The following is a 108,158-nucleotide window of genomic DNA, read 5'->3' as shown; positions in this document are numbered from 1 at the left end:
GTGTCTGTACTCTCTTTAGGTTTTTTTTTTTTTTTCTGGCTGGTTGAGCTGCTCCGTTGCTCATGGTTTTCAGAGTTGTTTACAATGGATGCTTGATGAGATGAGTATGGAGGGACGTGTCAGTTGAGTGTTTTTTTTTTTTAAGTAGTAGGTGTGTGTACAGCATTTGAGATCTATAGTTCAAGCTGTTATGGATATCGTTTTGAGTACATCAGATCATCGGGGCAATGTTTGTCGCCAAAAATAATTGACTAGTACCTTTTACCTACTATACTAAGTATTATCACCAGTAGGGTGATCTCAATTTTCAGTAAGAAAAAAGAATCCACTACCAGTATAAATAAATAAGATCCATTGAATTATAAAAGATAATACTTAATTCAGTCTATACTGATTTCGAGATAGTTGTTGTTGTAAAACATCTTAAAATTGAATTTCCGATAATCATCTCTTTATTTTCTCAAAAACTATTGTATTTTGGATAGGCACTTGTTATGAAGTGTAAATTGCCAACCGATCGAATTTGAATTGGATAGAGGTCTTACCATATTTATCTTATATTTCCGAACAGGTATATATGATGGCATTTCAATATTTACTACTCCATTATCAAGTTATTAACACAAATGCAATGTTGTAACAAACATGAATTCAAATCCAATATCTGTGTAATTTGGTAAGCTCATACAACTACAGTTAACCATCCATCATGCAACTACAAGCAACCAAGCAACTGCTTCTATATATATTTTATTTGCGAGGTGCTTCTATATTTACTTCACATGATCAAAATATGAATTCATGTTAAAATTATTAAGATTGATCTAAATTGTTTAGAAATATTATGTAAAGCATCCTATTTTGAATGTTGAAACCCCATACATATTCAAATACATAATTTTCACTTGGTTTCAACTACAAATATTATGTAAAGAATGATGTTCTCTTAAAACAGCAAATTCTTGATTGGTTACAACTCATTTGATTTAGGGATCTTGTTTTTACCTTTGTAAATATTATGTAAATATTTTCTTTAGTATAATATAACTATTAGGCAAAGCCTTGACAGTATTTTGGTAAAAAAAAATAAAGAACTACAAATACCATCGGGGGAGAATTCACACCATTGTATGTATTTTCCTCCTATATTCGTTACTCTCTCTAGATCCAGATATTGGATAATTCGGAACCAATTGATGCCCCAAATTAGGCTCCATTAGAAACACATGAATTTTCTTTTGTCTAAAGGTGAACACATTAATTTCACAAGAATGTTTCAGTTTCCCAGTAATTGGTATGAATTTTCCAATGTTCCGTTCAGAGCTTTATTTATATCTGTCTATCTGATTAGTCGTTCTTTCGTGTACAAGCTAATAGCCATTTTAATTAGAAGTGTTAATATCTGCAGCTTAGATCTACTCGACTGTGTTAGGTAGCTGTTGCAGATTATCAAATTGTAATTTCTCGATGACTCCATTTGATAAGCGGGTCTCTGATCAGATTTGGCAGCTTCTGGCTACAGCTAGTAGATGCTGGATTGCCTGTGTCCTCTGCTCGATCTTAGTGTTTTTCCAGATTGAACTAACATGCGTGATAAATTATTTGTGGATCGAAAACATTCCGCTAGTATGTACAATGCACCTGGTTTTAGTACTCTGAAAAAAGATTTTGAATTCTAGATATTTTAGGTCACTAGATCTGTTCAGAAAAAAAAGATGGCTTGATCTAATAGCAACAAATTCCGCTATAATGCCCTATCACCTGCCCATGGTATAATTCATGAGAAATATTTACTTCCGAGAGGAACCATATTTTTCAGTGTAAATTCTACTGATAACTCATCAATGTTAAGATTAGTTAGTATAAACAAACACTAAGTTACGATGTCTATTGGTATCTCCTCGAGTACCATAAAAATTATTGGAGTATCATTCAATCAGTAGCACGACTCGATATTCTATATGTTTATATGTTAATAATTGAGTGAAGTGTATAAGCGGTTCCTAAACTTAAGTGAGTGTGTCATCTAGATATCTGAACTCTAAAAATGTATTTTTAGGTCCTTGAACTTGTCTTGGGTGTCATATCAGTCTAACCAGGCTCCAACCCAGTCCATGTGTTGATGTAGCATTACCACGGTGACGCCTATATGCTAGTCGGATCCACATACCAGTTACATAAACAAATTTAAAAAATATATTTTCTCCACTCTACCTTAGATTATTTTTTAATTTTATCTTTTTTCTCTCTACCTAAGAGGAGAAAAATATATGGTTTTTAATTGTATTTTATATGACTAACATGTGGGTCCCACTGATATGTAGACATCATCGTGGTATTGCCATGTTAGCAGATGGAGCGGGTTAGAACCTGTTTAGACCTATATGACACCCAAGACAAGTTTAAAGAGCCATAAAAGTATTTTAGGAGTTAAAAATCTAAATGGCACACACCACATAAATTTAGAGATCGTCCCCATGTACTTCACTAATTAGAGGGCAACATCAACAAATTCTTCTCATTCTATTAAGAAAGCAATTGGTTGTTGGATCCTTCTAGCTAAATCCTACTACTATTATACTTTCGGGTTGTTGTGAGCAACCGATCGTGAGAAAGGGGAGCAACCGATCGTGAGAAAGGGGAAAATACGGCAGGATCAGCTGCCCTTTTCTGTACTTGTGCTACATGCCTGCCTCATATCTTAAAACTGAGTTATAATTGACCATGTGCTATGTTTTTATATTTTAGTTAGACATTACAGCCTGAGCTATCAGTCTGCATGCATCGGATTCTGTTCCCAAAAGTAGAAGAAATATATAAGTTAGTTCACTCTTGAAGAAATTTTTCATGCTGATTCATGCACATTACTTGTACAAACTTGAGGGAGGGACAGCACGCAACATTTTTCAAGCTCTAACTGCAAATGCTATCTCGAACCATTAATTTAAAATGACTCCTTTTAATATTTCCCTTTGATCATATCATTGTGAGTTGGTAATTTAATTGGTATCAGGTTCTTAAGTCCTGACCTAAAGTTTGTATTGTGAATTTATTTCCTTGGTGATGGATGATGGGTTAAGTAGTCAATATAGTTGGTACTTGGCAGAAAAGTTAGTTTTTGGTTTCCATTAAAATTATTATTAATTAGGTACTAAAAAAAGATTCCTTATGGCTAAGGATTACATGAAGAGAAGGACAGTTCAATGGTCTTCCAGAACGTCTCCCTATATTTTTCATGTAAAATATAAAAAAAGCCCACGCAATGCAATATCTCATTGCATTACCTCACACCAAGATAACTCCACACTAATTGAATCTTTTGTAACCGCTTAATTTCACGCGCTGGCATGCATGCGCCAAGACTTTTTTGGAGTGAAAAACAAGAAATATTGCATTGCCAAGTCAGCTTGCACAGTAAAAATGACTACAACTTGACGATGCCAAGTCTTCATATGGGATAATTCTGAAGGAAAAACGATCTAGTACTAACTATCAAAGTTCTGCCTGCCTGACATGCAGGTTGCTACAGTATTTAGTACTCCCTCCATTCATATCGTAAGTAGTTTGATCTTTTTACTAAGTTAAACTTCTTATCTAGTGTATAGAAAAATATAGTAGTATTTTAAAAAAAATATTATCAGAATATGTTCAATGTTAGATTTAATAAAACTAATTTGATATTTTAGATGTTGCTAAATTTTTTTATAAACTTGGTTAACCTTAACGAAATTTGACAAAAAAAAGTCAAACAACTTATAATATAACAAAATTTGACAAAAAGAGTCAAACTACTTATAATATGAAACGAAGAGAGTACAACTTACGTAATTAACATTTGACAAATTTTATGTTTCATTTATATGAGAATACGAGCTTTCATATTAATATAGTAGAAAAAAAATTATAAAGCTATAGCCTTGTAATGCTACAATTAGAAAAATAAAAAAGGCACATCAGACGCCCACAACATAAACACCCACTACTATAAATAAATAAGAGCACGATATCCACGCAGTCAACTCCATCCACATCTTTAGATTGAAAAGGGAGAGTGTGAGAGAGAAAAGTGGATCCACTCTCCACAAGGCCTACCAACGTGGCCAATTTGTGATGACTAGGACATCGCCACAAGAGAACACCGTCTAGATAAGAGTTTGGCCAGAAATTGACCTCCAAACATCCTCTCTTGAGAGGTTGCGACGCTGATGGTGTTGTTGTTGCGCAACTTGGGAAACAAGGGTGTGGTTTTCACCTAAGGATTTGTAACAGCCCACCATCCAGAACCGCGCAGTCCAGCTCGTCTGACGGATGGACTCACTTACACATACCATCTCATTTACAATTTCATCGTTGCTTCGTACGTGCTAAAGGGTAACCTGGTGAAAGCCTAGTCCGACCACTTAACTACCAGAAGCCCCCACCCTGCGAGCACCTTTGGTGCACAACCATCGACCAGCGCCATAACACCAACCAGTAAACACAAGCAGGAGGCTGCGGTGTAGGAGGGCTGCCTTCGTGCTTCCCTACACAAGTCCAACCATCACCACCACCTTGTGGCACTCACCTATCGTAAAGACGCCAACACCCCTCACCGGCAAGCAAGCATGAGATGAGGGGGATATAAGTTGATGCCGCCACACCCAGTCATCGTCAAAGCCGTTTCCTAATTTTAAATTTCTTGAGAAACTATATGTATATGTTAAAATTTTAAAATATATAGTATGTGGAGATACCAAGATTTACATAAAAAAATACAGTACCTTGTTAAGGATGAAAGTTACATATACCAGTTACCAGCTTGAACCTTCGCAGCATCTGGCATTTAAAACATGTACTGGTAAAGGATGCAACGGTACGAGCCTATAGAACAGATCCTGTTCAAGTAAGGTCGCATGGGCGGGGGGCGAAAATATCTCTGGCGGAAAATGCAAAGTAAACTGGAAAAGAATCTGCAGGCCCAAAGACCTGGGTGGCCTTGGAGTCATGGATCTGCAACAATTCGCATCAGCACTACGGCTCAGATGGTTTTGGAATGAATGGGTGGCGCCAGAAAAACCTTGGGTAGGGACCGCATTGCCGTGCAACCAGCTAGATAGAGACCTCTTCGTGGCCGCAACAACAATAACGGTGGGCAATGGCAAGACTGCACGATTTTGGAGCTCGAAATGGCCGGAGGATCAAACTCCGCAACAGATCGCCCCGGATATTTTCATGGCCTCTGGAAGGAAGAACAGATCAGTAAACGATGCCATAATAGAAAACAACTGGATCCGAGACATCGAAATCTCTCATATCACGGAGGCGAGCCACCTCCAACAGTATGTCCGCCTCTGGAAAATGATTAGAGACATGAGGCCACTAAACGAAAATCAAGACAACATTCGATGGAACCTCACAACAGACGGGCAATACTCTGCAAAATCGGCTTATAGACTCCAGTTCCTTGGGCTGCGCGATCCGTCTTCAACCAATCAATCTGGATGGGCGCCGCCAAAGTGCAAATTCTTCTCCTGGTTGGTCACTCAAAACAGGGTATGGACAACAGACATACTGGAGAAAAGAGGATGGCAAAACCAAAAGATCTGCCCACTCTGCTACACGGTGGATGAATCGGCCCTACACCTCCTGGCCAAATGAGGACTAACAAAGAGAATATGGGCAGAAATCTAGAGATGGACAGGCACTGACCTTCAGATGGGCAGTTGGGAAACTTGTCACTCGATTGAGCAGCGGTGAACTCTCGTAGCGGAGTCTCCAAACACCCCCCCGCAAGCCTCTTAGGACTTTGATTATTCTAATCTTATGGGAAATCTGGTGCGAACGCAATGCAAGAATTTTCCGAAACTCTGCGTCACCACCATCCTCAATTCTAGCAAAGATCAAGGAGGAAGGAAGAGCATGAGTCAAAGCAGGGGCAACAACCCTACAAGAGCTTAGAATTTTGGGAGATATCACTTAATTTCTTAATTCCCCTTTTGTGCGCTATTCGTTTTTCTTTGGCTAACCCTGTATATACCTCTGTATAATTTTCTCCTGCTCTATTAATATATACAAGGCAAAGCTTTTGCCTTCCTTCCAAAAAAAAATAAAACATGTACTTAAAAAAAGACCCACGGTTAGATTAGCTCTTGAGTCCAACGTGCAAACAAACCAAGATCTGTTCGTAATCCACGCATGCTGTATTGCAGAATGCCAGAATGAGAAGTTTGCATCCTTGGCATGATTGGTTGAAAGTTGCCTGAATTCCAAGTCAAACTCGTTAATCAGACAAACCTCTCCTTTCATCCTTTGGATACTGACATGCTAGCAGACAAGGACTGCAAAATTTCTATGATTGCTAACCTATCCTGCTGGATTTATATGCAGATTTTTTCTCCGGAGCTAAGCTTGGTCAATTTGGTGTTTGTTTCCTGAGACGAAGAGGAATTAATGCAGGATTGCCTGTCCTGTCATCCTAGACTCGAATAAAATCGTTGAAATCTGACAGCTCTATATTTGGGTCTGGATCATGAACTTACGGAATGTGTAATGTAATTACACGAGCTGCACCTCCAGCTGATGCCATGCTCATGTTGCCATCCAAAATCCTCCTCGTTCTGAAATTCTGAAATATAAAAATTCAAAAAGAATTCTTTTAACAAACTCATGGGGAATATGAGCATAGAATCTGAAATTTAGACCGAAACAGAGAATGGAAATTTGAGATTAGGAATATGTGCAAATCACCTTCAATGGCCTTCTGGCTAGTTGCGCCGTGTAACTTAAAACTCTGTATTTTTTCTAATATATATTGACGTAATCATTTTACGGGTTCGTGAAAAAAAAAACAAATCACCTTCAAATCTTCAAAGATTGGGCTGGCCAGTTTACACGAGCGGCGAGCCCACCAAACGGCCCACCAGAGCACACGGCGGCGCGGCCCAGCCCAACCACTCCCAAGGGCGGCGCGAGCGCGACCTAGCCGCCACGCGGCGAATCCTCTCCTCCCCTGCGCGGCGAATCGTGGCCGCGCCGCCACCCGTCGTCCAACGTCGCCGTCGGCGAGGGAGGCCGGCCGTCGCTCTCCGAGTACGGGCGTGCACCGGGGACCCGGGGGCTGAAATGCCTTCAGATCTGAGGTGAGATTATTCGAAAATTTCGTCTATTTTGCGAGGTTAAAGTTTAGGGATTCGAGCATTGGGTTTCCCAGCATTTTAAGTCTAATTTCCCCACCATTTTTGGTTGAAACTTGAAAGCTCCTCCTATTTTCCGATCATAAAATTGTGGAACCTGATTGGAAAGCTAAAGATGTTTTGTTGTTAAATGCTGAAGAAATTAGGGATTGATGTTAATCGGTGGCTGACAGCTCGTACTTAGATTTGAAAATTGCAGCTCTGCCTGATACTCTACCGTCCATGTTTATGCTGATTACTGTCCACTGTCTTACAGTTTGTCTACAGACAATTTGAAAAGAGAACATCATATATAGCAGTACAAAATCACACTAATCTACATTATGAAACAGAAAAAAAGATCTGAAACACATTTGGGTTAAACGCCTAAACAAAGACAAATAAATCGGATAACAGAGAAGCAACTGCATTGGACCGTCGCTTGCACCCACAAATGACATTGTCGATCCGTAGTTTTTGGATCATTCTATTGAATGGCTATGATGGGAATCCACTACTCTACCTTGCCAATGTGATACTTATACTGTTATTGCATGATGAATCATCTGAGCCACTGGATCGGACATAGAAGTAAGCTGGTTGGTTTGGTTTGGGCAATGTCATTTCCTCGCTGTTTAGCATCGTGACCACCTGATCGATAGAAGGCCTATCATCTGCCCTCTCTTGAACACATAATAGTGCCACCTGAATGCACCTTTGTATCACTTTATGGTTGTTTCCTATACGGCAACAGACCAGCTCATGCCCCTGTCCAGATCTCCAGAGTTGCCAAGCCTGTTAAAAGACAAAGGCGTATTTCTGTCAACAAAAAAGAAAAAATAATGGTTTGCAATATAGAGTATATCTGGACCAACCTGGTCCCACTGTTTGTTTCATAAAGATTATCTGGAGTACATTTTACTCACGTATGAAATGAGATTGCAAAGTTTGCCATCATAGGGATAGAAACCAGCAGTCCTCTTTCCACTTATGATTTCCAAGACCAAGACGCCGAAACTGAAGACGTCTGACTTGATCGAGCAAACCCCATCGAAAGCATATTCGGGAGATATGTAACCACTGAATTACAGTAGTAGAATTGTTATACATTACCAAGATACATGAAGTATAGAAATTTTTATATACAATTTCATAATTAACTTATATGCTTTTCCAGCAGAAAATCTCGAGTTGTTTTTAATAATATGAGGAATTGTAGTAACTAATAAGTAGACACAAAATGGACTGCTCTATGCAATTTTCTTATTAGAACATATAAAACTATGCATGTTCATTTATACTGATAGTTTCAGATGCATATTTGTACTTACTGTGTGCCTACTATTCTGGTGGTGTTTGATTCAATCATATTTGAACCAAATATTCTGGCCATCCCAAAATCCGAAATTTTTGGAGTCATGTCACTGTCCAAGAGAATATTGCTTGCTTTTAAATCCCTATGAACAACACATACTCGTGAATGATTGTGAAGATATAGAATCCCTTGAGCTATCCCATCAATTATGCGTAGACGCTTTGACCAGGTTAATTGTGCTCCTTTCACAAAGTCTACAGAATATGAATTGAGGTTATTGAAAAATTCTCAAAATAATATTAACTTCAAATTTTAGTATGTAGAAATATGGAGGCATACCAAATATGAAGACGTCCAAGCTTCTGTTTTGCAAGTATTCGTAGACGAGCATCTTTTCATGCTCTCCCTCAATACAACAGCCGAGTAACTTGACAAGATTTTTGTGTTGAAGCTTTGCTATCAGCTGAATTTCATTTTTGAACTCCAATAAACCTTGTACAGAACATGCTGAAAGTCTTTTGACTGCTACTTCAAGACCACCCGGCAACAAGCCCTGAAAATAAAGAACATTACAATTGCTACTAGAATCATATATTCAGTGGAGGATATTGTTTCTGTTTTTTTTTTATTTTGAAAAACTGACATTGGTACAATTACAATGTTGAGTGCCACATTATCTTGTGACATTGGGTAAGTATGGATCTTGCATACACTAATGTTTTTTGAAAAAGGAAAATGGAACTATAGCAGAAATAATCTGATTAAAAACTAAAAATCATTTAAAATATACAGATAAAAATAAATAAGTTGAATATCAATGCAAGTAGCCAAGTATATAATTTACCTTATAAACAGCTCCAAAACCACCTTGCCCAAGTTTGTTTTCCCTTGAGAAGTTTTGTGTAGCTTCTTTTATCTGAGAGAAATCATACAATGAAAACCCTGAGTTCCCTTCTTCAATCCTCCAAAGATTTATTACATTCTGTACTGCCATCGACAGCAATCGTAGTTCAAATCTTGCTTGTTCTGAAAAAGAAAATAGTGAAGCAGTCTATTCTTGTCACTCATATAGGCTCTTAGCGGGCAGCTATATAATTGAATCAGATGCATATATCCTTACGCAAAGGAGAATGTTGTGAGACTAATATTTAGTTATTTACCTCTTTTTCTCTCTCGTTTGATCCAAATATGAACAAGCAACCATGAAATAGATACCATGAGGGAGAACGATCCAATTACAACCCAGATCCAAAACTTGCTTGCTGCACATCCATTGATATGAGTTATGACTAGTGGAAACAATAGGAAGGCCACACGACACTTTGAAGGTAAATATTAAACAGGGGAAGGTGAACAGTTTCTTTGGTTTTGAAATCGTTTTTGGTTGATTTTCACACGGGAATAATTGTGCATCCCAACTTAAACCCTTCCAAAAAAAAGGAGAAATTTGATAATTTGACATTTTTTTCGTTACACAGTTGCTTTAATTGACACTTGTGAGGATGACATGTAGGATCATCTGAGTGAATGAAAGTGGGCCAAGATGTCAGATAATCGAAACCCATTTATGTTAAATTATCAAATCTCTCTCAAAAAAGCATGCAGATTTTTGTTGATGGGGTAATGAAAATCATGCTTGAATGCTGAACTAATCTCATCGTTTGATTTGTTTTCACAGAGATAAGGGCATCTCAAGATGAAAGAATGTCCCTGCTGAGTAGTAATCAGGCAATGAAGACTGAAGACTAAGTGAAGACGAAAGACTGGTTGAACCAAATCAACAAGGCACAATTTATTAAAGGTGAAGGTGGGACGTACGTGTAGGCATGTGCAGCGACACCTCTGGGTCGCCGGCGAAGAACTTGACATCCGTCTGGTACCACAGGCTGCATCGCATCCCGAGCACCGCGCCACCCGTCAGGCCACCGCCGACCATCTTCTTCCCTTCGTCGATGATGCCGTCCAGGCAACTCCGGCAATTCTCCGGCGGCATGCCGTCCGTGCACTGCGCCAGCGCATACACCGTCTGGCTCTTGAGGTCGAACCACCCCCTGCCCGTCAAGTAGTTGACCGGCCGTCTACTCACCACGGCTGCAGCGATCTTCTCCATGAGCTCAGAGAAAAGCTGGCTGAACTGCGCGCGATCAGCATCCGGCGGAGGGTTCAGGTAAGCGCTCACAGTGCACTCCGGCGCGTTGCTGAAGCTGGAGATGAAATCCTTGTCGGAGAAGCTTAGCAGGGCCTGGAAATCATGGTCGTACAAGGTGACATTCTTCTGGTTCTGAAAGTAGCCAGAGTCATCGCCACTAGTTCCATTGATGCTGGCCGTGTCAAGCACTCTCTGGAGGCGGGTAGCGCAGCTCTCGGCGGAGGAGTCCCCCCGGCAGAGCACGGCGCCGTATACTGTGTCAGGACCGGCCGCCCCGGCTGTGCCGTTGGCAGAGTGCAGCTGCGTCTGGTTGACATTGGTGATCAGGTTTTTGGCGAGCTGGAGCAGGTTGGTCTTGTAGGTGCCCTCTGGCATGTGTGTGATGGTGTTCGCGTTGCTGCAGAAGGGAAGCTGTTTAGCTACCAACAGATTCGGGGTAGAGAGGAGAAGCATTAGGAGGGAAACGATCAGCATCTGCATGTTTGAGGCTTTTTCTTCTGCAGGGAGCTTGTGGAATTGTGATGCGTATGGAACATGGCTTGGATGAGTGCATATTCTTAAGTACTGTTTGGTTGGTGTCTCGTTTTGTCAGGACAAAGTTTTTAGTTTCAGTAGAACGAAAGTGACTTCGGCTCTAGCTTGGACTTTGAGTAATTTAAGTGGACTAGTCCAAACTAAACGAGATTGGAAAGTGTGGTGAAATTTCAGAGAATACTAAATTTGTCTACTGGGTTCTCTTTTGGTTGGTTTTTGTCCGAATCATCTCTGCTCTTGAGGCATTGATTTGTTGTATTATGTTTTTGAATTTCCTTGTAACGGAGTATCTCTCATTTTTCTTTTGCTTGTATGCGCAATAATTGGCATTGCCAATGTGAATGTGCAAAATGTTTGAACTGATTCTGCAGCGGGACAGAAATTCTTGACTGTTCACAGTACTTCTACCGCCTACCTTTCTTCTATTGGACTTTCTTTCTTGGCTGAAATTTCATCTGTTTAAAAATCTGCAGCCACCTGTCCGGTTCCTCATAATCTTAAACTTCACCCAAATTCTATGAAATCGTTAAACAATTTCGCACGGCCTGCTTGATCGCTTTCAGAAAGAATTCTGCCAACTTATGCTTTAATTCAACGTTGCTCACAGGTACTACTAAAGTACTATGTACAATGCTCCACTTGGGCTTCCATATGACAAACATGCACCTCAGGCACTTGCTGCGTGCAGTTCAGATATCCTAATATTCAGATGACACTGACATTGATGCTATAACAGTGATGTCACCTTCAGACGGAACTGAAAAATTTTACTCACAAAGTTCCCAAAAATATAAGCATTTTTAGGTTATCCAGAAAAGATTAGAGGTGAGAAAAAAGATTCCTATTCAGTAATATTATTGGTCAAATTTTGATTTTAAATTGCTCAGAATCCCTTTTAGGTATATGATTGGTTAAAATTTCCTTGCATTGAAATCAATATCTTAAAAATATTTATACTGTAATATAAATTTTAAATCCTAGAAATGCTTATTGTGGTAATTAATATGCTGCAAAATTCAGCTCAAAAATCGTAATATTCAGATGACACAGACGTTGATGCTAACAGTGATATTGTCACCTTCTGACGGAACTGAAAATTTTAAGCTGTAAAACTGCCGGGCTACGGACATTGGGTTTTTTTTTTCTTTTCAGATCCGACGACTTTGCCACGCGTTAATCTGTCAAGATATTCTCACCGGTTGAGTAAAAGTGGAGTAGGAAACGGTGGTAGTAGAAGTAGCTTGCCAACAGTGAGAGACCGTGCGAAATTGTAATGCACGTCGCTAACGCAGAAGAGACATAAGTGGTGTGTTGGCCCGATCGATGATTCGTTGATTCGTTCCTCTCTTCTTCACAGATGGAGATGCACAAGACTTGACTGAATAGTACCCCTTTTCATTTTTTCTTTTAATAATGAAAAAGCATCCGGTCTTTGCTTCAGGAGAAGCTGTAGCCACGACTGAACATTACCATTGGAACATAGGAAATTTTATGAGAGTTCTTTTGTAAGTTTATGTGAATTTTTCACCGGTCGACGAAGGCTGAAAGCTCTAACACTGGAGTACACGAAAATTTTTAATTCCAACCGGAACAAGACATTATATGATTTTCTTTTCGGAGTTTATGCGAAATTTTCTTTTCGACGAAGTCCTGAAATCTCTACCATTGAAATGTAAGAATTTTCTTTTAGCTCTCCAAAAGAAACGAGACTGATTTGTATGATTTTCCTTTTGAAGTTCACGTGAAATTTACACCTCGATCTCTAGATGCGAACGCAGTGAAGTCCTAGCAACCATTGGACCGCAGGAATTTTTTACACTCCGGTAGAAACTGAGACCAGCTTGCATGACTTCTCTGTGAAAGTTTATGGGGAAATTTTCACCTCTCGACGAAGGCCGAATTGAAAGCTGTGTTTATGATCACAAACAAGACTTTCACAATTGTCCATCTGGACATGACCGAAAGAAAATACTCACAACGATACTGATTTTATCTTGATTTTCGTTAGCGTATTTTTTAAACGGTTAAACGACGTGTTTAGTGAAAAACTTTTAATATGAAAGTTGTTTTAAAATATCAAATAAATCTATATTTATAATTTTATAATAATTATAGCTCAACTACTCAAGCATTAATATTCTTTTTTGTTTTACGTGTGCACTTAATTCTCGTCCGAGTGGCAGAGAAAGGAACGTGGCTTAATAAAGCAATTTTGATGGACAAGAAATGCACCTTGAAAGCGTTTAATTGGCGTTATGCAGATATTTTACATTCTTGCTAGCAACAGTTGGATAAAAAGTCGATGCTAGCCTGCCTGCTAGGGGATAGATATATATTTATCATCGAATTGAATGATTCAGATGTCACTGTTAGTTACCGGTCACCGTGTCGGGTTGCATGGGTCCAAATCCGTCGCTCTCTCCATCTCTCCCTTCCACTATTGAGACCCAAAGACTGCAGAGCAGAGAACGATGTGTGAATCACGTTGTTTTGGGTAACTAAAAGAAAAAAAAAAAAAAGGAGAGCTTCGACAGTTCGACGCAAAGCTTTTGCTCTTCTTCGAAGAGCTTTTAGCCTTTATGTTTTTGCGAACTGACCTACAAAAGCTGGTAGAAAGAGTGATAGACCATGTGGAGTAGTACGTCGTATTCGGTGTTGTATGGATGTAGCATCTTAGCTAACTACCTACATATAACTAAACTAATCGGAGTTCATTCTGAGAAAGTTCCACACTAACTTAAAAAAGGAGACCTGACCACTGAATAGATTGATCAGGGATCTTAGTCTTTAGTATAACTAGCATAGTAGCCCGCACAAACTGCGCAGCTTGCTACCAATATTTCTTATTTTCTATTCTAATTTTTCATTTTTTTTTTTCTAAATTGTATTTTTATATAGATTGTAAATTCTGATTTCAATATTTTTTATTTTTTATTTTTATAAATTAAGGTTATAAATTGTATTTCTATACAGACTCAAACGTCTACTTCTATTTTCTTTTTTTAATTCCAAATTTTAGTTAGTTCTAAATTATTCTAGTTTTTTCTTTCAATATTCTTTTTTTAATTTTGAATTTCAGCTATTTAAAATTGTATTTCTATATGAACTCTATTATTCTTTTTCTCTGATTTCGTATTTCAATTAGTTATAAATTGTACACCAATATGAACTCTAGCCTTCTCTTCCAATATTCATTATTTTTAATTATCTATGTAAATTATTTTTCTATATGGACTTCGATTAATATGAGAATTTCTAGGCCATGAGAGCAAACGCGGAGTCTAATTTTTTTTAGGCTGTGTTTAGATCCAGGGGTGAAAATTTTTGCCCTGTCACATCGGATATACTGATAAAATGCGAGATGAATTTATTAAGCCTAAATAATCCATCATTAGTAAATGTTTACTCTAGCACCACATTGTCAAATCATGTAGCAATTAGGCTTAAAAGATTCATCTCGCAAATTAGTCGCAATCTGTGCAATTAGTTATTTTATTTAATACTTCATATAGGTGTTGAAACGTTCGATGTGACATGGTGAAAAAACTTGACAGCAGATCTAAACATGCCCTTATTACTTAAATAAGTTAATGCATTAGTTCTTAATCCAATTGGTTAAATTAGAAAGAAACTTTGTGCATGTGGTTTGTTTGGTCGTTTCCATCTCAAGCTTTTTTTACTCCGATTTCTATAGTTACTTTAAGCTTTCGTAAGAAAAAGATTTATATTAGTTATATAACTATTATGGCCATGTTTAGTTGTTTAGGTGTAAAAATTTTGAAGTATACAGACACACATTTGAAGTATTAAATATAGACTAATAACAAAACAAATTACAGATTCCGCCTGTAAACTGCGAGAAGAATTTATTAAGCCTAATTAATCCGTCATTAGCAAATATTTACTGTAGCACCACATTATCAAATCATGGTATAATTAGGCTTAAAAGATTCGTCTCGCAATTTACATGCAAAGTGTGCAATTGGTTTTTTCGTCCACATTTAATGCTCCATACACATGTACAAACATTTGATGTGATGTTTTTCGCCAAATTTTTTTGGAATTTAAACACACCCTATATTAAATCTAAACTGTTATAATCTGGATCTACTATGACCCAATGGTTTTTTTTCTCTTTTTCTTGATTAACATTGGAATTTCTATTTTTCTTGTCTATTTTCACTTTTTTCTATCTTTCTTGTCAGTTTCCAAATTTTTTTTGTCCATTTCCAACTTTTTTTTTGTCCATTTACACCACACCCAATCTTTGTTTTTTTTTGTCCGTTTACACAAAACCTAATCCTAATACCCTTCTATTTTTTGTTTTTTCGAATTAAAGCCGAATCGAAAGGAAAATCATGGAGAAAATGATGAGAGAGGAATGGGGAATCGATTTTTCAATCAAATTGGAGGAGAAAACATACGATCAATATAGTGGCGACGCAGAGTGCTAGATTTAAGTCGGAAGACGTGCGGCGAACAGATCGGATTTAAAAACCGATGAGAAAACAAAAAGCACATGGGAGAAAAAACCGGTGAAAAAAAATTACAAAAAAAACCAAAGGCGCCCAGGAGGCGCGCTGTGAATAGATCGGTTTAAAAAGGCCGGAAAAAAAAACAAAAGACTTAGCGTGTGAGCATACAAAACTCTTTCGCGTGCAACACAAATCGGGAAAAAAATACCCGGTGCCAAAAAAACCAAACGGACTTTTTTTTACTGGGAGACTTTTTTTCCTTTTTCTACGGGAGTCGGACAATATTTTTTTACGATGAGATGTTTTTTTTACTTACAACAGAAGCTTTTTATTTTTATCTTGTTGAGTCGGACTTTTTATTTCTTTTTTTACCTTTTTGAGTTGGACTTTTTTATGATGAGATGTTTTTTTTTTACTTACATCAGAAGCTTTTTTTATCGCTTGTTGAGTCGGACTTTTTATTTTTTTTTACCTTTTTGAGTCGGACTTTTCTTTCTTTCTTTTCAACAGACGACAGAAATTTCTTATTTTTAGTAGAGATATAGATTAAAATAGAAATATAAAATTAAAACCGATTTAAACACAGATGACGTACCAAAATACCGACAAAAACATCTTTAATTTTTATAATAGTAGAGAAGATTAGAGACATAGAGATCAGATTTTTTTTTCCTTTTCTTTTGGCTTTTTTGGACGGTGTTTTTTTCCTTTTTTTTTGTTGCATCCAGATCCGACTTTTTTTATTTTCTTTACAGACGGCGTTTTTTTTCACCGTTGTTTCCATGGGAATTTTTCTCTTTTTTTACGGTGGCGTTTCCTTTTTTTTTCCGTTTTTCGTGTTGAGTAGAGATCGGATTTTTTTTTCGTTTATTTTGGCTTTTTTTTACGGCGTTTGTTTTTTTTTCGGTTGCATCCAGATCGGATTGTTTTCCACCTTTTTAGTTTTTTTTACAGCCGGCTTTTTTTCCACCGTTTTTTTTACGGATGGTGTTTCCTTTTTCCTTGTCGCTCGGACTTTTTTTTCGCCCTTTTCTTTACACGGACAACGGAAACTTCTTTTGCTTTTTAAATAGCTTTTTAAATAGTAGAGATAGAGACAAATATTGGAATTTCTATTTCTCTTGTCCGTTTTCACTTTTTATCTTTCTTGTCCGATTGGAATTTTTTTTTTGTCCGTTTACTCTTTGTTTTTTTTCCGTTTACACAAAACCTAATCCTAATACCCTTCTATTTTTATTTTTTTTCTTATTTTCTTCCGATTAACATGGATTTCTAGACTGTGAGAGCGAACGTGGAGGCTTCTTTTTCTATTACTTTATAGATATAATAGATTTAGTTAAATTTAGGTTTAAATTTTATACTTGGCATGACTCGAATATTTATTCTTTCAACGGTATACAAATTAAGCACCCGTCAATAACAAGGCACTAGCGATGACTTTGTTAATTTTAAGATGTGTTGACCAATCCACAGAGGAGGTGCTTATATGGACCGTGTGTATATTTAGAAGGGTGAGTGTACGCATGTGTATATGAGTGTACGTGTCCGTACCGTGTTTCACAAAATACTTTTTTTTTTACATTTAGAGTTTGTAAGTTGTAACTAATGTGGACTTATTTCAATATGATCTATCGGGGAAGTGGGAACGAGGGTTCCCGTTCCCTCAAATGCCTAGGGCAATGCGAGCCTTATCGAGACGTACAAGATCTGTATCTTTAAGGTGCTGAAGAAGAGCATGGAGATGTACAAGATATACATCTTTGGGCAACTGAAGCAGATACACCTCGAACTACTTCAACAACGATATATTCGGGAAGCTTGCTGAAGAGTCCACTAAGTTAATTCCCCCGATATGAAAAGAAGTCCACACACGATGACATTTGTGGCTCCAAGCACACGGGGTGACCCGAGCACAGCGGTAGCCCTGGGACAAGCCTTCAACGCCTCGAGACCGCGAGGTCTAATCAGGGCCCCGAGGACACTTGCAGGACCTAGGCTTTCCCCAGAAAGATCCATCCTACTCCCATTAAGGGGATTTGACACGTCCTATGGGTTTCTTTATACCGTCACTCCATATTAGTTGCAGGGCGGTACAAATCCCTGTGCACAACTCACCAGCGATGTGAGAGACGTGACGGTGCATGTTGTCCTTCATGCGCCATGTCGCCCTAGAGAAAAAAGGTGCGCAACATGGCATGCCCTCGATGTTTACCTCATGAGCCCCCTTACACTAGCTGCGGTGGCTGACAGGTGGGCCCGTGTGGCAGTCATGATGAAGACTTTTGTATCTCTATTCCACTTGTCAGTTAGTAGGTGTGTCCATCACATCTAGTCGGCTCGCTTGGAGGGACAGTGACAAAACTAAGCAAACAAATTCAGTGGAGCTGGGTCTCACTCCTGCGTGCATGCATTGGCATTATGGATTTCCCTTTACGTATAAAAGCATGATCTATGCCACCGAGAAAATGATTCAAACAACTAGAATAGCTAAGTTAACTTTAGACTCAGTGAAGGACTCATCCTCTCTTACTTATAATATCTCATCGTTTTCATATTATAAACACTTTGATCATCCATAGAGAGCACACGGGAGTATGGTATTATGCACCCATACGGTCCGAATCTGTATACTTCTTTGTATCAATCTTCATGTGTGACCCGAGCTTAAAACTTACACCCTAACCAAACTCACAAAGGGGTGTCTGGTCTCCTCGCTAGAGGAGCTCTGATATGAACCATTTTAATTTATTTTATTATAAAATCAATGGCAGTGGTTGGATGTTTGGTTTTTTTTTTTTTTTTGACACGGTTGGATTGGATGTTTCGCTTTGGCAAGATGCAAGAGAAAGGACCACCAAAAATGGGCCGGCGTCGCTTACGTCACGCCCGCCAGCCCAACAAATGTTCTTCGGCCTGTCGCCTTTCGTCATCCATGGCGGTTTTGGGCCCAGGATGGCTGCATTGGCCGGCGGCGCAAGGGTTTGAGGGCGCCGGCGCCGGCGCCGGCGAGGCGGCGAGCTCCACCGGCGAAGCACCCCCACCGTGACGGCGGATCCGGGCCTCCGAGGTCCGCGCTGCGCGCGCGCGCGCGCGGCCGAACCTCGCCTAGCTGGACGAGAAGAGGGGGGAGGGGGGGGGGGGGGGTGGGAAGCACACCGCAGGTTCGTCTCTGCAGCTGCATTATTGTTGTTCTGCTTTTCGAATTGAACATCGAGACGTCGCGATTTCACTTTTTGGGATTAGATTGGCTAGGGATAGCGAATGGATGATATTATCTTATCTTTTCTGCGGGTGAGGGCGAGAGATCGATGGCGCGGCAGCAAAACTGTAACTTGGATAGGTGCGAGATGGCTTTAGGAATTGCAAATCTTCTGCTATTAATTGGTAGGAGTCCCTTTTCGTGGTAACTCTCTCGAATGGGGATAGCTAGGAAGCGCGACTATTCTTCGGTTGATTGCCAATTCCATTTTACTATCAGCTTTTTTTTTTTTTTTTTTTTTTTTTTTTGCGGGGCCATTTTACTATCAGCTGTAACTACAGCCACCTCGCTGGTAACAGCTACTGACCTATATGCTGCTTTGCTTCCTCTATACTCCTCCTGTGCAGTTTATTCTAGGAATGGACAACTAGCATAGGATCAAGAATGCTCCGTGCCTTAAGGGGCAATGAAGATTCAATCCAAAGAAGTTCAGCCCAACAAATGTAAGCAATCTCAAATCACTATATTAGATGTAAACATTTTTTTTAATATAACTTGTATCTTTAACAGCATTGAGAACAACTTTGTAGTGAAAAACATTGTTGGCTATGTGGTCCTACCTTTCTAATGTGATGCTTACAGTAATGTTGCATGATGAAACTTCTTCCTCGCTAGGATTTACATTGAAGTAAGCTGGTTGCATAGGCATGGGTAAGCTCACATTCTTGGTGTTTAGCATCGTGACAACCCGCTCCATAGCCGGTCGAAATTCTGCACTTTCTTGAACACATAAAAGCGCAACATGAATGCACCTTTCTATCTCTTGATGTTTATTCCCTGGAGGATAATAAATCAGATCACCCCATTTTCCATCTCTCCAAAGTTGCCAAGCCTAATACCAGAATAGTGTGCTTTCGTTAAATAAGTGTCATGCGCACTTCATTATAGAAACAACTGGTATGATAGAAAAGTAAATCAGGATTTGGGGTATCAGTACTCACAAATGAAATGAGATTATATAGCTTTCCATTGTGTTGATAGAAGTGGGCTGTCCTCTTCCCACTTACTATTTCCAAAATTAACACACCGAAGCTAAACACATCTGACTTGATTGAGCAAACCCCCTCAAATGCATACTCCGGAGGTATGTAGCCACTGTGTGAAGGAAGCAAAATCGATACTTGTCACTGATGAAAAAGATAGAATTTAAATATTGCTGATTGGATGCTTCATGCATGCCCCCCCTCCCCCAAGGAAAATACACACAACCCCCAAAAGAAGAAGAAAGAAGCATATCTCAAATCTCAATATGATGCGCAACAAAATGGATGTGCTACTATGTTCTTACTGTGTGCCCACTATTCTGGTGGTATTGGACTCTGCCATATTTGAATAGAATATTCTGGCCATCCCAAAATCAGATATTTTTGGATTCATAGTACTATCCAAGAGAATGTTACTGGCTTTCAAATCCCGATGAACAACACATAACCGTGAAAAGTTGTGAAGATAAAGAAGTCCTTGCCCTATCCCATCAATTATGTGAAGACGTTTAGACCAGTTTAGTTGTGCTCCCTTTACATTACCTGCAGAACATTTGCAATTATTAGTTAACATTTAGTATAAATTATAAACAGCATCACATTCGAGCACATAGAAAATAAAGGGCTCACTAAAGATGAAGTAGTCTAGGCTTTTGTTTTCCATATATTCATATACAAGAATTTTTTCTTGATCTCCTTGAGTGCAGCAGCCCAGCAGCTTGACGAGATTTTTGTGTTGAAGCTTTGCTATAAGTTGGGTTTCATTTTGAAACTCCAGTAAACCTTGTAAAGAACATGTTTCTAGTCTCTTGACTGCTATTTTAAGTCCACTGCTCAATTGCCCCTAAGATTGATAGAAGAAAAAAATGTTAGTTTTTTCCCCATCACTTCGCAACTGGTTTTATGTTATAAAAGTGCATTGCTATACATATTTTCAACAAGTGGGGAAAATAATTAAATTATCGTAAGGGCAAAATCTTGATGTTTATAGTAGGTAACTAATAGAATGCAATTCACGAATAATTTCTATATTTGGAATAAACAGTCAACAGCTGACCGTTTCTTATTTTATGAATGGTATGAGTAAGAATATGTTTGCAATTTAAGTTCATAGCCACCTTATATACAGTACCAAAGCCACCTTGTCCCAGTTTGTTATCATTTGAGAAGTTATTTGTTGCTTCTTTTAACTGGGAGAAATCATACAGGAAAAAGTCCGAGTTGGTTCCTTCTGTCCTCCATAGATATATTACAGTTTTTATCGCCAATGACAGCCGTCGTAATTTAGATAATGCTTGTTCTGAAAAATGATAATGATATATCATGTTTTTGGATCTTGAATCTGATACACTTGTCAGAAAATAAACAGTGGTATCATGCAGTGGAAAATTAGAGCTGTGCTAAATTGCTAATACATACCTCTATGTTGTTGTGTTTTGATCCATCTATGGAAAAGCAAACAAGAAATGGATACTACAAGTATGAACCCTCCAATACTAACCAAGGCTGTGTTTTCTCGTCGAAAAAATGCTTTCTTGCCTGTATGTTCACCTATAAAACGATTGAGTTATAGTTTGATAGTGCCAAAAGGCACATGTTAAAGCAACAACATATTGATGGGACAATTCTAACCACTGAAAAATGCCTCTTCACTCAACATGAATTATAGAGAAACCAAATAACAATTTATTCTTTTTGTCAAGCTCGTCTCCAGCACCATGGCTATGGAAACCTGGATGGTGGAGCAAGGTGTTGGTTCATTCTTAAAAAGTACAGTGAACTAGGATTTTGTTTGTAGCCATTTACTATAGGATATGTTTGGATAAGGGGCAATTTTCCATCAAAACTTTCCAGAAAATCCCAAAGAAATTTACCTCATGCAAGCACCTCTTGTTTCGAATCCAAGTCTGTTTTGGATAAAATCAGGCTAGTGATTTCGTTTATTTAATGAAAAAAATGATTTTTTTCCTTATTGTAATCCTCGTAGGCTGATTGGTTTGAATACTTGAATGGTCAAGAGAATGCAAAATTCTTTATGAATGGAACCGTGCAGGGTAACGTACTTTTCTTGAGCACATCCAGCAGTAGCATCTTGGTATCAGTGAAGAACTGTGTATCCGTTTCATACCTCAGTGTGCACCACACCCCAAGAATGGCCGCTCCCATCTGGGTAGTGCTAATCTTGCTCTGCCTGCCTGAGATGATACCATCCAGGCAGTTCATGCATTGCTCCGATGGCATGCCCTGCATGCACTGCACTAGCCCATACACCGTCTGTCCTGTCTCCTCAAACCTCTGTTTGCCTACTGCATACCTCTCTGGTCGACTCACTGCAGCATCAGTAAGTGCACGCAGCACCTTGGTGACAAGATCCTCAAATTGCTTAGCCACAGAAGCTGTCACAGCATTCAGGTTAGTATTCACAGTGCACTCCGGCACATTTGTGAAGCTGGAGATAAAATCCTGGTTGGAGAAGTGTATCCTGGCCTGGTCTTGGTTGTAATAGTAGGTCACCTTCTTGGTCATGGCCTTGGGAGAGTAAGAGTTGCTGTTTTTGCTGTTGATGGCTGCATCAAGGGCCTCAGTTAGGTGCTTGCGACAATCGGAGCCATCAGAATCGCCTCGACAAGAAACTGCACCATAGACTTTGTCCAGGCCTGTGCCGGCCATGCCAGTAGCTGAGTGCAGCTCTGTGGCATTAGCAATGAGCGTTGCGGCAAGGGAGATAAGGTTGGATTTGTAGGTACTGTTTGGCATGTAAATGGCGCCATTATAGTCACTGCAGAGTTCCTGGCCGACAGATGGTGCTGGGCAGGAGATGAAGAGAACTAGGAGAGACAATAGCAGCATACTGCAGTAACTAGAGAGCAATGGAAAAGCTTTGCTTGTGGATCGTCATGGATGAGTTCCAAATACCATCTTGGTTTTGTCTACCAAGAGGTATGGAATTCAACTCCTTGAACTTTGATTTCATTGAATTATTTGAAGAAAATGATTGCTAAGACTAAAGGTGAAATTGACTTGCAGAGTTGTAGTTAGACTTTTCCTTGAAATAGGATTTGGCAGATGGTGATGTTTCAAGGAGGGATAGCTCCAGAAACAGCGATTATTCGATCTGGGAACCTGACATTCACTTTCCTCCATCATCGGCTGTGGACTTCCTCTATACAGGTGTGTCATACTTTCCAAGTCGGTTTCAGATTTGCACTTCCATACAAGCCGGGAAATATATCTTAATTAAGTTGTGAAAAAAAAAACTAAAATTGCTAGCTGTGTCAATGACTACGTCTTTTTGAATATTCTGCACAAGTCTATCTGTTCTGGTATTTTGGAATTGTCAAGTTCTTTCCAGCAGGTTTATGATAATATTTTGTGGAATGTTTTTGGAGACTTAAATGTATATTTACTGATAATTTTGAAACACGTATATATGATAACATGGAAAATCTGGTTACGTATGGAATATGAGCAATAGATTACAAACAATGCCCTATCTAATTAATTAGTGCAAGAAGACCAATACCACTAGCCCACACCTTGCTAGTGTATATCTATTGTACTATCTACCATCAGTAAGGGTGATGGTTATATCATTTCTGCTGCACGATACATCGACATCTACTGATACATCTAATCTGATATGTGAGTAAGCTGGTTGCTTTGGTTCCGTTAAGGGGATGTCATCGCTGCTAAGCATAGCAACAACATCAGACATGGTGGGGCGCTCCGCTGATTTCTCTTGAACACACATTAGTGCCACCACAAGACATTTCATCATTTCTCCAGGTTCGTATTCATCACCAAATGATTGATCAATGAAATCACACCATCTTCCGTCTTTCCACATTCCCCATGCCTGAAAAAAAAATAATTGCTAAGTGTGATGGTAGGAATATCCATATATTTCTTCAGTTATTGGATACAAATGCAAACTCAAATTCAATAAATCAGAGCAAGGAAGGGAAATTATCCCTATGATTTATGGAAAAGAAAACTGGATAATGATCTACAACCACCCCTCAACAGTAATAGATATGTGAGGAACATTTTTTTTCTGCCAATTCAATTGCTTACATATTCAAGAAGATTTTGAAATTCTCCATAGTGCTGAAAACCTGCACTCCTCGTTCCACTCATAATTTCAAGAAGCAGGACACCAAAACTGAAAACATCTGATTTGATTGAGATAAGGCCCTCAGATGCATATTCAGGTGCCATGTAGCCACTGACAAGATGGCATGCAGTAGAGTTAGAAAGCAAATGTGTAGGTAGAAACTTTAGTAACTACTAGCATTTCTAGTTTCTTGCTCTTACAATGTTCCCACAAGTCTGCTTGCTTTTGCTCGAGAGGCATCCGATGGGAATATCCTTGCCATCCCAAAATCAGAAATTTTAGGGTTTAACTCAGAGTCCAACAGAATGTTGCTTGCTTTCAAGTCCCTATGGATGATTCTTAGCCGTGAATGCTTGTGAAGGTATAGAAGCCCCTGGGCTATTCCTTCAACTATTTTTCTTCGTGTTTTCCAGTTTAGTGATGTCCGTCTGATAGGATCTACAAGCAATATAATGCAGGCTCAAGGTTTAATACTTGTACTACACACGAGAATAAATGCAATTTTTATCAATAGCTAGGGAGTAAAACATGCCAAAAATGAAGTGATCCAAGCTTTTGTTGGGCAGATATTCGTAGATCAGTATCTTCTGTTCCTCATGAACACAGCAACCGAGCAACCTAACAAGGTTTTTGTGCTGAAGTTTTGCTACAAGCTGGATCTCATTTTTGAACTCCACTAGACCTTGTCTTGACTGTGCACCAAGTTTTTTTATTGCTAACTCTTGTCCATCAGGAAACAGCCCCTGTAAATTTCATCAATGAAATCCTACATACATATGATGCCATCAGAATTAGATGATACTGTTACAAGAAAGTACCTTGTAAACTGGGCCAAAGCCACCCTCGCCTAATATGTTATTGGCTGAGAAGTTGTCTGTAGCATCAGCAAGCTGGGAAAAATCATACAAGGAGAACTCTGAACCAGCATCTTCTATCTTCCAAAGCCGCATAACTTCATCCATGTCTGTGGTCTGCTCCATCAAGTTTATTTTCACTAGATGCACATCCTTCATTAGTTCTTGCATGTAACTGAAGTAAGTAGAAATGATCTAGTATTTTAGCTGCCAGTATCATGTACTGTTATTCATTTGCTTACCTCTTTTTTGTTTTCTTCTTATGCTTAGGAAACAGAAAAACAGGCGTGTGCAGATGATGGAAAGAGAGTAAACAGTAGCAATGATCAAGATTGCATGTCCCTTCTTTTGCCCTGAATTTTGAAACATAGAATGGTTTACATGTAGTGAATGAATCAGTTCTACAATATCAAAGACTTAGCTCCTGAATTTTGCTAAGATAGTGTGCCTTACGGTTGGATTCAAGTGTTCGTTTCTTTCTTTTTGGCCAAATTGATCAGCTAAATTGAATCTTAATTTGTACCATACCGAAAGGATTCATCTTAAACTTTCAGTCAATATATACATGTAAAATATACATATTTGGCAAGCAGAGTAGCATGCAGTCCTTTTTATATTTAGTATGCATTCAGCAGCCTGAAAGCAAAATTGTTTTTTTAGAGGTTTATCTAGCCAATCCATGGTCCAACTACTCTGAAGACAAAAACAGTAAATAGAATTCAAGGTATATGGAAAATGCCAAATGGAATTATATTTTTAGAATAACACAGTAAATGGAGTCATGACCTTGGGGCTCCTTTGGAAGACTGGATTATTGAAGGAATTTTGGAGAAATTCAACCCTATGGAAAATTTTCCTATGAGGATTCTTTTTCTTTTCTTTTTTTTTTTGAACGACTGGGGGGATCGTTTTCATTCATGCACTTTTCATAGGCTTCATCCAAACGGTCATTCTAGTAGCTCTCTTGCTTTATTTCAATCTATTGGATTTGAGGTGCTACGACATTTCAAACATGTATTTTTTTTCTTATTTTTGTCTTTTGAAAAATCATGCATTTCAAAGGAGCCGTTACTTTCATAATGTTCGTTCAGATTGGGTGAAGGATGTTAATACTTAATACTGCTCAATTAGTATTGCTATATACTAATTAACTTGCCTGGAGTGGTAAAGAACTGGGTGTCCGTCTCGTACCGCAGCGAGCACCTCACGCCATGGATCGCGCCGCCCATCGTGCCGCCGCCGATCTTCCGCCGCCTCTCGGCGACGACGCCGTCGAGGCAACTCCGGCAGCGCTCCGGCGGCATGTCCCGCGTGCACTGCGCCAGCCCGTACACCGTCCGGACAGTCCGGTCCCTCTCCCGGGACGGCCACGGCGCATCGCCCGCCGCGTACCTCTCCGGTCGCCTCGCCGCCGCGTCGGCGAGCGAGCCGAGGAGCTCGCCGACGACCTCCTCGAACCGCTCGGCGTCGGCGGCCGGCGCGGTGTTCAGGTTGGTGACGTCGACCCACTCCGGCGAGTTGCTGAAGGCGGAGAGGAAGTCATGGTCGGAGAAGCGGAGGTGGTACAGCTCGTCGTAGAGCGCCACGTCCCTGCGGAGCGCGCACACGCTGGTGCCGTTGACGATGCCGGCGAAGGCCTCGCGGAGGCGCCCGCCGCAGTCGGCGGCGGCGGTGTCTCCTCGGCAGAGCACGGCGCCGTAGACCCTGTCGGCGCCCGCGCCGGCGGCGCCGGTAGCCGAGTGCAGCTTCGTGGCTCCGGCGATGAGTGATGCGGCGAGGGAATCACGGTTCGACGTGTAGGCGCTGTTCGGCGTGTACGTCGTGGCGTTGCCGCAGAACCACCGGTCGCCGGCCGCCGGCGACGGCGGCGAGGAGAGGAGAAGGATTAGGAGAGCTGCAAGCATCGTGGCGGCCGGGGACACGGATGCGCTGCGCTGGGCAAATTAGTTTTCAACTTGCCGTGTTCTGGCCGTTGGAAAATTGTGAATTTTTGGTGTTCTTCTGCGCATACTGCCAACTGGCTGTGTTCGGCGTGGGCCGCGTGGCACGTTGAAAATTGATCTCCCCTGCACGTAAAATGCATGACATGCTGAAAACTGGTCTCCCCCACGAAAGATTTTATTAGTGTTTGATTAATCAAATACTAATTAAAAAAATAATCATGTGGCTTTCACCGTGACGCTTATTTAACATTAGAATTAAAAAAAACTAGATAGCACTATGCCGCGTTGCTGCGAAAACTTATAGCAAGTAGATTTATTGCAAATGATAATAAACAATTAGCATGGATGTTTATGAAAAAAATAATACTTGTTGCAATGAAAAACTGGCAAGAGAATAACTTGTGACAAATTGGCAATAGAGGCTCCATTTCTGACACTGGATAATGTTCTCCTTTATTTCCCATTTAATAAATTAAGAGAAAATAAAAACTGATAGGTGAGAGAAAAAAAAGGAAGTAGACATCGGTGGTGAGCCGGATCGGGGGAGGGTGGCGATGTTGAGTTGGACATGGGAGGGTAGCAGTGGCGAGTCGGACCGGGGATGAAGGGCAGAGGAATACTCGGTATTGTGGTTAAGGGATAAAAAGACCACAGTGGTGAACTTATTCCTTTGTGGGTTGCCTTTGTTCACATTAAAGAGGTGGGCCAATTCGTTGGAGTGAAAGAGGTGGGCAGACTTTGTTCACGTGAAATAAGAGGTGGGCCGATTTTGCTCATGAGTGGGCTGGATTTGTCCATGTGGAGATGATTAAAACAAGAGATAAGTTCACTTGCTGTCCCTCAACGAGTTTGATTGGCATTCCTAGACTATACAAAACCGTGTAACTTGGGTCCCATGGCATATCAATCAGACTAGACGTAAAGTTGAGGGAAGGCAAATGAACTTATTCCTTAAAAAGGGTTAATAGTTTATTTGGTCTTAAGGGCCTGTTCACTTTGATGTCATTTCTAACCTTACCATTTTTTGGTAAATTTGCTAAAATTGTGTATATGTTTAGTTTCTTACCAAATTTTGGTAAAAACACTAGAAATTTGGTAACTTGCACAGTACTGACCAAAATCGGCATGGGCCAGCGCAGCCCAAATTTTGGCTATTCCGCCTCCGCCTCTGCTTGAAGCAATCAGGTGACAGAGGGTGGTACAGCACGTCTGTTGGGTAGTAGTAAAAACTTCGGATGCAATCTAAACGCTACCAGATGTTACCAAAATTTGGTAGAATGTACGTTAGCAACAAAGTGAACACATTCAAAATAATTATCTTGCCAAAATTTTAGCAACATAGGTTTTTTTTTTTGGCATCAAAGTGAACAGGCCCTAAATCTCAAAGTAGTTCGCATCTATTAACAAGAGAGACTTCATCCTTGCTAAAAAATCAGAATTAGTCAAAATGATGAGTTTATGTGTACAACTGAAAAAAGAAACCTGAATGGTCCTTGGCCTCGTACTATTTAGTATAGCTCTTGGACTTTTTTTTTCGCTTCTATACATATGTTGCACTTGCTTGTCTTCACATCTACAGAACCTCAGAGCAGTTATTTGCCCCAGTGGGCTCTCTCAGACAGCGTGATACGGCCATCACAGCAGCTTCAATTGATGCATCCTCCCCCTGTTCCATGTTTCAAGAAGGCAATGGTGTGGACAACATATATAGAAACTAGAAGAGAGTTTCCAAGCAGGGACTGGCATGGTTATCCACAATTTCACAGGGCAAAACATAAAATTTTGTCCAAAAAAAACTTGAGCTTACTATATTTTTGCTAACAATTTACATTGTTGTTCAAAATATTCAGACATTGAAACCAGCTTAGACAAGGAAGGAAAATCTGAAGCACAAAAAGAGAGAACCTGATCAGTCGGAGGAATTTTGTTATTTGAAAGGTAACTGCAGGATAGTTTCTATTGGATGGTTTTAAAAGTTTGTGCTGTTTCCATTGCTAATGATCATATTTTAGTGCTCTTCTAATTGTAGAATCAGGAGGACAAAAAAAAAACATCACTATGAATATGTAATTTATTGTTAACTGCTAGATTGAATAACAAAATGTTACCTTTTCTTTCCAGAAGAACATGTTTCCGTACTTCCCTGAAACACGACTCCAAAAGCTCCGAGGAATGTCTAAATCAACTAATGCACCAACATTGAAATTTATAATGTTTCCTGCCAAAACAAAGACATCATTGTGCTGCTAATAAGCATGAGTGCATGACAAGTGATCAAATTTCAAAAGTTTTGTAATAAAAACAATGGTACTTTGGGTGTGCAAAGTTTTGCTGCTCAGTTATGAGGTGTTAACATCCAAGAAATGCAGAGGTTTGTAAAACTTGGGATCGTTTTTTAGGGAATGAACACTTGGTATCACGAGACCAGCAAGAACAACTCAATATGTCTTATGGATCCAGATCACATCATAGGTATCATGCCCTACCTAGCATGTAAACTTGGGTACCATCTAGATTATTTGTTCGCAAGAGCCAAGCAAGAAATGGTAAGGACATCAACTGCATGGACTAGCAAGCTCATTGATCATCAGCCATCACTGAGAATTTCTTAACAACATGCTTCATCCCAGCATGGCTCGGTTTTTCCTAATTTCCCTAGTCCTAAAACTTTCACCCTTAATTCTGAGAGTTAGATTCCTTTTTTTCCTAATTAAATTATGTACATTTATTGTGTCCTTACTACCCAAAACATTATACTCATCCAGTGTGCGATGAAAAAAAAAAGATATGGAGAACTGTGTTTTCAACCAAAAGTATCTCACCGAAGGTGGGATCGGCGACAAACACGATTGTCTGGTCATCAACTTGCCAAAAATCTTTGATAGCCAACCCTGGAAAAAGATTGCCCATAAAGCAAGTAAATCAACTTTATACAAATATCAACATGATAATACGAACCAGTGGATCCTGCTCTAAATAGCAGAGAGGATTACAAAGCTATGTGCCAACAGATTATCGCAATTAAGTTGGCAATCAATTCATAACTTAGTTGTACATCCTTTGCTAAGAGAGAAATAATGGTTAAAAGAAATTATCACAGTATACAAGAGACTTCTAAAAAGGACATAAGATTGCTGAGGAACGAGTTCAGATCATAGGCTCATAGCACATCAGCGATCCTTAATCGGTTGATCCAGTGAATTAAATTACCAAGTTTTTTTTTCTTTTGCAAGGAGTTAATTACCAAGCTCAACTCATAAAGCAGACCTAAAGAGACAGAAGCTGAACCTTTGCCATACATACACTCCATGACTATGAACTTAGCTGTTACCGAAGTTAGCTGTAGTATAGAAACCAGGCTCAGTTGTCCAAAAATAGATTCCATTTTTGGCTTTAGAATCACCATTTAAAAATAAGGTTGGTTATTGATTTTGTAATAAACTAACGATATATTAGAAAAAAATTATACTGCCATTTCCATATGGCTTGGTTGAGATTTGAGATACTCTAGATATAAAATTGGTCAAAATTGGCAAAGTCCGATTGTTGCCACACAATGTTACCATGTATCTATAAATATATTGTATAATTAGATAACACAAACAAAGGATAACTATATGTAATAAAACAGAAGCAAAAAGCACCTGGTGTATCAGGATAATTTTGTGCAAGAACTCTCAACTTGTATCCTGTATCTTTCTCAAGATCTTCTATTTCTTGACGCAGACGGTTTTCCTAAGAACAAAATCAGGTTCAGTACATAGCTCCTAGCTATTATAATCTAGATTATAACCACCAAAACATAGAGTACAAAGACAAAAAGTGCACATTGAAATACAAATCAATGTGATCTAGTCATCCAAAAGACAATTATTTCTACTTCTACCCCCATGGAAGTCTGTACAGAATGCTGATAAAGAATGTATGGCAATAAAAAATATGGCATTTCATTTCTGGTAATGGAAATGGGGGCCTATACCCTTGCTCAAAAAATAAAAAAATAAAAAATATGGCATTTAAATCAAAATCCAAGTGCCCTATACTAAAATAGAACAACAGTATCCATATATACACCTATCTTCCACATTTATGAGACGCCAGAGTTCTACAAGAACAAGAAGGCAACACTTTTTTCCACCACAAAGGATCTGAAATTAGGGTCAAATATGTTGCTTTTGAATGCAACTATTGTGTTTCTGCAGTGAAGGGATGTCAATCATTGACAGCAAAATTTCCCTAACCAAGTTATTACAGAAAATTATCCTAGTCATGATTTGTTATATGAGATTCAGGCATTCAGCAAGCTTAATTCCAAGTCTGCAGGGTAGAACTTTTTTTGTTCCTACGACACTAAAGCACTTAATACAGCTGAGCTACCCTGAAGTTATGGTTAAAGAAATGTGATTAAGTATTGTCTTTCTGCTTTAGGGAGTGTTTAAATCCAGGGGTGTAAAGTTTTGGCATGTCACATCGGATATGGATATTATATAGGATGTCGCATGAGGTGTTCGGGCACTAATAAAAAAACTAATTACAGAATCCGTTAGTAAACCGCGAGACGAATTTATTAAGCCTAATTAATCCATCATTAGCAAATGTTTACTGTAGCACCACACTGTCAAATCATGGAGCAATTAGGCTTGAAAGATTCGTCTCGCAAATTAGTCGCAATCTGTGTAATTAGTTATTTTTTTAGCCTATATCTAATACTTCATGCAGGTGTTCAAACATTCGATGTGACAGGGTGTAAAATTTTGGGGTGGGATCTAAACAGGGCCTTATATTCTCAGAGTTTTAGCTGCTCTGGATCTGTACGGATGAGAAACATGTGCATAACGGACATTAAATGTCATGATCTGCATCTCAGTGTTTTTAATGGACACTAAATTTTTGTAACTAGTTCTGAAAAACTACATCTCATAGAATATGTTGTTTGAATTTACCTGACCTGGGGAGAGAAAACCAGCAACATCAATGACGGTGGTGAATTCCTTGGGAAGCAATTCGGGTTTGTTGACCCCAGTCTTTGCATTAACTATACCAACAACTGCATGTGCGAGATTCTGCATGAGATTTTTCCATTGACAGCTTTTTTACTTAACAAAAATACAAAAAACTATATATTTCAGAGAACTCTATATGTGCCATTGCAAATACATGTAATGGTCAAAATGCCACTTTAATACCAAAAAATTCAAAGTGACCAAACAACATAAACCTCAAACAGAAAAGAGAAAGGCCTCCTCCCATTTTCCATCTTCTCCTGCTAATATTTAGTAAGCGGTAAGTCTCCTACCACTGCCATGCCAATCATTTTGCTATCTGAACTGGGTGTCTGACAAGGAACATACAGAATGCACTGTCTGGCTGTTACAAGCAGGCAAGCAGCCAATGCATTGCCAGCATGAAGGTACAACACCACAGCTTGACAAGCTGCTGTGACTAGTGACAGAATCACTGCAGTAAATAAATTAATCCTGGATATATTTGGCAAGAGATTCCTTTGCATGAGCCGTTCCATGGTTTACCCAGACTCTGTGTAGGCCTATAGTCTACACTCTATTATGTAACCCATTTATCCACTAAATGCAGAAGTTGTAGCAGAATATCCAGATAGGAAGAAACAATAGGGGGATAAATAATCAATAGAAATATCATAATAGAATTTTTCTGCAGAAATATCTTTCGAGTGGCACTAATTGGCCAAATTTTTGGAACGCCATTTATCCACATGACCAAACCAAATCTTTTAAGTGTCATTTTACATATCAATCATTTTGGCAGCATTTATCACTCATGAACATGCATTAGGAATAAAAGTTACACAAGGTTTCAATTTTCTGAAACATAGTAGCACTGAACTGAGGGAATTTTGTGATGTCTTTGAAATGCAGAATAGAATTTCCCATTCTCATATTTTACTACATGGACTATGCAGTAGCAAAACAAATAAAAACAACGTATACAGTTGTACTACTTTTCTTCAAAAAAAGCACCTTGAGTTCCATTTCTTGTGCTACAGTATTCTGTTAGTGGTACTCTGGTACATTCAGTTTCATAGCTTTATCCATTCATATTACAAAGTGATCACTCCACTCTTGAATATCATATTGCAACTAGAAAACCACCAGTCCAGACTTGTTAAAAAAAAGTCACATCTGTTCGTTTCAGCAACAATTATACTGCGATTCTCCACATCCCAATCCTTTATTTATTCAATGGTGGATCATTGCTTCTTTTCTTTTCGAACAAGCCGTACAGTTTTATTCTTATTTTATTTTTATTTTTTAGATGCAGTTCCCTTCAGTTCCTGCGAAACAAAGACGAAGGCCAAGAAACTTACAGCAAGTGAAGGACAAGGCGACGGCAAGCGCGCTGGAGACCGCGGCCTTCCATGGCACCGCTCTTCCGAGGTCACCGGCCCAAGAAGCAGCAGCAACCCTGCAAGCGGCGGCGGCGGCGGGCGGCGGAGTCCGACAAGCGGAGCAGCGGCCGCCGAGGGAAGAAGCAAATATTGGTCTTGGACGAGCAGATAATGGCGACGACGCAAATGCGGATGCTCCGGAAGGTGTTATCCGAAGGGCGTGGCAAGGAAGGAGAACCATGTTCGTCGCCATAGAATGGCGGAGAAGGGGGGAGTGGCTGCGCGCGGGGATGACGAGGCGGGCCGCAAGCCCCCGCAACTGGAGGAGGAGGTGGAGAAGGAGGCGCGGTGATGGACTAGGGAGGATAGGAGGCTGCGGCGGCGAGGGGAAGCGGCTGGGAGAGGCGGCGGCGGCGAGCCGGCGGGAACGGAGGAGGTGGCGGAAGCGGGGCCTGGAAGAAGACGAGGATGGGTGGGATTTGCCGGATTGGGGATTAGAGTTTCAGGTGACATCTAAACCAGCAATGATGGATCCAACGGTCACAAAACAATGATGACGTGGCTATTCTAGCCTCCCCCTGTATGAATAGTTGGGCTTATTCAAAATCTTTTCATTGTTCAGCTATTTACTTTTTAAGAATTAAGATAATGGAAAATTTTCGTCACTTGCTTCAGCAGAAGCCAAAAGCCAAATTATTAGTTTGCAGCACCTCTATCTGCATCACAAAGTGATAAAAGAACGTTATTAAGAGCAAACCCTATTGGTAAATAATTGATGGCGCTGATTAACTTGGTAGCTGTTTCTTTATACTACTTATAAAATTATGGTTTGAAATGAATATAGCAATGTACTCCCTCCATTTCTTATTATAATTCGTTTAACTTTTTTTAATCATATTTTCTTTAAGTTTGACTATGTTTATAGAAAAAATAAATATTAGTACAAAACAAACATGTTATAAAAATATATTCAGTGTTAAATTTAATGAAACTAATTTAGTGCCGTAGATGTTGCTATTTTTTTTCATAAACTTGTCAAACCTAAAGAATTTTGATCAAGAAAAAAGTCAAACGATTTACAATATGAAACAGAGGGAGTAGTTTTTGACCTATAAAATAGTATAATATACTCCCTTAGTTTCAGGTTATAAAATAGTATGAAAGTTTACTGGCACGTCGTTAACAATTTGTTTGAAGTCATCGAAGAACTAAAGATGTGGTTTAGGGTAGTTCATTGTGCAACAAAGGCAAAGTTACCTAGTCTAAAGTGAAAAGTGAAAAGATTGAACAAATGGTAGTCCAAAGTGAAACTTTAGCAATAAAATATAGCTCAAAGTAAAATTAACTCTTATTTTTTCTATAAATTTGGTCAAACTTGAAGCAGCTTGACTTTGACCAAAGTCAAAACGTCTTATAACCAGAGTAGAAATTATTGCTGATCAAATTGAAATGGAGAATCAACGAGGCGAACCTATGGAGAGAAGTGAGGAGGGTTGGTCATACTATTTTAGCCCTCTGATTATAAATAGTTGATGTTTAGGATAAAATTTGAGTAATATTTTAAATTTTGATTAAAGTTAATTTCTGAAAATGCTTAGTTTAAAAATAAAAGAAATGGTATACACATATATTTTTGTTAAAAGTATTATAATAATATCGTAAGACTTATTAGAATTTATAAACTTATTATAATTGCCAAAATTACAAAAGTTTGACAACATTTTGTCCTAAACCGTTAAATATTTATGATCGAAAGTAGAAGGATGGTTTGTTCAATTTCTATGAAATTAAGGCTCTGTTTGTTTCAGCTTAAGATTATTATAATCTAGATTATTAAATTAGATTACTTTAAGCTGGATTATAATAAGCTGACATAAAATAAGTTATGTGTTGTTTATTTCTTTAGATTATTAGAGGCATCTAAGGTTAGTGAGTCTTTAGCCACTCAATAATCTGAAAAAAGCTCCTCTAGAGGAGATTATTGGATTATAGCAAAATCTGGCTTATAGATTATAATAATCTACCATAATAATCTACTTGTTTGTTTTAGCTTACGCCTAATAATTTAGATTATAATAATTCTAAGCTAAATCAAACAGGGCCTAAAAGGTAGTATAGAGTATTCTATTAGGTTTTTTATGTTGAGACACGCCTACGAGTAAGGTTCATATCTCTGCATCCAAATTTTGGGGTAAAAGAACACGATTACTATTGTTGACTACTACTCTCTCTAGTCAATAATATTTGACGTGAGAGAAGATTAGTTAGTACTCTCAACGTTAAATATTATTAACTGGAGTGAGTATAAAAGCATGGGTACATGTTTCATTTCCCACAAAATATATATCCATCACATTTCTCTTTTTTAAAACTTTTTATTGAGCGAGAGATAAATCACATTTCCCTTGTACCTTGTTCTCACCTTCTACATTCAATCCAACAAGGCACCTACAAAGTACACGTATATAGTAGTTGAACAAGAATGAATTAAGTGGTTGCAATATCTAAGCTATTGTTTGTCGATCATAATCATCATGTCGTCATCAACAAAATGTGGCAAGACATTCACTTGCCACGAGCCCGTGTTTTTCTGTAACTTCTCTACATACCTCTAATTTCTTAATTACTAAAGTTTCATTATTTGACAGAACACTTTAGAAGAAGCAGTTAATCAGTTCAATCGATGTGACGACAGACGACTCAATTATCATCAATCTGTGAACGAATTTAACTCGACTTCTTCTCTGCTAATAATTAATTAATTAATTAAATTTCTGGTCGGTGAACTAAACGATGATCTAGTACTTGCATCGATCAGCGGTCGTCGCAGCCACGATCAGCTTTAAAAACGCGGTGATGTTCTTAGTTTCGTGTTCTGGATACTTTGGATTAAGTCAATCAAATTCATCTTACTTTTTTTTACCTAATTTTGGACCACGACGGCTGCGAAAGAGATGTCCTAGTAATCATCATCCAACGACCACAAAGGTCTCCTCTTTATAGAATGCGAGTTTGAACGCTTATTGCCTGCACGCCAAACTAATTCTACACCTAATGACTTTCCCTCAATAATTTAGCCCCTAATCTTCAGCATCATCCTCTTGCTTAATTGTTTCTAGGGTTGCTATAATCACAGGTGCAACTGTGCACTATGTTGTTTCGAGGCAGGAGAGAGGCAACCTGCACCTGCCCATGGAGGACTCGGATTAGACTAGAGCACAAGATGGCGTGCTTGACCAAGTATCAGCACGCCACGAATGCAACGAATTAACGCGAGAGATGTTGTATAAGTAGTGTGATTTGATGCCAAGTTCTTGCATCTTGTCAAATAGTATTTGGGCGTGTTGATGATGAGCGTGCAAATGGCGGCGTCGCTACGTGTGATCGTTGTGTTGGTGTGTGTGACGGCGGGCGCCGCCCTCGCCGACGCGGCGGCCGGCGGCGTCCGCGTCGGGCTGACGCGCATCCACTCCGAGCCCGGGGTCACCGCGTCCCAGTTCGTGCGCGACGCCCTGCGCCGCGACATGCACCGGCGCGCGCGGTTCGGGCGGGAGCTCGCGTCGTCGTCGTCGTCGTCTTCTCCGGCGGGCACGGTGTCCGCGCCGACGAGGAAGGACCTGCCCAACGGCGGGGAGTACATCATGACGCTGGCCATCGGCACGCCGCCGCAGTCGTACCCGGCCATCGCCGACACCGGCAGCGACCTCGTCTGGACGCAGTGCGCGCCGTGCGGGGAGCGGTGCTTCAAGCAGCCGAGCCCGCTGTACAACCCGTCGAGCTCGCCGACGTTCCGCGTGCTCCCGTGCAGCAGCGCGCTGAACCTGTGCGCCGCCGAGGCGAGGCTGGCCGGCGCGACCCCGCCGCCGGGGTGCGCGTGCAGGTACAACCAGACGTACGGCACCGGGTGGACGTCCGGCCTGCAGGGCTCGGAGACGTTCACGTTCGGCTCGTCGCCGGCCGACCAGGTGCGCGTCCCCGGCATTGCCTTCGGGTGCAGCAACGCCAGCAGCGACGACTGGAACGGCTCGGCGGGGCTCGTCGGCCTGGGCAGGGGCGGCCTGTCGCTCGTCTCCCAGCTCGCCGCCGGCATGTTCTCCTACTGCCTGACGCCGTTCCAGGACACCAAGAGCAAGAGCACGCTCCTCCTCGGTCCGGCGGCGGCGGCGGCGGCGCTCAACGGCACCGGCGTCCGGTCGACGCCGTTCGTCCCGAGCCCGTCCAAGCCACCGATGAGCACGTACTACTACCTCAACCTCACCGGCATATCCGTCGGCCCGGCGGCGCTGCCCATCCCTCCCGGCGCGTTCGCGCTCCGGGCAGACGGCACCGGCGGGCTCATCATCGACTCCGGCACGACGATCACGTCGCTGGTCGACGCGGCGTACAAGAGAGTCCGCGCCGCGGTGCGCTCCCTGGTGAAGCTGCCGGTGACGGACGGGTCGAACGCCACGGGTCTCGACCTGTGCTTCGCGCTGCCGTCGTCGTCGGCGCCGCCGGCGACGCTGCCGAGCATGACGCTCCACTTTGGCGGCGGCGCGGACATGGTGCTCCCGGTGGAGAACTACATGATCCTCGACGGCGGCATGTGGTGCCTGGCGATGCGGAGCCAGACCGACGGCGAGCTCAGCACACTCGGGAACTACCAGCAGCAAAACCTGCACATACTCTACGACGTCCAGAAGGAGACGCTGTCGTTTGCTCCGGCCAAGTGCAGCACGCTCTGATCAGACGAGAGTTGTACAGATCGATTCATGTGACACGTGTACATTTTTCTGGTTATTAGTAGTATATGTTTCTGGTTATTTTTGTATAGTTTCTACCTCGTTTCTTGAGGGTCTTGATCGGTAGAAATTTCTGTAAAAAGCTTCTTAAAAAAATGTTGTATGAGACTAAAACAGGAAAGATTCAGCTTAGAATTCACACTCTTTCGTAGGAATTGATAATTTGCATTTGACCAGGTGGAAACAGTTTTTTCCAGTGATAGTCTAAGCCACTATTAATTGTGACTAGGACTTTGGAACACGGCAATGCTGTAAGGCATCCTGGAAATTTCAATGTGATTGTAATGTTTAAATGGGAGCAAAACCAAACAACATACGCTGAAAATAGTTAACCTGTAATTCAGAGAGTACATCTGGACGGTGAGTTTGTGAACATGATACAACTAAGTTGAAAGCAATGAAAAAACTGTGAAAAAACAGAAATAAAATTAGCTATAAGTAAAAGGGACTTTACTAAAATCTAACTTAATACCCACTCAATTTTCACTTAACAATTTCACTAAAGAATACATGTAAGATGTAACTTAACCAGAACACAGGAAGTATCTATATATGACAAAGTCCGGACAATGACATACTAGCATATATCTAAAAATAACAAATGCGGATAATTGACATTTTTCATGACCTCGTCAGTACGCATCACCAAAACCACCATAGAAAGTTCAGGCAAATATGTTATCCACGTTTGGTGTCCTCAATGACCTCATCTGTCAGCATCCTTTGTTGAGCTACAACCACAAATGTGATTTATTTTCTTCCATTGTACTTTCCTCTTCGCCGTCGGTTTCCACCTCGCCCTTGACCTCTAGCTCGTAACCAGTTCGTCCTACTCGTTGATGCACCCGTTGGTCGGTCATTATACTGACCTTTCATGAGCAACAGCTTGTGAGCTTCAGCCTCTCTTAATGTCCATAGCAGGTCATAGTACTTCTCATATCTTGCAGCCCTGTATTGCCGATGTAGATGAAGGTTAATTGGATGAAATGTAGATAATGTCTTCTCAATTAACTCCTCCTGCGTGATTTCTCTACCACAAATTTTGAATCGAGAGATTATGAGATGGAGAGCTGAGTCATATTCAGACACAAGCTTGTAGTCATGGAAACGCAAGTTCAACCAGTCATTCTGAGCTTGATATAGGACCCTGGCCTTCTGCTCTTCTTCAAATCGATCCTTCAGGGATTGCCATAAGACAAATGGATCTCTTTCAGCGCGATAATCAGTCCGAAATCCTTTGTTTAAATGGCGCCAAAGAAAAGCCAATGCCTCCCTCTTTTGGGTCTCGGTACACTCTGAATTAGAGATAAGTGCCGTACAGAGACCTTTCATGCCTAAATGGATTTGAGCCTCAATAGCCCGTTCCAAGTAATTGCTTCCATCAAGAGCAAGCTCATCAAAGTCTTCGCTGTTGAAATCGAACATGTTTTCCTACAGTTAAAAGTATTTAGTCTACAGATAGTCATGAATAAAATAAAGATTAAACAAACCATATATATGCGTCAGGGCTTGCAATGATGTCAATGCTAATATGCAGTACATCCTGTCCAAACTACAATCTCTGTTCTATAAATGAGGCTTTAAGGAGAACTTATCATATTACCAATATTTTTATGAATTTTATATGAAACCTAACTGCATCATCCTTAATACTCCCTCTTGTCATAAATATTTAACGTGTAGGAAAATATTTGGTCCATATTGAAAATATACTTTAACCATAGATAATTTTTCAAATGCTTAGTTTTAAGTAAAAATAATAATGTGCATAGATTTATCTCGAAAAGTACTAATCACAATATCATAAACACATTTTAATATAAAACTGATGGCCAAAGTTTCACAATTTTGACCTCTAAACATCAAGTATTTATTACCAGCATCAGTATTTAACGGCTAAGCATACAGCTTAGACAGATCGTTTGTCCTGACGCCAAATATAGTATTGTGAAAGTGTAATTTATAAACCTGATCAAATACCATATCTAAAACAATTAACTAGGCTTAGGTCTACTCCCAGTGTCCCAAAATAAAATAATTCCTCATCCCAAGAAGATTTTAGTAAGGAGGGAAAATGACTAAGTTCCTCATTAATCGGAGATGGTTGGTGGATAGACAAGAGGTATTGAAGAGTTTAGGAATACAACTTTCCAAACAAATTTTGAACTCTGTGAATCAACTTATTTTGAGATGGAGGGAGTATATTATTTTTTGTGTTATTGTCTTGGTTGTACTTGGGTGAGTTACTATAAGACACGAAATGTTCATGTCTGTATTAGGGTTATTATTTTTCTTTTCTAGGCATCCCTGGTTGATGTAGAGGTTACGTGTAATTCATTTTTAATGAATTTTTTCTCGTTATCTTAAAAAATGTATATGTTATTTGTGCTACTGATCAACAAATTAATTGTTACTTATGAACTGATTCAATTGACTAGCCATAATAAATACTAGACGAAAGTATCTGGCTATGAACAATGAAGAACAAAGAATCTAAAAGGGACAAGGTAGCCGAATATTATCACACAGCAACAAACAAGGAATTAATAGTCCATAACACAATATCTCGTCGGAGAGGATGCCCCTCTCGTACGGCACGGCGGAGGAAACGGGAGCAAAATCTGGGTAGAACTAGAGTTAATCTACATGTATGATGTATCTCAGCAATTTATCTTTGTAGGGCAACGTCTAGAGTTGAAAATGGTCAAAGGGGAAAATGCGGAAATCAAATTTCATATATTGGCGCCGGGGAAGGCAGGGAAGAAATCGAGAAAATCAGTGAGATCAAATGTTGTGATCTTGTTGATGAGATTAATAAAGGAGATTTTCAATTGTGAGATCGTGGCTTCCGAACTTGAAATTGGAACAGAAAAAAAAAACCTTTCAGTTTCACAACACTCACCATGATAGTGCCGGACGCGCTGGCCGCTGTCCGAAACTGACCCTAGGCTAACCGCGGGCGCCGGGCGGCGGCGGCCGCGGCGGACGGCGGTGCAGCGCGACCGGAACGGCGTGGTTATTGGATTGGAACCGACGGCGACTAGCCTGAGAGCGACTGTTCCAATCCAACAGCGGAGTAGAGGCGGAGAGATCCATATATAGGGGAGGCGAAAAAGAAACTGACAGCCCAGAGAGGAACGAGTAAACGGGCCATCCGTGGACAGCCCACATGGCTCTAGCCATCCGGCCCATCTAGCCCACGTCGCGTGTAAGTTGAAGGTTCGCCGCGCCACGCATCAAACCATATCTGCATCGACGTGCGGCGCACACCGCCGCGACTACCATTTCGACTGATAGATCACCCACCGGATCGCACGCACTCTCCATCAACGTGCCACTCCGGATTCAACTAACCTCACTGCGATGAAACAAGCCATATGATATTATGATTGATCAAGCGCAATGTGGGCAGAAAACGCAACAAATCACACCGTCTTCGGTTCGGCTTCGTGCTCTGGTCTTGGCTCCAATGGCGGCGTTTCTGGTATGGATTCTCCTCTTGTTACCGTACGTTGCCATTTCGTCCACGGCGAGCCATGGCGTTCGTCTTGAGCTCACGCACGCCGACGACCGCGGCGGCTATGTGGGGGCTGAGCGCGTCCGCCGCGCCGCCGACCGGAGCCACCGCCGCGTGAACGGCTTCCTCGGCGCCATCGAGGGGCCGTCGTCAACGGCGAGGCTGGGGAGCGACGGTGCCGGTGCTGGTGGCGCAGAGGCCTCCGTGCACGCCAGCACGGCGACGTACCTCGTCGACATCGCCATCGGGACGCCGCCGCTCCCGCTCACCGCGGTGCTCGACACGGGCAGCGACCTCATCTGGACGCAGTGCGACGCGCCGTGCCGGAGGTGCTTCCCGCAGCCGGCGCCGCTGTACGCGCCGGCCAGGTCCGCGACGTACGCCAACGTGTCGTGCCGCTCGCCGATGTGCCAGGCGCTCCAGAGCCCGTGGTCCCGCTGCTCGCCGCCCGACACGGGCTGCGCGTACTACTTCTCCTACGGCGACGGCACCTCCACCGACGGCGTCCTCGCCACCGAGACGTTCACGCTCGGCTCGGACACCGCCGTGCGCGGCGTCGCCTTCGGGTGCGGGACGGAGAACCTCGGCAGCACGGACAACTCCTCCGGCCTGGTCGGCATGGGGAGAGGCCCACTGTCGCTGGTGTCTCAGCTCGGCGTCACCAGGTTCTCCTACTGCTTCACGCCCTTCAACGCCACCGCGGCGAGCCCGCTCTTCCTCGGCTCGTCGGCGCGCCTCTCGTCCGCCGCCAAGACCACGCCGTTCGTGCCGAGCCCGAGCGGCGGCGCGCGGAGGCGGAGCTCCTACTACTACCTCTCCCTGGAAGGGATCACCGTCGGCGACACCCTCCTCCCGATCGACCCAGCCGTGTTCCGGCTCACGCCGATGGGCGACGGCGGGGTCATCATCGACTCCGGCACGACGTTCACCGCGCTGGAGGAGCGCGCGTTCGTGGCGCTGGCGCGCGCGCTCGCGTCGCGCGTGCGGCTGCCCCTGGCGAGCGGCGCGCACCTCGGCCTCAGCCTCTGCTTCGCCGCGGCGTCCCCGGAGGCCGTGGAGGTGCCGCGGCTGGTGCTCCACTTCGACGGCGCCGACATGGAGCTGCGGCGGGAGAGCTACGTGGTGGAGGACCGGAGCGCCGGCGTGGCGTGCCTCGGGATGGTGAGCGCGCGGGGGATGTCGGTGCTCGGCAGCATGCAGCAGCAGAACACGCACATCCTGTACGACCTCGAGCGAGGCATCCTATCCTTCGAACCTGCCAAATGCGGCGAGCTTTAGGATTCGCATGATCAAAGAGATACATGACCATATGTACATAACTTGAATTTTCTATCAGTTGCTTTTGCAATTATTCTATGGAGGTGTTTTCGTTCCCAAGGCGACATTCCCTCTGTTTATTGCATGTCGAGAAACACACTTTTCCCTTGTTCTCTTGCATATGCTTGGTTGATTATGCGTGTGCTTGGTGGTGTGTTCTGTGTTCATGTTCTTCAAAGAAGTCTGATGTTCATCTGACTTCTAAAATGCTAAATAATTTCAGCTGAATGCAGCTCAATCACTGCAGCTAAATCTGAAATCCAAACTTAACATACTTTTATTTACAAGTGCGTGTATATTACACGGACTGTACATTATTCTCCACATCCATATCTACAAGAATACGCGCTGACATATGAAAAGGTGATCAAAGCCGAACAACAAATGTATGTAACTCGAAATTCTAGCCAGCCAAGAGAAGTACGATCAAATAATTAAACAACATAATATGTACATATGCAAATACGCAATAGAGATCACTCCCATCGATCGATCAGTACGTGCGTCTCGGTCTCGATCAGATCTTGCCGCAATCCGCGGGCTGCACGGACAGCACGGAGTTCTTGAGCTCGTACAGCACGTGGAAGTCCATCTGCAAGTAGTTCCCGATGCGCGAGCCGGTGCTCGACTTGCCGATCATCAGGCACAGCACGTCGCCGCCGCCGCCGCCGCTCTGCTTACCGGTGTAGGCGAAGTAGTTACCGAACAGCAGCTCCATGTCCATGCCGTCGAAGTGCATCGTCATCGTGGGCACGGTGACGACGTTCTTGCTCGCGTCGTCGACGAGGAAGCACAGGAGGCCGCTCCCGTTGACGGCCTCGTACGTCCGAGACATCCGCGCCCTGAACGCCTCCACGACGGCGGTGTAGGCCGGCTCGACCAGCAGGGTCGCCGGCGCGCCGATCTGGAAGGCGACGCCGCGCGTCTTGGCCGGTGTTTGGGTTGAACGCGAACGTGTCGTTGGGAATAGCGAGGCGTGTCCCGTCGACGGAGATGCCGAGCAGGTTGACGTAGTAATTGGCGTCGTCGGGTAGGAGAGGGGTGGATGAAACGCCATTCCCGTCCATGCTGGCCGTGGACCCGAACAGCACAGGGCTGGCAACGTTAGGGTTCGACGCGAGGCAGTAGGAGAAGCGGTCCAAGCCCAGCTGGCCCACCAGCGACAGTTTGCTTCTACCCAGCCCAACTACACCTGTGTTCCTGTTTAATTTGATATGAAAAAAAGAAGAGCCCACTTATACCACTTAATTAATCCATCGCCCATATATATTCTTAATTTCTTATTACTGTTTGTGAAGCTTGAGAGGGAAATCTATTCGTGAGTACGTTTACGTACCCGTCAAACAAATCATTGCGGTAGACCGTGTTGGTGCACCCGAAAGTGAAGCTCTGCACGGTAGCTGCATCGTTGCTGCCGAACTTGATGGTCTCGGTGCCCAGTATCCCTTTGACGTAGTTGCGGTCGGTGTCGGTGGCGCCGTACACGTACCGGTACCCGCACTCGGTGTCGCTGCACGTCGTGCGGACCTGCTCGATCCGGCAGAACCTTGCAGGCCTGGCTCGCGCACGCCAGCGGCGAGAAGCTGCTCGAATTCGCCCGGTCGTACAGCCGCGCCCCCGCCGGCGGCGCGGCGTTGTTGTTGCAGCCGCTGCATGGGGTGCACTCCACCCAGCACAGATCGCTGATGCCGAAAAGGGCCTGGACGGTCACCGGCGGCGTGCCGACGGCGAGCTCCATCACGTAGTAGAGACCAGCGATAACCTTTGATTCAAAAGAAATTCATAGGAATTTTAAAGGATTTCATTTCTATAGGAATTTTTTCTATATAGCCCTTTGAATCTAAGAAATGAATCCTATGTAATCCCATAAAATTCCTATGAAATACCTCTTCTCATGCAAGTTTTGAAGGAAATTTAGCATGAGGTTCTACCTCATGTTAAGAATCTTTTGAGTCTTTATCTCTCTCAAATTCCTATGTTTTTCTTGCGGCTCAATCAAATAGTCATTACTATACTTTTCCTGTGTTTTACAATTCTCTGTTTTACACTTATATTCCTATCAGAATCCTATGTTTTTTCTATTCCTCCGTTTTTTCATTCCTGTGATTCAAAGGTCCTTTAATTTCATGCATACCTCCCCACTTGGCAATTAGGAAAACAATAATAATTGTGTGGTGATCTTTACTGATGCAAGCTAGATAACATTTTCATGCACAAAGTCAGAACTATAGCGGTTCTCAGAATGCGTACATGCGAAGGTGTGTGCATGATATGTGCTCTGCAATTTGTTACTCTCCTCCGTTTCAAATTACTCTCAATGATTTATCCTAAGTGAAGCATCTAAATTTAGAATCCATATAGTCTAATTACACGTGGATTATATATTTATATATGAAAATATTTCCTAACCTTCTCGTAAAAAAAGACATTTAATATGTTTTGATATATCAAACTTTTAGAACCACAACCAGGGTAAATTTCCAAAATTTCGGAAATTTCGGTGACACCCGATACGATATTAATTCGGCCGAAATTTGTGAATTTTTGAATTTTTTTCATGAATTTGGATAATATTTGTTTAAATTCAACTAAATTTTGTTTAAAATTTTGGAAATTTCAGACCGAAATTTCCGAAATTTCGGGATTTCGGTGACACCCAATAGAAAACCTTGAACCGATATAGTGAACCCTGACCACAACCATCGATAATTTCTCTTGTTTGTTAGGCCAAAATTTTAATGCGGGTGGTCCAGGTCTTGGTCATTTCTAAGTCCGCTCCTGCGGCTGCCTAATTGTGCTACCGAGTTTTATCTACCACTTGACAAGATTAAGAACATACACTAGTGGAGAAATGGTTTTTATTCCCGGTTCGTAACCTATATAGTCCTGGTTTTCCAACCGGTACTACGAATCCGGGACTAAAGATCGTTATTTTTAGTCCCGGGTGAAATAACCGGGAGTAAAAATCTATTTTTAAATATATAGCCTCTTTAGTAAAGATAGAGTCAGCCTAAATCCGGTTGCTCCTTTATTCTTTTCTTTTCTTCATTGTTTTTAATATATTGATTTCACTCCATCCCGCCCCCAAAATCCCAAATCAATCATCCCCGAATTGTAAAATCTCAAATTGATTATTACCTCCAAATCCTCAAATCGATCATCTCCAAATACATCACAAAATCTTAAAAAAAAATTACATCACAACTTCTACAAAATTCATCACAAATACATCACATATTCACATCACACACAAATCAAATACATCTCAATCCGAATCACAAATCTTAAAAAAAAAGAGAAAAAAAACCTAAATCCGGCGCCTACTCCCGCTGCCGCACCGCCTGCCGCGTAGGCCGCCGCCTCGGCGTGCCGCCTGCCGCCGCGCCCCCGCGAGGCCGCCTGGCCCTCCGCGAGGCAGCCCGGTGCGCCGCCGCACGCCGCCGCTGCAGATGGGGAGGAGGGGGGAGGGAGAGGAGGAGAGGAAGATAGGAGTTAAAGGAGAGGAGAGGGAGAGGAGAAGGAGAGGAAGAGATAGTGTGTGAGGAGAGGAGGAGAGGAGTTAAAAGGAGAGGAGGAGGAGATATGTCGATCTGATCCGCGCGCACACCTCTCCGTGTATGTCGATCTTTTTTTCCGGTTGGTGTTACCAACCGGGACTACAAATAGATCTTTTAGTCAACCGGGAGTAAAGCGTATGTTAGATCTTTTTTCCCTGTTGATATTACCAACCGGGACTATAGATATATCTGTAGTCCCGGTTGGTGTTCAAAAAGTACCCCTGAGCTTTTAAATCGGGACTAAATATGTTTCTAGTCCTGATTTTTAATCCAACCGGGACAACTGTGAAATCTGATCGACCGATAAAGATGGATTTCTCCAGTAGTGATACCGAGTGTTACCAAAAAGGAAGTCCAAAAAAAATTACCATGTGCCAAGCTAATAAACTTTTTTTTTTGGGGGTGGGGCAAGCCAATAAACTTGGTTAACCTTGGGACCAATCGTTTCTACCATGATTTCTATTGGCGCGGGCGGATGGCATATGCTCTGCATGCAGTCCCCACTCTCGTCGGCTCGTCGCCTCAATTTTCCCCTCTCCAGGCGGCCACTGAGCGCGACCGTGTGCCTCTGGCTTCTTTCCACCACACGTCCCAGATGACGTCCATTGAACGCGGCAGCATGTCCTCGGTATCCTCTCGTCTCTGATTGTGTTAAAGACTAAAACTGTACCGAGAAAGAATCCATAAAAAAAATTAAAAATCACTTATGTAGAATCTATATATTTTTAATCAAAACAATATGATTTCTATTTAACCATACAAGGACGACTAAAGCAAAGAAGAGGCACCAATTCGTTTTTTATATCCATGTCGATTCCCCATCAATCAATACCTAATATGTGGTTTGCTTGTGTAGTGGTGCACATATGTGTCCTCTGTATAATAGAAAAAAATACTAGTGCAAATTAATACTTGAAGAAGAAGCTACAGTAATAAAAGTCAAGAAACAAGAATAGATGTCATTCCAAAGAAAAGATACACGAGACAGATACAAAACACACTTGAACAGTACTAGATAGAGTTTTGCAAATTGCAATTAAAATCGTACGTGCAAAAATAAGAGGACAGTATTATTTTAGCAAAACGGATTGTATATATAAACATGTACATCTATCTCAGTTGAATGAAGTACCCATCAATCAATTCTTAATGTGGTTTGCTTCTGTATGAACATATGTGTTTCTCCATATAATTGAAAATATAATACTTCGAATTAATACTTTAAGAAAAAAAGTACAAAAATACTCACTCTATTTCATGTTACAAATTGTTTTGACTTTTTTTCTAGTCAAACTTTTCTATGTATGGCTAAGTTTATAGACAAATATAGTACATTTTAAACATAAAATAAACATATTATCAAAATATATTCAATGATAGATTTAATAAAACTAATTTGGTGTTTAAAATGTTGCTAATTTTTTATAAACTTAGTTAAACTTAACAAAGTAAAAAAGTCGAAGCGACTTATAGTATAAAACAGAGGAAGTAAAAGTTAAGAAAAGAGAACATAGTTGCAGACAAAAACGATTTTTTTATCTATAATAATTAATTATCCCAAAAATTAAATATTTAGTAAATCAGGTGCGGACGCTAGAGCCAACGGCGTCCAGATGTGGACGCTGTAGCGAACGGCGTCCAGCGCAAGTCCAACCCAACATGATCAGGCTGGAGCATCTAGCCCAAGGTCAGGACTCCACGAGTTTAGGTTAACTCCCCCACAGATCGAAGCACCGAAACTAGAGTTCACAAGCTCGAGATCGAGGAGGAGGTCCCCCTTTCCCTCCACAGTGAGCAGCGCCGACAGCGAGCCGGCGAGCCTCGCCGCAACAATCGAGGCAGCGCATGACGGAGATTGAGGAGAGAAATGAGGGTGGCAGCTGTTGGTGCATTAGTCTAATCGAGTAAACCTAGACAGTTAGATTTGGGTTGGAGCTTGGGCCGCACCACTGCGATGGACACCGTTGGCTGCAGCGTCCAGAGCCGGACGCGTTTTGTCCGAGTGTCCACACCTGGACGCTCTTGCTAGCAGCGTCCTTTCCATTTTTCTAAATACCACTACTGATTTACTGGTTATTTAATTTCAGAAAAAATAATTATTACAATAAAAAATGGGGATACAAACGATAGAATTTGCAATCAAACAATAAAAAAAAGAGATCGAAATCCTGCAAAAATATGACAACACTATTTAGAAAAACTGATTGTATATATATATATACCCTCTACACCTATCTTAGTTTTTTTTTTAGGGAGGGGGGGGGGGAACGGAGATATATTACTCATTGAATGTGATGTGAAATAAAATTACAACTGTCATCCGGCCAGAACACGGTTAAAGATTCGCTTCTGCCTTTATTCGCTAAAAAATGGCTAAATCTCGATGAACTTTTGTGAGTATAGTCTCCTTTAGTTGAATTGATCTATATCTAGATGAACCCGTCAAAGAAGAAAAAACAGAAAGAAGGAAAACTATGCATGGAACGAGTCTGTCTTTTTTTGTTAGAACATTAAAGCGATTCTTAATAGCAATTTGCGAAGTTTAAATATGCAACTAGGCCGGATCATCTATGAGTTGTTGAAATGGTGTTTATAAGATCAACGAACGCTCATCGAATCAACACTGCAAGATTAAACGAAAAAGGAGATCGAGATATATACACTCGAAACATGGCGTCCACAGCTGCTATACTAGCCCTCATCCTCCTCCTCCTCCCGCCAATAGCTCTCGCCGCCGGCGACCTAAATGGCTTCCGCGCGACCCTTACTCGCATCCACCAGCTCTCGCCGGGGAAACATTCCGAAGCGGTGCGCCGCGACGGCCACCGCCTCGCATTCCTCTCCTACGCCGCCACCGCCGCAGCCGGCAAGGCTACCACCACCGGCACCAACTCGTCGTCGGTGAACGTCCAGGCGCAGCTCGAGAACGGCGCGGGAGCGTACAACATGAACATCTCCCTCGGCACGCCGCCGCTCGACTTCCCGGTCATCGTCGACACCGGCAGCAACCTCATCTGGGCGCAGTGCGCTCCGTGCACCAGATGCTTCCCTCGACCCACGCCGGCGCCGGTTCTGCAGCCGGCGAGGTCGTCCACCTTCTCCAGGCTCCCGTGCAACGGCTCCTTCTGCCAGTACCTGCCGACCTCCTCCCGGCCGCGGACGTGCAACGCCACGGCCGCCTGCGCCTACAACTACACCTACGGCAGCGGCTACACCGCCGGCTACCTCGCCACCGAGACGCTCACAGTTGGGGACGGCACGTTCCCCAAGGTCGCGTTCGGGTGCAGCACGGAGAACGGCGTGGACAACTCGTCGGGCATCGTCGGCCTCGGCCGCGGCCCGCTGTCCCTCGTGTCGCAGCTCGCCGTCGGCCGCTTCTCGTACTGCCTCCGCTCCGACATGGCCGACGGCGGCGCGAGCCCGATACTGTTCGGCTCCCTTGCCAAGCTGACCGAAGGGAGCGTCGTCCAGTCCACGCCGCTCCTCAAGAACCCTTACCTGCAACGCTCCACGCACTACTACGTCAACCTCACCGGCATCGCCGTCGACTCGACGGAGCTCCCGGTGACGGGCAGCACGTTCGGGTTCACGCAGACCGGCCTCGGCGGCGGCACGATCGTGGACTCCGGCACGACGCTCACCTACCTCGCCAAGGACGGCTACGCGATGGTGAAGCAGGCCTTCCAGTCGCAGATGGCTAACCTCAACCAGACGACGCCGGCGAGCGGCGCGCCCTACGACCTGGACCTGTGCTACAAGCCCAGCGCCGGCGGCGGCGGCAAGGCCGTGCGCGTGCCGAGGCTGGCGCTGCGGTTCGCCGGAGGAGCTAAGTACAACGTGCCGGTGCAGAACTACTTCGCCGGAGTTGAGGCGGACTCGCAGGGCCGCGTGACCGTGGCGTGCCTCCTGGTGCTCCCGGCGACGGACGACCTGCCGATCTCCATCATAGGCAACCTGATGCAGATGGACATGCACCTGCTCTACGATATCGACGGTGGGATGTTCTCCTTCGCGCCCGCGGATTGCGCCAAACTGTGATAATAATAAGCTGCATATATAATTGCGCACGTGTGCGGATGTGCCGTTTGATCTTGCTGTGTGCATCGAGGAGGACAAGGCTCTTTCTCCTGTTACATCATCCTCTGGAATATTATTTTTCAATAATGAAAATGGTTTGTATATTTCCGTTCATCACCGGTCTCTGCGTTGGTACAGAGAAAAAGGTCTTAAAGCTAGAAAAACAAAAAAGAATACGGTGATGAGGCAAACACCCAATTTCGCTAATAAGAGATTAACTGATATAACTTTTTCAAAGTCACATAAATTATACTCCCTCTGTTCAGGTTATAAGACGTTTTGACTTTGGTCAAATTCAATTGACTAAGCTTATAAATAAATATAGTAATATTTATAATACCAAATTAGGTACATTAAATCAATAATGGAATATATTTTCATAATAAATTTGTGTTGAGTTGAAAAATATTATTATTATTTTCTAAAAATATGGTCAAACTTGAAGCAGTTTGACTTTGACTAAAGTCAAAACGTATTATAACCTGAAACGGAGGAAGTAGCACATAATTTTATAGGTACTGCACCATTCAAACTAGAACAAAAGATACATGTTCCCTACCAATTGTAATGTGTAGTACCATTACGTACAATATTTTGCTATTACTTTGATAGCATCATGCATAAGGAGTGGAGCCAATTAAAACACATAGATATAGCATGCATCATGTTAGATAACTTTTTGTTGTTAAAATCTACGTCAAATTGACCAACATAAATAATAGCCCAAAATAAAATCATTTGCATTACGTACAGGATCCTCATAAAACACTCCTTATAGCCAATTACCAAAGATAACTTTTCTATTATAGGGAAGAGGGATATTAAAACAGACAACATGATAGGCAAAGAAAAAGAAAAAGAAAAAGAAAAAGATGTTCAATGGTCTTTTATGCATTATAAAAACATTACTATCCCCCCCCCCCAAAAAAAAGCACAATTTCTCTTTGCCAAGTCATCTTTTGTTAGGATTTCTTTTTTCAAGGAATCGTATAAGACTTTTATTTTTTAGTGGTAGTACCTTTTAACTCCAAAAAAAAAAAATCCTCTTACAAATTCTTACATTGAAGTTCATGCTCGCATTGTACATGGATTTGATAAAAAATATTTTTTTTATATAGAAACTAGAAAAACGGTCTTTTTATCTGTCAGGGTATGTTAACTAGTCGGTAAATCAAATCATTCCACTCAATTAGCTTATGTCCTACATTTGATCGCCCAAAAGTTATATTCATCGCTGTTGTACTCATGCATAATCTCTTCCACGTAAGAATGTTCCTTTTGAGTCACATCATAAAGAGAAGGTATCGATACTGTGTTTCAACGGTAAAGAAGAATGTTTCAACGGTGTTGTACTCATCCACTCTAGAATCCAGTTTGATATTCTGTCCTGATCGATGACGTTCTAATTGCCGTGTCCCTTGATTGAGATTGACTATGCTCTCGATTGACTTTCAGCTCTAAGTTCTAATTGAACAAGTTGTATGAAAAGAATTAATGGAAGGAGTAAGTATCGGTCTTTTTCATTGGCCTAGCTAGGAAAGAATGAGTACACGTTCCCATCTCAGGGACATATATAGCACAGAAAATGCATGTCAGTTTACAACAATCCTCTTATGACTTCTCCACTACATGGCTACCCGTGCTGGCAAATTAGTTACGCCATGCGGTGATATATATGGCCTACATTTTTATATGAAAATATTTCCTAACCTTCTCTTAAAAAAAGACATTTAATACAAGTTTTGATATATCAAACTTTTAGAACCACAACCATCGATAATTTCTCTTTTTTGTTAGGCCAAAATTTTAGTGCAGGTGGTCCAGGTCTTGAACTCTTGATCCATTTCTAGCTAGGTCCGCTCCTACGTCTGCCTAAATGTGCTACCGAGTTTTATCCACCACTTCGCAAGATTAAGAACGTACTGAGTGTTACCAAGAAAGGAAGTCCAAAAAATTACCATGTGCCAAGCCAATAAACTTGGTAACATTGGGCCCAATCGTTTCTACCGTGATTTTTGTTGGTGCGGGCGCGGATGGCATATGCTCTGCAATCCCCACTCTCACCGCCTCACTTTTCCCCTCTCCAGGCGGCCACTGAGCGCGACCGTGTGTCTCTGGCTTCATCCCAATTCAGCACACATCCTAGGTGACGTTCGACGAGCGCGGCTGCAATGTCCTCGGTTTCCTCAGGACTGGTCTCTGATTGCGTTAAAGTGTTAAAGACTAAAACTGTACCTCGAAAGAATTCATAAAAATCACAACCTATGTAGAATCTATATTTTTTTAATCAAAACAATATACGGTGACTAAAGCAAAGAAGGGGCATCCGTTACAATTTGTTTTGATATATCCATGTCGATTCCCTATCAACCGATACCTAATGTGTGGTTTGCTTGTGTAGTGGTGCACATGTGTCCTCTATATAACTAAAAAATACTAGTGCAAATTAATACTTAAAGAAGAAGCTACAGAAATAAAAGTCAAGAAAGAAGAGCAGAGGTCATTCCAAAGAAAAGATACACGAGACAGATATATACAAACACACTTGAACACTAGATAGAGTTTGCAAATTGCAATTAAAAAATTAAAAAAAGATATTGAAATTGTACGTGCAAAAATAAGACGTCACTATTTTAGCAAAACTGATAGTATATATAAACATCTACATCTATCTCAGTTGAATGGATTATTACCCATCAATCAATTCTAATGTGGTTTTCTTCTGTACGGTGCATGCACATATTTGTTTCTCCATATAATCGAAAATATACTACTTCAAATTAATAGTTTAAGAAAAATAGTATAGAAATACTCCCTTCATTTCATATTATAAATCATTTTGACTTTTTTCTATTCAAACCTTTCTGCGTTTGACTAAGTATATAGAAAAATATAGTAGCATTTTTAATATAAAACAAATATATTATCAAAATATATTCAATGCTAGATTTAATGAAACTAATTTGGTGTTTAAAATATTGCTAATTTTTTTAATAAACTTAGTCAAACTTAACAAAGTAAAAAAGTTGAAGCGACTTATAATATAAAACAGGGGAGTAAAAGTCAAGAAAAGAGAACAGAGTTACAGACAAACCCGAATTTTTATCTATAATAATTAATTATCATAAAATTAAATATTTAGTAATCAGGTGCGGATGCTAGAGCGAACATCGTCCAGATGTGGACGCTGCACTGAACGGCGTCCAGTGCAAGTCTGGCCCAACGTGATCAAGCTGGAGCATCCAGCCCTAGTCTGGACTCCATGAGTTTAGGTTAACCCCTCCACAGATCGAAGCACTGAAACTAGAGTTCACAAGCTCGGGATCGAGGAGGAGGTCCCCCTCCCCCCCCCCCCCGCCACACAGTGAGCAGCGCCGGGAGTGAGCCGGCCAGTCTCGCCGCAACGATCGAGGCAGCGTATGATAGAGATTGAGGAGAGAAATGAGGGTGGCGGCTGCTGATGAATTAGTCTGATCGAGTAAACCTAAACAGTTAGACTTGGTGGGAGCTTGGGCCGCACCAGTGCGATGGATGCCGTTGTCTGTAGCGTCTATAGCCCAACGCGTTTCGTCCGAGCGTCCACACTTGGACGCTCTAGCTAGCAGCGTCCTTCCTATTTTTGTAAATACCGCTACTGATTTAATGGTTATTTAATTTCAGAATAATTAATTATCTATTATATACTAAAAGTCCATTAAACTTTCTATAAACGCTCCCAAACCGTCATGCAGCACTCTACAAACGTCCTACGCCGCCACGTGGCGATCTAATAAATAGAGAAAATCATATAAATTCTAAGAAAAAAAAGCAAAACATCCAATTATCGATTTTTATTTAAAATGGTGGACCCGTTAATAAAGGTTTTATATTTGAAAGAAGGTTTTAAATCAAAACCAAATCAAGAAACTCCTAAAGATAGATTGTAAATGAAAATCACAAAAGAAATTAAACATAAGAGAGTTTTATGGGAGTTAATTTTTAGGGGGGTCCCTCTAATTATAATTTCCTAGGTTTACGAGGGTTAATAAGAATATAAGAACCGGCATGATGCAAGATTAGAAAATGGTTAATTTTCAGGATGTTACAGAGTATCTAAATTATTTAATAAGGGGAAGAGAGCATAGTAAGGTAAATGTTGGACAGATAATCCATTTATATCGTGGTTGGTAGCAGTGTACAGTCTTTAATCTTGTTCAGTTCGGACTTGATCAAAATTCCTGCTAAGTCCTGTCGAAATGTATTCATATCCCTCTGCATAATGTAAAGGGAGTGCATTTTAAATGGTTTTCATAATGGGAAGCATTGGTGCAAAATGTTTTCATATCCCTTTATTTGGTTGTTTTGTTTCCTCTTCTTTTCACCCCGTAATTCGTCTATGTCTGGCATGATAACTTCTTTATTCGTTTGTGCTTGAAAAGGAGGAAAGTTAGTACCATTCACATGAGCATATGTCACGATGAATTAGCATAGTACCTATTGTTTTTTTTTGTTGGTGTTTGGGTTCTGATTATGTCCTTTTTACCCCTTATTTCGTAGATGAAGTCAGTCCGATTTGTTGGTTTATATGTTCTTCCTGTAGGACCTGTAAGCCTCTTGTTGCTTTGATTGCACTGGTTACTGCTGTCCTGTTAGGTAATAATGTTCACGTTAGTATTATGATAAGTTGTTGTAACGTTAGAGAGAGAATTAAAATTCACTTTACGTTCGTTTCACAAGTCATGTTTACATTTGGGTTTATATAGGTCTCTTTGTGATGATTTGATCATATAGGCTCATAGGATCAATTTGTTCTTGTTCAACATCTTGCAATAGCGTCAATCTTTTTTTAGCGATGTTACATAAGTAATATTGATTTACAGTCTACTTTATGATATTTACCTCAAACACATGCATAGTATCTTTTCAATTTGGGCATTTTGAATCATTTTCATGCAATCTAGTATCAATGATCGCATACGTGGCCAAAAATCCATTGTGAAACCGTTGAAATTATTCTCTAAAGTTTGGATCCTTTCTTGTAGCCTTCCTTGTAAAGTGATATTGGCTGATTGTTCAGTGGATGTTATAGAGTGTACCTGAATAGCACAAGTGAGAAAAGGATGTCAAACATATTTTGTTAAATACAGAAGTGCATTGAAAATCTTGATTGCTATGTGTATCTGAGTCTTTGTCCTGCTCTTTTTCATTGAGGATTTCATTGCAATCTATAGTTCCCCTAATGTTGTCGACAACCTATGTTTTAGTCAAAAATGTTTATTAGAGATTTTACAGACAATTGATATAATTAATACATAGTATTGAAAATGAGATAGTTACCTTCCCTTCACCAAAAGGGTAAGAAATTCGGTCTTTTTTATTTTTTTTGGTCCCAGTACTGAATTAGTGGCTTGACGGCCAGAATAATATATTGTCGCGGCCAATTTATCTAATCGCACTTTTTCCCAATACCAAATCTGCAAGCATTTGTACATGATAATCAATACCGTAATAAAAAAATAACGGAGTTATATGTGCATGCCATTTTTTTAAACAAACACAATTTGTTCTATGTTTTGTAACAAACCTATAAGAGGCATACGTTCCCCTCAATGTTTGTTGTCTTCTCTCTAAAACTTAATATGCCTTTGTTGTCTTCTCTCTAAAACTTAATATGCCTTTCATTAACTGATTGAGGATTAGACTTGACCCGTTTAGTTCACTCATTTTGTCCATGTCGTCAACGAGATTGAGATATTCTGAGCGCACATATCTTTGAGTTGTACGACATATGAATGATCCAATTGAGAAAAGAATAAATCTTCGTATGAAGTGGTCATCATAGCTAGAAGAGTTGAATATTGCTTCCTGTAATGCTTGTAAAGTAATTGTTGTTTGTCCTTCCTTTTTGTACAGGTTGAACAATTTAGGTTTGTTGATTTTTGGTGCCTCAAATATCTTCTCTCCTTTTGATGTCAGTCCAAGCAAACAATAGACATCATCGAGTGTCATTGTTATGAAGGTACCATTTATATTAAAGGCTTCCTTCTCCTTGTCGTAGCTTCTTGCAATCTCATTGCACAAGTTTCGGTCAATATGAATTTTGTTAATCTTTAGCAAGTTGCCTGAATCCTCGATAGCTTGCTTTTGACGTGGACATAGTTGGAGTCCTAGCTCATACATGGCGTATGGGGAGCATACTAGAGTTCCCTGATTAACAGAGAAGAAAATAAGAGTTTAGGCCAATCTTCGTACATAACCTTCACAAGAATACCCAATCAAATCATATCAGTGCATATCAATGCATCATGGAGTTCCTTTAGATTCAGGCTAGTATTATGCTCAACATGTTCTTATGAAACAGTAGTTGTATAATTGTTTTAGTGTTCTAGTTGTGAAAAATTAGTAATATGAACTGATGTATGGTTCCAAACTTTCAGATCCAGAACTATGATTATTGGATTGCTAGATAGATGCAGCAGCGGCACAGCTTTGGAAACCAACAGTGTGGCAGACTAGCAGTGAAATGCTTGAAGGTTTTAGCATGGCATGCGGTCTTGAACATTTTCATTTCAAAAGATGGGTATGATTTTGTGTTTTTGCTTCGACACTTAGCTAACCAGACATTCCCACAGAGCAGAACAGATTTGAACAGCAGCACAGCAGAGCAGAACATAGATCAAGTTTTGCATGTTTTGAGGCTATATAATAAGCCCTGTTATATTCTCTCTAGATTTAAGTCATCTTATATTCACTGTTATATGTCCTCGCTTTGTTGACCTATAAATTAGCATCTTATATTATCTCTGGTGCAGGAGAAACCCATCTTGCTAACAAGATTATGGCAACGCAAAAGATTGGAAAAGAGAAGTTTGTGGTTCTGAAAGTGTCGATTTGTGTATATCATAGCTTTTGTGGTTGAATGTATATTACTTGTAATTGCAATTGTAAAGTCATAGTTGGATTGGAGTGTTTTGATTGAAATTTGGCTTTGCAGTTGTAAAAGGATCTGTAAAAGACGTACCCGTTTTTTCTTCCGTTGGCTTGTGCCTGTCATCGCTTTACAGTGATTTCGTTTGCTCGTCTTCAAAGGCTCGTAATTTGGTCTCATGTTGTATTTTCGTATTTTGATGCCCACAATCTGAAGAAAACGAAAATAATGATTGCGCCTGGAATAATGAATGCGATTATCTCGGCCTAGCTCGGTACAGAAAAATAGGGGATCGATACGGGAAAATAGAAAATAGATTAAAAAATCTACCGAGATCAGTAGTATTACAAAAAATAGAAACCTTGTCTCCAAGTACGTGATCACAGGGGATTAGAACGGAATAATATGGGATATATTATCTTCAAGTACGTCTTTTTAAAAATTGACCCGTCCTATATAATCTAGGAACGATCGACCAAAAACCATGGTTTTTAAAAATCGACACGGTCCAGACTGTCGTGGACTTAATTTTTTATTTGTCCAAAATAATCCGTTCCGCCATATTCTATGAGCGATCGACCAGAAAACCACGGTTTTTTAAAATCGACCCGATTCGGCCGGTCATGCATGGACTTAATTTTTTATTTATCCAAAATAAACCGTTCCGCTATATTCTATGAGTGATCGACCGGAAGACAACTGTTTTTTAAAATCGACTTGGTCCGGACGGTCGTGGACTTAATTTTTTATTTGTCCAAAATAAACCATTCCGCTATATTCTAGGAGCGATCGACCGGAAAACCATGGTTTTTAAAATCGACCCGATCCGGACTATCCTGGATTCCATATATGGATTTTTTTTTCCTGAAATTAACATAAAAAAGAGAAAAATGCATCGCTCCTAGTCGGGTTGCGGCTGATAGGACATGTTTCTGATTCACTAAAAAGAACATATGTTTTCTTTAAGATCATATATTATTTTTTCTCTGCGCTGTAATATTCATGCATTGTCAATCACTTATCTAGGCTCCCAGGTTCCTGTGAACCCCCTATATCAACTAGGCTCCACCACTGTTAAGTACAATTGCCTTTCTTCAAACCAAGAGAAGTTCAGAAAGCAGTTTATACTTTCCAATGCATGTATCGCCTATTGATTTCAGTGACTGATAATTGGCACAAGCAGACAACTCACCATGTGGTTTATATGATGATCAAGTCACATAGGGCAACAAAGTCGTTTTTACACACAATATTTTGTGTGCTGCCTATTAATTTCAGTTTGCATCTTGCTTCAACTAGCTTGATGATTTATCATGTGCCAATAAAAACATGCCAGCCATGTTTAATATGCTGAAGTAGAAAAAAATCTGCAAGGCTTGAAAACCTAGTGTTGGATAGAAATTCATTTCCCCAGACGGTACATAACATATATACTTTGTCATTACTAGTTTATGCTGGAAGGGTAGAAATAACTGCGAATGATGGGAGCCATCATATTGTAAGTGTCTCATTATTTGTTCTCTATTTCTGTTGCTGCAAATCTGTGTACTCTATAGCTTAACTTGGGCAATTATATTTGTTGGTATAGACCCAAGGAATCAACCTGAGGAGGAAGATATAGCCTGTGGAAATGTAAAATACAGCCATTTTGTATTCAGGTTGGATTTATAAGACTGGTAGGTATGTAGTCATTCATACCATTTCTGACCTTCATCTATCAAATTTTTGTTTTTATAGTTTTTTAATATTGTTAATGTTCTCCTGTTCGATTTGTATCAAGAGCAACTGGTTCTCCATATTACAATGCAATATGTTTTAATCTTGTTTCACATTTGTGGGTAGATGATGAAAGACGTGGTCGTGGACGGTGAAGAGCTTATGCATAGTCCTCAGCTGACCACACATGGCACCAATGCGAGCAATATGCCACCAATCCAAGTCAGAGGCGGCAGCCACCACCACGTGTGAGGAAATGGAGAAGAGGATGGACATAGATCCACGGGAAGCTCAGCTCAAGTTGATCCGCAGTCTCTTCCAAGACGTTTATAAGGGACAGTGGTCTTGGAAGAGACTGCGGTTCAACTTGAGCCAAGCCTCCCGCGGATCCGTGTCCATTCTCTTCTCCATTTCCTCACACGCAGTGGTGGCCGCCACCTCCACATCCAGCATGACTTGGATTGGTGGTGTATTGCTGGCATTGGTGCCATGTGTGGTCAGCTAAGGACTATCCATCAGCTCTTCGGCGTCCACGACCACGTCTTTCATCATCTACCCACAAATGTGACACAAGATTAAAACATATTGCATTGTAATATGGACAACCAGTTGCTCTTGATACAAATCAAACAGGAGAATATTAACAATATTAAAAAACTACAGCAACCAAAATCTGATAGATGAAGGTCAGAAATGTTATGAATGACTACAAACCTGCAAGTCCTTGAAATCCAACCTGAATACAAACTAGCTGTATTTTACATTTCCACATGCGGTGTCTTCCGCCGCAGGTGCATTACTTGGTCTATACCAACAAATATAATAACATCGAAGTTAAGCTATAGAGTACACAGATTTGCAGCAGCAGAAATAGAGAACAAGTAATGAGGCAGTTACATGCAATATGGCGGCCCCCATCGTTCACAGTTATTTCTACCCGTCCAGCATAAACAAGGAATGGCAAAGTATATATGTTCTGTACTGTTTGGGAAAATGAATTTCTATCCAACACTAGGTTTTCAAGCCTTACAGATTTTTTCATCTTTAGCACATTAAACATGGCTTAGATGTTTTCATCAGCACATGATAAATCATCAAGCTGCACTTCAAGAAGAAAAAAAAATCAAGGGCTTCAAGGGCTTAGTTGAAGCAAGATGCAAACTGAAATCAGTAGGCAGTACACAAAATATTGTGTGTAAAAATGACTTCGTTGCCCTCGCCAGTGTCGAATCTAGGACAAAAATTGAGGATAGGCTGGACTGATAGTCTAAGTCTAAATTGATAATGCTAAAATAAGGCACATACCATTATCAAGTCAAATGTAACACTTACATGATTAAATAAAAAAGCATACTTATAAAAGACGTACCTTGACTTTCGACTAACCAGTAAAATGCTAATTTTCTTAGACCTTAGCAAAGAATAATGTGAGCAGCCACCTGAATATATAAATGAGCAAAATTAGTAAGGGGACATATCCGGTGAAAATGAGCTAAGTGTTGAAAACTCGTGAAAATCATACCTAAAAGTTTTGTAAATTCATGAAAAAAATACTAGAGATAGGTGTAGATATGAAATACATTCTCACCAAATCTCAAGTTCAAACTCAACTTCGTTTAGGAGTAACAAAAAAGACAAATTTCAGGTGAATAGTAACAGGACACTATTCACCTGAAATTTGTCTTTTTTGTTTCTCATAAACGAACTTGAGTTTGGAGTTAAGATTTGGTGAGAATGTATTTTATATCTACACCTATCTCTAGTATTTTTTTCATAAATTTACGAAACTTTTAGGTATGATTTTCACGAGTTTTCAACACTTAGCTCATTTTCACCGGATATGTCCTCAATTAGTAATGCATAAATGGTAGAAGTAAACAAATGTTAACTAAAATAAGTAACATACCACAAAATGCAGCATCCTTTTCCACACTATGTTCCAAGCAATCAAATCGAACCAATTCTGTTGAAAGGATCTCCAAATCTTACCATCTAATGTCCTAGGAAAAACATGTCCAGGTGCTCTATTTGGACCATTCAACAAATATGCCCTTCTCACTTCATCTCTAACTAGTAATTTGCATGTGCTAACGCTACGGCTATATTTAACAATACAGATCAAATATATGATTCAGACAATCAAAAGAATGGAATCATATATTGCTAATTATATAACCATGTACAACTACATGTTTCCCACAGTATATATTGCTTCAAGCTAACATTTTGCATACTCTATATATACGCAAGGCAAACCATTTGCAAGTACAGAAGAATAAATAATCAAGCTTCATTGAAATTGTATTTCAAACCGGAATAGAAACAAAAGTAAACACTTCAGCATCGCTCATCTTGCTGGTGTTGATGCTTCCAACAGCTGCATCACATCACTGAACTCTGAACAAAGCTGAATCTAAAGCAGCAAAGATGGCAATTACCCAAGGCCACCTTTTGTCTAGGTTCTTCCTGAGATCATCCAGCATGCTCGTCCTGTTGATGCTTCCGACATCTACAACACATTAAGACAATGTCAGGTGCAAACTAATGTGCAAAGTTACAGATGGATCTGTCATCTTCAGCTAGCTTTGTCAGATGGTCAGATGCAGTGTTTTTCAGAATTCAAACACAGAGGTAAGAACCTACCTCTTGACTTCAGCTCAATAGCTTTTTATCAGAACAATTAATCACAGGCATTTTGCAATGCCATCTACCTTAAAACCTTGGTTTAGCAAACATTTAAAGACTATAAATTAGTTGAAATTTGATTTTAATTTTAATTCAGTTGTACATATCAAAGACAAATTAGGAGATAGATAGTATTAGATATAGGGATAATACCTACTAAAACTGTCTCAACTCATTGAAGCAATGGAGATATTTTCACCCTACAGCTATCAATATCAAATATCTATGGTGCAACAAGCAATGCCAACATCGAATTGTTGCCCTCAGAAACGATTATATGCTACTGAAGCAGAACATGGAAGCAGCTCATTTACCTAGCGACCCTAGAAATAAGGGGATCAGGTGACCTGGTCGGAGAGCTTGCGGCCGTGGACGAAGAGGAAGAACATGGCGACAAATCATACATGGTGCCCCATCATCAGTCATTTATAATAAAAAGATTATACAAGGCCTGTTGCTTTTGACAGATTGCATTATCACCAGGAAACAAAATCAGTCCACTGACAAAAAAATTGGAGGCATAAAAGCAGAACAAAATGAAGCCCAGAGGCATTATAGCATCTTGCATCTGGAAAAATGAGTAGGCTAACAATATAGGGTAGATTACAATCTTGTTGGTTCCTGTTGTTAATCATCTGGCCTATTATACAACAAAAGGCCTTCAATCCTCACCAATCTAGTTGGCTGAGACGCAGTAGTACTCGTGGCCACCCCAACGGAGATACCCTCTATGAATCAAGGTTATTCATCTGAACAGGGCAAAAATATATTAACAATCTCATTTGTAAAAGGGAGTAATCTGGATTGCATGTAGCTAATCCAATTTTCATCGGTATGAAATTAAAATTGAATAAATACCCCAGATACATTAGACAAGATAGTGAGTACTGATAAATCACTCTATCCATTTAAAAAATATTGATTAAATAATAAGTGTATAACTTTATCACCGGTTGTGATACAATGAGAAATACTTGACATGCATTAATATCAGACACTCCCTCCATCATAAAAAGAAACATAGGAGGGGATGTGACCTCTCTATGGACAATGTATCCGAAATTAGTTTTTTTATTCGTATCCGAAATTAGTTTTTTTCATTCGTATCCAGAAACCCCTTCCAATATCCCGTCAAACATCCGATGTGACACCCAAAAAATTTCTTTTCACGAACTAAACACACCCTAAACAAGAAAAAATGCAACGCTGTCATCCTTGTGTCATTAGCAGAAAAATGTTAATAGCACCAATCAACAGTGGTCACCGAGGAAAATGGTTAAGCAATCAAAGTGATGAAAAAACTTGATAGTGAAGCCATTACTTCCCTTTTGTGTAGTTTTAGTGCTATTGAGCATGTTAGACAGGTACCATGACATGGTTCAGTTAGATGCTCATAAGAATTTACTGTTTGATACGCATTTTAATCAAAACACTGAAGGGCTCAAAAAAATTGAATCGGTGAGTTTAACACCATATCGTGCTATCAGCATTTTCAGATAAGGTGCTGTATTATTCACCAATTGTTCCACCAAACATAAAAAACATATGGAAAACACAACAGAAAAAAGCCTCATATCAAACATAAAACTGAGACGATACACTGAAAAAGTGAGTAGCTAGCACCCTGAAACCTGGCCTGCGTGGAGTTGATGCGAGCAGGCGCCGAGAAATCGGGGGAGCGACGACTTGACAGCGTGGCGACAGTACGGTCATTGTCATTTTGTAGTTAAATCCAAACGAAACTGAAATGGAGGGCAACACTACAAGAGAAGTTATTGACTCCCCCCAAATAACACTTCTAATTAATCCATTTAAACATGAGCGTATGAATATGATGCATGCATGTGATACTAATAATCTAGCTAAATGGTGGTGATTCACGATTTGATCAGTTAATTAAATTGTTCATATCAAAGAACAAAAAGAGTACCTTGCAACTGATTGTTAGCGACGGCGCCAGTGCCCAGTAGATATAGCACTTGCAGCAAAATCAGTCAGGCTAGCGGTGATAGCCACGCTCGCAACGGTGACGGCGGCGTCCGGCGGCGACGGCGAGGACGGAATAGGAGGCAGAACGCCAGCAGCGGAGGAGGCAACGTCCACGTGCACGGCCAGCGTGATGATGCCAAAGCCATGCTGTAGCAGACCGAGCTTCGTGGCATCGACGTCGTGCGCCTCCTCCGGCCTAGACATGGCGCTGCTCTTGCCGTGGCCGAGCTGATCGGCGGAGCGGCGAGAGCAGGTCCATGGCCGCCGTCACGGACATCGCCTGCGTCAACGTAGCCCTCGCGGGCTTGCTGGACCCGGACGAGCGGTCGGAGGACGATGACGACAACGAGGTGGGCGCCGCCACCGGCGAGACAAGCTGCTGCTGCGGCTGCACCGGCTGGGGCGGGAGGATCGGTGGCGGCGTGAACGACGGTGCCACGGCCTCCCGGTGCGCCGTCGCCGCCGCCGGCGGCTCTGAGGCCCGGTTGCCGCCGAGCCCGAGCCCCGCGCGGCCTGTCCCGCCGGAGCGCAGCTTGTTCTTGGAGCGGGACTTGCGGTTCTGGAACCAGTAGAAGACGTTGGCGTCGCCGACCTGGCCGTACTCCTGCAGCTGCATGCGGATGCGCGGGATCTCGTCGCGCGGCGGGTTGACCATGCCGGAGTTGAAGATGGCCTCCAGGATCCGGATCTGCTCCGGCCGCGGGTTCCGCCGCGGCTTCGGGTCCGGAACCCTCTCCTCGCCCACTGCAACAACCACAAAAATCCCAAATCAATTCCCTCCTACCGATCGATCTCGATCCCCTCTAACCTCGCAAAACGAAACCCTACCTACCAAGCGCAAACAGTAGCATGCACGGATGATGCGGGACCTACCTGACGAGAAGGGCGAGGACTTGAGGGAGAAGCCGCCGCCGCCGGTCCGGTGGCCGTGACTTCGAGGCAGCATTGGGTAGGGAGGATCGCGGGTGATGGTGAGGGTCTGAGGGATACTTAAGGGCGAGGTGGAGGGGATCCGGTGGGTGGCGGCGTTTAGGGCTGGGAGACGCATTCTTTTTGGCAGAATATATAGCGAGTGCATGATTTTTTTTTCTTTTCTGAAATCGCCGCGAGTGCGTGATTTTAGGAGAGATCCGCGGCATGCGTGCAGCGGTGCAGGTGGGTGGGAGAGGCATGCACGCGCAGGTGGGAGGAATCAGTTGGCGGAGATATGCGTGGGGAGGTGGGATAAATCTGAGACGTTGGATCTTAGCGAGATAATCTGGACCGTTCCATGAGAAATAAAATAATGAGTAATAAGTAAAACCATTTGTTAAACTGTAGGGTAGATAATTTTACAATAATCATATATTGGTATTCGTTTTTGCTGGATCGGCAAAAATTTTATTAGGATCAAATTCCACTAGGTGCCTCTTTGGTCTGTTTGTGCTCTCATCAGTTATAGGTGTATCACTTAAATGGCTTGTATAGTAATTAAGCAATGTCGTTTTCTTCTCCATTACAAATCTACCAACAAATCAAAATACTAGGAAATGTAAATGGTAACAAGTAACAAATAACAATGAAGAAGTAAAAAAACAGTATAGCTCACTGCCTCACTCACACTGTCACTTAAGACTCACTTAGAGACTCCGGCAGCCAGGGCCCTGTGGCCGACCCCTCCACGCCTGCCACCCCCGTGGACAATGATGGCAGGGCACTGCTCCTTGAGCCACCGCCGCCGCCGCCGAACACGATCACCGCCAAAAGTGTCATCGTCGCGTAGCGGGCCGGACACGTAGGCGCGCGAGGGAGGCGGTGGCACGCCTAAGGCCATCATCGTGGTCGCCTCTGCCGCCGCCGTCGCGGTCCTCGTGCTGCTTGCTCTGCCACGACAGCTCCAGTGGGCTGACCGCGCCGCTGCTGAGCTACTCCACCTAGTCGTTGTTGTTGGACTGCAACGCCGTCCATGTCTGGTCGGTCGAATCGACGGAATTGGGCTCCCACGAGGGCGTCCACGCGTTTGCCGGCAAAGCTGTTGCTCCCACCGGATTCCTGCGGCTCCGCCTCGCCATGGATGTCACGCACGAAGACGTACTTGTGCAGGCTCGACTCCATCAGCTCATCCTTCACAACAACCTGTCAACCTCCTACACAACGATGTGTGTGCCACCGCCGGCGACCTTGCCGTCGCCGTACCTCCCGTTTGACAAGCACTTGCCATTGGCCGACCGGTCCAACTTGAAGCTCTTGTTTTCCGACGACAAGGAGTTGAGGTCCGCGACCATTGTTGTCGTCGAGCTCCGCCATGGGGTTGCAACGGTATGGCTAGTGCTCGGCCTTCCGCGACGAGCTCCGGCTCAGAGATGGCCTCGTGCGCCGGCTGCAGCCCCTTCTCCCTGGCTGCAGCCACTTCCTGGACGCAGTTGGCATGCGCCGCTTCTCCCTGGTCAGGACCGACACCGTCTTCCCAGCTGCTGCTGCGGCCGCCCCCGCGCACCGCTGTGCACACCTGCGCACGCGAGAGAGAGATATATTAGGAAGAGGTGAAGAGAGAGAAAGACCGGTGGGTCCCACCCTTTTTTTTAAAAAAAAAAATGCTGACTAGATTGCCACGCGTACACCACGTAAGACGAAACTGCTCGGGATTGAGTCGAGGGGGGTAATTCGTCCGGTATTGAAAGTTCAGGGTGAGTTTCGTTAAAAAAAAAAAGTTCAGAGTAAGCAATGTTTGGTTTTTGGGTTAAAGGGGGTAATTCGGTCGACCACGATAGTTCGGGCCGAGGTGGGGGGAGGGGGTAATTCGTACTTTTTCCTATTCTTTTATACATTGGTACAATAGCAAGTCAGATTATTAACACTTCGGTTGTGTGGAATTATATAATCATATACTCCATCCATTCTATAATATAAAGGAGATTTTGGGTGGATGTGACGTCTGTCCAGATTCATTGTGCTAGGATGTGTCACATCCACCCAAAATCCCTTATATATATTATGGGACGGATAGAGTATATATATATGTAATAATACCTATGATATGCTTCATATGACATGGTTTTTTGTAAGTTAAACCACAATACCCAAATTCATATGAAATTATATTGAATTTGAATAATACCGGTACTTCTATTCGTGGAGAATATATATATAAATTAAACATTCTGAAATTTATATGGGAAACAGTTGTACGGCTCACTGTCACTGGTGCGGGTGCCTGAGAAAGACCGCAGGCATCGGCATGGGAGATCACTATTGGCATAGATCATCAATGGTTGGAAAATCAACCATTAGGATACAAATAGTCATTATATAAGTACAATTGATCATGATTGACAATGATTTTAATCGTATATAGTCCGTGGTGCTTGGAAGTTGTCGACGTTTGATGTCGCAATTCTGATATTTGCATAGTATGGGGATCGTCGGTGCTAGGATATACGTGATACTGAGGTAAAACAGATGGAGACAGGGATTTTTATACAGGTTTGGGCCCTTGAATTGTCAGGTAATAACCCTACATCTTGTTGGCCGAAGCCGGTATTGCTCTTATTCATGATAATCACACCAGTACAATATTTTGGGTAGCCTATCTAACTGTTGTCGACATGGCAGTCGTACGATCTGACTCGTAGTCGACAACAGGATAGCCTTTCTCCTTAAATCCGTGCCCGGCGAGATCAAAGATAGCACTTTCATCTCTCCTGACAGTATCCGGAGACACCGTAGGGTACTAGCCGTGCTTATCCCTAAAGTCAATATTCGGCGACGTGTCTTGGTGTATGTAGGCTTTTATGTTGTGGCTTCTATATCGATTGTGTTGGATGTTGATCCCCCATGGTGGGTGTGTGGATTCTCTTGTGTATGTTGATTCTGTCCCCTCTCCTCCTATGGGGCCTTATATTTATACTCATAGATGTCTCCTTGTCCAAGTAGAAATAGGGAAACCAATATGGATACAATCCGAGTAGTACTTGTTGTTTCCATGTAGAATTTTGGTTGTCTTTTCTTATCTGGAACTCCTCCTATATTCACAGGTTGTTTCCGTATAAGACATGATATGTGATGGGTCCTGCCGAGATTTAGTCAACTACTATTAGGTATGTGGTATCCATAATCCTGACAGAAGTTGATTGGACCGAATAGACGGCTGCTCATCAAAGAAATTCTTTTCATCACTTTGCCAAGTTTAAATGCAACTAGGGCCATCTACGAGTTGTTGAAATGGTGGTGCTTATAAGATGAACAACCATCATCATCATATATACTTAACCAACACAACGAAAAAAAAACAGAAAAGAAAGAAATATGGCAGCCACCGCTGCAGTTATGCTAGCCCTCGTCCTCCTCTCGCCGACCACTCTCGCCACCGACGTTCATGGCTTCCGCGCCACTCTCACTCGCATCCACCAGCTCTCCCCCGGCAAATACTCCGCGGCTGTACGCCGCGACAGCCACCGCCTCGCGTTCCTCTCCAACAACGCCGCCGCGGCAGCCGGCAGCAAGGCCACCACCACCACCACCACCAACTCGTCGGTGAGCTTCCAGACACTGCTCGACAACAGCGCGGGAGCGTACAACATGAACCTGTCCATCGGCACGCCGCCCGTCACCTTCTCCGTCCTGGCCGACACCGGCAGCAGCCTCATCTGGACGCAGTGCGCGCCGTGCACCGAGTGCGCCGCGCGGCCGGCGCCGCCGTTCCAGCCGGCGAGCTCCTCCACCTTCTCCAAGCTCCCGTGCGCCAGCTCGCTCTGCCAGTTCCTCACGAGCCCCTACCTCACGTGCAACGCCACCGGCTGCGTCTACTACTACCCCTACGGCATGGGCTTCACCGCCGGCTACCTCGCCACCGAGACGCTCCACGTCGGCGGAGCCTCGTTCCCCGGCGTCGCGTTCGGGTGCAGCACGGAGAACGGCGTCGGCAACTCGTCGTCGGGCATCGTGGGGCTCGGCCGCAGCCCGCTGTCCCTCGTCTCGCAGGTCGGCGTCGGCCGGTTCTCGTACTGCCTCCGCTCCGACGCCGACGCCGGCGACAGCCCGATACTGTTCGGCTCCCTCGCCAAGGTCACCGGCGGGAACGTCCAGTCCACGCCACTCCTCGAGAACCCCGAGATGCCAAGCTCCTCGTACTACTACGTCAACCTCACCGGCATCACCGTCGGCGCGACGGACCTCCCGGTGACGAGCACCACGTTCGGCTTCACGCGCGGCGCCGGCGCCGGCCTCGTCGGCGGCACGATCGTGGACTCCGGCACGACGCTCACGTACCTCGTCAAGGAGGGCTACGCGATGGTGAAGCGGGCGTTCCTGTCGCAGATGGCGACGGCCAACCTGACGACGACGGTGAACGGCACGCGCTTCGGCTTCGACCTGTGCTTCGACGCCACCGCCGCCGGCGGCGGCAGCGGCGTGCCCGTGCCGACGCTGGTGCTGCGGTTCGCGGGTGGAGCTGAGTACGCCGTGCGGCGGCGGAGCTACGTCGGCGTGGTGGCGGTGGACTCGCAGGGCCGCGCGGCGGTGGAGTGCTTGCTCGTGCTCCCGGCGAGCGAGAAACTGTCGATCTCCATCATTGGCAACGTCATGCAGATGGACTTGCACGTGCTCTACGACCTCGACGGCGGGATGTTCTCTTTCGCGCCGGCGGATTGCGCCAATGTGTGATGGAGTAATTACTACCGTTCGTTAAGTACAGTATAAACCCAATAACTACGGAGTAGAAGTACTATATTGTACGCATGTGGGGATCATATACAGTTTTTGTCTAGCTTGCTGTTCATCATAGGACAAATAAGGCTTAATTTCTCTTGTGCCGTCATTCTCTGTTTGAGATTGTGTCCTAACTGACAACGTTCTATTTTGCCGTGTCTGGTACGTATTCTGGTGTCACCTGATTGACTATGCTCTGATGATTTTCAGCACTAATTAAACAAGTTTGAATATAATGGAAGGAGTAGGTTTTGGTTTTTGACTCTTTCGTTTGGCCTACGGAAGAATCAATTAATGAATACTCTCTCACACACATTATACTTCAGTAGGATTATTAAAAAAAACAACTGTTGTACGTTTTCAAGTGAAAAACTTTCGAAGCTAATAGTAACTATACTATAACTAAAATATATTATTTGTATATAATTTCACCATAACTATACTATAGCTAATATAAATTCACCGTAACTATACTATAACTAAAATATACTTGTATATAAATATTAAAAAAATAGGAAGGAAACCCGCACAATCTATCTATCTATCTATCTATCTATCTATCTATCTATCTATCTATCTATTATATTATTAAAACAGCTTTGAAAGAAGGCACCACGTTCACTGTAGGGGCTAGAAATTCCCACATTAATCGGAGAAAAAGAGAAAAAAAGAAAAGGAGAGTCCAAGTAGAAATACAATTTAAAAATAGCTGCAATTCAGAATAAAAAATAAGCAATATTGAAAGAAGTTTTCATGTAAGAACCCAATACGAGATTAATCAAAATTCAAAATAAAAATAAAATAAAATCCAAAATTAGAAAAGAAAAGGAGAGTCCAAGTAGAAATACAATTTAAAAATAGCTGAAAATCAGAATTAAAAATAAGCAATATTGAAAGAAGTTTCCATATGAGAACCCAATACGAGATTAATCAAAATTCGAAATAAAAATAAAATAAAATCCAAAATTAGAAAAGGAAAGGAGAGTCCAAGTAGAAATACAATTTAAAAATAGCTGAAATTCGGAATTAAAATAATCAATATTGAAAGAAGTTTCTATATAAGAACCCAATACGAGATTAATCAAAATTCAAAATAAAAATAAATCTACTACTACTTAGAAAATAAGAGGTGCTTCCATCGTCTGTCAAAAAAACCGGGCGAACAAAAACCGGGCGAAAAAACCAGGTCTGTCCGTAAAAAAAACCGAGCAAAAAAAAAGTGCGAAAAAAAGGAAAGAAAAACCAAAACTGTCCGATCCGAAAAAAAACCGAACGAAAAAAACCAAAGTTGTCCGATCCAAAAAAACCGAGCGAACAAAAACAAACCGGGCGAAAAAAAAAGTGCGAAAAAAAGAAAAACCAAAAAAAAGATGTCCGATTCCTATGGCAAGGCAGAAAAAAAAACACAGTAGATCCGATTCCCTTAAAAGTTGGAAAAAAATCATATTCCTATATTATCCTATTTCCCGTACGGTTGTTTGTTTTTCTTCTTTTTTTCGTTTCTTTTTCGTTTTTTCTTTTCTCTTTTTTTCTTTTTTTATTTCTTAATACTATGTATGTATATAAACTTTATATACACGTATACAAACTTTATATATTATATATTTTTTCTTTTTTATACGTATGTATATAAGCTTTGTATACTTCTCTATCTCCACTATTAAAAAATTCAAAATATTTCCTTCGTCCGTCCCTACTTAAAAAATTCACACTAAAAAAGATCTGTCCGATTCCTAAGAAAGTGGCAAAAAAAAAGGTTCATAAAAAATAAAAAAGCAAAGGAGAAAAAAAGTACAAAGGGAGAAAAAAAGCACGGCAAAAAAACGTCCGATTTCTATTCGTTTTTTAGTTCCTATATATCTCTTCTCTATATCTAATATAATCTAATCTAACTATTTAAAAAGAGAAGTTTTCATAGTACAACTTAAAAAGAAAAAATGCGCGAGAAAATAAAAACGGTTAAAAAACGTGGAGATAGAGAAAAAAAAGCAAAAAACGCGTGAGAAAAAAGTCAGAACAAAAAAGCTAAAAAAGGTTTCCGTCTTCCGTAAAAAATAAAAAAACACACGAGGAAAAAACTGTTAGAAAAAGCACGCCATTTCTAAAAAAATGGTTCGAAAAAACCTCACATAAAAATCACCGTTTATAAAAAAACAAGTTGCTCTGCAAAAACTGTTAGAGAAAAAACGTTAAATTGATAGACGCTTGAGTCGGATAGTATCAATCGATTTTTTTTCATCTTCTATGCATCTTTTGTTTCATCATCTATAGAAATTATATTAAAAAACAAACATATTTTTACTTGTTATTTAGAGAAGAGTGCACAGTGACTCTATTTTGTGTAGACTTGACCATGCGAGGCAATGTAGGATTTGATTGATCCTATTATTGGTTGCAAGAATGAGATCGAAAAAGTATTTTAGATTATATGTATGTTGTCTCGTGAATAATCCAATTATTTTAGGAAAAGCAAGCATCGGTAAGGTTGTCATCGTTGAAGTTGGGCCATTACATTAAAGATGTTCCAATTTTCACCCATTGCAACGCACGGGATTTTGCTAGTAAAATCAAAATTAGAAAAGTAAAGGAGAGTCCAAGTAGAAATACAATTTAAAAATAGCTGAAATTCGGAATTAAAAGTAACCAATACTGAAAAAAGTTTCCATATAAGAATCAAATACGAGATTAATCAAAATTAGAAATAAAAATAAAATAAAATCCAAAATTAGAAAACGAAAGGAGAGTCCAAGTAGAAATATAATTTAAAAATAGCTAAAATTCAGAATTAAAAATAAGCAATATTGAAAGAAGTTTTCATGTAAGAACCCAATACGAGATTAATCAAAATTCAAAATAAAAATAAAATAAAATCCAAAATTAGAAAAGTAAATGAGAGTTCGAGTAGGAATACAATTTAAAAATAGCTGAAATTCGGAACTAAAAATAAGGAATATTAAAAGAAGAATCCATATAAGAACTCAATACGAGATTAATTAAAATTCAGAATAAAAATAAATAAATCCGAAATTAGCAAAAGGAAATGAGAGTCCAAGTAGGAATACAATTTAAAAATAGCTGAAATTTGGAATTAAAAATAAGGAATATTAAAAGAAGAGTCCATATAAGAACCCAATACGAGATTAATTAAAATTAAGAATAAAAATAAATAAATCCGAAATTAGCAAAAGAAAATAAAAGAAGAGTTCAAGTAGGAATACAATTTAAAATTAGCTGAAATTCGAAATTAAAAATAAGCAATATTGAAAGAAGAATCTATATAAAAACCCAATACGAGATTAATTAAAACTTAGAATAAAAAAATAATATCCAAAATTAGAAAAATTAAAAGAGAGTTCAAATAGGGATACAATTTTGAAACAACTGAAATTGAAAATAAAAAATAAAAACACTAAAAGAACACAATATGGTACTAACTTATTTTTTTAAAAAAAATCTGAAATTACAAAAAGAAAATAAGATTTGAATTAGGAATACAATTTATAAATAACTAAATTTTTTTATAAAAATAAAATTTATTGAAAGAAAAGACCATCTAAAACACTGACGAGATAAATTAACATGCCTGTAAAGGAGTAGAGTGGTGGCGGTTGATACGACATATAAAAATTGTTAATAAAACATCAAATAGAATCCTAATGACGATTAAATTTTTGATAAAAATAAAATTTATTGAAAGAAAAGACCATCTAAAACACTGACGAAATAAATTAAGTAACATGCCTATAAAGGAGTAGAGGAAGAGTGGGGAAAAGTTAGGGGAGGGGGAGATTATATATTTGTTTATGATTTTTAGGATATTGAGTGTAAAATGTTGAGATTATAGACATATAATGATTTAATCTATTCCATAAATAAATCATGACATTACAGATGAAAACTAGCATGAACGCATCATTAGATCTACACATGTAAACTACACAGTATAACATGAACAGATCAAATATGCGCAACATATTGAACACGTACCGAGGTGACGGAAAGACCGGCTGCTTGGTCGAAACTTTTCGCAAGTGTCTACGAAGGCACGAAACACGCGAGCGAAGAGGAAGGCGAGCCGTCGCGAACGAACAGGGAGCAGTCGCGCGAAGCGCTTCCCAAAAACCTTATTGCCGCCTTCTCCCGGTGCAGAACGTCGAAGGCAGAGGTTCCGGAGACCTGCTCTCCCGATCGCCGGTGCACGCCGGCGAGCGGGATGGAGTAGTCTACGAGCGATGGCGCAGTACAGAGTAGGAGGCAAACCCTAGATTGATTTTTCGTATGTTGCGTGAAGACGACAGGTCGGTTTATATAGAGAAGGGTCGCTTGATCAGGGCGCCCGCACGATTTCTACTGCGCGTAACCGAACCGGATAAGTCGCGCGTAACTTATCCGGACTCCACGCCGTTTGCACGCACCGGATCTTTCGGAACGTTTCCAAAACAAAAACGAATCCGAATTTGCAACAAAACAAAACTGCAAAAGGAGGCTGCATCTGCGCAAGGGTGAGGAGCCAATTTTTCGGACCATTCGACGCGTACGTCGTGCACGCGCGCCGCCTGCCCGGCCCGGCCCGGCCCGGCGAGGCGAGCAAGCGCGCGCGTGTGTTTCCCCTCTTCTCTCCACCACACATGCTTCAAGCGACTAGGAGGGCATCCTCTCTTTTAAGGAGGTCCCCCTCTCCTAGAATAAGCAAGGTGGTACTAAACTCCACATGCATGCCATCCCATGAGGTGGGCTTTTGTGATTTTCCAAAGAATTAATCTTCGAGTGGGCTAAGGCCCATTCATTAATTCCAACAATCCCCCACCAAATCTCAAAATCCCACTGAGATTTGCCTTTTCCAATGTACTGTTTATATACCAGCGGTTCGATGGAGACCAATTAAGGTTGAACATCCACCTAGAACTCCAAGCTACACTTACTCACAACTTGAACAATGGACTACGCCTTGAATTGCAAGTCTTGTGCAAGCAAGTTTCACTCAAAGTCTTATCTGGCACTAGACCGTCTGTAGACTACCCCTCGGGTGGAGCGTATAAGTCATACTCCTAGGTCTTTAGTAAGCTTCCTAGAAGATTCACCCAAAATCTTCATAGACTGCGACCAACAGTCAAGCTCACAAAGTTGAGTTCTTTCAAGAATGCTCTGCAGGACAACATCTTTGCTAATTAAAGCCAACAGAACTCATTAAGGCATAGCCAACCTGCCTTGCAGCTCACGAGAGTATATGCATCTTCACTTGGAGAGGGTATATATATTGGTACTCTCCTCTAGTTTATTAATGGTTTGTTCTTCCCAGGATCTAATTCACGGGATCTCCGATCACATAGGCTGGGTTACCACCATAGTATAACTCACATGGGTCTCAAACCCATCTCCTTCGATGCATTGTCTATCACATTTCGTGATAGTCCCTTCGTGAAGGGATCTGCCAGGTTTCTCGCTGTTTGGATGTAATCCAACGTTATAACTCCGGAGTTTCTTAATTTCCTGACAGACTTCAATCGTCTTTTCACATGTCTAGACGATTTCATATTATCCTTAGAACTATTCACTTGGACAATTACCGTTTGATTGTCACAGTTCATAAGGATAGCCGGCACCGGTTTTTCAACAACAGGCAGATCCATTAATAGATCACGCAGCCATTCTGCCTCAACAGTAGCAGTATCCAGTGCCGTTAGCTCTGCTTCCATGGTTGACCTCGTCAAAATGGTCTGTTTGCAAGACCTCCATGAAACAGCACCACCACCCAGTGTGAAAACATATCCACTAGTGGCTTTGATCTCATCCACATCAGAGATCCAATTAGAATCACTATAACCCTCCAGTACCGCAGGATACCCAGTATAGTGAAGCCCCAATTCCACAGTACCTTTCAGATAGCGCATTACTCGCTCAAGCGCACGCCAGTGATCATCTCCCGGATTAGAGGTAAATCGGCTCAACTTGCTCACAGCAAAGGAGATATCAGGCCTAGTTGCACTAGCCAGGTACATCAACGAGCCAATGATTTGGGAGTATTCTAGTTGATTCCTAGCAATTCTCTTGTTCTTGCGAAGCAACAAGCTAGGATCATAAGGTGTTGGAGAAGGCTTACTATCAATGTAGCCAAAGCGATTCAAGATCTTCTCCACATAATGGGACTGCAAGAGTGTAATCCCATTCTCACCTCTAATTAGCTTAATGTTTAAGATAACATCAGCTACTCCCAAATCTTTCATATCAAAATTTTGAGACAAGAATGATTTAACCTCATTTATCACCTCAAGGTTTGTCCCAAATATCAGTATGTCGTCAACATACAAGCACAAAATAACTCCCTCACCCCCACCATGGCGATAGTACACACATTTATCTGCCTCATTGACTGCAAAGCCTGCAGATGTCAATGTTTTGTCAAATTTCTCATGCCATTGCTTAGGAGCTTGTTTCAGACCATACAAAGACTTCAACAATTTGCACACTTTGCCTTCTTGACCTTCAACTACAAACCCATCAGGTTGATCCATATAGATCTCCTCATCCAGCTCTCCATTAAGAAAAGCTGTCTTAACGTCCATTTGATGAACGAGAAGACCATGTGAGGCTGCTAGGGAAAGTAGCACACGAATTATGGTCAATCTAGCAACAGGTGAGTAAGTGTCAAAGAAATCTTCGCCTTCTTTCTGAGTATAGCCCTTAGCAACAAGCCGAGCCTTGTACTTTTCAATAGTACCGTCAGGCCTAAGCTTCTTCTTGAACACCCACTTGCACCCCACAGGTTTACACCCATAGGGTCGCTCTGTCACCTCCCAAGTCCCGTTAGCGATAATGGAATCCATTTCACTACGGACAGCCTCCTTCCAGTAGTCTGCATCAGGAGATGCATATGCTTCTGAAATTGACTTAGGAGTGTCATCCACGAGGTACACAGTGAAATCATCACCAAAAGACTTAGCCGTCCTTTGTCTCTTACTCCTTCGAGGAGCTTCACTGACATCCTCCTCAGAGACAAGTTCATGTGTATGTTCAGTTTGTTCTGGTGATGTGATTGAACTGGGAATTATTTCAGAGGGTTGGTTCGAACCACTATGTGTATCCTTCATTGGGAAAAAGCTCTCAAAGAAGGTAGCATCACGAGACTCCATAATTGTACCAACATGCATGTCCGGTACCTCGGATTTAACTATTAAAAATCTATAGGCAATGCTATGATGAGCATATCCCAGAAAAACACAGTCCACAGTCTTAGGTCCAAGTTTGCGCTTCTTCGTTATTGGTACATTGACTTTCGCCAAGCACCCCCATGTGCGCAAATAAGAAAGTGATGGTTTTCTACCAATCCATATCTCATATGGTGTTTTGTCCTTATTTCTGTTAGGAACTCTGTTTAACACATGATTTGAGGTCAACAATGCCTCCCCCCACCATGCCTTAGGCAGTCCCGCGGTGTCCAACATGGCATTCACCAAGTCAGTCAGTGTGCGGTTCTTCCTTTCAGCAATCCCATTAGACTCGGGAGAATAGGGAGGCGTCCTCTCATGTATGATGCCATGTTCCTCACAGAATAAGTCAAACTCGTTCGAGAAAAACTCTCCACCACGATCAGACCTAAGCCTTTTTATCTTTCTGTCAAGTTGATTTTCAACTTCTGCCTTATAAATTTTAAAATAGTCTAGAGCCTCGTCTTTCGTTTTCAACAAGTACACATAGCAAAATCTAGTAGCATCATCAATCAATGTCATGAAATATCGTTTTCCACCCTTCGTCAACACCCCATTTATTTCACAAAGATCTGAATGTAGGAGTTCTAGTGGTGCCAAGTTTCTCTCCTCGGCAGCCTTGTGAGGCTTGCGAGATTGCTTTGATTGCACACAACTATGGCACTTAAAACCTTTGACAATGGAAAACTTAGGAATTAAACACATGCTGGAAAGCCGAGACATCAAGCCAAAATTAATATGACATAAACGTGAATGCCAAACATTAGCCTCATCATCCACACTGCCACAAATATGGTTCACAGACTTATTGCAGAAATTAGAAAGGGAAAAGCGGAACAGGCCTCCGCACTCATAACCTTTACCAATAAAATATCCATGTTTAGACACGACTACTTTATTAGACTCAAAAACCAACTTAAATCCGTCTCTAGTCAGACGGGAGCCACTAACAAGATTCCTGTCGATAGAAGGGACATGCTGCACGTTCTTCAGCTGCACGATCTTTCCCGAAGTAAACTTCAGATCTACCGTGCCAACACCATGAACAGAAGCATGTGACCCATTCCCCATTAGAACGGTGGAACCCCGTGCGACCTGATAAGAAGAAAACAATGAGATGTCAGCACAAACATGTACATTGGCCCCAGTATCAACCCACCAATTAGTAGATTGATTAACTGAAAAAACAGTAGGTAAATTACCATACCCGCTTCCATCTCCAGTGTTGCCAATGGTCACATTAGCAGACTTAGAAGTCTGCCCTGCAGGTGCCTTCATCCCCTTGCGCTGTGGACACTTCCTAGCCAGATGACCAACTTGGCCACACACAAAGCAAGTCCTCTCATCCTGATTAGGATTGTTGTTGTTCTTCTTCTGCTTCTTGAAGTTGGTGGTCTGCTGAGCTTTGTATTTCCCCTTGCTCTTGTTCTGGGCCTTGTGCACAACATTGGCACTGGACTGCCCACCATCGCCCTTAGACGCGGCATCTTTTTCCCGAGCTTTCTCCTCAACATCAAGAGACGCAATCAACCCCTCAACGGAGTATTCCTGTCTCTTGTGTTTGAGTGCAGTACCGAAACTCCTCCAAGATGGAGCTAGTTTTGCAATAATGCACCCGGCCACAAATTTGTCGGGTAAGACACACTTAAGGAGTTCGAGTTCCTTAGCCATGGTTTGTATCTCATGAGCCTGTTCGACTACAGAACGGTTGTTAGCCATTTTGTAGTCATGAAACTGCTCCATGATATACAGATCATTGCTAGCATCAGTAGCACCGAATTTAGTATTCAGTGCATCCCACAACTCCTTAGCGTCGGTCATATGCATATACACCTGGACCAGACGATCGCCAAGAACGCTAAGAATGCATCCCACAAAGAGAGTAGTGGCTTCCTCGAATTGCTTCTGCTGTTCAGCAGTAAGAACTCCTTCAGGTTTGCCAGTACTCACCCAGAAGCATTTCATAGCTATCAGCCACAGAGTGACCCTGATCTGCCATCTCTTAAAATGCACACCGGTGAATTTATCCGGCCTCAGTGCATCGGCAAAACCAGCCATAGTAAAATCACAGTGCCTATAATAAGGTTTTTGGATTGTTGAGATTATAGACATATAATGATTTAATCTATTCCATAAATAAATCATGATATTACAGATGAAAACTAGCATGAACGCATCATTAGATCTACACATGTAAACTACACAGTATAACATGAACAGATCAAATATGCGCAACATATTGAACACGTACCGAGGTGACGGAAAGACCGGCTGCTTGGTCGAAACTTTTCGCAAGTGTCTACGAAGGCACGAAACACGCGAGCGAAGAGGAAGGCGAGCCGTCGCGAACGAACAGGGAGCAGTCGCGCGAAACGCTTCCCAAAAACCTTATTGCCGCCTTCTCCCGGTGCAGAACGTCGAAGGCAGAGGTTCCGGAGACCTACTCTCCCGATCGCCGGTGCACGCCGGCGAGCGGGATGGAGTAGTCTATGAGCGACGGTGCAGTACAGAGTAGGAGGCAAACCCTAGATTGATTTTTTGTATGTTGCGTGAAGACGGCAGGTCGGTTTATATAGAGAAGGGTCGCTTGATCAGGGCGCCCGCACGATCTCTACTGCGCGTAACCGAACCGGATAAGTCGCGCGTAACTTATCCGGACTCCACGCCGTTTGCACGCACCGGATCTTTCGGAACGTTTCCAAAACAAAAACGAATCCGAATTTGCAACAAAACAAAACTGCAAAAGGAGGCTGCATCTGCGCAAGGGTGAGGAGCCAATTTTTCGGACCATTCGACGCGTACGTCGTGCACGCGCGCCGCCTGCCCTGCCCGGCCCGGCCCGGCCAGGCGAGGTGAGCGAGCGCGCGCGTATGTTTCCCCTCTTCTCTCCACCACACATGCTTCAAGCGACTAGGAGGGCATCCTCCCTTTTAAGGAGGTCCCCCTCTCCTAGAATAAGCAAGGCGGTACTAAACTCCACATGCATGCCATCCCATGAGGTGGGCTTTTGTGATTTTCCAAAGAATTAATCTTCGAGTGGGCTAAGGCCCATTCATTAATTCCAACATAAAATGTTGGATTACTCTGTAAATTAAAAAAAATGTGTGGATTGAAGCGAAAAATTTTAAGAGTTGACATGAAAAATGGAATTCACCCCTAGAGTCACTTCGCATCATGGGATAAATAGATTAGAGAAATATGATCTTGTCCTATGTGTCACTCTGATACCCTCTTCGAGTTCCCTTAGACCATTCCTAGTGGAGTTTTATTTTGTGGTTTTCAAGGGTGCCATATAATCTAAATTTTCGTGGTTTCATATTCTACTAACTAGGAAGGTGGCCCGCGCGTATGCGCGGGCACTTATATTATTGAAAGGTAAGACTATTGTTTGTTCAGAAATTTTGTCTCATAGATTAAGGGCAAACTAAAGTTTAGATAATGTTATTTTATAATAATTTAAGGGTTCTATTTTTCTTAACGTATCTTAAAAAACTATTCACAAACTTTTGAGAAGGAGATGGATTAAGTACTTACGATTTTTGAATCATGTTTCTTTTTTCTCGAGTAAAGAAAAAACTATTGCTAGTTAATTATCATATAGTCCATCTATATGCGTACCGTGTAGTATGACCGCAAATGAAAAATGCGAGTGCAAGATACTCAAAATTCTTTGATTAAATTGTCTCATGAAGGTGCATGATATAGTAATAAAGAGAGGGAAGCATATGCATGGGAAAAAAAAAGAAGAAGGAGAAAAAATGAAAAAAGGGAGGGGAAACATACGTACCCATGCAGGTAGGTGCGTACCTATGTCGTGGGAGGAGAGGTGGGACCTCGTAGTATTTAGTTTGTTCTAAGATCAATTTAATCTAACGGTTTATAATATTGGACCTAGCGATTTAAGTGAAAAATCAAGAAATAGATACTTTGTTTTTTTCTTAGAATTTCTAATATTTGCCCTAATTTATTAGAGCACCACGTCGCAGCTTGAGAGCATTTTAAGGAATTTTAAATGACTTAACACATGTAATTAGAATATTAACTGTGCAATATATATGTATGGGACATATGGTAATATTTGTTCTAGCTTCGTCCATGTTTATATACATATAGAGTGAAATTAATTTTGTGGCTTGCAAGCCATTAGATGTCTAATTAATAGCAATTATGACACCTATTTACAATTGTTCAGAGTAACTCTTACATATTCATGTTGCGACTTTAATAATTTATCACCATGACTCGCATGAAAAAAAATGTAGTACTTAAGGTTTAGGATAGCTGAAATTGATGAATTATATAATTTATGTGATATTATTTTGAGGGTATAAACGAATGAATTGACTTCTAAAAAGTTAGAATGTTGTTAATTTAAAGAATACACTATTTAGAAACTTGGAAAGCGTGCAAACAAAAATCCAAAATATAAAATCGGGAAAAAAAAGAGAGGGCCTTAAACTCCTTTTATCACCCTTATCGTAGTAAGAGTTCTATTAATATTCGTCAATATTGCGCTCACATTTATAACATAATAATTCCTTTCACCTATACGAACAAATAGTACAAAATCCAAATACGACATAACATAGATACATTATAATTATTATGTAATCAACTCTCGGTTTCAACTTAAACAGAGCTAATTAGTGTTGAGAAAAACACAATCCATTGTGCTTAATTATTCTCTCACTGCATCACACATTTAATTTTCTTTTTATGTTATTAACAAAATTAATCATCTCTATATATGATTTGATTTGTGGCAAAGTGGTAGCTCTACAGCGGTTGTGATCACCTTATATGTCTCAGACACTACACTTTGTCACACGTGCGAAAGGCAAAGGTGCAGACGTGTATTATGCAGCGGGCAAAAAGAAAATTTCGGACGCTTTATTTATTAGCAAACAATAGATCCGATGATTATAATAATAAGTCCACCAGTTCTAGTGTAAGTTAAATTAGTTAATATAGATTTTAAATTGTTAATTTAATGGGTACGCAATATAATGGTGTAGATCTTATTTTGAAACAGTGCATTACTTGAGAATAATATACCAATGTAATAAAAAGTAGATCCGATGATTTATATAATGGGGCCATCAGTTTAAACGCATGTATAAATTAGTTAATATAGATATTGTTTATTTAATAGGTACATATCAATATAATTGTGTAAAATTTATTTTAAAATAGTGCATTATTTGAAAGAAAGATTCTTTGTTATATGATGGTAGATTCTTTGTTTTGTAAAATTATGATTATTTAAAAAATATATCCATTATATATATATAAATGGAAAAAGGAAAAAAAGGAAAAAAAAGGAAAAGAAAGGAAGAATACATACATGTACGTACGTATATACTCCACCTGCCAACGCGCGGGAGGAGGATAGGTGGGACCCATGGTATTTAGTTTATTTTAAGATCAATTTTATCTAACGGTGTATAATATTGGACTTACAAATTTAAGTGAAAATTAAGGGGTAGATGATTTGTTTTATCTTAGAATTTCGAGGATTTTCTCTATTTTATTAGAGCACCACTTGGCGGCTTGAGAGCGTTTAATAGGGTCAGAATATAAATGTGTAAAATTTATTTTTAAATAGTGCATTATTAGAAAGGAAGTTTCTTTGTTATATGATGGTAGATTCTTTGTTTTGTAAAATTATGATTATTTAAAAGAAATATATCCATTATATATATATATGCGTATATATATGCGTATGTGTGTGTGTGTATATATATATGTATATATATATGTGTGTGTGTGTGTATATATGTATATATGTATATGTATGTATGTATGTGTGTGTGTATATATATATATATGTATATATATATATATATATGTATATATATATATATGTATATATATACATATATATATATATACATATATATATATATATGTATGTATGTATGTATGTATGTATGTATGTATGTATGTATGTATGTATGTATGTATGTATATATATATACACACATATATACATATACATACACACATACATATATATATATATATACATACATACATACATATATATATATATATACATATATTTATATATATACATACACACATATATATATATATATATATATTTATGCAAATGAACAATTTACCTTAATTCTACCCCTAGTAGCTAGAGATCACTGCAACAGTTGTCAAAATCAATGTTTCCATTGGCCAATGCAAGTTGAGCTTGCAACTTATGCAGCGCCCCATGTTATGAATTGATCGTAAAAACAACCTAGTACATCCATCTGACGACATCTACTCTTTCTGTTCCAAAATATAAGAATGTAGGACTGGGTGGGACGTTTCATATAGTATAACGTATCTGGACAGCCCTCCGTTCCAAAATATAAGAACCTAGAACCGGATGAAATGTTTCTTAGTATAACGCATCTGGACAGACGGACATATACATTGTACTGTGAAACATTCCATCCGGTTCTAAGTTCTTATATTTTAGGGCGGAGGGAGTACATCTGTTTTTAAATATCAAAATCATCAATAATTTTCATCAAAAAAACCATAAATCATTAGTAGACGAAATAAATTATGATTTAATAAATAAAAATAGTGTTAGTATATTTTTTGTGAAAACACTTTTATATTGCTATACTTTTATATTTTTTTTATAAATATATATAAGTTAAAAATGTAATGATCAGATATTTACATTCCACGTTATGTCAATGTCTAAAACGACATGTAAAAATAAAAACTAATGTAGTAGTACTATTTTTACATCTCATTGTCATGCTTTGAGATGCATGCTTACTAAGCTGAAGTCCTTAGTCTCTATATATTAGGGGTTTCAACGTCATTTACTCCGTCATGGATAAGATGGAAAAGTAGCCATATTATATCGATCTTAGCTAAAAAGGCCAATACCTACTCCCATTCTTTTCAAGAATTTGTTGAATCTGGACTAATCGCTGAAAGAGTGAAAGTCACCCGAAAGCACAGTTAATTCAAAGGCACGGAACATAGAATTCATTCATCACCACATATTAAGGAACCAGCAGACGGACTGACTCAGGACGATATGTGCAAAACAAGAAGAAAGACTTGACCAACAGCAACATCAAATGGCTGATATGGTAGGTAGGCACTCGTAGACTTATTACTCTCGCCGGTTAATACAGTAACCAAACGGACGGTACAAATCACACTTTGGCGCAATCCGCCGGAGCGAAGGAGAAAATCCCGCCGTCGAGATCGTAGAGCAGGTGCATGTCCATCTGCATCACGTTGCCTATGACAGACATCGGCTGGTCACCCTTCGCCGGCAGCATCATCAAGCACGCTACGGTCACACTGCCCTGCGAGTCCGTCTCAACTCCGGCGAAGTAAGTTGGCACGGCGTACTCAGCTCCGCCATCGAAGCGCAGCACCAGACTCGGCACGGCTATGCCGCCGCCGCCGCCGCCGGTACTCTTGAAGCACAGGTCCAAGCCGCGCGTGCCGTTCACCGTGGTCACGTCAGCCGTCTGGGACAGGAAGGCCTGCTTCACCATCTCGTAGCCGTCTTTGGCGAGGTACGTGAGCGTGGTGCCGGAGTCCACGATCGTGCCGCCGCCGAGGCCGTTCTGCGTGAAGCCGAACGTGCTGGTCGTCACCGGGAGGTCCGTCTCACCGACGGTGATGCCGGTGAGGTTGACGTAGTAGTACGAGGGGTGTACCGCGGGGTTGTTGACGAACGGCGTCGACTGGACATTTCCGTCCGTAAGATTGGCCAGGGAGCCGAACAGTATCGGGCTGGCGCCGGCGGCAGAGCCGGAGCGGAGGCAGTACGAGAACCGGCCGACGCCGAGCTGCGGTATGAGGGACAGCGCGCCGCGGCCAAGACCCGCGATGCCCGACGTCGAGTTGCCCACGCCGTTCTCCGTGCTGCACCCGAACGCGACGCTGGGGAAAGAGGCGTCCCCGACTTTGAGCGTCTCGGTGGCGAGGTAGCCCGCGGTGTAGCCGCTGCCGTACTTGTAGTTGTAGACGCAGCCGGTGGCGTTGCACGTGCGGATGGAGTTGGGTAGGAACTGGCAGAAGGAGCTGGTGCACGGGAGCTTGGAGAAGGTGGAGGAGCTCGCCGGCTGGAATGGCGGCGCAGGCTGCTGGAAGCATTTGGTGCACGGCGCGCACTGCGTCCAGATGAGGTCACTGCCGGTGTCGGCCACGACCGAGAAGGTGAGTAGCGGCGTGCCGACGGAGATGTTCATGTTGTACCCTCCCACGCCGTTCTCAAGCAGTGCCTGGAAACTGACCGACGAGTTGGTGGTGGTGGCCTTGCCGGCTGCGGTGGCGTCGGAGAGAAAAGCGATGCGGTGGCTGTCGCGGCGTACCGCTTCCGAGTATTTGCCGGGGGAGAGCTCGTGGATGCGAGTAAGAGTGGCGCGGAAGCCATGAAGATCGCCGGCGAGAGTTATCGGCGGGAGGAGGATGATGACGAGGGCTAGTATGGCAGCAGTGCTGGATGACATGTTTCCTGTGTCCCTCCTTGTCGTCTTTTTCGTGGTGTTGGTTTGATGAAGGTTACTCGATCTTATATACACTATTCAACAACTCATAGTTGATCCAAGTTGCATTTGAAATTTCCCTTAAACTGCTATTAGAAACCGCGTGCTAATAATTCAACCAACCGTTAGTTTGTGTCAAATCTAATAACTTATTAAAGGAATAAAAAAAAGCATCCACGTTCGCTCTCACGGCCTAGAAATTCTCATATTAATCGGAGAAAAAGAAAAATAAAGTCCATATAGAAATACAATTTAGAAATAGTTAAAATTCAGAATTAAAAAATAAGTAATATTAGAAGAGGAGACTAGAGTCCATATATTAATATAATTTAGAAATAACTAAAATTCGAAATTAAAAATTAAATAACATTAGAAGCAGAGTATAGAGTCCTTATAGAAATACAATTAAGAAATTAAGAAATTATAGAAATTCGGAATTAAAAATAAGGAATATTAGAAGTAGAGTATAGAGTATATATAGGAATTTAAAACTAACGAAAATTCGGAATAAATATAATAAAATTAAAAGTAGAGTTTAGAGTCCGTATAAAAATACAATTTACAAATAACTAAAATTAGAAATTAAAAAAAACATGGGAAGAAGAGTCTAAAGACAATATAGGAATTCAATTTAGAAGTAACTGAAATTCAAAATTAAAATTAAAGAATATTGAAAGATGAGTTTAAAGTCCATTAGAAATAATAAAAATTCAGAATTAAAAATAAATAATATTAAAAGAAGAGCCTAGAGTCTACAGATAACGAAAATTAGAAATTAAAAAATAAGAAACATTCAAAGACGAGTCCAGAGTCCATATTGGAATATAATTTAGAAATAACTAAAATTTGATATTAAAAATAATTAATAACTAACACATGTATAAAATACAATATGAATATTACACACTTGTAGTTTGTAAAGTTGGTTCAAAATTTAAAATTATGCTGTCATTTTAATATATTTTAATAATAAATTGAGAAAACATATATGTTATTATATGAGAAAAAAATATAATGATGCTAGCCGCGAAATCTACGCGGGCCACCAAGCTAGTATATGTAAAAATAAAAGTAAAACTTAAAGTTATACTAATACGTATTACAACTGAAAATAAAAGAAAAGTTGGTGAAGTGCTAGAGATGTGTCATGACTCTACGTCTCCATCCACTATTTTTTCTTTCGAAACCACTTATGTTCAAATAAATCTTGATGGATATGGTTTTCATCTCTTGAGGAGATGCCCCATTGTCATTTGCATTGTCATCTAAATAGTTATAACAAAACTGAAAAAAATTAACAATATAGATTAATATAAAATATATCACTCCACAAACATGCAAGCCAAATTCAACTTCTATAAGTTGTAACAAAAAGAACAAAATAAACTGAAAATAGTTATTGTACATTCGTAGCTATATTTATTATTTTTTGTTACAACTTGTAAAAGTTAAATTTTAACTTGCATGCCTGTGGAGTGATATATTTCATATTATTTTTGCGACAACTTGTAACATTTGAATTTTAACTTGCATGTTTGTGGAGTGATATATTTCATATTATTTTTGCGACAACTTGTAACATTTGAATTTTAACTTGCATGTTTGTGGAGTGATATATTTCATATTAATCTATCTTACCAATTTTTTTCAAAGTTTTCAGTGACTATTTAGGTGGCAAGCACAAAATGAGGGGATATTTCATCGAGGGATGAAATCACTTTCCCAATCTTTGATACATTAGAGTAAAGTACACAGCCGGTCCTTAAAGTTGGAGCGTGCTGTCACTTAGGTCCATGATCTTGGAAAATCGATATTAGGGTCCGTGATCTTGTTTAAGTGAATCATTGTGGTCCAAAATACGTCTAACTGGGTTAACTACCTTACGTGGCGGTCCAGCGTGGCAACATATTTGCAGTTTGGCCCCTGCATTATTTTGCTTCCCCCTCGTCTGATCCAGCCTCTACTTAGCATGGCGCGCAACGATGTGGCCGATGGCACCGACGAACGCGCGGCGCGGAGCGTGCGGTCAATCTTGGATTAATTCAAGGACCGCGTTGCGCCGGATGCCAACGACATGAGGTGAGTGCTCTACCGGGTAAGGGTCGGTGGCTGGTTGGATTGCTCCGAGGAGATTGCGTTCTTGGAGAGCGAACTGTGTGCACAGCTGGACGGCGTGACGAGAACAGCAATGACGTTCTCGTCATGAACAGCTTAATAGTGTTTTTGTGTACTGCCGCGTCACGTTGTTCGATGACATTCACCGACTGAGATGACGACGACGCGGCCAAGTGGGCAAAGAGGCCCGGCTGCGAGAGGATGGCCACGGCGCTCGATGGCTGCTCGGCTATCCTCGCCAGCAGCGCGATGCTTTCTCCGGCCAGGTCGTCGCGGTCGGTGGAGAGCAAGGTGGCGAGGGCTGACACAGTGCCCGCGGCGATGGCCCTGCCCTGGTTGGCTGCTCTCTGGAGCAGCTCGTACAGGCTGACCATGGTGTTCTTCTGGTCGCGGTACACGCCGTCTAGGATGAGCTGGACCAGTGTTGGGATCACCTCCGGGATGCATCCGGGTTGTTCGACGAGAGGTAGAAGAGGATGGCCGCTACGTTATGCTGCGCCACGGCCTTGGCAACGACGTTGATCACGTCGACAACGAGGCCGACGCCTCCGACCTCCATGATGGTCATCTGCCCGGCGGGGTGCTTCAAGAGGTTGAGCAGCGACGCCACGGCATTATCCTGTATGGCGGCGGTGGTGGAGGAGAGGAAGCATAGCAGCCAAGGCACGGCCTTGTCGTCCACGAGGCACGCCCAACAGAACACGTTGTGCTTCGACAACTTCCGTGCCTCCGATGTCACCTTCCTCCACTCCTCCGTCGACCCCCTGGAGAGCTGCGCGACGTTGTACTCGACGGCGAGCGTGCGGCGGCCGTGCCGAACGACACGGTCGTGATCGCAACGGCGCCTTGGCAGTAGCCACCGTGGGTAGAGAAGAAGATTTGGGGAAGAAGGGGGTAGGATACGCGAGGAAAGTAAAATGCGGGGGGCCAAAATGCAAATATGTTGCCAAGTTGGACCGCCACGCAAGGCAATCAACCCGGTCAGATGTGTTTTGGACCGTAATGATACACTACAACAAAACATGTGTTTAGAGATATCTTATTTATAGTCTAGAGACATTTTGAACCGTCTTTAGGCATACATAGAGTCACTTCTGCAAAGCGTCCCAGAAGCGTCTCCGTTAGGACCGTCTCAAAATTATAAAGACGCTCCATATAGCATCTCTACAAGATCTGAGACATGAAATAGCGTCCCTACGTTAGTTGAGACGCTTTTGTAAATGAGATCCAATAACGTGTCTCATGGTGCGTCCTTATGAGTAACTGAGACGTGTACATACGATTCATTGTAGGATGCCATGCTTGGCATATTTACAGCATTCACATCTGAGCAGTATATATCGCCATCAACATATATACCAAAATGACAGTAAACAGTAAAACACTCCAATAGATGAAAGGTAATTATATTAAGGACAATTGTGATTCACAAGTCAGCTAAACAGCCATACAGAAAAAAGAGATTTGCGTCATCTCTTAGAAAAATAAATTTATAACTCTTCCTAAGATAATTCTTGTTTTATCTCCTCCCTTCTTCACAGCATGATAAAATATATCTATAACTGTTCTTAAGATAATTCTTGCTTTATCTCCTCCTCCTTCACAGCATGATGTAGCAATCCTTTACAATCTTCAGTATCTTCTAAAATGAATTGTGTAAACCAAATCAGTGTACATGATAAGATTTCTAAAAAATGTAAGAAAGCTAGCTAAGTTTACTAGGCCATAAACAGAGAATTAGACAATCTATACATGTATTGATTCATAGAAGATACACCCATCACATATTTCATAATTGTCAGGAGCTTATTCCTAGCATTGTTTACTAGCTTCAGTAAAGATTTATTGAAATCGACCCTTAATAAAGTAAAACAAAATAAAGCACTTCAATTTGTATATTTCTGAACAAAGAGACTATAGCCATACTACAGTATTAACATGAGAATATTCTCCTACAGATATCCAACAATTTACCTTAATAGCTACTTGTTCTATACTTTTTATGTGGCTAGAATTTCTCATCATCACTATAAGTAACAGGTAAAAACTTATGATGGCCATACCTTTGACACTTTAGCAGTTGCTCTCCCTCCTGCATGTAAATACTTTGGAAACTTCAGCATATAGAAAGCAAATCTCCCATTTTGGACCAGCATCTCTATTCCTTTACTCATATGCCACCGAAGGACAGTATGAAGAACCATCGCATCATTCAGAACTAGTGTCCGAGATCCAAGTTAAACAAGCATTAATACCAATATTTATTTCAAAGTGAATCGATTAGAAGATTGAGTTGAGTCAAAGCAATGCCTCTCTGTGTTTTAATGTGATTTTGTTGCTAAAACTACTTAATTAATGCTGAACTAAAGCAGGGGAAAGAACACAGCGTTATGCAATCCAATACTCCAAATAAATTTTTTGCAAGCGATACCAAATTACCAAGTGATTATCCTTCTGAACAAAGTATACAACAATCCCAAAGTATCATCATCAGAATTTTTTCCTAAAAATCTGCAAAAAAAAAAAAGTTACCTTCAACAATACTCATCTGTATTTTTGTGCCTTCTTGAAGCTAAAATTCCAAATGTAGTCATCAAATGGAATGGAATCAGTAGCAAAAAAGAATTTATAATGAGCCCTTAATGATCGACATATTGGTATTGATTGATCCACAGAGGTTCACAAATCATCAAATTGATTATCAGATCTGCATCATGCAAGTATTGGTATTAGCATTTCGTCAAACAACTAGTACGATGGTTCATCCCTGAAGCAGAAAGAACGAAAGGTACAGATCAATATTTACTCTTTTATACTTCTGCAGGATTACGAAATAATCCGATGGGGTAGAACTCAACATAAAGTCTGGACAAATTGAATCACACAAACAAATCAAAGCACCTTTGTAGTTCCTTAAGCCTTACAGATTAGGGGATGAGAGAGCATACCTACCAAGCTACCACCGTGGAGTTGTCGCTGGGCTGGTGAAGGCAACTGAGGGAGGGACGCGTTGGCGACGGGGAGTCGCTGATAAGGCGGCAAACTGCCAGCGGTGGCTCCTATGGCGAGGATCAGAGCAGGCAGTGGTGGGCGGCGGCCTGAGGAGGAGGAGGCAGATGTGGCATTGACTCGCCGAGGATGAGGCGCCGCTGGCCCCCGGTCGAGGACGAGCCGGCGGCAGGCATCGAGATGGCGACCGGTGGAAGATAGGCGGCGGCACCAAGCAGGCAGTTCAATCTAGATGGGAGTTTGTTGCAGCACGCAGAGAGGATGAGGACGTGGGTGGTTTCCAGGAGAAAAAAAAATTCAATGTAAATCTTAATTTTTGAGAAATCAATGTAAAACTAGGGCGTTATTTAAAACGTCTCATAAACCGTCTTTATTGGCGGGGTAGCCTAGAAAATAGAGACGATTTAAGTCTCGTCTCCAGCCAAATGTCTTTATTTGTTGTTTTGTTGCAGTGGATTCACTTAAATAAGATCACGGACCCTAATATCGATTTTCTAAGATCATTAACCTAAGTGACACCGCGCTCTAACTTTAAGGACCGGCCGTGTACTTTACTCCTTATAAATACTATAGTTTAAGACAATGGCGATGGGACGTCTGCTGGGATTGTCAGCAATACTACTGATGCAGTAGTAGACACTGACGTGTGGACCCGCACCCACATGTTAGCCGCTGCTACTGCATCAGCAATACTAGAGAGGATGTGCATCCATTGGACGCTAGTGACGAGAGGGCTCCAATGGTCCACAGTGACGGAGGAGAAGAGAAGGGAGGCAGGAACCGACGAGCTCATAGTCCTACGGCTGTGGCTTGTCGTCACAGGCGGCTTGCTCTTTTTTTATTAGAGAAGGAAATTTTTTTTAGCCTTTATGTCCAACCGGATGTATAAAGCCTTCTTAAACTAGTAACTTAACCCTTAAATAATCTAATCTTAAATTAACTTAGCCCTTAACCTTTAGGCTACATGCAGTTTGACAAGCGGCTTGCTCTTGTAAGACTCGGAGCTGTCGAGGAGCTCCGACGCCGCGGCAGGGGAGAAAGCTCGGACCGTGTCCCAACAAGCCCAGAGCCAGCCACGTGGAGGCCGAGCGGAAGCGCTGGAAGAAGCTGAACCGCCAGTTATACGACCTCCGCGTTCCCGCATGGCAAGCCTCCTTTCTCGCTGATGCCGCCGCGCACTTCGGCGACCTCCACGCCCGCGTGGCCGGCTCGAGGTCGACGCAAGCCTGAATTGAAAAAAAGGCTTATTTGGCTGATCAGCCTAAGAGCAAGTTCTACTAATTTTAAATCATCTATAGCCAATGAAATAGCCAATTCATACAATAGTTGATTACTATACTATTAATACATAGTCTCACATGTCATATACACATTATGTCTTGGAGTCCGTGCTGCAGCTGCTGGTTGCTCTTCTCTCTCTTCCTTTTATCTCTTTAAAATATATTTATAGCTGGCTTATAGCCTGCTATTGTATCTACTCTAAGAATACTAGATGAATACCCCGTCGCGTTGCTGCGGTCTGCTCTAAGAATACTAGATGAATACCCCGCCGCGTTGCTGCGGAAAATTAAGTTACATAATATGTACAAATAAAATATAATTTGATTATCAAAACTAAAACAATTTGATACAATTTTAAGCCTAAAAAATTGAGATTTTATGTTTTATGAGAGAAGAAAGAAAAGACCATTTAGACTATAGATCTATCATTCAAAAGCTAAAAATAATTGAGATGATGTGGCTTAATGAGAGAAAAGAGAAATAACATTAACTAAACTTAGTGGGGATGAACTATATAAGTACTGCACCATCCGTCCCAAAAAAAGTGCAGTTTTGCACTATTAACGTTCAACGTTTGACCATTCATTTTATTTAAAAAATTTTTATATCTAGTATTTTTATTACTATTAGATGATAAAACATGAACAGTAGTTTATGTGTGACTAAATACTTTTAATTTTTTTACAAATTTTTTAAATAAAACGGACGGTTAAACGTTGGGTACGGATATCTACGGCTGCACTTATTTTGGGACGGAGGTAGTATATAGGATACTTACCGATGAGGACCCCCAGCTCCGACAGCAGTGCGTATACTATCACCCACAATGTACTCCCTCCGTACTCGTAAAGGAAGTCGTTTGGGACAATGTTTAAGTCAAACCTTGGGAATATAAATCATGAATAACTCTCAAGTTGTTGAGTTTGAAAATGTAAAAATTATATGAATAGATTTGCCTTGAAAAATATTTTCATAAAAGTATACATATATCACTTTTCAATAAATATTTTTATATAAACAAGAAGTCAAAATTATGTTTTGGAGACCGTGTCGCTGTTTAAAACGACTTCCTTTACGAGTTGAGGGAGTACTTGGCAAGGGGAGAGAAGGGGGGATGCTAATGCGTGCGCGCAGCCGCGCACGCCCCTCCCCCTGCGACGCCCCCTAGTCCACTGTTCACTATTGTTCCGTTATACAAGGACATGGCCCATCATTATAGTTGGGCCGTCCAGCTAGGTGCGGCCTGTTGGGCCCAAACGAATTTGCGAGTGACGTGTGGCCTGTAACAGGCCACCTGTTACACTTGACAGGATCGATGGTCTTCTCTTCCGCTGCCAATCACTTGTCGGCGTACGGGGAGCCCTGGCTAACTGAGAATTTGGGGATCACTTCGGCACGTCATGCAGTCATGCTATAGCTCTGGCAACGGATCTGGTATGGTGTGTTGTACTGCTGTTTCGATCGATTTCAGTAGCAAACAATAGCAACACAAAATGCATCGAAAGCTTGATAGAATGGCAGGCAAATACGTCAAAACTCATTCAACACATACGCTATAATAATATACTCCAACTAGTACTAACGACTTCCGATCCTCAAATTCTTGCCGACTCAGCAGTTGGGCTTTGCAATATTTAGCACGATGGCGACGACCAAGGTGACCGCGATAAGCACCGGGAGGAATGTCCGCAAGAGAGTTTTGGCCAAGAAGCTTGTCACGAAACACCACAAGAACTCTTCCAAACTGGACGGACACCGGTGAAGATTCGTGAGCCCTCGCCATCCGGCGCGCCTCCAGATCACCTTCCCGAGGCAGAACGGCGCCCAGATGCCCGGGAAGCAGAGCAGCACCGATGCCGAGCACAGCGCGTGGACGAACACCACCAGCCACCGGCTGTCCGCGCCGCCGCCGAGCGCGACCTGGAGCCCGAACGCGAACGCGGCGACCATGAACTGCGCCCCGGCCGTCACGAGCGCCCACGCCGACCCCTGGTAGGCGCGGAGACGGCCCCTGCTCGGCCGGACCTCCCTCGCCTCGCCGACGACGAGGAGGCAGGTGCCCACGATGGAGCAGAGGAACGCCATGGTGTCCGACACCGCGAACGCCCTGAAGGCGAACCGCCCGGCCGACGCCGCCGTCCCGGCGTTCGGGTGGTCGTCGGCGACGTAGCCCCCCGGAACGGTGAGAGCCGCCGCGAACGTCACCGTGGCGATCAGCACGGACGCGACTGTTCCGGTGGATGTCACGCCACCACTGTCCTTGGGAGCATCGGCATCCTCCATGGCCGATGGGATGCCAGTCCTAGCATGATCCCCTTCTAGGGTAACCGGTGCTCTGGTGCAGTAGAAGAGATTCTTTACCACGGCTCGAGGATTCTGTACACAAAAATTATCACAAGAAAGAAGACAGATTAATTGGCCAAGTAAACAGGACAGCACATGAAACGATTCTCTGCAGCTGCGTGATAACCAATTGTGATGAACTAATGAACTGAACCGTGTTCCATTACCAGAAAATAGTGCAAACCAGGTTGCAGATGGCGATAAGCAAGGTCAGCAGCAGTTAGACCATCCCTGTTGGTAATGGCTACATCGACGCTCATCGTCTCCAAGAGTAAACTGACCATCCTTGGGTGCCCATACTCGGCGGCCAAATGGAGGGGAGTATTTCCTTCATTGTCCATTGCATTCATCAGGATACCAAACCTGTCATCTCGGCAAATGTAGCGAACTATGCTTTCCTTGTTATGTTCAACAGCACAATGCAGAAAATTTCTTCCTCGATCATCGACCAAATCGTTGTAGTTGTTGGGGCATTTCTGTATGAGCTCAACGACGATCCTAACACTGCCCATCACAGCAGCAACATGCAAAGGAAATGATCCTTGGATATCACAAACCAGAGCTAGGGAGGGCTCTGCATCTAGGAACAGCTGAAACACGTCAAACCGCTCAATTTGTGATGATATAGCAAAGTGGAGAGGTGTTCTGCCCGACGAATCAGCTTTGGTTAGCAGTGTTCGACCCTCTGGCTTCCAGTCCAGTATTTCTCGCGCGATTTCTGATTAAAGACATAAATTGACTTTGAATTTTCATGTGTCATTCACAAATTGCTCGCGTGTTTGTGATCATACCTTTGCTAGTAGTTGCCGCAGAATGCAAAGCTGTCCGTCCGTCCGGACCAGCGGCCGAGGCCGGCGAGGGCGTTCCATCAGGCAACGGGTGGAGCAGCGCCCGGACAATGTCCACGGAGCCAACCGTCGCCGCCAGGTACAGCGGCGAGACGCCACCGTCGTTGGCCACGGAGGCCAGCTCGGGAGCCTCCGCCATGAGGAGAGCCACCACCCCGGCGTGGCCGTTCCGCACGGCCTCGTGCAAGGCGGTGGCGCCCAGGCAGTTCGTCGCCCGCCGCAGCGGCAGCGCCGCTGACGCCGCGCCGCCGGCTCGCAGCATCTCTGACAGGAGGCAGGCCGCCACGTCGCGGTGCCCGGACTTGGCCGCGCAGTGCAGAGGCGTGTCGAGGAACCTGTTGCGCGTGGCGGCCAGCGCGGGCGCCGTCGCGCAGACCAGCGCCGCGAGCGCGGCGTGCCCGCGGGTGGCGGCCACGTGCAGCGCCGTGTTGCCGTTGCCCGTCGTCACGCCAAGGAGGCGGCTCGCTCCCGCCGGCGCGCGGCCGTCGTCGTCGTCGTCGACGCGTATCGCCACCTGGGACAGGGAGTGGCCATGGCCACGGCGTTCTCTGCCCAGCAGGTCCGCCATGCGGACCTCGTCGCCGGAGGTCAGCACGTGTAGCAGTTCGGTGTCGAGCGTCTCGTTGCAAGGTCCGAAATCCATGGACGCACCGTGACCGTGAGTTTCGGCTATGGCTTTGGCTGGTCTAGACGAGAAGGTGAAAGGTAATTGATCTAAACCCGGTTGAAAAATCCATTTCGCGCTATTCCATTCCATCACTTGATTTCGCTGAAACGGAGACTAGTAGTCAACAAAAAAAAAATCCCCATATAGCTACCGGCAAAAGCAACACAGGTGAGTTGGCATGCGAGGATTGGGGGTCTCACGAGTGGCAGTGGCGGCAAAAAGCCGTATTCTCTCTCCTCCCCTCGCGCTGCAAGTCCCAACTGCAGAACTGCTCAGCTTTTAAAATTGAAACAGATAAACCGAAAATATGTGGTGCAAACCTAAAAGTTATCATTAGATAAAAATAGATGCATGGAATTTGTTAATTTTATCAAGGGTAAAAGTTTTACTTGTAAATTTAATTATGAGTAAAAGTTTTACTGGGAGTAAATTTTTTTTACTCTTGAGTCTTAATGACGTAGACAAATTTTTAAAAGTCTATTTTTGGATTCAACAGTAATTTTCACTATATATTTTTCTTAAATATAAACGGTTCCTCTTTTTTCCTTCGTTTCTTGGACAACGTTGATGATGGTCTCCCAGTAAGATCAGAAGGCATGCAATGGTTCAGAAACCATCTCAGAGACACCATACAGCACCAAAAAGTAAACTGATAAAAACATCCACTAAATTATAATTTAATCAAAAGGAAATGCCCTCCAGGGGCAAAACGTTATGCAAATTAAGCATCATGAGAAGCTAAATCAGTTCTCTACAATACACACCAAACCTCAGCTAGAAACAGAGCGCAACTGACGATCACCTGAAAAATCACTCAGGGGTGTTTAGATCCAGAGGTGTAATCCGTCATTAGCAAATGTTTACTGTAGCACTACATTGTCAAATCATAGAGCAATTAGGCTTAAAAGATTTGTCTTGCAAATTAGTCGCAATATGTGCAATTAGTTATTTTTTTACCCTATATTTAATACTTCATGCAGGTGCTCAAACGTTCAATATAATAGGATGAAAAATTTTACGGTGGGGTCTTAACAGAGCCTAATTCAATTTGTAGGATCGAAACACAAGAACTAAGCCAACCAAAGGGGGGAGAATGGTTGGCTTACCCAAAAACCAAAACTTTTAGCGGAATTAAAAGTTACCCTCAAATTCGACAGATTGCGGTCTGACCGAAGTGTATATGCCGATCTGACTGCCTGAAGAACGTCGGTCTGACCGAAGTTGGAACTTCGGTCGAACCGCTGAGATCGCCTGCCAGCTCCTGTCGCCGCCGCCGGTTTGATGAGCACCGCTCCTCCGCCGGTCTGACCGACGCGATGCCACCGGTCTGACTGCCGGTGTCTCGCCGGTTGGACCGCCGCACCCAAGAAAACACAAATAGAAGAACTCTCAAAGTAGATGACAACTTTATTGCTTTTCTCTGTGTTTACAAAGTACACCAACAGCACTCCTTACAAAAATTTCGACTAAACTCAAAACCCTAACTAAACTAGAAACTCAATTTCTCTTAGAAGCGATACCGGGAAGTCTCACGCTCCCTCTCTATTTATATATGAGGTAGGCAGCCTAAAGCCACGAACCAAACTCATACTAGAAGTTCTAATCACCCTAGGAAACCTTCTCGTACAAGAAATAAACTTTACATAACCAATCATACCAAATTTGTACTCCTTCCAAATTCGACTCCACAACCCATACGTACACAATACCTCCATCATATGCCATATAGAATCATCACCAACCACGTGCATTGAACTCTAGCCAAAGTATCTCGCATGATATCTAACAGTCACGGACATCGCCTTACCACCAAGTCGACTCTCGATCCATCACCGCAAATACTCTCCCGAGGCATCAAGTCACCTACACATGAATCAAACAAAGAAACCATATTCCCAGACCAAGCTATCCCCAACTTGACTTATTAGTAGCAAACAACAGTATTACATATGTATAGTATCCATCTAGAAGCCATAAATATGAAACAATCAATAAACAACCCGAAACCGAAACCGACACAGCGTCGACCAGTCAGACCGCGAGCTGGCCGATCTGACCGCTTGATCACCGCCGGTCTGATCGGCATACACAGCCTGGTCTGACCGAACCCAAACCGCAGCAGTTCCTGTAGATCACCTGAAAATTCCAATCATCTCCAAAACCATTTCGCAAATAAATTCCAAATATCAAAACCAATAAACTCCAATTCCAATTGTTCATCACAGAATAATAATCAAAAACACCTTTGATTTTACACAATTCTACAAAACCATCATGCTCCAGTCAATTATAGAGACAACGAGACAAATATCCGCAAACAACAAGAAACTTCCCCTCTTTCTACCCTAGGCCGAGTTGTAAAGAGAAGTTCAGGAGAGCTACTTCACGATTTTCTGTGAGCACCATTCTCAGACTACTTCCCCCGTCCTAAAATATAGTCTTTTTAAGATTGACACGGGTATTAAGAAAGTATGTGAGAATGATTGTAGGAAGTGTGTGATTTGTTGAAAAGAGAAAGTAAGTAAAGAAGAATGGTTGTGATTGGTTGAGAGGAGGAGGTAGGTGAAGAAATAGCTTCATCTTGTGACAAGACATTGTGCTAAAATAGCTACATTTTAGGACAGAGGTAATACTTAAACATTATATTTTTTCTAGGAGTTTCTTTTAAAAAAATTAAATAAATCTATTTTTAAGTTTTCAATAGCTTTTACTTAATTAGTCATATCCTAATGACTTATTTTGTTTTCCGTGCTAAAAAAAAGCTCACCCCAACCTAAATTTCAAACCAAGCCTTATCCATTTCCCATGCATTTTTGCGAATGCCTATCGCATAGACGCATAGTATGTCATAGCGCTTGTAATCTTGTATACTCCATCCATCCAAAGACCAATCCTAGCATTCCAATGTAAATTTAATGGGAGAAAACTTGAAACCGAAGTTTCAGTAAATTTGCAATTCAAGGAAGAGACTTTGAAGCGTGCAAACTAATGTCATCTCGGCTGTTCTAGGTATATGTCTGTTGAGTGCAAATCAATATGAACAAATGAATGTTCATGCACCAGCTCTGCTCGGTGGACGGTCTAATCTTCAAATCAATCTGAAAATCAATATGAGCCTAGTGATAAGCAGTTTGGTCATGTACCACCTCTGCTCGTTAGACGTTCGCGCAACAGGAACATCGCCGCTGCCAGTAAGAGCAAGGCCAAGAAATTCCTGAAGAGGGACGTTGTCATTCACGGGCAGCTCATATGTTGGGTTTAGTCCTACATCAGTAATTTATTATGGAGGAACATGACTTAAAAGGTAGGGACGGACCTCACCGATCAGATTAGTCTTTTGGGTTGTATAGGCCTAGAACCTAAAGTTGTAGCTCCGGTTGGGCCTGTGATGGAGCAGATCCAATGTGACCTGGGTGGCCCACGGTTGGTGGGCCAAGTGGTATCAAAGCCCAGGATTGGAACCCGGAACAATAGGTAACAGGGCCAAGTGGTATCAAAGCCCAGGATTGGAACCCGAAATAATAGGTAACAAGTCTTTTGGGTCATGGTGAACAATAGGTAACAAGTTTTCGGGGTCATGGTATGGGTTGATGTGATGTGATTGATAATGGGTAGCACGACTTACGTCAAAGATTGTTGGGTTTAGTCTGACATCGAGAATTGATATCGGGGGTCACATCGGTAATTGTAATTGATGATCGGTAATTGATGATGGGGAGCGTGACTTAAAGGTGGGGGCAGTCCTCACCTATCATACTATTTTTTGGGTTGTGCAGACCCAAGACCTAAAGTTGTGGCTCCGGTTGGGCTTGTGGTGGAGCAGGCCTAATGTGTCCTGGGTGGCCCACGGTTGGTGGGCCTAACAAGTGGTATCAGAGCCCAAGTTTGAAAATGGTTTTGTCCCACATCGGGAATTGATATCGGGGTCACATGGGTTGATGTGACGGGGGAGATTGTTGGGTTTAGTCCCACATCGGTAATTGATGATCGGTAGGGGAGCGTGACTTAAAAGGTGGGGGCAGTCCTCACCTAAAAGATTGGGTTGTGCAGACCCAGGACCTAAAGTTGTGGCTCCGGTTGGGCATGTGGTGGAGCAGGCCCAATGTGACCTAGGTGGCCCATGGTCGGTGGGCCTAACAAGTGGTATCAGAGCCCAGGTTTGAAAACCGGAACAATTGTTATGTTCATTCCCACATCGGTAATTGAACAATTGTTAGATTTAGTTCCACATCGGTAATTGATGAGAGGGAAGCACGACTTAAAAGGTGGTGCAGTCCTCACCTATGAGACTAGTCTTTTGGGTTGTGTAGTCCTATGACCTAAAGTTGTGGCTCCGGTTGAGCATGTGGTGGAGCAGGCCCAATGTGACCTGGGTGGCCCACGTACCCTAGAACCTAAAGTTGTGGCTCCGGTTAGGCCTCTGGTGAAGTAGGACCAATGCGACCTGGGTGGCCCACGGTTGGTGGGGCTAACAAGTTGTATCAGAGCCCAAGTTTGGAAACCGGAACAATTGTTATGTTTAGTCCCATAACGGTAACTGATGATGGGGGAGCACGACTTAAAAGGTGGGGGCAATCCTCACCTATCAAACTAGTATTTTTGGTTGTGTAGACCTATGACCTAAAGTTGTGACTCCGGTTGGACCTGTAGTGGAGCAGACCTAATGTGACCTGGGTGGCCCATGGTTGCTCCTGTTGGGCCTGTGGTGGAGCAGGCCCAATGTGACATGGGTGGCCCATGGTTGGTAGGCCTAACAAGTGGTATTAGAGCCCAGGTTTGGAAACCGGAACAATTGTTAGGTTTAGTCCCATATCGGTAATTGATGATGGGGGTGCACGACTTAAAAGCTGGGGGCAATCATCACTTATCAGACTAATCTTTTGGGTTTTGTAGGCCCATGACGTAAAGTTGTGGCTCCGGTTGGGCATGTGGTGGAGCAGGCCCAATGTGACTTGGGTGACCCATGGTTGGTAGGCCTAACAAGTAGTCCCGCATTGGTAATTGATGATGGAGGAGCACAACTTAAAAGGTGGAGGCAAACATCACCTATTAGACTAGTCTTTTGGGTTGTGTAGGCCCATGACCTAAAGTTGTGGTTCTGGTTGGATCTGAGGTGGAGCGGGCCCAATGTGACATGGGTAGCCCATGGTTGGTAGGCCTAACAAGTGGGATCAGAGCCCAGAGTCTTTTGGGTTGTGTAGACCCATCATAAAGTTGTGGTTCCGGCTGAGCCTGTGGTGGAGCAGGCCCAATGTGACCTGGGTGGCCTATAGTTGGTTAGTAGGCCTAACAAGTGGTATCAGAGCCCAGAGTCTGGCCCAATGTGACTTGGGTGGCCTATGGTTGGTAGGCCTAACAAGTGGTGTCAGAGGCAGAGTCTTTTGTATTGTGTAGGCCCATGATCTAAAGTTGTGGTTCCGGTTGAGCCTGTGGTGGAGCAGGTCCAGGACTAGTTTTTTTTGGGTTGTGCAGGTCTAAGACTTAAAGTTGTGGCTCTGGTTGAACTTGTGGTGGAACAAGCCCAATGTGACATGGGTGGCCTACGATTGGTGGACCTAACATCATCATCAGGGAGGGCGGCAGCATGTCAGCGACTGCAAATGTGGCAGTGTGGATTTTTCAGCCGTGCCAAAAAAATAAAAATGAGATGGGTTTGGGTCGAGAGCCTTACTGAGAGATAGGGGAGGGATTTGCACAAATTTTGACAATTTGACCCTTTGCAAAAACTATTTTTACAAATGAATCGCTGCCGAAACTTATTTCAAATCTGACCCTTTTGCTCAACGCCAAATCATGTGGCGCTGAACTTAGACACCTCAGCGCCACGTCATCTGGCGCTGAATGCCGTGCCACGGCGGATGGGAGACTAAAGTCAGCGTGCCAACGTACATTCAGCACCATGCTATTTGGCGCTGAGGTGTCTAAGTTCAGCGCCACATGATTTGGTGTTGAGCAAAAGGGTCAGATTTAAAATAAGTTTTGGAAGCGGTTCATTTGTAAAAATAGTTTTTGCAAAGGGTCAAATTGTCAAAATTTGTGAGGGATTTGGGTGCCTTTCTATTTTGGAGGTTTAATAGAGGCCCTGTTTAGATTCTAATTAACTTTTTTTCTTCAAACTTTCAACTTTTCCGTCACATCAAACTTTTCTACACACAAACTTTCAACTTTTCTATCACATCATTTTAATTTCTTCAAACTTTTAATTTTAGAGTGGAACTAAACGCAGCCAGAGTTTTGTACCTTGATTTTTCTTCCTTTACCTCAAAATCTATTTGGGAGCTTAGTTTAGATGTTCCGTTGGAGATAATCTAACTAGAAGCAAATCTAATAAATGGAAATGGACGCAAACCAATGGTTTGAATTTGCTTAGTTTCATAACGACAACAAAATCATGCAGCTCTTTATAGTCAATATACTTCTGCGGTTAAATTGGTAGGGCTGCAGTACTAATTAACTAGCTCATGGCAAAAATAGAACAATTAATGTTCTATACACAAAACAACATTATGAAATTTCATTTGTACCTTGGCTGATAGCTGCCGCAACATGCAAAGCCGTACGTCCCTCCGGCTCCGGGCCAGCGAACGATGCCGGCGACGGCATCCCGTCACGTGACGGACGTAGCAGCGCCGCAACCAAACACACCGAACCACTACCAGTCGTCGCCGCCAAGTACAACGGCGAGACGCCATCGCCGGATGCTACTGCGGCCAGCTCGGGAGCTTCCGCCATGAATAGATCCACCACCTCAGCACGGCCGTGCCGGACGGCTTCGTGCAGCGCGGTGGCGCCCAGCTGGTTCATCGCCCGCAGAGGCGCCGTCCCCTCGGCGGCGCGCATCATCGGCAAGAGACAGTCTGCTACATCCCGGTGCCCAGCCTTCGCCGCGCAGTGCAACGGCGTGTCGAGGCACTTGTTCCTCGTGGCGACCAGCGACGGCGCCGTCTCGCTGATGAGCTTCGCGAGCTCGACGTGGCCGCGGCTGGCGACGAGATGCAATGCCGTGTTCCCGTTGCTCGTCACCCCAAGGAGGGAGCTCGTACCTGTCCGCGGCGCCGCTGCACGCAGGGCCGCGGCGCCGACGTTGATTGAGACCTGCAGGGCGTCTGTTCGACGGTAGCCACCGTCGTCGCTGCCGCAGCCTTCTCTCCCCATCAACAGCTCCTCCATGCGGACCGCGTCGCCGTCGGTGAGCACCTGTACCAAATCCGCATCGAGCGTCATCTTTTGGCGTGGCCCGAATTCCGCGGCTGCGGCGACAGCATCCGCCATGGTTGACTGAATTTGAAGCTTTATCTGCGGCGCTTGCTTTGCTTAAATTGCTTTGTGTGACGCACACCTCACTGCGCCGATCCCTCTTTTTTTTTTAGATGCTGAAACACTGCTTTGGTGAGGTAATTACTCCTAATTAGGTAAAGGACATTTGTGAGCACTGCTCGAGGTCAATATAATACTCCTTTTTTTCCCCCTCATGTGGCGGCTTGGCCTCCTTTGGATCTTGAAGCAAGCCCATCGCAATATCGCATCTTATTGCCCTGATTCCTTGATTCCTTCTGCCTCCAGACCGTGAGTCGGAGCAGCTGCCTGTTAATGGCGGCGGCAGTGAACAACCCTCATTTTATTCCGTAGCGATCGAGCACCATGGCTTCTGCTTGGCCGTTTGCGTTTCGTTGTGTTCGCGGACGCGCGCGGCAGTGCCGGCGGGCGGTGACTCCAGCTGCCGTACTACTGCTGCGAGGTTCTCTCTCGGTGAACCATGAACACGAGACTGTTTAGTGGCCTGAAAAGTTATGTGAGGTCCGTGCGGCCCGTTACAGTTGGGCCAGAAAGGGATTCAAAGGGACATGCTAATTATGGCTCGATTTTGCTATATATTTGTCGACAAATTTTCTCCCAAAAATTTGACAGATGTAATTACAGTACAATCGTAGTGTAATTACACTGTAACTTGCATGTAATTACATTGTATCTATAGTGTAACTTGTATGTAACTTTCAAAAATCTCTCTGTAATATGTTATTTCGGTAAAATGGAGGTTGTGGGAACAAATCCTTACACATATGTGTGTGCTGTGATTTTTTTCTTCCTCACTGTCGGTGATATGGGACCGGGAGTATTGCGCCCGGAGGCTTGAGGCAGATGGAATCGCCCACGTGGCCTGGCACCTTCGGGGACGTCGGGCCCGAGGGTGAGGTGTCCGCCCTCCTCCTGATTTCCCCGAGGGGGGGTCGGGTTGCTCCTGCCCCGGCCCTGAGGGCCGAGGTGCCCCGACCCCCTGTGGGGTTTGCACTATGTACATAGGTTGGGTGAACACGGTAGGGCTCACCTAACCGCATTTATTGCGGTCTGGTCAAGCGTGTCACGCTGCATGCAGCGCAATGCAGCGCGCTCTTTTATCCGGTCTGTGACCAGTCACAGACCGGTCGGATCAACGGTTAGGTGGCGACTGGCGGTCTGACGCACGCCTCGCCCCGTCCCGTCAAGACGAGAGCCTCTAGGCACACGTCTCCAGCCGGAGCTAGCGTGTTACCTCTTAGAGATGACACGTTAGCCCTGGTTAGATGAATACCAGGCTTCATCCCAACCATTACAGGCAAGATGCTACAAAAAGAAGGGTGATCATGCAGATCGCTGAACTGACGCATAGAGGACAAGAATGACCGATCTGTGACCGGTCTGACACTGGTCGCGTCAGCAACAGACAGCCACGATCCCACGTTGCGCCTGTCTCCGCCGGGAGTGGAGGTAGGTGTGGGCTGTCCCATCGAAGTGTCATTCGGACGGCAACCATACCAATCTCCGTCCATAAAGAGAAGAAAAGTCCAGTTTGGAAAGGGAAGGGTACATGTGGTATCCCCTTAAGATATAAAAGGAGGACCATGCCCACAAAGAGAGGGGACTGGATTCTCCCGGGAGAGGAGAGGGCTGGTTGATATTTTGTAACTTGCTCTTACACAGATCCACCAAAAACACAGGAGTAGGGTATTACGCTTCCCAGCGGCCCGAACCTGTAAACATCGTCCGTGTCTCGCGTTTCTTCCTGGCACGCGATCTTTCCACATACAGAGAGAGCTTGAGATCTCACCCTAAGCCCCCGGCCGAACTGGCAAAGGGGGGCCTGCGCGGTCTCCCGGTGAGGAGCCACGAGCTCCGTCATCTGGCGCGCCAGGTAGGGGGCTCAGCGTGTGTTTTCTGAGCTCTCATACTCTTCCGTGTGCGCCAAGTTTCCCTTGTTCAGCCTAATGGCCGAGCAAGCAAAGGCGCACGACCTCTCTCCGAGTGTGAGCGGCGACGACGGGGAGCCAAACCCGCGCCATCGAGCTCGTACTCCCCCACCTCCTCCGCGCCAAAGTCCTAAGCGGGGGGAGGCGCTCGAGAGGGTTGAAAAACCCATAGCATCACCAGTCGCAGGTGATGCAGGAGAGCGGCGAGACGGGGAGCGTCGCCTCCTCGTCTACGGTGACGGCAGCACGCCCCAGGGAGTGCTTCAGGCTGCTGGCGCGCTCCTACGTCACCCGCCCGTCGTCCCTGACCCGGAGTCTCCAGCCCAGCGATGGCTGGACGACGTGGCCAACTTGGTCATGACGGCACAGCAGCGCCTGGGTGCTGGTGGACGGTCCGCCACCACCAGGACCTCCGGCGCCGCCACCACCGGCTCTGTGTCATCAAGGCGGAGGGCGCGGCGAGCGGCGGCTGCTGCACGCCATTTGGCTACCACTCCCTCGTCGGCGCCTCCGACTCGGGAGGATCAGCATGAAGAGCCGGATGCCCGCCTCGACATCGAGCGCCGACGTAGTGATCGGCGTGCTCCCCGCGCAACGGAGGGTGCCTCTTCGTCCAGGGTGTCACCTCGACATGGACGTAAGGACCAGCCCTCCGTGCCCCCGGTTGGTGGTGTTGGCTGTAGAGCCTTTGTGGCGAGTCTTCGGAATGTTCGTTGGCCCCCAAGGTTCCGGCCCACCATCACCGAGAAGTATGATGGGAGCGTCAACCCCACCGAGTTTCTCCAGGTCTATACGACCGGGATCGAGGCCGCTGGGGGAGACGACAGGGTCATGGCGAATTTCTTTCCCATGGCCCTGAAGGGACAGGCGCGGGGTTGGCTAATGAACCTGCCACCCGCGTCGGTCCACTCCTGGGAGGATCTGTGCCAGCAGTTCACCATGAACTTTCAAGGCACCTATCCACGCCCAGGTGAAGAAGCGGACTTGCACGCAGTACAGCGAGGGGATGATGAATCCCTTCGCTCGTACATTCAGCGTTTCTGCCAAGTCCGCAATACTATACCTTGCATCCCTGCACACGCGGTGATCTACGCGTTCAGGGGGGGTGTGCGGCACAACCGCATGCTCGAAAAGATTGCCTCCAAAGAGCCCCAGACTACCGCAGAACTTTTTCAGCTCGCGGACCGAGTGGCTCGTAAGGAGGAGGCCTGGACCTGGAACCCCTCCGGTTCCGGTGTGGCAGCTTCGGCCGCCCCCGGATCCGCCGCTCAGACAGGGCGGCGTGACAGGAGGAGGAAGAAAAGGTCGGTCCATTCCGGCGACGAGGGTCACGTCCTCGCCGTCGAGGGCGCTCCGCGGGCCACCCGAAAGGGGAGGCCTGCGAGCGACAAAAAGAAAGAGGCTGGTACTCCCAGCAGGGAGCGCCCAGCCAGCAAGTGGTGCTCCGTCCACAACACCTCCCTCCACGATCTCGCGGACTGTCGCGCAGTCAAAAACTTGGCTGAGCGAACGAGGAAGTGGGAGGAGGACAGGAGGCAGGAACGCCGTGAGGGCAAGTCCGCGGCAGTTCCCTCCGGTAAACGGCGAAGTGAGGCCAAACAGAAGGCCCCCGCCGTTGACATCGATGACGGTGATGATGACCTAGGTTTCCAAGAACCTGGGGCCACCATTGCCACTGTCGACGGGGGAGCGTGTGCTCACGTTTCTCGCCGGAGTTTCAAGGCCATGAGGCGAGAGCTTCTCGCCGCGGCCCCTACTCATGAGGCGACGCGTCGGGCGCGGTGGTCGGAGGTGGCCCTCACTTTTGACCAGACCGACCACCCACCGTGCGTTGCCCGGGGAGGGCAGATTGCGATGGTGGTTTCCCCCACCATCTGCAATGTGAAGTTGGGACGTGTCCTCATAGATGGAGGAGCGGCTCTCAACATTCTTTCCCCCGCGGCCTTTGATGCTATCAAGGCCCCGGGGATGGTGCTCCGGCCGTCCCAACCGATTATCGGTGTGACACCGGGGCACACATGGCCATTAGGTCACATCGACCTACCGGTCACCTTTGGTGGATCAGCCAACTTCCGCACGGAGCGGGTGAACTTCGATGTGGCGGACCTCAGTCTGCCCTACAACGCGGTCCTAGGGAGACCCGCGTTGGTGAAGTTCATGGCGGCGGTCCACTACGCCTACCTCCAGATGAAGATGCCGGGCCCCGGTGGCCCCATCTCTGTCCGTGGCGACCTTAAAGTCGCGCTCGCTTGCATGGAGCAGCGCGCGGACCACCTCGCTGCTGCGACCAAGCCCGAGGGTGGTGACGAGAGGCTTGGCACCTCCGCCCCCACCGCCCCGAGGCAGCGGATTGCCACATGCGACGAGGTCCCGGTCAAGGAGGTTGCCTTGGGCGACGGCCCATCCAAGACCACACGGATCGGTGGTCTTCTGGATGGCAAATAGGAAGACGCGCTCGTCTCCTTCCTGCGGGCAAACGCTGACGTCTTCGCATGGAGACCAGCGGACATGCCCGGGGTCCCCAGGGAGGTGATTGAGCACCGTCTCGCCGTGCGGCCGGGCGCAAGGCCGGTCCGGCAGAAAGTGCGGCGGCAGGCCCCGGAACGTCAAGCCTTCATCCGCGAGGAGGTGGCGAGACTTCTGGAGGCCGGATTCATCCGTGAAGTCATCCATCCGGAGTGGCTGGCGAACCCGGTGGTCGTTCCCAAGGCGAACGGCAAGCTTCGGATGTGCATCGACTACACCGACCTTAACAAGGCATGTCCTAAGGATCCTTACCCCCTGCCTCGCATAGATCAGATCGTCGACTCCACTGCGGGGTGCGACCTTTTGTGTTTTCTAGATGCATACTCAGGTTACCATCAGATTCGCATGGCTAGGGAGGATGAGGAGAAAACTGCGTTCATTACCCCCATAGGAACCTATTGTTATACATCAATGCCCTTCGGGTTAAAGAATGCAGGTCCTACTTTTCAACGTACTACTCGAATTTCTTTGGGTAGCCAAATAGGACGTAATGTTGAGGCTTATGTCGATGACTTGGTTGTAAAAACGCGCAACCAAGAAACTTTACTTTCAGATCTAGCGGAAACTTTTGAGAACCTCCGCTCCGCCCGCATAAAGCTGAACCCCGATAAGTGTGTGTTTGGTGTACCTGCGGGCAAGCTTCTCGGGTTCTTGGTCTCTGCCCGAGGCATTGAGGCCAACCCCGAGAAGATTCGAGCTATCGAGCGGATGCGCCCCCCCAGCAAACTTAGGGATGTGCAATGCGTCACCGGTTGCATGGCCGCCCTAAGTCGTTTCATATCAAGGCTGGGAGAGAAGGCGCTACCCTTGTTTAAGCTCCTCAAGCGCTCGGGGCCGTTTACTTGGACGGAGGAAGCTGAACATGCCCTCACTCAGTTAAAGGCATATCTCAGCTCTCCCCCGGTTCTAGTCGCCCCGGAGCCAAATGAGCCCCTGCTACTTTACTTAGCGGCGACCCCCTAAGTAGTTAGTGCAGCGTTGGTTGTGGAGCGCGATGAAGACAATCCTCATTTCGTGCACCCCCATTCTGTGCTAACTTGGCC

At 43.0% G+C, this 108,158-nt stretch overlaps 12 protein-coding genes and 4 long non-coding RNA genes across 22 annotated transcripts; 6 read left to right on the top strand and 10 right to left on the bottom strand.

Annotated features, from left to right (window-relative positions):
• Positions 1-6,885: 6,885 nt before the first annotated feature.
• Positions 6,886-10,710, top strand: LOC4343467 (uncharacterized). The gene is made up of 2 exons (XR_001547324.3): positions 6,886-7,118; positions 10,145-10,710. It is a non-coding gene; the product is annotated as an uncharacterized lncRNA (long non-coding RNA).
• LOC4343468 (cysteine-rich receptor-like protein kinase 19) lies at positions 7,379-11,095 on the bottom strand. Of its 2 annotated transcripts, none has more exons than XM_015789959.2 (7): positions 10,285-11,095; positions 9,627-9,728; positions 9,311-9,492; positions 8,806-9,019; positions 8,483-8,720; positions 8,078-8,231; positions 7,379-7,946 (listed from the first exon to the last, which is right to left on the bottom strand). In XM_015789959.2, exons 1-7 carry the CDS (start codon positions 11,093-11,095, stop codon positions 7,671-7,673), a joined length of 1,977 nt encoding a protein of 658 aa, XP_015645445.1. In that variant the 3' UTR covers positions 7,379-7,670. The 2 variants fall into 2 exon arrangements, with proteins under 2 accessions (XP_015645445.1, XP_015645446.1); XM_015789960.2 differs by having other exon boundaries at positions 7,808-7,946; positions 8,027-8,231.
• Positions 11,096-18,534: 7,439 nt separating this feature from the next.
• LOC4343465 (uncharacterized) lies at positions 18,535-25,454 on the top strand. Of its 3 annotated transcripts, XR_010742666.1 has the most exons (7): positions 18,535-18,785; positions 19,231-19,326; positions 21,854-22,806; positions 22,894-23,037; positions 23,541-23,652; positions 24,851-25,014; positions 25,105-25,454. It is a non-coding gene; the product is annotated as an uncharacterized lncRNA (long non-coding RNA). The 3 variants fall into 3 exon arrangements; XR_003243265.2 differs by lacking the exons at positions 18,535-18,785; positions 19,231-19,326 and having other exon boundaries at positions 22,666-22,806; positions 24,547-25,014; XR_003243267.2 differs by lacking the exons at positions 18,535-18,785; positions 19,231-19,326 and having other exon boundaries at positions 22,666-22,806; positions 24,714-25,014; positions 25,105-25,151.
• LOC4343466 (cysteine-rich receptor-like protein kinase 10) lies at positions 19,328-22,716 on the bottom strand. Its single transcript, XM_015791941.3, has 7 exons — positions 21,930-22,716; positions 21,286-21,417; positions 20,985-21,166; positions 20,497-20,710; positions 20,172-20,409; positions 19,825-19,978; positions 19,328-19,715 (listed from the first exon to the last, which is right to left on the bottom strand). The coding sequence occupies exons 1-7, from the start codon at positions 22,714-22,716 to the stop codon at positions 19,440-19,442; spliced, it is 1,983 nt and encodes a 660-aa protein (XP_015647427.1). The 3' UTR covers positions 19,328-19,439.
• LOC107276849 (cysteine-rich receptor-like protein kinase 15) lies at positions 23,296-26,830 on the bottom strand. Of its 2 annotated transcripts, none has more exons than XM_066312582.1 (7): positions 25,990-26,830; positions 25,077-25,213; positions 24,799-24,974; positions 24,513-24,723; positions 24,181-24,418; positions 23,941-24,091; positions 23,296-23,722 (listed from the first exon to the last, which is right to left on the bottom strand). In XM_066312582.1, exons 1-7 carry the CDS (start codon positions 26,736-26,738, stop codon positions 23,426-23,428), a joined length of 1,959 nt encoding a protein of 652 aa, XP_066168679.1. In that variant the 5' UTR covers positions 26,739-26,830; the 3' UTR covers positions 23,296-23,425. The 2 variants fall into 2 exon arrangements, with proteins under 2 accessions (XP_066168679.1, XP_015647429.1); XM_015791943.3 differs by having other exon boundaries at positions 25,077-25,187; positions 25,991-26,829.
• Positions 26,831-28,061: 1,231 nt separating this feature from the next.
• On the bottom strand, positions 28,062-33,625 carry LOC4343463 (thylakoid lumenal 15.0 kDa protein 2, chloroplastic). 2 transcript variants are annotated; one of them, XM_066312440.1, is made up of 6 exons: positions 33,121-33,625; positions 31,721-31,824; positions 30,422-30,512; positions 29,600-29,668; positions 28,886-28,995; positions 28,062-28,660 (listed from the first exon to the last, which is right to left on the bottom strand). In XM_066312440.1, exons 1-6 carry the CDS (start codon positions 33,392-33,394, stop codon positions 28,595-28,597), a joined length of 714 nt encoding a protein of 237 aa, XP_066168537.1. In that variant the 5' UTR covers positions 33,395-33,625; the 3' UTR covers positions 28,062-28,594. The 2 variants fall into 2 exon arrangements, with proteins under 2 accessions (XP_066168537.1, XP_015645019.1); XM_015789533.3 differs by having other exon boundaries at positions 28,062-28,443.
• Positions 33,626-36,187: 2,562 nt separating this feature from the next.
• LOC4343462 (aspartic proteinase nepenthesin-1) lies at positions 36,188-38,061 on the top strand. The gene has a single exon (XM_015789532.3). It carries the CDS (start codon positions 36,489-36,491, stop codon positions 37,863-37,865), a length of 1,377 nt encoding a protein of 458 aa, XP_015645018.1. The 5' UTR covers positions 36,188-36,488; the 3' UTR covers positions 37,866-38,061.
• Positions 38,062-38,236: 175 nt separating this feature from the next.
• Positions 38,237-40,984, bottom strand: LOC107281715 (uncharacterized). Its single transcript, XR_001547474.3, has 2 exons — positions 40,825-40,984; positions 38,237-39,353 (listed from the first exon to the last, which is right to left on the bottom strand). It is a non-coding gene; the product is annotated as an uncharacterized lncRNA (long non-coding RNA).
• Positions 40,985-41,340: 356 nt separating this feature from the next.
• Positions 41,341-42,858, top strand: LOC4343461 (aspartic proteinase nepenthesin-1). The gene has a single exon (XM_015790785.3). It carries the CDS (start codon positions 41,392-41,394, stop codon positions 42,715-42,717), a length of 1,326 nt encoding a protein of 441 aa, XP_015646271.2. The 5' UTR covers positions 41,341-41,391; the 3' UTR covers positions 42,718-42,858.
• Positions 42,859-43,273: 415 nt separating this feature from the next.
• Positions 43,274-44,494, bottom strand: LOC107277273 (aspartic proteinase nepenthesin-1). The gene is made up of 4 exons (XM_015790528.1): positions 44,354-44,494; positions 44,093-44,283; positions 43,746-43,956; positions 43,274-43,681 (listed from the first exon to the last, which is right to left on the bottom strand). The coding sequence occupies exons 1-4, from the start codon at positions 44,492-44,494 to the stop codon at positions 43,274-43,276; spliced, it is 951 nt and encodes a 316-aa protein (XP_015646014.1).
• A 4,444-nt stretch (positions 44,495-48,938) lies between these two features.
• Positions 48,939-50,471, top strand: LOC107276109 (aspartic proteinase nepenthesin-2). Its single transcript, XM_015790744.3, has one exon. It carries the CDS (start codon positions 48,984-48,986, stop codon positions 50,349-50,351), a length of 1,368 nt encoding a protein of 455 aa, XP_015646230.1. The 5' UTR covers positions 48,939-48,983; the 3' UTR covers positions 50,352-50,471.
• Positions 50,472-62,156: 11,685 nt separating this feature from the next.
• LOC107281632 (WUSCHEL-related homeobox 13) lies at positions 62,157-64,741 on the bottom strand. 2 transcript variants are annotated; one of them, XM_066312174.1, is made up of 3 exons: positions 64,561-64,741; positions 63,629-64,431; positions 62,157-63,458 (listed from the first exon to the last, which is right to left on the bottom strand). In XM_066312174.1, the coding sequence occupies exons 1-2, from the start codon at positions 64,733-64,735 to the stop codon at positions 63,884-63,886; spliced, it is 723 nt and encodes a 240-aa protein (XP_066168271.1). In that variant the 5' UTR covers positions 64,736-64,741; the 3' UTR covers positions 62,157-63,458; positions 63,629-63,883. The 2 variants fall into 2 exon arrangements, with proteins under 2 accessions (XP_066168271.1, XP_066168272.1); XM_066312175.1 differs by having other exon boundaries at positions 63,087-63,440.
• Positions 64,742-67,926: 3,185 nt separating this feature from the next.
• On the top strand, positions 67,927-69,520 carry LOC107276256 (aspartic proteinase nepenthesin-1). The gene has a single exon (XM_015790341.3). It carries the CDS (start codon positions 67,972-67,974, stop codon positions 69,325-69,327), a length of 1,356 nt encoding a protein of 451 aa, XP_015645827.1. The 5' UTR covers positions 67,927-67,971; the 3' UTR covers positions 69,328-69,520.
• Positions 69,521-83,555: 14,035 nt separating this feature from the next.
• Positions 83,556-85,136, bottom strand: LOC4343460 (aspartic proteinase nepenthesin-1). Its single transcript, XM_015789916.3, has one exon. The coding sequence runs from the start codon at positions 85,064-85,066 to the stop codon at positions 83,756-83,758; it is 1,311 nt and encodes a 436-aa protein (XP_015645402.1). The 5' UTR covers positions 85,067-85,136; the 3' UTR covers positions 83,556-83,755.
• A 3,471-nt stretch (positions 85,137-88,607) lies between these two features.
• LOC9269953 (uncharacterized) lies at positions 88,608-90,468 on the bottom strand. Its single transcript, XR_003243319.2, has 4 exons — positions 90,024-90,468; positions 89,750-89,924; positions 89,281-89,435; positions 88,608-88,859 (listed from the first exon to the last, which is right to left on the bottom strand). It is a non-coding gene; the product is annotated as an uncharacterized lncRNA (long non-coding RNA).
• A 2,520-nt stretch (positions 90,469-92,988) lies between these two features.
• Positions 92,989-95,440, bottom strand: LOC4343458 (protein ACCELERATED CELL DEATH 6). Its single transcript, XM_015790251.3, has 3 exons — positions 94,642-95,440; positions 94,018-94,568; positions 92,989-93,883 (listed from the first exon to the last, which is right to left on the bottom strand). Exons 1-3 carry the CDS (start codon positions 95,339-95,341, stop codon positions 93,119-93,121), a joined length of 2,016 nt encoding a protein of 671 aa, XP_015645737.3. The 5' UTR covers positions 95,342-95,440; the 3' UTR covers positions 92,989-93,118.
• Positions 95,441-108,158: the final 12,718 nt, after the last annotated feature.

Source organism: Oryza sativa, chromosome 7 (assembly GCF_034140825.1).
Source record: "Oryza sativa Japonica Group chromosome 7, ASM3414082v1".
Lineage (NCBI taxonomy): Eukaryota > Viridiplantae > Streptophyta > Magnoliopsida > Poales > Poaceae > Oryza > Oryza sativa.
The sequence above is the reverse complement of the archived record's forward strand: the minus strand, read 5'-3'. Positions and strand labels throughout refer to the sequence as shown.

Coding starts and splice junctions, on each gene's coding strand:
- LOC4343468 (XM_015789959.2), bottom strand. CDS start 11,095: ATGCAGATGCTGATCGTTTCCCTCCTAATGCTTCTCCTCTCTACCCCG. Junction 8,721..8,805: donor CTTGGACGTCTTCATATTTG/GTATGCCTCCAT, acceptor CATATTCTGTAG/ACTTTGTGAAAGGAGCACAA. Junction 7,947..8,077: donor TTTGCAATCTCATTTCATAC/GTGAGTAAAATG, acceptor GTCTTTTAACAG/GCTTGGCAACTCTGGAGATC.
- LOC4343460 (XM_015789916.3), bottom strand. CDS start 85,066: ATGTCATCCAGCACTGCTGCCATACTAGCCCTCGTCATCATCCTCCTC.
- LOC4343462 (XM_015789532.3), top strand. CDS start 36,489: ATGATGAGCGTGCAAATGGCGGCGTCGCTACGTGTGATCGTTGTGTTG.
- LOC4343463 (XM_015789533.3), bottom strand. CDS start 33,394: ATGGCGACGAACATGGTTCTCCTTCCTTGCCACGCCCTTCGGATAACA. Junction 31,825..33,120: donor CGCCTTGTCCTTCACTTGCT/GTAAGTTTCTTG, acceptor TCGCACATGCAG/TTGTTGGTATAGTTAATGCA. Junction 29,669..30,421: donor AAATTATCCTGATACACCAG/GTGCTTTTTGCT, acceptor ATCTTTTTCCAG/GGTTGGCTATCAAAGATTTT.
- LOC107276849 (XM_066312582.1), bottom strand. CDS start 26,738: ATGCTTGCAGCTCTCCTAATCCTTCTCCTCTCCTCGCCGCCGTCGCCG. Junction 24,419..24,512: donor CTTGGATCACTTCATTTTTG/GCATGTTTTACT, acceptor TATTGCTTGTAG/ATCCTATCAGACGGACATCA. Junction 23,723..23,940: donor TTCAAAATCTTCTTGAATAT/GTAAGCAATTGA, acceptor TTTTTTTTTCAG/GCATGGGGAATGTGGAAAGA.
- LOC107277273 (XM_015790528.1), bottom strand. CDS start 44,494: ATGGAGCTCGCCGTCGGCACGCCGCCGGTGACCGTCCAGGCCCTTTTC. Junction 43,957..44,092: donor CGCAATGATTTGTTTGACGG/GTACGTAAACGT, acceptor CAAATTAAACAG/GAACACAGGTGTAGTTGGGC. Junction 43,682..43,745: donor TCAACCTGCTCGGCATCTCC/GTCGACGGGACA, acceptor ACACCGGCCAAG/ACGCGCGGCGTCGCCTTCCA.
- LOC107281632 (XM_066312174.1), bottom strand. CDS start 64,735: ATGCGTCTCCCAGCCCTAAACGCCGCCACCCACCGGATCCCCTCCACC. Junction 64,432..64,560: donor GTCCTCGCCCTTCTCGTCAG/GTAGGTCCCGCA, acceptor TGGTTGTTGCAG/TGGGCGAGGAGAGGGTTCCG.
- LOC107276109 (XM_015790744.3), top strand. CDS start 48,984: ATGGCGTCCACAGCTGCTATACTAGCCCTCATCCTCCTCCTCCTCCCG.
- LOC4343458 (XM_015790251.3), bottom strand. CDS start 95,341: ATGGATTTCGGACCTTGCAACGAGACGCTCGACACCGAACTGCTACAC. Junction 94,569..94,641: donor TGCGGCAACTACTAGCAAAG/GTATGATCACAA, acceptor GTCTTTAATCAG/AAATCGCGCGAGAAATACTG. Junction 93,884..94,017: donor CTGGTTTGCACTATTTTCTG/GTAATGGAACAC, acceptor TTTTGTGTACAG/AATCCTCGAGCCGTGGTAAA.
- LOC107276256 (XM_015790341.3), top strand. CDS start 67,972: ATGGCAGCCACCGCTGCAGTTATGCTAGCCCTCGTCCTCCTCTCGCCG.
- LOC4343466 (XM_015791941.3), bottom strand. CDS start 22,716: ATGCTGCTATTGTCTCTCCTAGTTCTCTTCATCTCCTGCCCAGCACCA. Junction 21,418..21,929: donor GCTGGATGTGCTCAAGAAAA/GTACGTTACCCT, acceptor ATCGTTTTATAG/GTGAACATACAGGCAAGAAA. Junction 20,410..20,496: donor CCTAGACTACTTCATCTTTA/GTGAGCCCTTTA, acceptor AATGTTCTGCAG/GTAATGTAAAGGGAGCACAA.
- LOC4343461 (XM_015790785.3), top strand. CDS start 41,392: ATGGCGGCGTTTCTGGTATGGATTCTCCTCTTGTTACCGTACGTTGCC.